General features: G+C 47.6%; 2 protein-coding genes across 7 annotated transcripts; both read left to right on the forward strand.

Annotated features, from left to right (window-relative positions):
* Positions 1–12523: 12523 nt before the first annotated feature.
* Positions 12524–58849, forward strand: Plekhm1 (pleckstrin homology and RUN domain containing M1). The gene is made up of 12 exons (XM_076870936.2): positions 12524–12606; positions 19248–19336; positions 21481–21728; positions 23464–24090; positions 31575–31971; positions 38470–38740; positions 41450–42370; positions 44978–45123; positions 50152–50345; positions 55368–55431; positions 55843–56000; positions 56728–58849. Exons 2-12 carry the CDS (start codon positions 19289–19291, stop codon positions 56837–56839), a joined length of 3186 nt encoding a protein of 1061 aa, XP_076727051.2. The 5' UTR covers positions 12524–12606; positions 19248–19288; the 3' UTR covers positions 56840–58849.
* Positions 58850–60831: 1982 nt separating this feature from the next.
* On the forward strand, positions 60832–95724 carry Arhgap27 (Rho GTPase activating protein 27). Of its 6 annotated transcripts, none has more exons than XM_076869597.2 (18): positions 60832–61005; positions 61978–62110; positions 63351–64025; positions 86154–86549; positions 86681–86863; positions 87071–87151; positions 87227–87310; positions 87629–87696; positions 88024–88114; positions 88620–88724; positions 90361–90459; positions 91390–91501; positions 91607–91732; positions 91800–91898; positions 92073–92150; positions 92242–92376; positions 92479–92584; positions 92672–95723. In XM_076869597.2, the coding sequence occupies exons 3-18, from the start codon at positions 63369–63371 to the stop codon at positions 92847–92849; spliced, it is 2598 nt and encodes an 865-aa protein (XP_076725712.2). In that variant the 5' UTR covers positions 60832–61005; positions 61978–62110; positions 63351–63368; the 3' UTR covers positions 92850–95723. The 6 variants fall into 6 exon arrangements, with proteins under 6 accessions (XP_076725712.2, XP_076725714.2, XP_076966605.1 ...); XM_076869599.2 differs by having other exon boundaries at positions 91610–91732; XM_076869598.2 differs by lacking the exon at positions 60832–61005 and adding an exon at positions 61126–61193.
* The last annotated feature ends 47176 nt before the right edge of the window (positions 95725–142900 follow it).

Below are 142900 nucleotides of genomic sequence, written 5' to 3' on the forward strand. Positions count from 1 at the left end.
CACATGAACTAAAAAGATATTTGGATCCAATTTTCTTCTAAATGTTGATTTAGTGCTCATTTATCTATATGCCAATGTACATGATATGTATTGTAAGGGTCCGGCGAACGACGGAGGAAGAGACCACCAAGAGACCAACTCATGCAACCGCAAAAGGGGGTTTATTGAAGAATCCAGCGCGCTGGGGCTCCGTGCTCACTCAACAAAGGAGAGCGGCCCAGAGCCCCAAGCAGGGGTTAAGCAGTGCTTAAGTACACTTTTTGGGGAGGGCGGGGGCTTTGCATACATCAGAGCAAATCATCATGAGGTACGGGAAAATCAAACAACAACTCTCAAACATGATTAGTACATTCATTGGCGGGAACAGGTCGGGCGGGAGTGATAGGTCAGTCATAAAGCAGGGTGCACATTCAAAGTAATTGGTTTAGGCCCTGAGGTGCCTACGTGCTAAGCTGCACAGGGTCCCAGGTTGTTAAACAACTAGGTGGTCAGGGGAGATTATCTAATGGGCAGTCCCGGGAATTGTCCTAACAGCTACAGGAATTTCAGGCTTTGGGTGTAGCATAGGAACTTAACAATACCTGGTCCTTTACATTTTAACTCAGACTTTGCAGCTTAGAAACTTTACCCTTTCAGTATGATATGTACATGGACATAAGCACACATATTGTAGGCACAATACAATACACAGGTGTGCACACATACATAAAACAGGAAACAAAGATCTTATAGCTGTTTGGAGGTAGATCTCCACAGGTAGGAGGCAACGCTGCAGATATTTATTAAAAACTCTATTATATTTCACCTGTTAGAAATTAAAATCATACATTATGATTTAAACATAGGGTAGGCCTAGACACTTGGAAATACTATGTGTGAAGTCTGGCAGCCATGGTGGACACTGAAATCAAAGGTTCAGGTGGCCACTTGTCCTTGATGACTATTAGATTTATTCCCAACACCTCCATATATAAATCCTTTTTAGGAATTTGTGAAGGAGATTTTCCCAATGCATTTGAAAGCTAACCCTTGAAAATTGGCCTCTAAACAAAAACAGATTGTAAAAAGAAAAAAAAACTCAATAGTTAAATAAGATTGATCCGAGGGCCGGGATTATGGCTCAGTGGCAGAGTGCTTTCTTAGCGTGCATAAAGCACTGGGTTCGATCCCCAGCACCACATAAAAGTACAAATAAAATTAAAGGCATTGTGTCCATCTACAACTAAAAAAGATATTTTAAAGAAGACTGATCAGAAAAATATATTAATTTAAGCACACAGGATCAAACGTAAAAACAGGAATTCTATTTAAAAAAAAAAAAGACAGGGCCATAATTACTCCAGTAAAAGAGAAAGCAAGAACATCTTTATCAGATCCGTGTGCCCTTCTGGCTCAGATTAGAGTCCGTTCAGATACTGAGAGCTCTGAAATCCTTAGTAATGATTTTCGAGGTAAAGAGGTCTTATATATGTATGAGATCCCTGTGCTGTAGTGTTTAGGGAGGAACTTGTTAAGAAAGCAACATGGTAGACTGCAAGAGGAGATAAGATTGCCAGCCATTTAGGTCCCACAAGCAACTTGAGTTTAAAAGTGATACTTTCCCCTCCTCCTCCCCCTTCGGTCTCAACCATTTCTCTGCAAGCCTTGTGAATCTTGCAAGCTCTGCAGGCCTCCACAATTTACATTTCAGATGCAAGTCTTGGAGAGATCAAGATCTGACAGAAGTAAGGGAAGATGCTGTTTTGAGCTTGAGAGGCAAACCTCATGCATAGGGCATTTTAACTGCTTTTCTTCTGGAGTCCCTTTTTTTATTTCCCCTGTAATCAGGCCAGGTTTGGATGTGGAAAATTATGAGACATTATCTCTCATCAATATTTGAGGACGAGGTTCTCTTCTGAACAACAAAATGAACCAATAAAAGAGCAGAACCCATAGGTGCCTGCACCAAGGAACTGTCCCCCCAGTGCTGGAGCCTCTAGCGTTCAGCGGTTTCCACCCCTCCTTCCATGCATGACCTCTGGATTTAACTGCTGCCTTACCAGTCTGGTCATAACCCACATGCTTTTTCTTTTTTTTTTTTTTTATTTTTTAAGAGAGAGTGAAAGGAGAGAGAGAGAGAGAGAGAGAGAGAGAGAGAGAGAGAGAGAGAGAGTTTTTTTTAATATTTATTTTTTAGTTATCGGTGGACACAACATCTTTGTTTGTACGTGGTGCTGAGAATCGAACCTGGGCCGCACGCATGCCAGGCGAGCCCGCTACCACTTGAGCCACATCCCCAGCCCCCCACATGCTTTTCATGGGTGGCCATGAAAAAAAATGCAAGCCTCTGGATTATCTACTCTTACCATGTGACTTGTAATTCCCTGAGAGAACATGGAACCCCTTTTTGTAGTGAATCTTGATCTGTGTTGAGCCTCCCATTAGTTAATGAACTTTGAAGGAGGGGAGATTTGGCCTCACTTAGCATGGAGGATTGGTGCAATTTGGGCTTTTTAAATAAGGTCTGAGAAGTCCTTAGGCCTGCACATAGGAACCTCAGATTATTTTCTTCCTTTTTACGGAATAGGTTGAGCTGTAAAATGGTATTAAAATTTATATTTCCTGCCTGGGCATGATGGTGTACACCTATAATACCAGTGGCTCTGTTGTAGGGACAAAGGAGGCAGGAACCGAAGACAGCAGGAAACAGTTTTATTTGGCTGCATACAGTTTCAGAGGGCACAGCTTTTGCTGAAATCAATTAATCCCCTGAACCCCAAGTTCAGGGAGTTTCAGAGTTTTATACCCAGCATGTAAGGGGAGGGGCTCAGAAGTTCACAGTCTGCAAAAGTTCATATAAAAGCAGCTTTTTTCTTTCACTGTTCTGGGCAAGTTAATTCTTCAAGGACAACACGTGAAAAGGGGAGAGCTTCTTCTCCCTCTTCTTTCCTCCCCCTGCCAGCTGTTACCATGGAGCCCATTTGTAACTTATCTTAAAAATGTAGACATCTCTGTGAAACCCCAGCTCAAGGCCAGAGGCCTTGTTTGCACATTTCTACAAAGTACTATACTGGATATGTTTGTGAAAAACTAGTAAGGGGGGGTGTCCAGCACCTGGAGTGCTGGTATCTTCCTTTCCAGTGGCCAAGTAAAACAGGGCAACATGAAAATAGGAAGTTTATCTACATTGGACTCTTTCGCAGAGACTCTTTTGCTGACAGTCCTAAAATCAGCCATGGCGAAGAGGGCTTTTCTGTGGAGAAAGGGGGTGCCACTTTAGCTCAATAATTCAAAGCCAGCCTTAGCTACGGCAAGTTGCTGAGCAACTTAGTGAGACCCTGTCTCTAAATAAAATATAATAGGGCTGAGGATGTGACTCAGTGGTTGAGTGCCCCTGGGTTCAATCCCCAGTACAAAAAAAAAAAAAAAAGAAAAAAGAAAATAAAATTTATATTTCCTTCTTGTGGCCATGGTTCTCTATTTGATAAAGATCAGGTTTTTGAGTCCAGGTTTGGCAGCAGAAGAACATTGGGATAAAGACTGGAATAAAGAATTTATACTGATTGTAGGCCAAAGAAATCTTCAGAGGGCTGTGTGTATAAATCTCCCTTTTTGCAGTCAAAAAAGCTCAAAGAGCACACAGGAGCACAGAAACAACGGAAATTCCTAGAGGCTTGTAAAGGCTGTGAACAAAGGGAACCTAGACATTTCCTTATAAATCATTCCATGTTTCTCTCTCAACCCTGGAGTCTGAATAGCTAGAAGTTACTATTTTGCATATTTATGTTACTTCAAATTTGACATACACAGTGAGGCTTAGAGAATGCTTTTTAGTATCACTATCTCAAGTGTGTACAATTCTTATTAATCTCAAATGCTACTCTAACCATCTTTCTAAAGTAAAACTTCCAAGAGAGAGTGTCTGCCTTTCCTAGCTCATCCTAAATGGGGCTGAGTTTGTGCCAGTGTCCAGAATCTCTGTCTGTCCAGTCTGTGGACGAGCTATGTGTCATTGGACCAAGTATGCACTCCTCACTGAAAGGGTGCATACATGTAGAAGAGGAGGAGTGTCCAGGACCAGGTGGTACAAAACATGCTGCCTCCATTTTACCAAGGGGTAAATAACAGCTCAGAAGACCAGATCTTAACTGAATCCTGAATAATAGTGTAATACCAGATTCGTGGGACCCCAGTAGATCTCCAGGAGCTGAATCCGATGCAATCACACAAGAGTCTTTATTGCAAGCTCGAGCCTGGACTCACAACCGTTTCTGATGCAGCGGTCCCAGGGAGTAAGTCCCAGTCCTTTGTTCAGTGAGATTTTATAGGTTTTGAGGGGATACTCTATGCGTGACAACATCACACAGTAAATCATTCCATACTGCAGGAAAGTCAACAACTCTTAACATTGATTAGCACATTCACTGGCAGGAACAAGTTGGGTAGGGTGATTGGTTAGTGCAAGAGGGGGATTCCTTTCAACTGATTGGTTTAGGCCACGAGGGGGTGTACGGGCTAAACTGCATGGTTTCCCAACACATTATCAACCACCATAAACTACTGGGGGGTCATCTGACATCCCAGGTATTTTCCCTGTCTCATGCTGATTGGTGGTTTCTAGGGGATTGCTATGGGTCTTCACCTAGCCTAATAAGTCAGGGACACCTGGCTCCGCAGATCTCTCCTGTTACTTACAGACAAACAACTCAGCAGGGTGGGTATGTGCTTAGGAGTGCTCTGTGGGTTTTTCCAAAGACAAGGGTCACACCTCCTTCCTTAGGACAGGCCTTGAGGTAGAAGCTGCTGTTATTTTTCAAAAATGGAGTCACATCAGTTTCTCAATAGAAGTGGATACAAGGCCAGTGGCTAACGCATTTAATGAAAACTGTAATTCCAGTAAAGTATGTCAGACAAATGAGACATTTTTTTCAAAGAAGATAAATCAGTCACAGTGGCACACAGGAGGATCACAAGTTTGAAGTCATCCTCAGCAACTTAGTGAGACCCTGTCTCAAAATGAAAAATGAAAAGGGTTGGGGATAGAGCTCAGTGGTTGTCGCAATGGGCAATTATGTCGCAATTATGCAGTTGACGGGGAGAAATAAAGAATGCCCACATGCTTCTGCCCTTTTCAATGTTTTATTCACTCAAATCACTCAATAATTTCACTCTAGGGCTGGGATTGTGGCTCAGTGGTAGAATGCTCGCCTAGCATGTGCAAGGCCCTGGTTCAATCCTCATACCACATAAAAATAAAGATATTAAAAAATTTCACTCTATAGGTTCTTAATCAAGAAAACAATCCTTAATGCTTAAGGCACTGCAACAGATATAATCAATTCACAGCAAACAATTCTAGATCAATTAATTCTAAGCACTGCAAACACACTTAATCATGACAGGCTAATGGCAGACATTCCCTCTGCATGCTAAGTTCACGTGTCAGATCAAAAGTCTCAAGCCTTAGACTTTAAGTCCAGCAGATGCACACTCACTCAGACCATGGTGATCAGATCAGGAACCAAGGCAGGCTTCTGGGGTGGAGCTGACCACTAGTTGAGGTTGAGGAGAGGGTTGTAGGGAGAAGTTGCAACTCTCACCAGGGTCAAGATGTGGCTGTAGAGTTTGAGAGCGGTGAGACCTGCAGAGGATCAGGCAAACAATGACAAGTGATGGGATGTCAGTCCAGGTCCTCATCAAGCTTTCCAGCTTCTGTGTATCAGTATTGGCTGGATAAATGTCTGTTCATTTGCTCTATTATTTATACTATATTTTGGGGCTTTCGACCCCTCTTTCAATCCTTATCAGCTGCCACTGGATTTTTCAGTGACATCATTTATCCTGGAATTAAAACTTGTGGTCTGGGGGCTGCAGTTGTGGCTCAGCAGTAGAGCGCTTGCCTAGCACATGCAAGGCCATGAGTTCGATCCTCAGCCCCACATGGAAATAGATAAAGATATTGTGTCCAACTACAACTAAAACATAAATATTTTAAAACAAAACATCTGGTGGATCTTTTCACCTTTCCCAAATATAGGGCACCTTTCCCTCTTCTGTCAGAGGCTTCACTCTGAGTTTATTGAGGTGGGGGCCTGAGGGCCATCCTGGAAGGCTCCATTAGGCTGCCTGATGAGACTGCAGGTTTCGGAGTTTTTAAAATGGAGTTGCTTAGGCTCAGGCCTAAGGCCATCCTCACAGAGTTCTCTAGAGTACTCCTGAGTATGATCCTCAGCCTGGGGAATGAAACATAAAAGAAGAAGGTGATGGAGCTGGGCGAGGTGGCATTCACCTGTAACCCCAGCAGCTCGAGTGGCTGAAGCAGGAGGATCATGAATTCACAGCCAGCCTCAATAATTTTGCAAGGCCCCGAGCAACTCAGCAAGACCTTGTCTCTAAATTAAAAAATAAAAATTATAAAAAGGGCTAGGGATGTGGCTCAGTGGTTAAGCACCCCTGGGTTCAATCCCTGGTACAAAAAAAAAAAAAAAAGATGATGATGAACTGGGCCAATGTACTATTGGGCAAAAACTATACAGAAAGGAGGTGTTGGTTCAGGGAGGAAAAGGTCATCTAAGGAGAACCCATGAAAAAGATGCAGCTCGAGCTAAGACTGGGTTATAAGTCAGACACTGTTTCTGGTATTGGAGTTAAGAGCTGACTAGGACAGAGTCTCTTTCCTCAAGGGGCTTCTAGACTGGAAATACTAAGAGGGCTTCATGTAGATGAGGGCCATACCCTGAGGAAGGTGGAGCAAGAAGATAGATAGAGCCTGGCTCTCTGACATATGAACCACTAGACTTTTTATTATTATTATTATTTGTATTTATTCTTTTTAGATATACATGACAGTGGAGTGTCTTTTTTTTTAGTTCTTTATTATTTTTAGTCATACATGACAGCAGAAGTGTGGTGTGTCTTTTGACATATTATACATACATGCAGTATAACTTACTCTCATTAGGATCCCATTCTTTTTTTTTAGATGTTTTTTTAGCTGTCAATGGACCTTTATTTTATTTATTTATATGTGGTGCTGAGAATCGAACCCAGTGACTCACACATGCTAGGCAAGCACTCTACCACTGAGCCACAACCCCAGCCCTAGGATCCCATCCTTGATGTGGAGTACATGATGTAGAGTTACATTAGTCATATATCACATATGAGCATAGACAAGTTATGTCCAATTCATTCTGCTGTCTTTTCTACATGATGGTGTGTGTAGGAAACACCAGACTTCTTTATTGGCTTTATTACATGACAACTCAGAGAACATTCTTAACCCACTATTGGGCTGGGTGTCACTTGTAGCAGCTGGACCTACAACCTAATAAAGGAATGGATTAGCGGTTGCTACCGAAACTCCACATTGGAATAAGGATTGCTACCGAAACGCCACATTGGAATAAGGATCCCTGCAGCAGAATCCTGTAGCTGTCTAATATAGATACTTCTCTAATGCTGTGCTAACCACTGAGCGGTATCTCTCCCTGCATCTCTGTTCCAAGTGTGCTCATTCTGCAGTCCAGGCTGGAGATGCAGTAGCTGCCTGAGAGATGTGCTTCTCCTGATGAATGCAAAAACACACAAGGGCCAGCAAAACCTCAGCAGACCTTTTGTACTTTATTTGAAGGGTCAAAGCAAGCCCAAAGCCAGAGGACAGGAAAGGACATTCCACTACATGGAGACCATGGATGCCAGGAGGGGAGAGAAATTGGGGCCAGTAATTCTCTCGTAGCATGTGATGATCCCTGGTTTGGAGGTTACACAATTTGGACCCACTCTTCTAGTGATCACCTGGAATTGCAGCCTACTGAAAAGAAATGCCACCACTGTGGTGATTCAGCCACCTTCTCAATTAGATCAGGAGTCCTGACAAGGAAAGAATCATGTCTCCTTCCTCTCCACCCTGCTCCTACTCCCTTTCTCCCAGTGCCTAGCACCATGCCCTGTCCTTAGGGATGACTCAGAAATATTACTGAGTGAATTTTAAACCATTCCTTCATTCTCACCATGTGATTTGTTACAAAAGAGAGACATGTGCTAAGTATTTGCCCCATAAAATGTGGATCTCATCTGAAGCTGAAATCTGTGCCCAGATCTGACTCATGCCAGTTTTGAATCTGCTACCTCCCGTAGGGACCTCCAGAAGACAGGACTAAACACCAAAACAGGTTAGTGAAATTTCTTTCTCTAGAGGCCATTTGAAACTGGAAAGAGTCTCATCACCTGAAATATCCTAAGAGGAAGGCTGTCTGAAGGCACCAAGCTAGTCAAGGATCCACATGGCTTAAGGACAATTTCAAGACAGTGAGATTTACCATTAAAGCCCGTGGAGGCTGAGGCAGGAAGATCACAAGTTCAAAGCCAGCCTCAGCAACTCAGTGAGATCCTGTCTCAAAATGAAAGATTAAAAAGGACTCGGGATGTAGCTCAGTGGTAAAGTGCCCTGGGTTCAATCTCTAGTATTAAAAAAAAGTATGTAATATTTATGTATAATATGTGTTGCAAATATAAATTCGTGCAAATTAAAAATTTATAGTCAACTTCTAAGTCACACTAGCCACACATCAAGGGCTCAATAGTCACATGGCTAATGGCCACCATATCAGATAGCATAGTAGACTATTTTCATCTCTACAATTCCGATGGACGTGCTGGTAAGGGTGTTTCAGAGAGGGCAACTGGGAGGCTGCAAAATCATTGGGTATTTAACAATGAATTTGAAAAAATACAAATTGGGAATTAGGTCACTATACTGGGATAGTGGTTCCCAGGAAATTACCTAAATTTGCCTAAAACAAGCTTATAGACATTATTTTACTTTTTAAAAAAAATAGCTTAAACTTTTTAGCTCCTGCCAGTCTCTCTCTCCTCTTAGGAGCTCACAGGCAACAAAGTGAATTAATAAGTAGCAGGGGAACATTAAAGGAAAAATTCAACCAGCTGCCATGCACTGGTTGATATTTTTTCCTCCAAGAAATGTGTGTGGGTCATTGTGATTTTATTCCACGTGAATAATCAGCAGCCATAATTCCTCTTGGTAAGGGTGTTTCCAGTTTTGTAACAGAAATAGGTGTTCATGTACAACTTCCAAACACCATGCCTCCTAAGCAAATTTGATTATTAGCAAAATAAGGGATGGGGAATCTGATTGGAAGTAACCTGAATCTAGGCCAATTAGATGGGAACATGGTGGAGGAAACTATAACACCAAACTATCTCTTAAAGGAAGAATACACATAGACTGGAAGGGGACAGGAAAATAAAGGTTGCCCTACTCAAAAGGTAACCTCTGGAACAGTGATTTCCAATTAATAACTGCAGATCTTTGGAGAGCCCATCACAGCAGGAAGCCTCTGAATGCACTATTTGCAGAGCAAATAAATCCTGTCTGTGTCTCCCAAAAATATAATCACTATATCACTAATAGTAATCATATATTGAATGTGTATGCATGTTATCTCATTTAAATCTTACAGCTACTTAGAATGGAGATCTTATTCTCCCCAATTTAATAGTTGAAGAATCTGAAGCTGGAGGATAAATAACTTGCCCAAGTTCAAAAAGATAATATATTAGGGCTTTTTTTTTTCCATATTAAAGAAATTCAACTAAAATATGCTTAAATAAAAACATGACATATCAGCTTATATAACAGGAATCCCTAAGGGCTTAAGGCTGGCTGCATCCATCACTCATTGCATCCACTCCCTATCTGCATCTCAGGTCCACTTTCCTCTGTGATAGCTTCAGCCTTGAGAGGACTCCTCTTTTTTTTTTTTTTTTTTTTAATTATTAGTTGTTCAAAACATTACATAGGAGAGGACTCCTCTTATCTGCAAGAATCGTCCAATTCTCCACTGCTGTGGAGGAAATGGCTCAGAGAAAGACCTTCCTCAAAAGCTCTCTGATTGGCCTGTTGGGTCACAGTTCAGGGAAGAGGAGACTCTGATTGGCTAGCCATTGTCTTGCACATATTCTGGGGTGGGGGACTTAAACCTAGCAGAATCACAGTGAGTGAAGGAGGCTCATCCCTAAAGTAAAATAAGAGTGGTACCAAAAGATTGGTCCTTGTCCCCAATGCCACTCCAGTAATGAGGACACAGTTTTAAGAAAAAAGGGAAAAAACAGGGGACTCTTGTCCCAGAGGCTACAGTCCAGGTATGTCTGATGGGTGTGTGTGTGTGTGTCTGTGTGTGTGTGTGTGTGTGTGTGAGAGAGAGAGAGAGAGAGAGAGAGAGAGAGAGAGAGAGAGAATTCACTTGTTAATTTGGGAGATTTCTTAGATCTTCTTGAGCCATCCCCCAAGTCTGAATCACTTTATTCCTATGATTGGAGGTGTGCTCAAAGACAGATAACTGGGCCTAGGATAGAGAAGAAGAGTAATCCTGTTTCCCCTGAGATCAGGGAAGGGAAAACTAGGGAAGGGGAGAGAAAAAACCATGTCTATTTAAAAAATAAGTCTGTGTGTGGCTGTGGTGGTACACACCCGTAATCCCAACAGCTCAGGAAGCTGAGACAGGAGGATCATGTATTTGAAGTCAGCCTCAGCAACTTAACAAGGCCCTAAGCAACTTAACAAGACCCTATCTCCAGAAAAAAAAAAAAAAAAAGAGGAGGAGGAAGAGGATGGCTGAGGATACGGCTCAGTGGTTGATTCCCCTGAATTTAATCCCTGGTACCAAAAAATAAAAAATAATAATAATAAGTCAATGTGGCAGAGCAGCAAGGGCTATTTTCAAAGCATTGTTACGGGAGGCTCTATTACCAAAAGACAAGGGAATGAGATGAATAATGGAGGATCAAAGACTGAAACTAGATTGAACTAACCTTTAAAGCACAAACTCAACAGTTTTTCACAAGTTGATACTATGCATCTGAAAACCTCTCAAATTCTTTTCTCTGGTTTGATAGTATTTTGCAGGTGCCTTTATTATTGTTCCAGTCACAGGGTAACATTTTTTTTCCCCATCTGGAGTCTACCTGGTGCGCTCATGGTCCATTGTGAAATGTTTTGTGGAAATGTGTAATATTTATGTGCATTTGTGCATTGCCCTCTCCTGCCACTTCCTCCATCCTCCCCCATCTTAACTCCAGGCCTTTATATAGCTTCACCTTGTATAGAGCAAGATGAGAAGAGGTAGACAAGTATGGAAACTTTTCAGATATCAGGAGCCTGGAAAATAAGGGACCAGGAAACAGAGACTCCTGAAAAACAGACAAGAGATTATTTTGAGGAATTCCACACAGTTATCCTTTCAACAGCTGAACAAAAATGCAAGGGAATAACTGAGGGTCATGAAGTGCTTGATTTAGGGGCAGGACATGCTTCTTCTAAACCACCAATATCTGTCTGTGATGATTATGACTAGAAACAGCTATCCTTTTGCCAAGGTAGGTAAGTTTCCCTAGAAAACACCTTACCTTCCTTCTTGTTTAAAATGAGTTTGACACAAAAGAATAGTTTGTACGTGTGTACTTGTCATCTTCCTGCTCAACTGTATTGAATGAACACTGTGTCCCATCTAGCCTGAAACTGAGGGGAGGAGAATTACTGAGCAGGCAACCACTAACAAGGTTGGGGACCACCCCCAACAGCTGGTTTTATAAATGGAAACAGGAACTGGGCCCCCTAGATTTGTGGAGATATGAGGGCCACCTTCCTTGCCTAGAGGCCAAGGGAACATAAGACCTCCAACCAAAGTCAGTGTAACTTCTTTTCAAGAATTGGCCTATCCCTGGTCACCCTTGTGCTACTCTCTTAGGACGTGCAAGTACCTCTCCTGACCCTAATAATTCACAGTCCACGCTCAGGCCCTAGGCTCCCATTGATCGAAGTTTGCAAGTGTGAAGTGCCCAAAGAACTGTCCCTGGCTCCAAGGGTTCCAGGCGCAGTCGCTGCTCTTGATATTTTTCTTCTAAGTTTATTTGAAAGAGCGATGTCACTTCTACAAGGAAAGAAAACAAACAACTACAAGGCTGGAAGAGGAAAAGCGAACCCCTGGGCTTCAGGTCTTCAGGATTGTGTTGAACACATGAGACTGCCCAGAGAAACCTCAAGGTGATCACGTGGTATATTAGGTGCCTTCAAAATAGGTGTGTATTCCCGACTCTTAAAAGCCAGGAGGAAGGCTCCAATTTGAGCCCAGGCTCTACCCACTGGATTGGACTGATGCCTTCCGGAGGCAAAGGAAGAGTAGGTATTAAGAGTGGGTATTATTGGTACTACTCAAGTGGACTGTCGTCGGCTTTGTGAGGCTAAGTCACTACCCCAAAGTCGCTCAGTTGATGCCGACCGAGCGGAGTCAGGGACCCAGAAGCCTGGATCTACCAGCGCGGGTCTGACTCGGGCCGGTGTACAGAGATCTAGAGCCACTCACCTGAGGATGGGGCTCCGCATCCTCAGGCTTTGAAGAACACCTGGCCCCGCCCCTATGACCCTCCGAGCCTCACTATTGGCTCCTCGGGCTGGAGGCGGGGCCGGAGCGCCGAATCAACGTGATGGCGTCAGGCGCTGGGGCGCCGCTTCCTGTTGTCAGTGGCCAGGAGGCCGCAGCGTCAGTTCGGAGGCTGAGGGGCTGCCGCGGCCAGGAGCACCCCCAGCCCTGCTCCCGGCTCCTTTTGGTGAGTTAGGGGTCAGCGGGTGAAGAGGGCAGCGCAGGGGCGGCGGGGCCGTAACGCGAACGGGCAGTAGGTCCTCCAGCCCTCGCGGTGATCCCAGAGATCTTGGTTGCCTCGAGACAGTCCGGCTTCGGAGCCCTCTGCCCTCCCAGCCCGCACCGGGCTCCCACCGTGGCCTTCGGTCCGCACTGCCACCGCTGGCCTGTTCCGTCCATTTTCTCCTACCCGTGACCCAACCTCAGTTCTTGCTCCCATCTTCTTACCACCGGTCTTGCATAAATGCAGCCTCACTCGTGACAACTCTTTAACCTAGTTGCAACTCCGATCTGGATATATCTCTTACCTCCTTTTTATCTAATCCTCACCCCACAACCCCCTTGGCAATCCTAATACTCCGCACAAACCTCCCCTAAATCCACCATTCATGTTTCCCCTTTTCTGGCTCAGCTCTCTCATCCCCAGCTCCTAGTGTCTACCCAGCCCCCTAAGGTCTGTTTATCCCAAACGTCTACCTCTCTCCTCCTCTCATTGAAGACCTACCGCTGAAGTAGAAACCCTGTTGAGCTCACCCGCTTCGTGTTAACTCCTCTTTCAGCCTTCTCCCAAATGTTATGTGTATCTTCTTCACAGACTTTGCCCTTAACTTCCTAGCTCATTATATATTTCTTTTCCCTCCCCTACCATCGCGAGGAAACCCCATTCCTAAGTCTTTATCTGTCCCCATCTCTAGTTGCCTCAGTTCCTATCACCCTCTTCCTTTTTATTAATAGAAATCCTCCATGTCCTTTCACCTTTTGTCCCCGTAGCAACTCTTCACATCAACTCTGCCCATTCTTCCCTTGACAGCTCCCATTCAGCCTGAAATTGTAGTGCAGAGCTCCCTGCCAACCCCACCAGCTACCCCTGAACAGTCAAGTCTAGGTGCTTGCTCAGAGGTGAGCAGCTTGATAGAGCATGCAGCTTGTTTGGTTAATGAGTGCAGGGGAGTAGAGTTCCCCTACTCTTGGGTCAGAGATTTTTCCTGGTGTCTGGTCCTTTTTTTATTATTATTTTTTATTTTTTAGTGGTACATGATACCTTTATTTTGTTTATTTATTTTTATGTGGTGCTGAGGATCCAACCCAGGGCCTTGCACGTGCTAGGCGCTCGCTCTACCACTGAGCCACAACCCCAGCCCTGATGTCTAGTCCTTATACCTGCCCCCAGGGATTGTTTTTTCACTTCATATTATATTACTTGTGTTGACTGTTGGAATGGTAGGTGTCACTGAAATTCCTGCAAGGTGAGAAATGGTCCCTCACCCAGCTCACTCATCCTGGGGCAGTTGAAGCCCTTGCTTCCTTTTGACTGGTATTCCGGCTCTGGAGAACCTCAGAGAATGCCAGTGGGGTTGGCTCTAATTACAGAGCCATGGCCATGTGTCTTGTCCTGGCACTTGTGGAGGATCCTGTCCCAGTGCTCCTTGCCAGAGCTGATGGCAGATCAGTTCCAGCATTAAACACGGGGATCACATGGTGTCAGAGGCATGTTATATGTGAACAGTAGAGGTGGTGGGTCCTGAGGAAGCTGAAGCGTAGGTGGGTGCAGAAGCTGTTGAATTGCTTCCTCTTTTCTGTGCCGGGTCATTGAATTTTAGCCATTTGGGTTTCATGAACACAGGAAGCCACATTATCTCACAGTAACTGAGGCAGAGGGATGTTTCTGAGGCACCTAGGGCTCATGCTCAGTGGTTATATTTTCCTGGGGACTTTTTGATGTACATTTCCTCTGAATTCTGATGACCAGGTTTCAGAAGGGTTGGCCATTTGATGGCAATTTGTTTATTTTTTTTGGTGCTGAGATCTAATCCAGGGCCTTGCACATGCTTACACTGAGCTACACCCCAAGCCCTGGCAGGATTTATAGGGCCCCCAAGAGGACCCATTGTCTTTGCTTGTCACTATGGTCTTTTTTTTTGAAAACTGAATGCACTGCTACCTTCAGTATCCTGCCATTAAGATGTGACTTACATGAATGGCTTTCACCCTTATTGACAGCTTTGTTTAATGGCGGGAGTTCCACAGTACCCATACCACTTCAGAATGGTGTACCTCAGGTTTCCACAGTCTTAAAAATGAACCTACCTGCACTATGCCCTGCTTTAATTTTATTCACCAAGTCATTCAACAAGCATTTTCCAAGTATACTGTGTGCTAAGCACAGATCTAGGTATAGAAATGCAATGTGAATGACTCAGGCAGAGTTACTACTTTCTTTCATTCAGAGTTTGTTCCTTGCCAGGCATGGTGGTACACACCAGTGACTTGGGAGGCTGAGGCAGGAGTATTGCAAGTTTGAGGCCAGCCTAGGCAACTTGGTGAGACTGTGTCATAAAAATCAAAAGGTCTGGGGATGCAGCTCAGTGGTAAAGTGCTCTTGGATTCAAGCTCCAGTAAACAAACAACAAAACCAGAATTTACACTTTGTTAGAATTCTACAGCACATGGGACAAGAATATGGGGAAATAGTTGTTATTGGATGGAAAGAAGGAGGGAGGAAAGAAAGATTCAGTGTTTACCATTTTCATAATTCTGCCTTTGCCCACTAATCCTTGGTCCGGGAATCACAAGCTAGAAATTTCTCACCTTCCAGTGTATTTCTTTCTTTCTTTCTTTCTTTCTTTCTTTCTTTCTTTCTTTCTTTCTTTCTTTCTTTCTTTCTTTCTTCCTTTCTTCCTTCCTTCCTTCCTTCCTTCCTTCCTTCCTTCCTTCCTTCCTTTCTTTCTTTCTTTCTTTCTTGAAATTGAACCTTGGGGCACTTAACCACTGAGTCACACTCCCAGCCCTTTTTATTGTTATTTTGAGACAGGGTCTCACCTAGTTGCTTAGGGCCTCGCCAAATTGCTGAGGTTGGCCTCAAACTTGTGATCCTCCTGCCTCAGCCCGGGATTAACAGTGGTGTACCACCACACACTGCCTCATCCTCCAGCAAATTTCATTTGAAATTATTGTTCTGAAGGATTTATCCTCTCCTCCCACCCCACCCCATCCAGGAAGGACACTGGTCCAGAAATCCACCTTGCTTCATATAGAAGGAGATGCTGTTTACTCATTCAGCCTCACATGTCTGAAAGATCAGCTGCCTTTCCGAATCAGAAGATAACTTTGTCATTCTTTTCCCAGTGAAATAACATGACTCATCAGTTAGTACAGCAGTTAGATGGCATAAACACCAGTCTGTTGTTCTGAATAACCAGGGTAAGATTCAGACAGTAGACAGAAGGCTGTTAGGAGAGGCTGAGAATTCTCTGAAGAGAATAGGTTGCTGTTTACTGATGGGTTGAATGTTTTGAGGGTGGTAACGTCAGCTTATCCATTTCTTCATTTAATGTAAGTCTTGTCTAAGCTGTTCTTCTCTTTTTATTTCTTCCTTGATCTCTGGAGGAAATGAAATTGGACATACTGTATATAGAAGGACAAGCAGTATAATGAAGAAAAACAACTAGGACGGTTCTTTCCTGGTGTTGAAACATTTAGAAAAGACATCTGTGAAACTCAGGTACCCTGAGAAGGACTTGGGCTTAGCTGTTTGGGACTATGAATCTGATCACCAGGATTGTGTCTTGTTGCTTACAGGCCTTATTCAGTAAAGCAGAGCTTCTGACCACAGCTCTGAAGAGTCTGGAAATAGTAGTTTCCTTAAAAACTTTCAAGCCAAAGACCTAGAATAGTTTGATCTGATGAAAAGACAAGGAGACCAGAGAATTCTGTCCCTTATCTGAGCCCTGTTTCTATTTAACTTCTATTTTCTCCTCTGTAAAATAGGGATGATCATCTTTATGGAATTACTCTAAGAATTAAATGAGGTTGGAAAACGAGATCAGAGAAACTTGCTTTGTTTGCTCTGGAAAGCAGCAGAAGGTTGGATTAATGTCTGCTTAGGGGTGAAGATAGACTTATTGTGATTTGGGGTTTCCTAAATGGTGGGAGTCACCTTTCCCCTGCCATTCTTTCCCTAGTAGTGTTGCCCAAGTTCTCTCTTTCCCCTTCAGTGAAGCCATGGTTCTTTCCAGTTTGTTTTTTGGTGTCAATAAGGGATATTCTGAGGACAGGAAATGACACCAGCTGGTCTAGTGGCAGATTTAGGGTCTGAGCCACCAAATGGATAATGGAACAGTGACCCAGCAATCAAGAGATCCAAAGCTTCCATTAGTTTCCACCAGAAAGTTCTTACATCATCGATGGTCACGTTCCTGCCTCCTTGAAGTACTGTGGAAGAGCTGTGAATAAGGAGGCTGCTTGGGCTTCCTACAAAGAAAGGTACAGGTATCCTGAATTGTGGCCTGAGCCTCAAAGTCTTGGTTCTGTTTTGTAAATTGTGAAATGGCTGTTCTGAATTCCTCTTAGCTGTTAGTAATTTTGTGGCTTTCTAACCCTTAATTTTAGGCAAATTATTTGTCTCTTATCAAGTTATTTGTCTCCCTTCCCCCCATCTCTCTCTCTTTTTTCCTGACAGGAGCACTCTACCAGTGAACTATGTTCTCACCCTTTTAATTTTGAGACAGGTTCTCCCTAAGTTGCTGAGGCTGGTTTTAAACTTGGGATCCTTCTGCCTCAGCTTCCCAAGTTGCTGGGATTGCTGGTGTATATGCCCCACGCCCAGCTGACCGCTCTTAGCTTCAGTTTATTTTGTTTGTTTTAGCAGACTGGTCCTTGGCCAGAGCACTTAATTATTGATAGCTTCTCCTAATGAGTGCTGTGTTACTCTCAGCTAATTAGTTAATGAGGTATTAATGGATCCAAGCTACTATACAGATTATTGAAGTCTGTGCCCTTAGGGTCCTTATAACTGGTTGAGGAAAGGGAAATTTTGAAGCTTAAGGGCTCTGTCTATAAGGCTTGAGGGAGTGGTTTAGGCCACTGAAATTGTGGATTAGGCTTGCATCCTAGGTTCCTGAGCCAGGGGCCGGATTTTACCTGTTGGACAGCATGAGGTTAACTTTGAAGGAACCCAGCTTCCAGGATCAGGCATGTTGCCAGGCATGACTGACTACAGTGTGTATCCCTTTTCCTCTTCCTCTGACGCCCAGTGTGTAGAGCAGGTCTCAGGAAGCTCTGAGAATCTACTGGTACATGGAGCAGCAGAATGTGGCAAAGGGTGAGGTGGTCAACCAGGAGCTGTAGCCAGGGCCAAGGACTCTTCCAGGCAGTCTGCCAGGGCCACCGTCCACACACACCTGCCTCCCTCTGTGGCCTGGCTTAGGAGGTCTGCTCCAGGCCCTAATTCTCTGTGCTGTGTTTATTCTTGGCCCACCGCAGAGGCCAGAGATCGAAGCAGCAGTTTCATTGAAGGCCACCCTGCTTTCTCCTTCTCAGACCTCAAGCTCTGCCACTCTCCTGTAATCCTTGCTTCCAGGCTGGTCTTGCTGTCCCTGCACCCCCAGCCTTGGCCCCCAGGTGAAGTGTCTTTCTCCCAGCCCACCTTGGAGTCCTGGCTCTAAGGATGGCACTCACTCAGGAATTCCCTTGAGCTGGGGTTGGCATTACCCTGGGGGCTGTGGAGCCAGGCCACTGTGAGCCATGGCACCTATGATAGTTGCTTGACCTTATCAGCTTCTATGTCCTTATCTGTCAGGTGGAGATAATAAAATGGGACTGCTATGACTAGGAGGAGCTTAAATGAGGCAGTCTATGTCACATTCCTTGGTTCTGTTAACTTCTTTGGGTCACAATTACTTGAGAGCAGAAACACCCATATATATATATTTTTTAATTCCCCTGAAGCTCAGCAGAGTAGTCACTGGAGATTTGTTTAGATGTGAGGGCCCTCCCAACCTAAACTGCTGGGGGCCAGGCCTTCCAACAGCACCTTCAGGTCCAAGGAGGGAGCCAGCTACCCTGAGGGATTTACTGTTGTACTGACTTCCAACTATTTTGGGCAGTGGCATTCTTTGCTTATAGATTTGGGTGGCCTCACCATTAGATTATAGATGCTATATATACCAGTAAGAATTTTACAAGTTCTTATTCTCCACTGGAGAAGTCTGATACTGTGCCCTCTATGCCTTGTTGGTTAGGGGTAAATTGCAAGCAGACTCCTGTTGGTCTGTTTAGACACATCCCTGGCCCCCCACCCCAGGAGAAGCAGAAGTGTGGGAAGAGAGCTCTCTCCACTTAGGTTTTCAACTGCTCCACTTAGGTTTTCAACTGCTGAGCTGGTAGACCCTGGAGGGGACAAGAATTGGGAAGCTGCCACAGGACCCCCGGCTTTCAGTGTTAATTGTGAGCTCTGTGTCCTGATCCCCCTGGTTCTTGGCACCTTCAGCTGAAGCCTCCCCTTTGTATCCTAGATCAGCGTTTGGTTCCTTATCCCTGCCCCCATCCCACAGGCACTGGCTTTGGGAGCAGCTTTTGGTGTGAAGAACCCTTAACCACCCACTCATGGCACGTGGGGCTCCTCCCCTCCCAAGTATTGAGCCTCTGACTTTTTTCCCTTCCGTTTCCTTCCTTAAAGTCCACTTTTAGTTTTTACTTCAGTGTTGCTCAGAGGCCTCTCAGTGGCTGTTTGGGTGAGCTGGGCCTACCACCTGCTGCCTGCTGGGAGGGGACTCAGGCTGCAGGGGTGAGTTGGGAGCCTGCTCATCTGGCGGCCGTCTCTCCCTGCAGGTGTCATGTGAGTCTCCTCAGGAGCTGCTGCCTGAGTGGAAATGCTCTCAGTGGTGGAGAATGGACTGGACCCCCGAGCTGCCATTCCGGTAGGTGGGCAAGGGTGGGGAGGGCTGCAGAGGACTGCCATTTTATTGGCTTTTCTAATTGAAATGAAGGGGCAGTGCCTAGAAAGAGGCCTCAGGTTGAGAAAAGGTGATAGTAGAGGCAGACCCTGAGGAGATCCTGCCCCTTCTAAGATTTTTCAAACATAGTTGCTTGTCACCAATTCATCAGAGACCACTCAGATCCCCTTTCTTGGAGAGTCCTTTGCCCTGTGCCGGTCCCAGAGCTGTCTTGGGCCTGTAGACTGGCTCTGTCACTTCCCTTGGAGACACAGAAGGTCGAAGAGTTTTGGACTGGTCTCTCAGCAGAATCCTGAGGTGGCTTCTTGGGAGAAGCCAGTATTACCCTTTCTTCTCTGCTGTTTCTCCCAGTTCAGAGAACTTTCTGCTTGAAAAGAACTTCTGCCCTCAGAGATATATCTTCCCTTCCTGGCCACTAGAGGGTTCAGCTTCACCTGGTTTTTTGTTGTTTATTTTGGTACCCAGGATTGAACCCAGGGGCATTTACCACTGAGCCAGTTTTATTTTATTTTACCACTCAGCCCTTTATATTTTATTTTATTTTATTTTTGGTACTAGAGATTGAATCCAGAAGCACTTAATCACTGTGCCACACCCCAAGCCCTTTGTTATATTTTATTTAGAGACAAGGTCTCACTTAATAGCTTAGGACCTCACTAAGTTGCTGAGGCTGGGCTTTAATTTGTAATCCTCCATCCTCAGCCTCCTGAGTCTGGGATTGTAAATGTGTGGCATGGCACTCAGCTCCCAGCCGGACTTTGTACAGAGGCCCCTTCCACATCCCCACCCCACCCCACTCCATCCCTAATGGTCTTCCATCACACCCAGGGCCCTCTCTGGAGTAGAGCAGGGGCCAGCTCAGCCTTCTAGCATGGCTAACTCCTTGAGGTTATAGGTTTCTTGAGGGTATATGCCTACTCTGTCCCTGCATACCTTACCTTAATACCTTGTGGACACTCAAAAAGTGTTTTTAGTTTTTATATAATCTACTAATGTCTTGCATTTATTTTTTGAGATGGTTTTTCACAATCTTGCACATTTTCTAATATTTTCATTTAACAAACATTTATTGAGTTCTTGAGTGTGCCAGGCACAGTGTCACATGTTGAGGACACAAGGATGAATATAAAACTGGTCCTGCCCTCAAGGGACAATGCTCCAATACTTTTTGATCAGAAGAAATTATTTCCATTTAATGCATGTGGGAATTGAGGCTCAGAGGTTAAGTGAAGTGTCTGAGGTGATCCAGGTGGTTACTGATGAGCTGCTAGAACTAAATGTGGGTCTTTGGTTCCCAAACCTAGAATCTTTCTTAATGTAGCCATACTCTTATTGTCTTGATGTGTGTGTGTGTGTGTGTGTGTGTCTTGGTGGGGTTTGAATCTAGAGCCTTGTGTGTGCTGAGCACTCATGCACTAAGCTTTATCCCCAGCCCTTTCTCTATGTTTTTATTGTTCCAAAGCAGCACTTTTTGCCCCTTAGCTTGTTGATTCTCTGCAGAATGATAGTTGTATAGCCTATCTGGGAAGCCTCACCCCATCCATTGCTCTCATAGCTGTATCTATGATGGAGCAAGTATTTAAATACAATAGTATATGGCTAGCCTATAATCCCAGCAACTCAGGAAATTGGGTCAGGAGGATCACAAGTTGGAGGTTAGCCTCAGCAATTTAGCAATTTAGCAATACCCTTTCTCAAAATTAAAAATAAAAAATGTTGGGGACTTAGCTCAGTGGTAAAGCATACCTGGGTTCAATCCCCAGTACCAAAAAAAAAAAAAAAAAAATTATATGGCTATAGAGTCACTGGAATTTGATTTCGAAAGCAAAAGTATCCACAGCAAATGATGTTCAAAACAGTCCAGTCATGTTACCCTGGGCAACAATACCTCTGGGTAGGGTTGTGTGATTTTCCTTTCCTTCACTATGCTTTATCTTTATTTGCTGTAATGAACATGTGTTAATTTTGCTGAAGGAATCTACAGATGCTTACACAGGTGTGTCTGCTTGTGCCTGCACATATATTTGGCAAGTGGCTGAGGGTTATATTCCAGGGGCACTCCACAGGATTCTCTTCTAATGGCTTATCTTCTGTTTGGCACTACCTAGGTCATCAAGAAGAAGCTGGTGGGTTCCGTGAAGGCATTGCAGAAGCAGTATGTGTCCCTGGACACAGTGGTCACTAGTGAAGATGGAGATGCCAACACCATGTGCAGTGCCTTGGAGGCTGTGTTTATCCATGGCCTTCATGCCAAGCACATCCGCGTGGAGGCTGGAGGGAAAAGGAAGAAAAGTGCCCACCAGAAGTCTCTGCCTCAGCCTGTCTTCTGGCCCCTTCTGAAAGCTGTCACCCACAAGTGAGATCAGCTGGAGAGGTTTTCTTAGGGGAGGAGCTTCAGAGTGTGGGATGCTAGTTTTATCCTCTCCCTGTCTTCCAGAGTAGAGATGGGGTGAGAGAAGCCTGGAGAGTGTCTAGAGAAGGTTTATCACCAGACCTAGCTTCACAGACAAACCCTAGACCTTGAGACTCTGAGAGTCTCAGCCCTTGGGCAAGATCAGTGGTCCTGGCACCCCAGGGCCAATGACATTTTGACCATGTATGGCAAAGTCAGGCAGTTAAAACTAAGATATTCTGTGGCCCTTTATAGAAAAAGTTGCTCTATCTTCAAATATTTTAACATCTGTGTTCTAAATATTATACTCATAATGAGGTATGGGTTTTTATTGTTTGTTTTATCAAGAACTAGAATGCAAGTAGAGCATCTGAATGTTCACTTGAGTCATGTGTCTCTGACCTTGTCTCTAACTGCTGGGACTTTTGAGCAAGTGGCTGGCACAATGCCTCTAAAAGCTATTCAATGCCACCTTTAGCCCAAGGTGCCTTATTAGTCTCTGAGCTTCCTTTCCCCGCCTACTAACACTGTCCTATCTCAGGTTTTTAACCTCTCTCCTGAGCAGCAGTGGCTTTAATTGTCCCTATTATCTCACTGTGTCTTTCCTTAAGTCATCAGCTGCTTAACACTTACTGAGCTTAAACTAGCTACAGCTCAGCCACCAAGTCCAGTGGTCTGCACTCCCCCACGGGAGACACACACAGGCATTGTGGTCTCACAGAGGGGCATTTATGTCAGACCAAGGGATTTGGGAGCTGAGTTTCTCATATCAGTTTCTGATCTCCTTATCCAGAGCAATCTATCCTAAAGCAGTCCTCATAGGTGTGGGCAGGTCACTTTCCTATACAGAAACCTGTAGCTCCCAAATGCTGCCCTAGAGTCTAGTTCACTAAGTTGGGGCCCCTGAATCTATATCCTGGTAAGCTCCCCAAGGGCTTCTGTGCAGCTAGTGTGGGAAACTTTGCTTTACGTGGCCTTATCAGTTTTTACTCAAGACCTTCCATTGCCTGATTTCATAACCAAATCAACCACTCTCCCTCCACTTGTTTTAATTAGAGTGCTCACATCCTGTTACAGGTCTGTTGTTTTCCTACCACTTGTGTCCTTTTTCTGTGCATCCATTTTGCCTAGAAGTTTCTCTATCTCTGCTTCTTGAAAGTCCTTGGTTCTAGCTTAGATACTTTCCTTTCTATGGCATTTTTCTTACAACAACCCAGAAACTATGGTCTGACCTTCCACGACAGCTTCTTCAACTAAAGGGCTCATGTCCATGTGCCTGTGAACAGCAGTTACTTAGGGCTAGGAGAGTAACTCAATGGTAGAGTGCTTGCCTGACACACACAAGGCCCTGGGTTTGTTCCCCAGCACCACAAAAACATAAAGGCAGTTACTTCACCCTGTTTCTTCTCAGTTCCAAAAACTTGAGGGCTTAGCACACATGTCTTGGATAAGCAGATGATTTTACAGATTCTAGGGATGGTTATATTGAACATGGCAATTATCTTTCATGACACCAACAAGAAGTCAGGAGTTACAGCTTAATGTTTCTATATTCCCTTTAAAACATATTATCCAAGTATTTTTTATTCCTATAATACTTGCAGTAGTTATGATGGATTCTTGCTAACCAGTGGGTAAAATGACATCTCAATGATTTGAGAAAATTTCTTGAAACAAGTAATCCTCTTCCCCATGCCAGACACATCATCTCAGAATTGGAGCACCTGGTCTTCGTCAACACAGATGTGGGCCGCTGCCGGGCCTGGCTGCGGCTGGCCCTCAACGACGGCCTGATGGAGTGCTACCTGAAACTGCTGCTGCAGGAGCAGGCCCGACTGTGCGAGTACTATCAGCCCACAGCCCTGCTTCGAGACGCTGAGGAGGGCGAGTTCCTCCTTAGTTTCCTGCAGGGACTAACATCCTTGTCCTTTGAACTGTCCTATAAGTCTGCCATCTTAAATGAATGGACACTCACCCCATTGGCCCTCTCTGGGCTTTGCCCACTCTCTGAGCTTGACCCTCTCACTACCTCTGGTGCAGAACTACAGCGGAAGGAGTCTCTGGATTCAATTTCCCATTCCTCAGGCTCAGAGGACATCGAAGTCCAGCACTCGGGTCACAAGATCCGGCGGAATAGGAAGCTCACTGCCTCCTCCCTCAGCCTGGATACAGCCAGTTCATCCCAGCTGTCCTGCAGCCTAAACTCCGATAGCTGCCTACTTCAAGAGAATGGCTTCAAGAGTCCAGACCGTTCTGAGGAACCCATGTCCTACGATTCAGACTTGGGCACAGCAAATGCTGATGATTCTGACCCGTCTCTACAAGAGTGAGTGCCCTTCCCACAGCCCTGCCCTCCCACCTCCCACTTTTCTCTCTTTTTTCTGATCACATGTGATTTTCTGTCACTGAACTCTGTCAAGGTATAAGAAAGTCAAAGGGAGGCATGGCTCTTAGATTTAGAAAGGCTCAGAGCTGGTACAAAACTCCAGCTTTGCTCCTGGGCCACCTTTAACAAGTCACTTAGTATCTCTGAGGTTTAGTGTAAAATATGTTTAATCGTTTAGAGAATATGTGCAATTTCTAGCAAATACAATGAAGCATAATGCATAAGGATATAACTTCATAGAAGACTTCCTAGAGGACACAAAACCCAGGACAACAGGGATAAGCAAGGAAGTGTGTGGAAAAGTGTCTGATTCACTTGACCTTAGAGGGAGCCAGAGCACAACCTTCTTCAGCCACCTTTTTTCTTCTTCTTTCTTTTAGTTCAGACCAGGGGTGGTCTGAGCTACATCCCAACCCTTTTTTATTTTTTATTTTTTTAGACAAGTTCTCACTAAATTGCTGAGGTGGGCCTTGAACTCGCCATCCTTACCTCAGCTTCCCAAGTCACTGGGATTACAGGTGTGCACCACCATGTCAACCTTTTTTTTGGTACAGGAGATTGAATCCAGAGATGCTCTACCACTGAGCCACCTCCTAGTCTTTTTTATTTTTTTATTTTGAGACAGGGTCTCATTAAGTTGCATAGGGATTCGCTGAGTTGCTGAGGCCAGCTCAAGTGATACTGGTGCCCCAGCCTCCTGAGCCACTGAGACTAGTGGCGTGTGCCACCACGCCCAGCTAAAGTTTTTGTTGTTTTTTTTTTAATAATTATTTTATGGCGGGCTGGGGATGTGGCTCAAGCGGTAGCGTGCTTGCCTGGCATGCGTGTGGCCCGGGTTCGATCCTCAGCACCACATACAAACAAAGATGTTGTGTCCGCTGAAAACTAAAAAATAAATAAATAAATATTAAAAAAAAAAAAGTAGCTGCCCCTCCAAGCAGCCATGTTTATAAAAAATAAAAATAAAAAAATAATAATTATTTTATGGCAAAAGAAATCTAAAACATTTACAGTGAAAATTATTTTCCTTCTCTGTCCTGCATCTATCCTTTTCTTCTTCCTCATTTATTAATAAATTGTTGATTTGTTGCATATTCTTCCAAAGTTTCTAAATGCATCTGTAACAAATAATAATAGGCAAATTTTAAAAATATCTTCCTTATTTCTTATCCCCTTTTCCACAAAAGGAAGTATGTTTTTCTATCCTTGTTTTAGAGATCTTTTCCTATCAGATTGTCTTCATTTTTTTTCTATCATATGTTATTCCATTGCCTGAATATATATTAGTTTATTTTATCAGCCCTATATTTAATGGACATTGGAGTTTAGTATTTCCATAAATAATCTTGTATTTGTGGTCTTTTAGTTTTATGTAAATATCTCAGTTCAGTAAACTCCTAGAGGCAAAATTGCTGAGCCAAAGGATGAATTAATATGTGCTTTTCAGGCACTGCCTATTTTTACTCTACCAGAGGTGTAGCCTTATCCTCTTATCTTGCCACAAGTTATTACCAAACTTGTGGATATCTGCTCATTTAATAGATGAAAATGTAGACCTTATATTGAGTCTCCCTTAGGTAAGCCCGTGTTCCATCAGCCTGATCTAGGACCTTTTCCCACTCCTGCTGCCCACCCTGACCTTGATTCAGGTCCTTCCAGGGTTCCCACCCAGTGCGGAAATAGCACTGGAGTTAGGTGGTGTGTGGACTAGTTTGCAGTCCTGTTCTACCACTTACAAGTCCAGTAATGTCAGGCACGCTGCTGACTCTTGCTGAAGCTCTGTTTCTTCATCTTAAGATGGAGATTCCCTTACACATGGCTGTTTGAGAATCAAGTCAGATGCCTGTTGGTGAGCAACACAGGTGAGACTGTGTGGTTGGCTCCAGAGACAGCTTCTGAGCACTGAGCCTGTGAGATGGTGTTTCCTGATGTCAAATGGATAGGGAATGTTGGGGAGGAACAGTCTCTACCACATGATGTAGGTCTGCTCACCTGTCTCAGCTCTTTTTGTGTCTCTGCCTTCTCCACAGACCATCCTGCTTTGCTATGTCATATACCTGGTCTTTATCTTTCATGAATCTTATGATTGGAAAATTCCAACTTGAGGTCATTGAATCAGTAACCATCCACCCTGTGTGAGAGGCATTGTCTTGGGTTTTATGGGGAAACTCAAGGGACAAGGGTCAAAATGTATAGACAAACACTGTGGACAGTGAGGTGAACCCCTGACAAACATTAAACACACAGATGCACAAATGCATGTCTAACACCATCATTCTTAGAGCTTGGCCTTGAAGTAAGTATTTGAACATCCACAGAGATCAGCATTTCTTAGATACAAGTGTCTCACCAGCACTTAAGGGTTTACTTATGCCGGATTTAATGGCACAAGCCTGTAATCCCAGCGGCTTGGGAGGCTGAGGCAAGAGAATCCCAAGTGCAAAGGCAGCCTCAACAATGGTGAGGTGCTAAGCAACTTAGTGATTACCTGTATTAAAATAAAAAATAAAAAGGGCTAGAGATGTGGCTTAGTGGTAAAGTGCCCCTGGGTTCAGTTCCCAGTACCAAAAATCAAAACAACCACCACCAAAATAAATAAATAAATAAATAAATAAATAAATAAATAAAATTTTTTAAAGCTTAATTAGGACTCTTTTTTTTTTTAACATCTTTATTTATTTATATTTTTTTTTAGAGAGAGAGAGAATTTTTTAATATTTACTTTTTAGTTTTCGGCGGACACAACATCTTTGTTTGTATGTGGTGCTGAGGATCGAACCCGGGCCGCACGCATGCCGGGTGAGCGCACTACCGCTTGAGCCACATCCCCAGCCCAAATAAATAAATTTAAAAACTGCTGCAAAAGCTTTGTTAATATTTGTCAGATGTTATTGTCGTGAATCTTTCCCTTGGGGGAAATGGTTCTCAGTATACGCATCCCACCTCTGTGCTTATTTCAGTGGCCCTTGCCTGTCAAAACAGTACCATGTTCCACCAACACAAGACATTTGGCAGTACTGCTTTGTAAGGTGGTTCTCCAGGCCTTGTTTTTTAGTTACTGCACACATGTATAAGCATATGTATATGCGCACGTGCATATACACACATACACACACACACACACACACACAAATCACATATTCTTTTTTTTAAACCCAGGAGTACTTAACAACTGAGACACATCCCTCCTCTTTTTTTTTTTTTTAATTGTATAACTCTATTTATTTATTTTTCTGTGGTGCTGAGGATTGAACCCAGTGCCTCACGCATTCTAGGCAAGCACCCTACCACTGAGCCACAACCCTTTTTATATTTTATTTTGAGACAGGCTAAGTTGCTTAGGACCTCACTAAATTGTTGAAGCTGCCTTTGAACTTGAGATCCTTCTGCTTCAGCCTCTCAAGCAGTTGGGATTACAGATGTATACCTCTATGCCCAGCTGACACATAGTCTATTCAAATTGCTTTCTAAAATAAAACACATTTAAATTAAAAAAAAATTTTTTTTTTAGTTGTAGATGGACACGATGCCTTTATTTTGTTGTTTTTTTAATGTGATGCTGAGGGTCGAACCCAGTGTCTCACACATACTAGGCAAGTGCTCTACCACTGAGCCATAACCCCAGCCTTAAAAAAATTTTTTTTTATTAAAAGTTTCTGGAAATTGGTGCCCAGAGCCAAATAGAAATGGAAGGACTGTAGCCATTTTGGTTGCAATTTTTTCACAATTCTTCAAAAATTTCTTTTCTTTTACTTTTCATTCAAAATCTCATCTCTAGCTAGCAGTTTTTTCCACTTGATGCACATGTCTCTCTTATATTCTCTGGCCCTGAAGATTGGTACTGATGTTGGTGAAACTGAACTTGTTTTCATCTTGACCATGGTTTTGATTCAGTGGAAACTAATTTATTATACAAGTTTCCTGCTATCTTTAGACATTTCACTCATTTATTCTAATACCCCTAGTCTACTTTGTCATTAAAATTTTTCTTACATTAGGATTCATTAATTGATAATCATTTTATAGTGCTAACAAGTATTTTCATAATTTGACTTTTTTTCTCTAAATGTTTATATTTGTGTACATGGAGGCTAAGCAATCTTTTTTTTTTTTTTTTTTTAAAGAGAGAATGAGAGAGGGAGAGAGAGAGAGAGAGAGAGAGAGAGAATTTTTTAATATTTATTTTTTAGTATTCGGCGGACACACATCTCTGTTTGTACGTGGTGCTGAGGATCGGACCCGGGCCGCATGCATGGCAGGCGAGCGCGCTACCGGCTAAGCAATCTTATCAGTGATAAAAGTAACTACTAAAAAATTGAGGTTAACATTTATTGAGTACTTACTTTGTGCCAGAAACTCTGCTAAGCATTTTGCCTACATTATCTCTTTAGTCTTTGTCACAGTCATAAAAAGTGGGTGCTATTATCAGTCCTGCTATGCAGATAAACGAATTGAAGTTGAGGAGCTGAAAGAACAGCAGTGTACTAAGTGAGACCACATAGACTCAGGAGCCCTGCTCTTAATCATTCACTACACCATCTTCCAGGTGCCCGTGGGCAACTGGGACCTCACAAGGCAGATTTGCCAAAACTCTGCCTTCCTGCCTCATTGCAGAAGTGGCTCCATTCTGTCCCAGTGGTATGGACACGTACAGTTGTTAGCAAATTTACTTTCCTTCTCTGCCTGTAGAAGCCCTTTGTTTCCAGAACTCAGCACTCCCCACTCCTGCAAGATGCACTCTTGAATTTTCATTGATCTGTTTTTAGAATGAGACCTTAGAGCAAGAAACAGCACCTGCCCACTTTCCCTTCACCCCCAACCATTCCTCAAACACCTTTCCACCTTTCTCCGATTGGTTATCCATTTTTCTTATTGCGATAGACTTCATATACCATAAGATTCACCTTTTAAAGAGAATATATAGTTCAGTGGTATTTTGTATGTTCACCAGGTTGTGCACCATCATTACCATCTAATTCAAGAACAATATCACCACCCCAAAGGGAAGCCCCTTACAAGTACCATGGATTGCCAATTTTGGACATTTCATATAAATGGAATCATATAATATGTGGCCTTTTTTTTCAACTTAGTATAATGTTTTCAGAATCCATCCATTTTATAACACATATCATGCCTGAATAATGCTCCAGTATATGTATCTATTACAATTTGTTCATCCATTCATCAGCTAATGGACATTTTCCCCCACACATTTTGGCTATTTTGGGTAATGTTTCTTTGAACATTCATATCCAAGTTTTTGTGTGAACATATTTTTATGCCTATTAGACATATACCCAGGGATAGAATTGCTGGGTCACATGTAACTCTATGATTAACCTTTTGAGGAACTACCAAACTCTTTCTACAGTAGCTGCACTGTTTTACATTCTCACAACTAATATGAGTTAATTTCTTCACGTCTTTACCAGTCTTATTATTCTCTTTGAATATTTAACCATCATAACGGGTATAAAGTAGTATCTCATTATGGTTTTGATTTGCTTTTCCCTGAAAGCCAATGATATCGAATACCTTTCATGTACTTATTGTCATTTGTTATCTTTCTTGGAGAAAAGTCCATTCGTACCCTTTTTCCATTTTAAAATTTGATTGTCTTTTATTATTGAGTTGTAAGAATTGCTTATATATTTGGATATTAGACTTTTATGTATGATCTGCAAATATTTTCTCTCATTCTGTGTGTTGTCATTATGCTTTATTTTTTTAAATTTTTTATCAGTGCTAGGGATGGAATCCAGACCTTGTACATGGTAGGCAAGAGCTCTACCAAGCTATATATCCAAGCCCCTCACTTTTTTGGTAGATCATTAGGAACACAAAAGTTTTTTAATTTTGAGGTAATCAAATTTATCTATATTAATCACTGAGGCTTAGATGTCACATCTGAGAAACCATTACCTAATCCAAAGACACAAAATTTATGCCTTATTTATTTATTTAATTAATTTATTTGTTGAGACAGGATCTCACCATGTTGCTCAGACTGGCCTCAAACTCAAAATCCTCCTGTTTCAGCCTCCCAAGTAACTAGGATTACAGGCATATATCATTGTACCCAACTATACCTATATCATCTTCTAAGCTTTAGCTTTCTTTTATAGCTTTAGCTCTTACATTTAAGTCTTTGATTCATTGTGAGTTAATTTTTTTAGATGGTGTGAGGTCACATTCAAACTTTATTCTTTTTGCATGTGTCTGTTCACTGATTTCCAGCACCATTTGTTGAAAATACTGTTCTTTCCCTCATTGAAATGTCTTGGTGTCCATGTTGAAAGTCAGTTGCTCATAAGTGTATGGGTTGGTCTCCTAATTTTGACTATCTGTCTTGGAATATTTTGAGTTAGGATGGCATAGGAAAGAGCACAGCTCAGTGGGAAGATAAGCAGGTAAGCAACCTGGGTGCTAAAATCCTCATGTCTGTCAGGCCCAATTAAGGGGCATTTAACATCTTCTGAACCCAGTTTAAGTAGATGTGTGCAGATTTTGGACTGCAAACAACCTTGTTACCATCTAAGGCAAACTCGGCTGATTTTATAAGCCAAAGAGAAAACAGCAAATAGGTTTATTTTAGAAAACAAACTTGGATTCTCAGAAACCACAGGCGAGGGAGGAGCAGTCACAAGCCAGGGCACATTCCAGAAGGCTCAGAAATACGTTTTGTGCAGTATACATGGATACTGTGACAGTAACATTGACTCCCTGTGGCCCCAGAAAGCACCTCAGAGACAAGGAGTGGCAGTCCCACAGGAGCATGAAGAGATACACCCCGTGTACACTTGTACACACCCTTCTACTCTTGGTGTACACTGGGCTCAACTTCTGGGGACATGAGGTTTCTATGATCCCACACCCAGGCCAGCTCTGAGGGGAATTAACCCTTGCACCTCATTCCCTCCCTGCTGCCCTGGTAACTGTCACAAGACAAAGTACAACCTCATCTCACCCAGTCCCTGTCCCAGCAGTCTTGGTGTCTCTTCTGCTTTGCTGATGGGGATCCCCACTGTAGACACCATCTGTCCTGGAGTCTCTGTCACAGACAGTGTTGGGGAAACAATTGCCCACACAACCATTTGTTTGAGCAGACTCTCAGAAAGGCAGTTCGTTCCATGTGCAAGTGTTCATTTGTACCCTGTGAGCATTTTACCTGAGATCCTGACTACACAGCTCACCTGACCATCTGGTATGACTCAGCCCTGACCAGGGACAACCTTTGTGGGGTATGTCTAGAGGGCTGTGTGCGGCTAGGGGCTGGGGAGTGCAATGGGTATTGAAGAGAGTGTTTTATTTGATTGTTTAAATCACAGAACAACATTTTTCCATTCTTACCACTGTCCCAGTAGCCTTAGGCATTCTATCCATCATCTTATACACAGATTTCTTTGTTTAAAAACTTCTAGGGTATTGTCAGAATTCAGCAAAGCCCAGGTAAACTCTGTGCCAACCAACGGACTAAGCCAAAAGATGGAGATCCCCACGCTACAGGCCTCACTCTCCCTGGTCACACGTACACACCTGGATTTTGATGTGCCTGCAGAATCCCTTGCTGCCCAAGCATCTTCTGGGAGCCCAGATGGTGGTCACAAGCAGGAATCACTTTCCCAGGCATCTGACATCCCAGATGTGCAGCAACCAGATGTTGCCCAAGCTGACCCTATGGGGAGCACTTCAGACCAGCAGCCCTCTAGTGCTATGAAAGAGACAGGTGCAGCAGTCAGCCACAGGAGTGCCCAGCAGAAGGCCCTGGAGGATGGTACGGTTGGACTGAAGCTTGTGGTTTCCTCCCCCACCAGCCCGGTGAGTGGTGCAGGATTTGGGGAAGTCCTGGGGAAATGATTCAGAGCAGAAGCAGGGTTTCCCCAGCTAATGACCCTGAGTCTCTGCCTTCTCCCCATTAACCTCCCTCTCCTGCCTGCAGTAGTGTTAATAGCATGGAAATGATGAGCTAGTGTTTCTTGGGCTGTGAGGAGTGGAGATGAGCCAGGTGCTGTGCCAATCACTTCCCATGTATGTACCTTTCGTCATCTTCACATCAACTCTGTGAAGAAGGTAATCCCTACCTGGTCACAGTCTCTCCTCTTAACCACTACTTCTCACCAGCTTAAGGCCTTAGTCAAGTGACTTTGCATCTCTGAGCCTTAGTTTCCTCCTTAGTATTTATTATTATTAAATTAATATTTTTATAAAATACCAGGCTTTTTTTTTTTGACCCAGGTTTTAGAACTACATGGTCCAATGTGGCAGTCCATGTGGCTGTTGGGCACTTGAAATATGACCAGTCCAAACTGAGATATGCTATATAAAATAAGCACTGTATTTTGACAATTTAGTGTGAAAAAGATAAAAGAATAAAAACCTTTCAATATTTTTTGTGATGTTAGGGATTGGAGGCAAGCACTCCACCAACTGAGCTATCTCCCCAGCCCTCAATAATTTTTATTTTTATGATTTTTTATTGATTCCATGTTAAAATGAAAAGATTTTGGACATATTGGACTAAATAAGATAGATTAAAATTCACCTGTTTCTTTTTACCTTTTAAATTTTTTTTTTTTTAGTGTTAAATGAACCTTTATCTTATTTTAATGTGGAGCTAAGGATCAAACCCAGTGCCTTCCACATGTGAGGCAAGCACTCTACCACTGAGCTATGCCCCTAACTCTCTTTTTGCCTTTTTTTATGTGCCTACTAGAATATTTAACATTATACATGTGGCCCACACTGTTTTTCTAGTAGATAGCACTGGTCAGTCAGATTTGTTAGGAACCTTAGGAGAGACAGCCCTGGGCCTCTCCTTGAGAGCTCTGTGGGCCAAGAGGCTTTAGGACTGCTGGCGCAATGAAGCACCTGTCAAGCTGTGCACTCGAGCTTCTTAGCCTTTTACACTTGTTCCTGTGGCCTTTGACATTTCCCAAAGTTATTTACTTTTATTGAGTATTTGCAGGAAGGTATGTGCGTGGTATCTGCCCTTTTTATGACTCAAGTCCCAGCTACCTAACAGGGCAGGGTGAGCGAAGGTAGCTGCTCTGGAATGCCTCTGGAGACCTATAGAGGAAGAGGGAGAGAGGCCACAGTGAAAGAGAGAAAATGAACCCCTTTGTAGGTGTGAGTTTCTCTGATGACTCTCTCTGGCCTTTACAGTTGAACTATACCATGGAGGGCAAAAGAGAGTCGTGAGAAACAGAGACAGAAATTAGAAAACCCCAAGTTTATCCCAGCTGCCATCTGGGGCTCAGGTTAGGATGTGGTCTTGCTTTTTCACCTCTATCCATGCTTATTTCTCCCTGGGTATTAGCTTCTAGATCATATGACTCAGGTTGGGGTCAGGGCCATGAAACCTAGAGAGGCACTTCTCCCACTTCCTAACAGCCTTATTTGAAATACATTTCCCCTAATCAAAGTATAATTCAGTGGGTTTTAGTGTATTCATAAGATTGTATATATTCATGATGGAGGGGTTACTGGCAGTTGAACCTGGGGCACTTTACCACTGAGCTAAACCCCAGTCCTTTCTATCTTTTATTTTGAGACAGGGTCTCACTAAGCTGCTAGGGGGTCTCACTACATATATACGCATTATTGAATATGACTATATAAATCATATAACTATAAATGTGAGCTAGATTCTTGCCGCAGTCTGGCTGGGCACAAAATCACGAGCCACTCACAGCTTTGTAGATTCAAACAGCAAATCTTTATTCCCGATCTCACACCGACACCCTACAATCACGTTCTGAGGCAATCCACATTCTCTGCCCAAATACTCTCTCTGAATCCCGGAGAACTCAAGGGGAACTCAGGCAGCAGGATACGCCCTATTCCCAGCAGGAATAATCTTAAACCTGGAACCGCCCTAAACCCAGATTTCCTAAACCGGGAACGCCCTAAATCCAAGGAGAGCCTTAAACCCTGATCCGCCCTAAACCCGGATCTGCCCTGGTCCTTGAGCAAGGTCACCTTACATGCAATGTCACTGCAAAATGTCTAAGGCAAGTCCTATTTCCACGAGTCCTTCCACTAAGCAATATGGGGTACACTGGCAAGGAAATTGTCATACCTACTTGGCTAATGGCTCTCAGCAGATTCTCTGTATTTACTATCCTGAAAATGGCTTTGGATGTACTTCTGGAAGGTGAATGTTATGGGTCCCTAAAGGTTGTGCAAGGTGACTGCCAAGCCATGCTGAAGGTTATGCTGAGCCGTGCCCTGTGTGCCTGTTCCTGAGTTCCTTATCTTTCTATGCTTCCATGCTTATTATTTGAGCAAAAATGTTTGGAGGAATGTTGGGGGTCAATGTCAAGTTTTATAGCCCTCAGAGCCATTCAGCTTTTCTTTTAAAAATGTTTAGTTTTTCATTAATTCAACAGAAAGCATCTACTATGAGCCAAGCACCATGGTGGATGCTAGGGATACAGAGATGGAACAGGACAGACAAGATCCCTACCCTTTGGGGACAGACACTAGATTAGACAAATGATGATCCACATCACAATTACACTTGTGCTAAGTGCTGGGTAGGAAGGTGCAGAAAACTGGAAGCTACCCAGAGTGACTATCTATGAGTTGGTCAAATCAATCCCCCATGGACCACCCACCTATGGCACAGTCGTGGGTACAAAGTCCCTTTGCCTGTCATAATGAGGACAGCCTAGACAGAATGTCCAATCCTTTTCAAGGTGATCCAGAGACCCAGCATCACATTCCTTAGCTAGATCTGTCTCTCTGGAACTTAGCTATTGTGTACAGTGTCATCATGGTACCTGAGTAACTCAAGGTGGCATTCCTCTGTCTTGGGTCCCTGGTGGCAGGTGGTACTCTAATATAGTTATTGGGTCAGTAGTGATTCCCCCCACTATTAAAGGGGCAGGGAGCTGGCCAAATGTGAGAGAGCCAAAGGTTTTCTCTAGAGAACCTTTTCCTGGAGGCTGCTCTGTGGTCAGTGAACTAGGGTCTGCATATTTCCTAGTAGTCTCCCTTTCCTCAGTGGAGAGAGAAGCCCTCCCTATCCATGGTCATAACATTCACATTTGTTTTCATCCTTCCAGTTCCTTCAACCCACCTTTCTTGTATTATACTAAAAACATTGGGACAATCAAGATTTATTCCCCATCTTTTATGACCCTGTGCCATGTCCTTTAGTGGGAGATATCAAGAAAAATAGGACTGTTCAAACAAGATGGGATTAAGCATAGAATATCACTGGGTTCATTAGGGGACCCTGGCTCATCTGGGACTGTGGGAGGAAGTGTGGGTTGAGAACCAATAAAGAAGCTTAAGGAGGAGGTGATGGATGATGTCTCCCATCAGGGCTATGAGCAGGGGCTACAGATGGTGAGAAGGATGTCACAAGTGTGTGAGAGGCTGCCAGGATAGCATCATGGTTTCAGGGAGCTGCTTCGGCCTGTTTTCCTCAGGATCTTGATGTCAGAGGCAGTCTTTGTTAAGAATGCAGCATTGTACATGTTCCCCAGTAGCCATTGACAGATCTTCTCATCCCTGACAGAGGACGCACCTGCCAATTCTGAGGGGTCTGTGGAGGAGGCCTTGGGGGCCTAGTTCTGGGAGGTTCCCCAAGTGCCTGAATCAGACTTGCAGCTCTTGACTTAGGAGTCTTAGAGCATCTGAATGGATTAAACTGTGAAAACGCACCCTTCTGGGGCAGCCAGCCCCAGCCCAGCTCCTCTTCCCTGTCTGCATAAGCAAGGAGGATGTCTTGATTTAGGGGTTGGAAATAGCAACATCAGGGTGAGGCTGATGGCACTTAACAAAACAGCTGGGCTGGTCCCACCCCTCGCGTGACTCATATCCTCTGTGTAGACAGCCACACAGGACAGCCCAGTCAGCTTCCTTGCCTCTGCTTTTGCATTTTTGGGCACAGAAGCAGGGAGGGCTTGAAATAGTGAAATAAAGGAACTGGAATTCATTCCCACTAGCCCACAGACCCCACACTTCTCCGACTTCCTCTGTTAGGTGAGCTTCAGACAGAGAGGGCACGCAGAGCACCGCAGAAGGGGCGGGGAAGGGCCTGCCTGTGGTGGCGTTCCAGGGCGGCCGAGGCAGAGGCAGGCACAGAACTGAGTCCTGTTCCCCACACCTCCCTCATCTCCAGCCCCGTAAGCAGGGCAGAAGAACCAACATGCTGGGCAGCTGGCGTCCACCTGCAAAGGGATCAAGTTGCACTCCTTCCTTAGACCTAACACAAAAATTAACACTGAGCATAGACCTAAATGTAAGAGCTAAAATTGTAAAGCTTTTAGTAGAAAGCGTAGGAGTAGATCTTCATGACGCTGGCTTTGGCGATGGTTTCTTAGTTACAACACCAGGAGCAGAGACAAAAGAAAAAAATAGGTAAATTGGACTTCATCAAAATTAAAAACTTTTGTGCTTCCAGAGGCACCATTAAGAAAGTGAAAAGAGAGCTGGGGTTGTGGCTCAGTGGCAGAGCACTTGTCTAGCATGGGTGAGACCCTGGGTTCGATCCTCAGCACCACATAAAAAATAAATAGATTAAAAAAAAAAAAAGGTTAAATTAAAAAAAAGAAAGTGAAAGATTAGAATAAGTTATACTCAATGTATACATGATGTGTCAAAATACACTCTGTTGTCGATTGTCGTGTATACCTAAAAAGAACAAATTAAAGAAAGAAAGAAAGTGAAAAGACAGCCACAGAATGGGAGAGATCACTGGCAAATTATATAACTGGGTCAAGGTCTAGTTCCTAGAATGTTAAAGAACCCTTGCCAAAAAAAAAAAAATATATATATATATATATATATAGAGAGAGAGAGAGAGAGAGAGAGAGAGAGAGAGAGAGCGAGAGAGCGCAGCCATGATAGCATGATAGGGTGCCATAAACCAGACAGCTTACAATAACAGAAATGTGTTCTTTGATAGCTCTGGAGGCTAGAAGTTTAAAATCCAGATGTCAGCAGGGTTGATTCCTTCTGGAGATTACAGTGAGGAATCTGTGCCATTCCTTTCTCTTCACTTCCAGTGTAGCCAGCAAACTTTGGTGTCCCTGAACTTGTAGACTCACCCTCCACCTTCCCCTGCATTCCCCCTCTGTGCTCTGTCTTCACTTGGTGTTCTCCTCTGTGTGTGTCTTGCCTTCTCTTCGTATAAGGACATAACTCGTTTTGGATGAAGGGTCTACCCTACTCTAGTATGACCTCATCTTAACTAATTACATCTACATCTAAATAAAGATCACATTCTGAGGTGCTGGGGTTAAGAGCTCAACAAGTCTTTGGGGTGGGGGGCACAACTCAGCACTTAACAACAAAGATAAATAACTCAATTAAAAATGGCCAAAGGATTTAAAATTTTTTTTTCCCAAAGAAGATATATTAATACCACCCAACACATGAAAAGATGTTCAGTATCATTAGACATTAGGGAGGTGCAGATCAAAACAGCAATGAGAGAAAAAAAAGAAAAAGAAGAAAACTGCAATGAGATAGCCCTTTACACCCATCAGGATGGCTGTAATCAAGAAATAACAAACATTGGAGAGTTTATAGAGAAATTAGTTCCCTCATAAATTGCTGGTGGGAATGTAAAATTGTGTAGCCACTTTGGGAAATGGTTTAACAGGTCCTCAATATGTTAAACTTAGAGTTACATACAACCCCACAAATCCACTCCTAAGTATGTAGCCAAGAAAAGGGAAACCTAAATCCACACAAAAACATGTACATGGATTTTCATAGCAGTATTAATCACAATAGCCAAAAGTGGAAACATCCCAAATACCCATCAACTGATGAATGGATAAATAAAATGTGGTTCATCTATACAATTATTTGGCCATAAAAAAGTATTTGAATTTTCACATATACTTGGTGAAAACATTATGTTAAGAGAAAAAAGTCAGTCATAAAAGATCACACATTATATGATTCCTTTTATATGAAATAGCCAGATTGTGTAAATCTATAAAACCAGAAAATAGATGAGTGGTTTCCCAGAGCCGGAATGGTCATGGGGAAATGAGGGTGCCTGCCAGTAGGTATGGGTCTCTTTTTGGTGTGATGAAAATGTTCTGAACTTAGATTAAGGGGATGGTTGCACAACTCTGGGAATATACCAAAATTATTGAATTATATACCCTTAAAAGTGGGTTCATTTTGGGCTGGGGATAGAGCTCAGTTAGTAGAGTGCTTGCCTCGCATGCACAAGGCCCTGGGTTCGATCCCCAGCACCACAAAAAAAAATGGGGGGGCGTCATTTTACGGTATATAATTTTTTAAACCTTAAACATCAGACAATCTCTATCTTTACTTCTTTCTCAACAGAAAAGCAGAAACTGGATCTCTGAAGATGACTTCTACCGGCCTACCCAGGAGCAAGCCCCTGAGAGCACCACAGATGGCTCCGGAGCTGGTTCTCGAGGGACTCCAGAGTCAAGGCCTGCTCTCCACAGGCATTTTTCTCAAGGACCAAGAAAGAGCTGCTCCCTGGAGGCATTAGACAAAGCATGTGTGCCTTCCCCAGGAAGCAGGAAAGACAGGGCAGCACCAGCTCTGGAGCATAAGAACTTCCGTGTGGTGCACCGCAGGCAGATGGGTAGGTGGCTCGGCAGGAACCCTGCAGTTGTAAAGTCTTGTTTGCCATTAACCAATGGGCGGCGTGTTCTCCTAGAGAAACTTCATATCTGAATGTAATAAGAGGCATACTCGTGCTTAGTAATTCAGGAGAGCATTTTAGGAAAAGTACTGTATTCTCTTATAAAATCTTATTGAGATAGTGTTACAACCTATCTACAGAGAGTTAAAATACTGTTTCATATATTGAAACAGAAATACGCTCCCTGAAATTGCACTATAAAATTGAGAATTACAGAGGATTCTTGATTCCCTCTGTGCTCAGAGCACCCTGCCCCTTGGAGGCCAAGGTGTTCTAACAGCTCCTTCTAAAATCCTTATTTTAGATGGTTCATTTAACAGCGCTGGTGGGCTTTATCAGGTCTTGTGTTTGTTTCTGTCCTCCATGTGCTATTTATTGTGAAGGCCCCACCCTATGAAATTCCAGAAAGCACTAAATAACCATAACTTAATTTTTCTGTAACCCTCAAAATGAGTTCCTTTTATAACAAACAAAATAATGGGGACCTGGCATCAGTTTCTCCTCATTTTCTATTTATAGTGACCTACCTGAGAATTCTGTCAGGTCCATGGGGCTCTGGGTGTGAAGAGCCCTGGTCTCCATGTTGGCTTCTTTTGGGTTTGTCCCACCTGCTTTTGGCTGTGGTCTCTAACTGTGTCTGAGAAGGTGTGCTTTTTTCTTTGTCTTTCTTTCTTTTTTCTTTCTTTCTTTTTTTTTTCTTTTTCTTTCTTTCTTTTTTTTTTTTTTAGTGGTAGATGGACACAATATTTTTTTTATTTATTTTTATGTGGTACTGAGCATCAAACCCAGTTCCTCACACATACTAGGCAAGCGCTCTACCACTGAGCCACAACCCTTACCCCCAGTGGTATGCTTCTTACTTAGGATATCCAAGGGGTCAGGAAACCCTATGCAGTACAAATCTCCAGGCTGGGGGAAAGAGAATTTTGTGGCCTTTGGACCCCTCCATATAATGTAGCAGACTCCAGAGGAGCAAGGGGCATTGAGCAGTGTGGGTCACAGGCCTTCATTCCTTTGTTCATTGAGCAGGTATTCGTTGGTGTCTCTAATGTGCCAGGACACAGGGGGAAGCATATGGGACTTGGATTCTGGCAGGGGGATCCAGGAAATAAAAAAACTGTCAAGTAATCATAGAGTGTGGTTAGGTGGTGATTAGAGCCCTAGAAAATAAGGAGTCAGGGAGTGCCAGGCTAGAGGGTAGCCAGAGCACCCTCACAAATAGGGTGACATGTGAGGTCATGGGAAGGGAGAAGGGAAGGAGGCATGAGGTCATCGGTGTGTTTCAAACAGTGAGAAAAATGCAAATCCTGTGCCAAGAACATGCTTAACATGTTCAGGGGATAGTGGTGACCAGAGCAACTGGCGCAGAGTGGGGAGGGGTGGTGAGAGATGAGGTCAGTGGCATGGAGGCCTATGGACCATGAAAGGTAGGTAGGCATTTGTTCTGGGGACAGAATGGCAGAGGGACATGTTCTAGCTTATCTTTTAAACTAATCACTCCAGCTCCTATACTGAAGGACAGCAGGGGATGCCAAACCAGTCAGGGGACTGTCGTCATAATCCAAGTAAGAGATGACGGTGGCCTGAGCTGTGAGGTAGTAGAGGTGGTAGAGAAGCAGGGAACTATTAGATATGTATTGAAGCTAAGAGGATTTGCTGAAGGTTTGAATATAAGGTGAAAAAGAAAAATCTGGGATAACTCCATAGTTTTTAGCATAGGAAACTAGAAGGAAGAAGTTCTCCATTTTATGAGATAAGGAACATTAGGGAAGAAGCAGTTTTGCAGCAAGAGAATTAGGAATTCATTTTTGGCATGTCAGCTTTAAGACATCTATTAGACATATGTGGAGCAGGTGGATGTTCATGGGTGAAGTCCAGGCTAGAGGAAAAAAGGGGGCGGGGTCTGTGGGCATAAAGCCCTGAGAGCAGGTAAGCTCAGCTAGGGAGTGGGTGTCCACAGAGCAGACAGGGACCCAGTGCTGAGACCCAGAGTGCTCCAGCCCTGAGAGGTCAGGGAGCTGAAGAGATAAAGGGTCGGGTAAGGCCTCCAGGGAGGCCTTAGGTTGGGCCACAAGGAGGGTGTTGTTGGCCTTCCCAAGAGTAGTTTCAGTAAAGTGAAAAGTCAGAAGTCTAACTGGAGCAGGTTCAAGAAGAATGGGAGCAGCAATAGAGCCAGAGATGCCTGTACTTCTTAAGCAGGTTTTCTGTAAAAAGGACTAAGAAACAAAGTAGTAATTAGATGTGAGTTGAGGCGAGAGATTTTAAAGATGGGAGAAATTACAGCATTCTGTGTGCCAGAGGGCCTGATCAAGTAGAGAAGGGAGGAAAGAGCGAAAGGAGAAAGGGAATTGCTGGAAAGATGTCCTTGGCTTTGTGTGGGTGTGGGGAGGGGTTGGCCTCACTTAGAAGCACAACCTAATGACAGGAGGGAAGGTCCAATGAAGGCCCAGATGCCAAAGTGTATATAAGCACATTCATCTTCTCAGCAAAGTGCAGGAAATGAGGTCAATGCTGAGGAGGATTGGCCAAGGTGCTCAAAAATATTCCCATCCAGCTTTCAGAATCCCATCTGACAGTGGCCCACGACCAGCTGTGTTCTGGGGATTTCCACTGTGGTCCATACTCTAAAGTGCCTCTTTCTGTTTCCAGGGCTGTCCAACCCATTCCGGGGCCTCATGAAGCTGGGCACAGTGGCTCGGCGAGGGGCCATGGGCATCTGGAAGGAGTTCTTCTGTGAGCTCTCACCGCTGGAGCTCCGCCTCTACCTGAGTGATGAGGAGCGCACCTGTGTGGAAAGCTGCTCTCTGCTGCGCTGTGAGGCTGTGGGGCCTGCCCACAGTGATGGGCGCTTTGAGCTAGTCTTCTCTGGCAAGAAGCTGGCCCTGCGTGCCTCCTCTCAGGATGAGGCTGAGGACTGGCTTGACCGGGTGCGGGAGGCCCTGCAAAAGGTCCGGCCTCAGCAGGAAGACGAGTGGGTGAACATCCAGTATCCAGACCAACCTGAGGACCCCGCTGAGGCTCCCCTAGGTGGACACCTCTCTTACTCAGCCTTGCTTCCGGAGCCCACAGTCCCCCAGGGCACACAGTTTGACTGGACATCTGCCCAGGTTCCGGAGCCAGATGCTATCAAAGAATCCCTTCTGTACCTGTATGCGGACAGGACCTGGATACCCTATATTTTTTCCCTGTCTTTGGAGTCTCTTAAATGCTTCCGAGTGAAAAATAATGAGAAGATGCTAAGTGACAGCCATGGAGTGGAGACCATTCGAGACATCCTGCCGGACACAAGCCTAGGGGGCCCGGCCTTTTTCAAAATCATCACAGCCAAGGCCGTGCTGAAGCTGCAGGCAGGGACCGCCGAGGAGGCTGCCCTGTGGAGGGACCTGGTCCGCAAGGTCTTGGCATCATACTTGGAGACAGCCGAGGAGGCCGTGACACTTGGCGGGAGTCTGGATGAAAACTGTCAGGAGGTGCTGAAGTTCGCCACCCGGGAGAATGGCTTCCTGTTGCAGTACCTGGTGGCCATCCCCACGGAGAAAGGCCTGGACTCCCAGGGCTGCTTCTGTGCAGGTGCTGACTTGAACCTTCCCACCACCCACTGCCTGCCAGCCTTGCTCTACTTCCTGATTTGGGGCCCTCCCTGTGCCTTCATCCTTCCCCTGAGTTGACATAACAGTGGGCTTCCAGGAAGCCTCTGCACCTCCCCAGCACCCAGTGGGGCCAGCTGCCTGCTCTTGGGCCGCCCCCTGTCTCTCCCCTCTCCTGCTGCTGGGTGGGACCTGTGGGTGACAACCATGCTTCCTGTTGCTGTCTCCTTTCTGCATTATCTTCTTGCTACACTGTCATATTCTTTTACAAAAGGGGCCTGGGATTCTCCCAAAGCAAATATTTGTGCATGTTTTTGCAAGTCATGCTATTCCATGCTGTCCAGTAGAACTTCCTGTGTTAATGAAAAGTTCTAGATCTGTGCTGTCTGCTGTGGTAGCTGTGAGCTACGTGTGGTCACTGGGTGCTTAACATGTGGCTAGTGTGCATAAGGAACTGTTTTCCATTTAAATTCACTTAAGGGCTGGGGTGGTGGCTCAGTGGTAAAGCACTTGCCTAGCATGTGTGAGACCCTGGGCTCGATCCTCAGCACCACATAAAAATAAATAAAATAAAGGTATTGTATTCTTCTACAACTCAAAAAAAAAAAAAAAAAAAAAAAAAAAAAATTTTAATTTGCTAAATTCCCTTAAAAGAGACCCCTGTGGTGCATGGCACTGTCTCAGGCAGCACAGCTCTATGTGTTATTCTGCAACTTGGTTTTTTTCTCCTTAGTAATACATTATGGGTATTATTTCATGTCACTGCATCTGCCTTCTTATTATCACCATTGAATCTAATACCTTTGTATGGGGCACTGAGCCAGATGCTTTATTTGGATTATCTCATTTAGTAGAGACTGAGGCTGTTACTCTGTTTATAGGTGAGGAAGCTGAGGCCCAGAGCTGGTAAGTGCCTTGGCTCAGGCTCATACAGCTAGTAAGTGTTAGAGACAGAACTGGACCTTGATGGTTGCTCCCTCAGAGCCTGTGCTAGTGGAGAGGACCCCAGAGGCTCTCTGCCCTTGAATTGTCCAAGCCTATGTGATGTACCACTCCCCAGTGTGCAGGGGGACATGCCAGCTGCACTGCTGCAGAAGGCCACAATAAGTTGAGTTCCAATTTCAGAGCTGACCTGGGGGGGAGGGAGGAGCCTGCGGGACCAGAGGGGAAAGCCTCCTTAAATGTCTGGAAGGAAGTGGCCTGCAGTGGCCCCCTGGAGGATGGGAGAAACAGGCTGAGCAGAGCTTCCTACAGAAAACACCTGCAAGCAGCCCTGCTGCCCCAGAACTCACCCTTCTCTCTTCAGCCCAAGGGGCAGGACTTTAGCACTTGTGAGGGGACACTTCCCACCTGTGAAGTAAGTGTTGTCACAGAGAACAGGTCTCCCCATGGCTCTCACCTGATAGCCTGACAGCCAGGACTGTGAAACCCCGACTTCCTGCTTCCTCTCCACCCTGCAACACAGCCCTGTGGCTGGGCAGCCATCGGTGCGCACTGGGTTGTATTTCAGTTTGCGGGTCACTTTCAGAACATGGTCTCATTATTACTTTGTAATATCCCCACAAAAATAGCAAGTAGCAGCTGAGTTTTATAGACACTGAAATGAAACCTTGAGAAAATTAGGTGAAGGTCAGGGTGAGGCAGCTGCTAAGAAAGAGATCCTGCACTTTGGTCCCAAGGCCAAAGTGGCTCAGTAGTAGGGGGACCCTTTCCCCTGCCCCTGTGGGAGGCAGAACATGTGTTCAGGATTTGAGCCAGCCTTAGATTTTTGCCCTAGCCACACCCCACTCCCAGTGCCCCCTGAGACCTTCAACCAAGCAGCTGAAACTGGCCCTATCCCACTCCTCTGAGATAACAGGCTGCTCAGGGTTCAAGCTGGTCTCAGGAAATGTCCAGGCTACCCTGGCTCCTGCTGGCTTCCCCATCCACTACCTTGGCCCCTTCCTCAGCTCCTTCACTGCTGGGCCCTAACTTGGTTGCTTCCATTACTGGGCCCCGGTAGGGGTGGATGGAGAGGAGGTGGCATTGGGGAGCAAGCAGTGGAACCACTGGATGAAGGAGGCTGAGTATCATGGAAGAGATCCCAGGCTTGGGACCAACCAAGCCCAAATTTGATTTCCACTGTGTAAACTAGTTGTTGTGTAACCAGACAGATTTCTTCACCTCTGAGCATCAATTTCTTTAGCTGTAAAATAGTGATAGTAATTTTTTTTTAAAGAGAGAGAGAGAGAATTTTAATATTTATTATTTTTTAGTTTTCAGCGGACACAACATCTTTGTTTGTACGTGGTCCTGAGGATTGAATCCATGCCGCACGCATGCCAGGCGAGCACGCTACCGCTTGAGCCACATCCCCAGCCTTGTGATAGTAATTCTAATAGTGTATTGTTACATTAATAGTGTTGATCATTAGTGGTGGAAAGTGAGTCATTTTTACCCTTGTGCTCTTCTTTTAAAAAATATAACATATATATATTAGTTATGTTAGTTATATTTATATATATAAAACTAGCAGGCCCCTCCCACCATAGTAGCTCTGTGATACCTGGAGCTGACTCTGCCCCTCTCTGCTCACTGCCTATCTCCCCAGGCTGCTCCCGGCAGATTGGCTTCTCCTTTGTACGACCCAAACTCTGTGCCTTCTCTGGCCTCTATTACTGTGACATCTGCCACCAAGATGATACTTCAGTGATTCCGGCCAGAATTATCCACAACTGGGACCTCACCAAGCGCCCGGTAAGTCTCAGGCCCAGCGAGTCATGGTCCTACATGGCTGCTGAATGACAGAGGAATATTCTCCCCTTTGCGCTGCTGCTGTTTGTATGTTTGAAGTGGTTTGGCTCTAGGGAGCAAGATCACTGGTTCAAGACCAAGAGAAAAGCTTGGTGCCTATTTGCAGCTCCCAAACAGAGCTCTGAAAACACCTGCCTGAGTCCCCAGTAGACCTCTGAAGATGATTCTCTGCAGCTTCCAAGAAACAGACAAAACTGTGTAAGGCACCAGCAACTAGGTAGATAGGCAGGCAGATAGGAAGGAGGGACAGGATAAGATAGATCAGATACGTCAATGGATGTGTGGCTGGATAGTTGAGTGGGTGGGTGGATAGATGGATAGATGGATGGAGTTAGGTAGATGGCTGGGTGGGTGGATTGCTGGATAAGTAAATGGACAGTCCAGCTAGCTGGCCTCACCCCAAAGAGCAATTCAACCTTACTTTTGCCAACCCTGAGGGCCCCAGGTGACTGCAAACCCTGTGTGGGTTACTTATTTCATGTTTTCCAAAGTGTGCTTTTAGCCAGGTGTGGTGGTCCATACCTGTAATCCCAGCGACTTGAGAGGCTGAGACAGGAAGATTGCAAGTTCAAAGCCAGCCACAGCAAGTGAGGCCCTAAACAACTTGGCAAGACCCTGTCTCTAAATTTAAAAAAAATAATAATAATTATATATATGGCTGGGGGGAAAAAAGTGCACTTTTTCTGGGCCTCTACCTGTTATAAAGATAATATATGGTTATTTTTTTTAAAAGCTTTCCCTATGCAGAAAACTAGGACTTTTTTTTTTTTTAGATGTCGATGGATCTTTATTTTGTTCATTTATTTATATATGGTGCTGAGAATCGAACCCAGTGCCTTGCACATGCTAGGCAAGCACTCTACCACTGATCCACAACCCCTGTTCAATACAGGATTACTGTTCAACATTAAAACTTACAGAAAACCCCAAAGACAAATCAGTCAAAATTATGTGTCATCACCCAGAGGTAATCACTTCTAATATTCTGGGGGGCAGCCTTTTCTGTGCATTAATTTACATATGCATCTATTTTTTATAAATCGAACCCAGTGCCTCACATTTGCTGGGATCATATTGGACTCATCCTGCTTTGTTCACTTAATTTTTTTTCTTTTTTTTTTTAATTTGTTTTAATTAGTTACACATGACAGTACAATGATCTTGACGTATTATACATTTGAATCAGATGGGATATAATTTCTCATTTTTCTGAGTGTACAGGTTGCAGAATCACATTGGTCATGCAGTCATATATATACATACAGCAATAATAATGTCTATTTTATTCTGCTGTCCTTCCTTTCCCCCCTTCCCCTCCCCTCCTCTCTCCCATCTTGTTCACTTAATATTATGTCTTTTTTTTTTTTTGAGAGAGAGAGAGAGAGAGAGAGAGAATTTTAATATTTATTTTTAGTTTTCGGCAGACACACATCTTTGTTTTTTGTATGTGGTGCTGAGGATCGAACCCAGGCCGCACGCATGCCAGGCGAGCGCGCTACCGCTTGAGCCACATCCCTAGCCCCTAATATTATATCTTGGGTACTCTTGTATGTCCACCGGATGCTTCTGAACAAAATATTTTTTTTCTTTAAACAAGATATATTCTAAGATCTTTCAGATTGTCCTCTAGGTAGGCTTAGCCACCTTCCTTCCTTCCTTCCTTCTTTCCTTTCTGTCTCATTCTCCTTCTTTCCCTCCCTCCTTCCTTCCTTCCTTCCTTCCTTCCTTCCTTCCTTCCTTCCTTCCTTCCTTTCCTGGGGATTGAACCCAAGAGCATTTAACAACTGAGCACATCCTCAGCCCTTTTGGGTTTTTTTAAATTCTTAATTCTTTAAAATATTTTTTTTGTTGTAGATGGTTGCAATACCTTTATTTGATTTGATTTGATTTTTATGTGGTGCTGGGAATCAAACCCAGTGCCTCACATGTGATAGGCAAATGTTCTACCACTGAACTATAACCCCAGCCCTAATTTTTATTTTGAGACAATTTCTCACTAAGTTGCTTAGGGTCTTGCTAAGTTGCTGAGGCTGGCTTCAGACTTGCAATCCTTCTGCCTTAACCTCCTAAGCCATTAGGATTATAGCCACTTTTCTAGCTGTGTTGTCATGAGCAAGTTAGCTTCAGATCCCTAATCTCTGAAGGTTTTTGGTTTGTTTTTCTTTTCTTAAAGGGGTTTAATAATAGTGTATGTCTCAGGCCGAGCATGTTGGTGCACACCTGTAATCCCTGTAGCTAGGAAGGCTGAGGCAGGAGAATCAAGAAATCAGAGCCAGCCTCAGCAACTTAGTGAGGCCCTAAGCAACTCAGCAAGACCCTGTCTCTAAATAAAATATAAAAAAGCCATCTCAGTAATTAAGTGCCCTGAGTTCAATCCCTAGGATCCCCCCAAAATGAAAAAAATAGTGTATGTCTTGGGTCTATTGTGAAGACTGTGGTAGTACTGCCTGTCACTTAGAACAGTGCCTTCTAACAGTGCCCTTTCCCTCCCCTGAGGCCAGTCCTATCTCTTGTCCCTAATTCACTTGTTCAGTCCCTAATTCAAGACCACCCATCTGTCTACCTATTCATCCTTTCATCTGTTCAACCACAAATCCATTAATAAATCTTTCCTGTCCTGTCTTGTCCTATTCCATCCTATTCTATCCTATCTCAAATGCTACCCTCTCCTTTCAAATCTGCCTTCTTTCCAAAGCATAGATTTCTACTAAGACAGACACAGAAACACACTACACAGTCTTGCCTCATGGATGTGTCCTCAGAATTCAGGGAAGGTGACTCCAAGTAAATTCCACTCCTCTGGGGAGGAAAAACCCCAAAGTTGGCTTTGCTTTGGCCATTCTGTTGTTCACCCATCACCACCCCTGCCCTCAGTAGTATTTAACTAACTACGCACAGAAAACTAACCCTCAGAGTCACCAGGAATGCACCTTTGACCGTGAGCACATTCCCTCTTCCCCAGACCCTGATACTTCGGTCGGGCCACCTCCTTAATCAGTGCTGGAATCCTGGGCTCTTCCTTCCTTCTCCCTAGGAAACTGCAAAACTTTTCTAGGCTTATCTGAGATCAGGAAATATCCAGCTCTCTATCAAAGATCAACGACCTGAGAGAGACAAGAAAGTTCAAAACAGAAAGTGGCTGGCCAGGGCTTTGGGGCCTTATTGTTTGCTGTTGCAGCTCTGGCTGACCCACTTGTTCTGAAGCCCAGCTGGCACTTGGCAGGATGTCAGCCCCAGAGTGTGGTTTTTGCTTTTGTCTTTCTCTTCCACGCCCACAGGATAGGGACAGCCCCTGGGGAGCACAAAGTCCCTGCCAGTCTCTAGCACTGGGCAGTGTTTGGCACTCATTCCTGTGTGTATTTCATCTGAGCCTCACTCAAGGCCAGACAGAGGCTGTTACAGGAGAGCTGAGCCATGGCTGGAGGACAGCAGTTTGACCCAAGTCACCAGGGGTTTGCCATTGGGCTGCCCTCGGGCTGGGGGACTGCTACCTCAGGGCTATAGGATATGGAAAAAGGAGTTGTCCATGGCAGGGGGAGAAGAGTGTTGCTGGTGAAGCTGGGAGACAGGAAGCCAGAGGTCTCCCCGGCTCCCAGATATAGGAACAATTCTGAGAGCCCCATTACATTCTCTGACCCTCAAAGGGACAGACAGGCTCTTAAACAGTCGCTGACAGAAGTTCACATTTATTGAAGATGAACTCTGTGCCAGGCCCTTTGCCAAATACTTGCATGGAATATCTTTTAATATAAACTCAAGGGCTGAGGATGTGGCTCAAGCGGTAGCGCGCTTGCCTGGCATGCATGCGGCCCGGGTTCGATCCTCAGCACCACATACAAAATAAAGATGTTGTATCCGCCGATAACTAAAAAATAAATATTAAAATTCTCAAAAAAAAAAAATAATAATAATATAAACTCAAAATAATCTGCCAGGCATGGTAGCACACACCTGTAACACAAACCACTTGGGAGGTTGGGGCAGGGGATCCCAAGTTCAAGGCCAGCTTAGTAACTTAGCAAGATCCTGTCTCAAAATAAAAGAAAGGGGGTGGGGAAGCTGGGATGTAGCTCAGTGGTAGAGCACTTGCCTAGCAAGGACCTGGTTCAATTCCCAGCACTGATAAATAGTCTCCTGGCATAGATCCTTTGATTTTCCTCCAGTTAGCCCCAGCTCCTTAGCATGCCACAAGTAGTTCTTTTAGTCAGAGTGGCTGCCTGGTGTTCAGAAACAACACTGCAGCTCAGACCTGGGCTCCACTTTCCCCAGGCAGGTCAGATACCTCAGCTTCTCAGAGCCTCAGTTTCCTCATCTATAGAATAGAAATGATGCCACCCCATGGCTTGTTCTGTGGATGAAAAGAGGATATGATCAAGGTCCCTCCCTATGTCTGGCAAACTGTATTAGGGCCAGGATCTTGGGTAGAACTTTCAACCCTTTTTCAATCTGTTGAGAGCAGCTGAGATTGATCACTCAGCTCCACAGAGTCACAGGGGAGTCCTGGTGGTTGTTGGCAAGAGCCCAGTACACATGGGGAACCTTGTTAAGCTGTGTCTGCTCTGTGGTTTCCTGTAGCTAGAGCCGCAACACCAGTCACCTGGTTCCTGAGTCAGGGCCCAGAGGGGAGCACCTGTTTCCTATAGGCAGGAAAAGGAAGTTGGGCATACAGGAAAGAGTGGGAAAGATCTGTGAGACCCGGAGGAGGGGGCCTTACCCAGAGTGACCTCCCATATCTTGTCATGGTTGGGAGGGGGCAACACAGGTGTCATTAGAGGAAAAGTTGGTTTAGGAGTCGGACTGTACCATTTCTGAGCTGTGTGCTCTTGGCTAAGTAGCGTCATCACTCTGAACCTCAGTTTCCTAGTCTATAAGATGAAACTAGTGCTACATCCCTTGGAGAGGGCTGCAGGGCAGGTGAGAGCTGGGCAGTGTAGGTGTTGCTAAGAGCCAGCCTTTCCATGGTGCCCCCAGGTCTGTCGGCAGGCCCTGAAGTTTCTGGCGCAGATCCGGGCCCAGCCCCTAGTCAACCTGCAGCTGGTGAATGCCTCTCTGTACGAGCATGTGGAGCAGATGCGCCTCATTGGCAGGAGCCGGGAACAACTGAAGCTTCTGGGGGATTACCTGGGCCTATGTCGAAGTGGCGCCCTGAAGGAGCTGAGCAAGAGGTGAGTACCTTCTATATACACAGGCCACACACGCTCAAGGCAGCTCCTTGAGCAATGCCAGGGCTGGGCAGAGAACTTCCCATTGGGCTTGCAAAATCACCACATCCTTCAGGGGTGTTTTGTTTTTTGAGTTGTTGTTTTTTTTTTTTTTTAATTTTTAAATTTTTTTTTAGTTTTAGATGAACAACATACCTTTATTTTACTTGTTTATTTTTATATGGTGCTGAGAATCGAATCCAGTGCCTCACACATGCTAGGCAAGTGCTTTACCACTGAGCCAAAACTCCAGCCCCTCAGGGGTACATTTTGTTCATATATTTATTTATTTATTCAACAAATTGACTGCTTGGGAGGCTGAGTAATAAGGATTATAAATTCAAGGCCCGCCTGTGCAATTTAATGAGACCCTGTCTCATAAAATAAAAAGGACCGGGGATGTAGCTTAGTGGTGGTGCATCCCTGGGTTTAATTCCCAGTACCACCAAAAATGTGTGGGTGTGAGGGGGGGAGTGTGTGTGGGGGGGTGTAATTTATTTGTTGAGAACATACCCAAGCACCTGGCAAGGTGTACAGGGTGCAATGCTGAGTAAAGTATACCAGAATCCTCCCCTCTGAAAGCCTCTGGTTTAGGAGGGAAGGCAACGAGCTAACCAGCAACTCCAATCAGGGGGCGGTGGGAAGAGGAGAAGGATACCCAGAAGCTCAAGTAAGACCTCTAACCAGATTAGGGGAGGTCCCAGGGGGGGAAGACTTCCTGGAGGAAGTGACATGTAGGTGAGACCTGAAAACTGATTAGTAGGTAGAAGAGGAAAGAGGAGGGGAAGAGTGTTCCGGAGAGAGGAATAGCAGGTACAGGCCCCAAAGGAAGGCACTGTATACAGAAAGCACAGGGAGAGCATTGTCTGGAGTGGAAAGGGAGGCAGGAAGCGTGAGTAGAGGCAGGTGAGACACACCTAGCCAGGTGATGACGGCTGTGCTCCGGGTCTCCTTCCTGCCGGCCCAGCCTCCGTGCCTCGACTGTTAGATGCTGCTGTCCATGGCAGCATCCTTCCTGAAACCCTCCAGGAGTGTGTGATCAGTGCACACCCTCAGGAGCCCTTCCAAGAAGCTCCCAGGTACCCAGGGCCTGGAGACCTTTGTTTCCCAGGGATGGAAGGTGACTGCAAGCTTCAGGATGGACTCAGATAGTCTCCCTGCCGTCACAAACCTCTCCTAGCCCAGCACGGGCTTTGTGTTCACCTTTTCTGGGTCTTTGAAACCAGAGTAATTTATAAGCACCTCCACCTTCTCCAGAGCCTCACCTCCTCAGGGGCTGCCAGGGAGCACTGTCTGAAGGGTGTCTTCTCGGCCCTGAGTGCAGTTGTTTTTCCCAGAGTCATGCCTGCTTTGCTCCTCTGGGCAAGGGTATGCCCATACAGGTCCCCTGGGGCTGTCCAGTGCTGCAGGGAGCTCTCTGGTGGGTACTCGGAGAACTGGTCCCTCACAGGCCCGCAGAGCCCCCAGGGCTTTCTCTTCTGCAGGGCCTGGAAGAACAGAAAGCCCCTAAAGGCTCTGCCACCCCACATCAGCTGGGTACCTGGGCCCGCCCTTTTCAGTGAGGCTGACTCTCTCCTCTCTTTTCTGAGGTTCTGTGACCCAGGACTCCAGACTCTCCAGAGGGTCTGCCTTCCTGCCCCTAACCAGATGATACAAACCTGGGGTCATATCTAGCATGTGTGAGGCCCTGAGTTCAATCCCCAGCACACACCCCCATACACACACGCACACACACACACACACAAAAAAAAAAACAGGTGACAAGTGGTACCTCTGTCACCCTTCTTGACACCTGCAGGATGGGCTGGCACTGACCTCATCCCACACTCTGCCTGCTGAATCGTCTCTGAGCCAGCCTATGATTAGTGCCATGGGCAGCCTGCCTCTGACTCTCTGGCCCTGCTGTCCCATCCCTGTGTATCTGGCCTGCTAGAGGACAAGGCCACACCTGTGGAAGTCCCCTTTTAGAGGAATTAACAAGACAGGGGAAAGAGCATAGGAATAGCTCCTGCCCAGCTCCAGACCCCGTGACTCAGGGAAGTCACTTCTCTGAGCTCCAGCTTTCTTGCCTGTAAAATGGGTCAGTGATCCCTATATTCATGTGGCCTTCCACGTCATGGTGAGGGGCTCAGTGTCTGAGCTACAGACAAGCAGGCAGATGGCCTGGGTCAGCTTGGTATGTGCCTGAGGGGGCACCTGACTCAACTGGGCAAGGGCCAGAGGGCCAGGGGGTTCTAAGAGATGGCATCAGGGTTAAGGGTTTGCAGCATTCTTTTATTTTGAGAAAATACTTATTTTCTTTACAAAGTTAGTCAATTTGAAAGGGGTGTTTATAATAAAAGGGAATGAAACAGAACGTGTGTGTCAGCTCTTCTCAGATTCCACCACCACCTGCACCCAGGCCTCACTGTCAGCACACTGGAGCAGAGCTGCTCAGTACCAGGAGCAGCTTATGTTTGTTGAACTGGGGTTTAGAAGAACCGCTAGAGAAGAAAGGGCCAGGGAAAGGCCTGGCTTTCCTGGCTGAGAGGCTTTAGGTGGGCAGTGGATGGAGCACAGTTTACAAGGGTCCAAACAGGCTCAAGACAGCCGGATGCAGGGCCAGGAACCAGAACTCGGAGGCCCTGTGGCCCCCGCTGAAGTCCTTTGCACTTCATCTGCCACCAGCATGGAGCCACTGAAGGGTCTAAGCCCAGACTGTCATGATTCAGTCTGTGGTTAAGAGACCGTTCTAGCAACAGAGGGTGCAAGAGCTAAAGAGAGAGTCCTGGCAAGGTGGCTGGTGTCATTATTGACTCCAGGGGCTAGGGAGACCTGACCGAGCTAGCCAGAGGGGAGGCTGGGAGGATGAGAAAGGAGACGACACGATCAGGTTCTGGATGTAGGAGGTAAAGTCAAGAGGAGCTGCCCCTTGCCAATGGCAACAGACTGGTGGGTCCCCTGAGATAAAGGGGTCCTCTTGCAGGTCTGGGACATGTTTCTAAAAGCATTCTTTTGGGCCTTTGGGAAGGAACCATCACAGAAATGCCTCACAGGGATGTTCCCACCAGACCTGGTGACTCCTACCAACAGCTGAGTAGGGGTAGATAGAGGAGGAAGAGGGGCTCAGAAAGAGGTAGCACTAGGCTGCCCACTCGAGACCTACAGATCATTTGGCCTTGCCAGGGTCAGTGATCCCTATGTTCATGTGGCCTTCTGTCCCCTCACCCTGTAAGTTATAGGAGTTTAAAAGCAACCTTCTCCAACTTCCACTGTCTCCCAGAGACCCCTGAAATTCTCTCCGGTCCCTTCTCCAGACAATCAGCCTCACACCAGAGGACTAAGAGGGGTCTTTCCATTGTATGGGTGAGAAACTGAGGCCCAGAGTAGCCCAGGGTTTTCTCCTGTGCCCAGGTGTTTCTCTTCTGGAAGACAGCATGAGTGGTACTGCTTTCCTTCTGGTCTTGACACAGCATCAGTTATAGAGCCCCACTGAGAGTGTGACAGGCCCAGGGCACAGTGACTCTCAGATCAGGCTATAGGCCTGACTGGCTGCCAGGACTGTAGACAGAGGTAGAAGACAGGGACCTCTCCATCCAACTCAGCCCCACCCTTCCTGCCAGCTTGGAGCCAGCCTGTGTGCCTGTCTCCCACCATGTTTTCCTGGTGATAAATGGCAGCTTCCTGTTCCCAGAAAGCTGGAAGTTTACTAAGGAAACCAGCATGGTAAACTGAGAGGCAAGTTGGCAGTGTCCTCACCCAACATGGCACAGTGTGGCCTGCCTGGCTGTTTGTGGGACCATCCCACACTGGGCTCCCCCTGAACCACACTAAAGCCATTGGATGGGGTATGGCCAAGCCCCCATTCCTGATGCCAGACACCATCTGCTCCAGGTGTCCAGGGCATCCTGTGCAGGTTCCCAAGCTTCCTCTGACTTGGAGTATCCACCCCCCACCCCAGGACCTGCACAGGCACATGAGCAAGGCTGGATAGGGTTCTGTGCCAGGGATTTTCTGCAGGCACTTCCTCTCCATCCCTCAGGATGTGACCTGGAGTCTCGGCTATTGGTGTAGTGGGAACCAAAACAGGGCTGGCGGCAGCCCTTGTCCTCCACTCCATTCCCCTCTGAAACGGGATCTGCTGTGCTTAGAACACATCTCAGTTCCTTTCATGTAGCACTGAAACCAGATACTGGAATGTCTTTTCTTCAGCTAGACCAGGGGCTGCCAGAGGGCAGCAGCTGTATCTCCTGCATTTCTGTCCTTAGTAGGGTCCCTGGTATGTAATGGTGGTAGAGTTTCAGTGGAGTGGAGAAGGATGCTGGCTCTAGAACCAGATACCTGCATGCAAGCTCCTGCTCTGACTCTTACTGTGTGACCCCAGGCAAATTATTTAAACTCTCCACATTTGCCCATTTTCTCAAAGTGGGAGTTGCAACAGGCTCAGCCTCAGAGCATTGTTGCAAGGACAGATGAGTGTAAAATCTCAGCCAGTTCCTGGTACTGACTGTCAGTTTTCATCATCCTCATCCTCATTATTATTTAAAAAAAAAATTTTTTTAGACGCTGATGGGCCTTTGTTTTGTTCATTTATTTATATGCAGAGCTGAGAATCTAACCCAGTGCCTCACACATGCTAGGCAAGTGCTGTACCACTGAGCCACAGCCCCAGCTCCACCCTCATCATTATTAGTTATGTGCTCACTACCTGCCAGGCACTGTACCAAATGCTCTAAATAGATTATTTAATCATCAAAAACAATTCCACTTCTTAGAGGAAGATACCTGAGGTTCAGAGATTAAACAACTTGCCCAAGGACCCACCAGCTGGTTAGTTTACCTGGGAGGCCAAGGCAAGTCTGGTCCAGCTGACTTGTGCTCTTAGCCCTGCCTGGCGAGGCAGGAGGGTTATGGTTGGCTAGCAGTGCTAAGGGAAGGAAAACAGACAATGCAGGGTGGCCCAGCCTCCAAAGCCCTTCTGAGGAAGCTCTTGTGTTTTCTTTGCAGGCTCAACCACAGGAATTATCTCTTGGAGTCTCCCCACAAGTTCAGTGTCGCTGACCTCCAGCAGGTAAACGTGTCCAACTCTCCCCAAATCTCTATAGAGAGGCCTCATTCCTGGAGAAATCAGAAAAAGAGATGTAAGAGGGGTGTTTTCGAATATTGAGACCAGATAGCAGTGTTCAACTTTTTCACATCTCAGAATGGGCCTTCCTGCTGCCCCAGTACATCCTGGGCAGTGACAGACTCCCCTGGTTCCCTGGCAGGCAGCAGACTCTAGAATCCTGGGTTGAAAGTGTAGGACGCTGCTTTGCTCAAGAGAATGGAGTAGATTTGGGTTTCATCTGTAAATCCAGTAACTCCCCGTGACCAATTTGGGGAAGTCTCCTTGCTGTATAGGACCTGGAGGCAGTTCCTCTCAGTGGGGAGCCTGGTGCCACAATGCAGCTGCCTGAGGCCAGGCTTGTGCTTATCCCTACAGATTGCAGATGGGGTGTATGAAGGGTTCCTCAAGGCCCTGATCGAGTTCGCCTCCCAGCATGTCTACCACTGTGACCTGTGCACGCAGCGGGGCTTTATTTGCCAGATCTGCCACCACCATGACATCATCTTCCCCTTTGAGTTTGACACCACAATCAGGTATGCACGACACCCACAGCTCTGTACAGCACTATAGGGAGTAGCCCTAGCTTTGCCACTCAGGAACAGTGAACATTCACTCTGTGCCAGAGCCTGGCTGGCAAAGTTGTCTGAAGCAGCCCCTGCCTGGGGCTCCCATGGCTCCCTCCTGTACTGAGCATCCATCACCCTGGAGAAGAGGTGGCTGCCGGTACTGAGAGGGACCTCAGTCTGCAAACAAGCTGAGGAGGGACTGAACAAGCTATGGCCCTGGCCCTAAATCCCTGGCACAGAATGGGCACCTATGGGTGGTGCTTGCCACAGCTTCTGCCACTGTAGCGATTGTTCTTATCCCCAGTCATTGCTCATTATCAGAAGCCTCTGAATTGAAAAATTCACCCAGACATGGGGAATAAAAAGCTGCCTCAAGGAGCACATTCCTCCACTTCCAGTGGGTACACCCGCCAGGGTTCAACCCTGCATGGCCTGGAGCTGTTTTTCAAACTATGTTTTTAAAGACAGGTAAGAAATCATTTAGGGACACTCAGGCAGCACTTGTGAGAAATGAAGTGGATGGAGAATCTCCATGCCCGGCATGGCTGTGATCTCATCATCTAAAGCAGGCAGGTAGGGGCTGCCAAGAAGAACACAGCCTCACTATGGGATCTGACCAGAGCCCTGGCCAGCCCCGACCCCAGGATGGCCTCTAGTCAACTGGCACAAACTGTGCACGCTGCTCTCTCCCCAGGTGTGCTGAGTGCAAGACCGTCTTCCACCAGAGCTGCCAGGCTGTGGTGAAGAAGGGCTGCCCCCGCTGTGCCCGCCGTCGCAAATACCAGGAACAGAACACTCTAACCTAGGCCGATCTCCTCACCCACCCCAAGCCGTCCCAGCCGGGTTTGCCATCACCCCAGGCTCCTCTTGGTGTCACAGTGTCTCCCCTTTTCAGGAAGACCCTCAGGTGTGACTAGAGAGCATAGGCCTCCCAGAGAAAGCCAGGAAGCCCAATGACATCCCATGGCCTCCCACCTCCCTCTGTCTCAGGAGCAAGGACACCACCAGATGTCCTCTGCTCAAGGCCCAATGGGGCCTTTCATCAGGCTGGGTTCACCTCACTGTCACACCTCCATTAGGGCTGTTCAAACACTGTGGAAATGAGACTTGGGGGACATTTTCAATTCCACATTCCTGATTAAAAGGTCTAGTTTTTTAAGGTGGGTTTTTTTCCCTTCATATTGCAACAGAAAATATTTTTGTATTCTTGACCCTACACAAGTCACCCAAGAAACCCGGGCCTTCTCACCCTGGTGGATGTGCACACTTAGGCCTGGCCCGAAGGCAGGCAGTCAGCCTGTCAGCGGACAGGTGCCTTTCCTTCGTCCTTGCTGGCACTTGCTGCTGACAACTCCAGTGCCACGTGCCAAACTGCTTCCAGCAGGACGAGGTCAGTCCTGATGACCACCTCCTTTCTCTCCCATCTCATCTTGACTTCCTATCCCCTCGCTTCCCACCTGGAAAGTCCTCCCTTTCTCAGAGTCAGAGCCCCCTCGCTCTTCTCATCTGGAGTCATTGTGCAGAAGGGGAAATGACTCAAAACCAGCACTGTCAGCACTTTGAGCCTTCCTCGGTTGGGGAAAGGACTTCATCTTGCCCATTCTCCTCCCCCCACCCACCTTACTCCCGCAAAGATGGGCAGGACCTGCCTCAGACTGACTCTTGAGGTCACACCCCTGCCTGTCTGACTCCTGAGTAGGCTGGACCCCAGAGAGAGCAGTGAGCCAAGGGCAGGGGCTGCCTCAGATGTCGTGACTGCCGAGCCCTACCCTGTGGAAAAGTGACCCTGTCCTTCCGCTGCTGAACTGTGCAGGGACATGCAGAGAAGCTATCCTGTGGGTGCTTCTGCAGCCTCAGTTTTACAAAGCCATGAATTCACAAAGCTGCCCTGGACTTGCCCAGCAAGGGTCTGCCAGGACTTGGAGAATTTCCTTGGAGCGGAATCGGTTTTTGAAGGGGTCCTGGAGGCTGGATAGGAGCCTGGAGTTCCCCTCTAGGCATGTCTAGATCCTTGAAGTTTTGGGAGGGTGGGTGGTCTCTGCAGCCTTCCCTTCCTCTCCTGGATCCAGCAGGCTCCTCTCACTGTCTCACCTGCCCTCAGCTTGGAGTCAGAGGCCTCAGGTGGAGATGTACCTGTCACTGTCAAGAGGTGAGCCTTCCCCCATCCTCCCTGGAGTGATGGAGATGCTGAGTCACCCACCCAGCCCCACAGGGTTGGATGAATTGTGCAATAGAACAAAGGAGACAGTAGGCAGGCAGCGGAGGCTGCCACATAGCTCCTGTGTCCCCATTGTGGAAGGTGGTGCACACCTGTGCCCAGAACACCAAAGCTTCTTGAGCCAGGAAGTGTGACCATATCCCTACCCCACCCACCTCCCATAGCCAGCATTAACTCTCCCCTGTAAATACGGCCTGATCAGAGCTATCACTGCCCCAGGTCCCTGAGTGGGCAGGAGTCTGGCCTGCTGTGGGCCTTGATCCTGGGTGTACATTCCATATGGTGCCCTGGGAGGCAGCAGGAGTGAGGCCCTGATTGATGGGGGCCTCCTCACCCCTGGGATTATGTGCATTAGAGCTGCCCTCTCCTCCAGTACCAAAAAGCTGCTAATGCTGTTGGATGAGTTGACTCTTACCCTCCGCCTCCAGTGGAAAGCCGAGGTGAACCTCAGCAGTGCCCACACTATTCTTAAAATGTTATTTTATGCAATAAACTTTCTAGAAAGTAGGGCTCTGGCCCTGAGATTTTGCAATGTATTGAAGGAACTGCGGCTGTGTGATATTTGAGTGATTTTGCAGTAAAGATCTGATCTTTCTAATCACCGTCTGACTTCTGAATCCTAACTCATGGGAGGTGGGGAAACCAGCCATCATAACCATTGGATGAGCCCCCCTGGGCACAGGGAGGTCTCCAGGTCACTGAAGAACACTTGGAGGCAGCAGCTATGTACCAGGAGTGGCCATCGAGAAAGAGCCCATAAATGACAGTGTACAGTCCCATCCTTCACGCCCAGGAGTTGAGATCCCCCCTGGGATGGGATTTCAGGGACTTTGGGGAGGTTCACTCATGCATTCATCTGTGACAACTGAAGCTGACTCCCCCATGGCTTCTTTTCCTGCGCCTTAAATGTCAACACAGCCCCTTGACACTGATCACGGACACGGCAGGAATTGTTGGAGAAATAAAGCAGTGTGGAAGGGATGGATGGGAGGGGAGCAGGTGACTTGAGCAGAGCCCCAGAATCATGAATCTTGGATTTAGGGCTCAAAGTGGCTTTTATTTGGTTGCCAGCCTTTCTCACAAGTTCCACAAGCCCCTGGGGTGGGGGGGGGACTCTAGGGGGAAGCCCCCCACTGTCCATGTAAGAACAAAAGAAGGAAACAGACTTAATTCCCAGAAAGTCAGTTTGCAGGAAAATGGAGCAGAAAAGAATAACATTCAGGTCTGCAGTTTCCTGCCATTGAAGATCCCTTTCAACCCATCATGGAAACCCTCTGCCCATCCATGAGCCCCAGCTTCCTCCAAGGGTCTTCCCTCTTCCAGGGGCAGTAGATGGTAGGCCCAGAGATGCAAAGAGGAACTGGGTTTGAGGGCTGGGGGAGGCAGGCCCAGGGGAGGGCCATGGGCATGTGAGCTCATGCTGCCCTGCCCTTGGACTCAACCTGAAGTACCTTTAAGGCCACATGTTTCCCCCTCCTCCCTTTCTACCTAGAGAACGGGAGGTTTGGAGATCACAACTCAACCCCAAAGAGCTCATCTCAGTAAAAGTAGTAATAATAATGAAGTGTGTGTACTTGCCACTGTTCTTAGTGCATCTCATTTTATCTTCTCAGCAAGCCTATAGTAGGTAGGTGTTACTATCCCCGGTTTATTGGAAAGAAAGCTGAGATGCAGACACAAGTCAGTACTCACAATGTCTAAAGGCCAACACAGGACAGAGCTGGACATCAGCCTGCTAGACCCCAAACAAGGAGTACAACCACTACCAGCCATTGCCATCCTGCCTAGCCAGGACAGATGGAGAGACCTAAGAGGTGGGGTGGAGGGAGGGTCCAATCCAGTCACTATTTTCTAAGTATGCAGGGCAATGCTAAGTTTTGCTGTGACTGCCTCAGGGATCTTAAGATGCCACCAGAATTCAGATGCACTGAGATTCTACTAGCACAAGGAGAACTCACTGGTGGGCAACCCCTCACAGGGTCAAAGATGTGGAGGAAATGGGGTTCAAGAAAGAGCATGGCCAGATTCAGTTTCCAATCAAACGCTCAACTCACCTGAAGTACCCAGCTCTCAGCACAAGCATCTAAGGGAGAGGGCACAACTGTTCCTGCCACCCTGAGAGCTGGGACCCACTGGGGCTGGCTTGCCCAAATCTGGAGTGAGCACATGGTCAAGTCACAGGAGCAAGCTTGCTTCCAGAGGCAGCAGATTCCAAAAAATAAGACCTCCAAGTGGAGGGCCCTGGAACTGGACTCAAGATGCTGGCCTTCAGGAGATTGTTCTAAGCTTACCCAGCCCACAGATCAGATCTGAGGGTGCCCCTCCTCCCCTACAATATTGGGGGGAGGGGCATGAAGGGAGGGAAATCTGGCCAGCAGAATTTAGTGGGAGGCTGCCACCCTCCTCATCCCACCATCCTGGCCCGGCTGCCTCCTTCTCCTCTCTGGAGACAGCCAGGTGTGGCCCAGGAGGTGTAGGGGGGAAGGGGTGGCGTCTCTGCTCCAGAGGCACTGGCCCGGCCCAGAGGGGACAGGAAGCTAGGACACCGGGGATTGTCTCTCCCAACCGCAGCCCAGCCCCAGCCCGGGAGGAAGTTCTGCCGAGTGCTCTCCGTCGGTGCCTCCCTTGTTATATTGTTGAACAGGAAACAGGGCAGCACGGGAGCCGGGTGGTGGAAGAGGGAGCACCGGACACCGAACCCTCGCGCGTCTGTCCGGGCAAGTGGAAGCGAGGCCAGCGGACCGACGCCCTGAGGTGCCAGGACCGGCAGGGCTGGGCGGCATGGGAGGGGGGGGTCGAGGAGGGGGAGGGAGGGAAGGGTGCCCCAGGTGGCCTGTCCTCACCCAAGCGCTCCGCGCGCCGCCTCCCCTTCGCACAGAGCTGCGGCGGGAGCTGAGCGAGCCCAGAGGAGGGCCCGGCGGACCGGATCCCCCTGAAGAGGAGTAGGCTAGGGGCTGCTCTCCGTTCGGGGGTGGGAGGGGACCAGACCCGGGCCCACAGGGCCGACTCTGGCGTTAGCCCCTTGGTGGCTCCTGTCCCCCGGACAGTACAGGCAGGGCAGGCACCTCCTGATGACCAGTGTGTTCCTGCGCTCCGGGGATCTTCCCCGCTCTCCCATTCCCTCCCTTTCTCTCGGCTCCCACCAGGATCCGGGAAGAAGCTGAGGCGCAGGTCCCCTTCCCACACAGCCCGAGACACTGCTCTTTGGTGGGCGTCTCTGCCCGTGGGAATCTCCCTCCGAGTTTCTCCAGGCTCGGTTGGGTTGCGCCCAAAAAGGTCCTCCGGAGGGCGGAGGTGGGCCCGGAACGGGTAGTACTGGCCATCCGGCTGGAAAGGGCACGAATCTGGTGATTCAGGGTGCAAATGGCCTTGCTCGGAATGGGGACGCCCGGAGGAGACAACCTGCCCCAGGAGGACATTCCCAGAGCCGCTTACCCGCGGGACTCAGGGGCTCGCGGACATCAAATCCCGCGGCTTGTGGAGGCGGGACAGGAGCGGGTCCCTGAGTCCGCTCACTACCCCCACCCCGCGCCCCTTCAGACCCAGCCCTCCCGGCTGCGCCCCCTCCCGCATGCCTTCGCTTGTTCTGGGCCCTGTCCTCGATGCACTCCCAAAGGCCCTGGGACAGGCATTATGGATCCTCCTTGTCCTCCCAGGCACAGCTGCATTGGAAATTGGGGACAGCCCTCCTGAGTGTCCCTTTTCTCCTTTCCCTCCCCTTGCCAGCTCCTGCTCCGCGCAGTCTCTCCAGCCGTGCCATTGGAAGCCCCGCCCAAGGAGATTACAGAAGCCTAACCTGCAGCCCTTCGCCGGCTCCGCCCATCCAGCCCATGGGCTCCCAGAGGCCCGCCCAGCTAACGTGAGTGCGCAACTGGGATTCAAGGGAAGGGAACGTGGGTGGCGGGGGGGAGTCCTCCTCCCCGGAATTTGTTGGTTTAGCTGTGAACTGCTCACGGACCGTGCTTCCCGGGCCCAGTTTGCCCAGTGACTCCCTTTACAAGACTTCCCAGGAGAGGAACTTTTGAGACAGCAAAGTAGGAGCGCTACGGGAACCCCGTAGGGGTTCTTATTCGGACCTTATGCCTGGGGTCTTCCAGCCTCAGCAAGAGACCCGACTCGAGGCTGCTGCTCCCGGCACACCTTTGCGGGGCAGAAGGTGTGGTCGGTCAGTGTAGGAATTTGGAGGGATCCGGCAGTTCCGGAGGAGGCCACCGGTTCTTAGCTCTGATAAAGCACACAAGCAGATTTAGTTAGTCTCTGAACCCTTCCTTGACACACCGGTAGCCAGGCGGCATCCTGGGAACACCATATGAATAGTCACTGTCACCAAGTGCATTCTTTAGGTGCTACTCGAGGCTCTCTGGGGTGGCTACCTGGAAGCTGGAGAGCAGGGAGCGGTGTGGGCCGGTCTGGGCGGGCCGGTCTCTGGGTTCACATCTGTGAGGAAGCCACTGGGGAAGGAAAGAGAAACCGAGAAAACCGGTTCTCCAGCCTTCGCATTGAAGCCCCTACGTCAAGGTCATTGCCCTAAGAGCAGGAACAACTCCAGGGTAGAGCAGCTCAGGGGCCGCCCCAAAACCCGCACTTCAACACGATTCCGCGGGCCCTGGGGTGCAGACTCCTGGAGGACGGGGAGCTGCGGAGCTTCTCCCGAATTCCTTGTAGGCTGGAGGCGTGTGGGCAGGACCAGGCGGGGAGGGACTGGGGGTGGCGTAAAATGAGCCGCTCTTCCCACTTAAATGACAGGAAAATTGAGCTAAGTCAACGTTTAGGCAGATGTGGTGTCGACCTTATTGCAGGCAATCACCCCGCGTAAGGCAAGGCTTCCTGGCAGCAGAACTAGACCCATATACCCCCAGTTTCCTCAACATGGGACTGAAGCGAGGCTCAAATTTTATGATCAACCCCACACAAAGAAGGAAGCTATCGTAATTCCATTACGGACTATAAGAGAGCCTCAGGGATTATTTTATACAAGTCCCCATTATAAAGATGGAGAGACTGAAGCCCGAACGCACAGGGCGAGTGCAAGATCCAGACCCAGGTCTTTGTTCCCCTAGTATGGTGACTTCAATGGCCCCTCTCCTGGCTGCCCGTAGGAAAACGCTGTGGCCGCGATGGCGGCGGACGTCGAAGGGGACGTGTATGTGCTGGTGGAACACCCCTTCGAGTACACTGGCAAGGACGGGCGCCTCGTAGCCATACAGCCCAACGAGCGCTACAGACTGCTGCGCCGCAGCACTGAACACTGGTGGCACGTGCGTCGCGAGCCCGGTGGCCGACCCTTCTACCTTCCCGCACAGTATGTGCGCGAGCTGCCGGCTCTCGGCGACCCTGCCGCTGCCCCGCAGTCACCCGCGCCCCACACAAGCCCAGCAGTTCCCGAACCGCTGACCTACGACTACCGGTTCGTGAACTTGTCCGCGCCCACGGGCTCCGATCACACACCCGGGGAACCCCGGGGCCGCGCCAGCTCCCTATGCGGTCCTGTGCGTCGCAGCGGCGCCGCTCAGCGCAGCAGCCTGGCGCCAGGCGGGCCCACCAGCCTGTACGCGCGACCCTCGGCGCCAGTGCGCCCAGCGCAGTCCCTGGACGACCTGGCGCGCGCCGCCGCGCCCCCTGCCGGCCTCCTAGGAAGCGCAGGCCGCTTCAAGGCCTGCAGCGTGGCGGGATCCTGGGTGTGCCCACGGCCCCTGGCGCGCAGCGACTCGGAGAACATCTACGAGGCCATCCCGGATGTGCGCAGCCCTCAACGCGAAGAGATCCCGGAGCAGGTAAGGCGCTGTGAGCCGGGTGGCGGGAGCCGAGCCGCACCCTCCTGATGCCCACCGCAGTGTCCACGGGCTTTGGTCGAACTCTCTTTCCTCGACTATAAAACAAGTGGTCAGGCTCAAAACGCCTTATCTGCAATTCCTAAATGGCAAAGTTCCTTGGAAACCCAAATGTTTCTATAATTCAACCGGTGGCAAAATTGGTCTTGGAGCTGATTTGGAGTCTTTACTAACCCCACTAGTGTGACTATTCATGTTTTGTTGCAGAAATGAAAATGAGATTGATTACAGGGTATTGTCTCAAGCCGTGCCAGGAGGTTACACATCCTATGGCATTTGCATGCCCAGTATTACCATACTAAAACCCCCACCAATCTGTATTCCCCAATGCATCTGCTATGGGTCCATGGATCTCTGCTGCTCTACACGCCTTGCCTTTCTCCAGAGTTTGAGCGGGAGAGAGGTCAGATGAGTTGGTGGATGTGAAAGTCACGCACCGCTTCCCTTTTGGGCTGTTTCCAACGTTTCAGTTCCTTTAAAAAAAAAAAAAAAAAACACTCTTGATGGGTTTGTTTCAGAGAGAAGTCCAGTTATTGCGAGGGTGTCACCCTCCCTTCAGAATCCGATTGTGTTAATTTGAGAAATCGAAAATATCCCACGTTTTTAAAATACTCTTACATCCTCACAATACTCCGACGGCCCTCACACTTTAGGAACTTTAGGAACTTTTCGGGCACAGGGGCGGCGTGGGGGAAGGTACTCAGAACCCGTTCTGACATCTGCCACCAGCTGGGGAATAATGTGTCAACTCACTTCCTCTCTCAGGGTCTCAGTTGGTTCTTTAGCGCAAAGGTAGGGGGCGAATGGAAAACCTCCGAGGCCCGGGAGCCTCTGGTTTCTTTGTATTTGGTTGTAATCCCAATAAACACGGACGCTTGCACGTGCCAGTACTGAGTTTGGGGTGCCCAGACCTAGGCGGCAGTCAGGGTTGGCCGGCTGCGGGGTCAGCCCGCTTCCGGGTCAGCCCTCCGCCCAGTCTCGTGACCATGCAGAGTTCAGGTTTGAAACTACAGACTCGAATTTGACTCTGCTGGGTCACCCGCCAGCCGCTGACGAGCCACCTAGCTCTCTCAGGCTCCGTGTCCTTGTGTGTAAACGCATTAGGTTGTTGCGAGCCTTAAACCAGGTGAGGTGTGGAAGGTCTTGGCACGCATAGCAGATGGTCCACCAAGGCCCCCTGGGCGCCCGGGTCCGAAGTTCTTCCCCTGAGATCCGCGTGGCTTTGCTCAGGGTTCTACAGGGCATCCCGCTCCCTTGTGGCTAGAGCAGGCAACAGCACCTGGCAGGAGCCTACGGGGACTGCAGCCGGTCTGGTGCTCTTTGCCAGCAGGCCAGGTGGCCTCTCTAGGACAGGTGACTGGAGGCCAGCTCTCTATCCCCTGGGTCCCCTCCATTCCTGGGTAGGCTCCTGGTGGTGGCATACTTTCAAGTCTCTGACATTCTCTGTCCTAGCGATGGTGGGAGTGTGCCCGCCCCTGAGAGATACATGTCTGGAAGTGGGGGAAGGGTCTTGCCCTCTGAACCCTCTCGCCTGACCCAGAGATTGTGCACTGAGTGTAGTGAGGAGCAGGGAGTGATTGACCCCATATCGCGATCCAGGACTCTGCACGTCTGCTCAAGAGCCATTAATCCAGGGCTTCAGACCAAAGGAAGGTCCCCAGATCCCAGCATTTGCTGAGAAATCACCCAGCACCGGGATCACTTCCCAGTTTTACCTTTGCCCCTCCTTCTTCCTGCTCCCAGCAAATTCCCAGTTGCAGTGATTCGGGAAGCCCAAATGGTGGGGGTGGTACTTACACAGAGAGAAACTGGGACATCTTCCAGACACTTCAGTTTGGGACAGAGAGCTGCTGCCTGGCTCCTAATTCACTGTGTGACCTCAAAAATTTGCTTAGTGTCTCTGATCTTATTTCCTCCTCTGTGGGACGAATATAACAATAACACAGCCCCTGTGACTGTGCTTTACCCAAGGTCAGCAGTGGCTCTCCCTGACACCTTGTCCCCAACAAACTCCAGGGGTGGGGAGTTAGTTGTCCCCTGGGAAGGAAACCCCACCCCAGCCCTTCCTTGTTCCAAACAGCATTTCAGGAAGGAATTTCCTGAAAGGTGAGCCTGCCTGTTTCCCCCTGGAAGAATGCAGGAGGAGGAGTCCCGCCTCCCTGATCCCCCAGGTCCAATGGATCCTCCTTCATTAAGCATGAATTGATTGAACACCTGCCAAGACAGGGATATAAGCACAGCAGCAGGGATCTAGGCACAAGGGCAGCCCTGGGGAACTCCTTCTTTGGGTCAGGAAGCTGGTAGGAGAGGACAGATGCTGTTTGTTTGTTTTTAAATATTTATTTTTTTAGTTGTAATTGGACATATCTATCTATCATATATATATATATATATATATATATATATATATATATATATCTTTATATAATATATCTCTTTAATCAATTAATTAATTTTATGTGGTGCTGAGGATCGATCCCAGGTCCTTGCCCATGCTAGTTGAACGCTCTACCGCTGAGCCACAACTCCCCACCCCCCAGATGCTGTTTTAGTCAGCTTTTTCTTTTTCTTTGTGAACAAAAGACCTGACAAGAACGGTTTTAGAGAACAAACACTTTATTTGGTGCCCACAGTTTCAGAAGTCTCAGTCCAAAGATGGCCAGCTCCACTGCTCTGGGCCCAAGGTGAGGCAGAGCGTCATGGTGGAAGAGTGTGGAGGAGAAAAGCTGGACAGGACCACCAGGAAGCAGAGAGGAGCTTTTGCTCACCAGGGACAAAATATAAACCCCAAAGGCATATCCCCAGTGACCCACCTTCTCCAGCCACACCCTACCTGCCTATAGCTACCACCCTGTTAATCCATTCAAGTGGATTAACACACTGATTGAGTTAACGCTTTCATAACACAATCTTTCACCTCCAAACTTTCTTGCATTGTCTCTCACCTGAGCTTCTGCGGGACACCTCTCATCTAGACAGTAGCAGATGCCTGCATCCAACACAGCCCAGCCTATCTGTGAGGGGGCTGCAGTGCAGCCTGGGCAGAAGAGATGTGGACATGAGTGCACATTTTGTCCCTTGCAGCCCCACACACCCCACGAGGTGGGTGCTGGGAGGCGGAGCTTGGGGCTGGGTGGGTGGTGCCTGTTGAGGAGGGAAGACTTTGCCAGGAATTTGAACTTTATCCTGCAGCTGTTGGAAGGCTCTTAGCAGAGAAGGGAGTGGGATTGAGAAAAGACCTCTGTATCCACAGCTGCAAGAGTGGCCTAGGCACAAAGTGGTGACAGGAGGATCTATCTAGAGGCAGTGGGCTGGGGGTTGTGGTCAGGCTGACCCCTAGCACAGCAGCTCACACCAGGAGGCTGAGAGTAGTGCTGCTGCTTCTCCAGGGGATATGCCTGGGGAGGAGCCAGGTGGAGAGAAGATGGGGACTTCCTTAATTCAGTTGGCAAAGGGAGGGAAAGAAAGGCAGAGAGAATTAGAGCGAATTACATTTCATGAGTTTATAATTATGTCAAAATGAATCCTAATGTTATGTATAACTAAAAAAGAATCAATAACAAATAAATAAAGAGGAGCAGAGGGGAGACAGGGTCAGGGGACAAGAAGGAAAAGCAGGAGAGTGCTGACCCAGAAGCCGAGGAAGAGTCCAGAAGAAAGGGGGCAATGGGAAGGTCAAGTTAGATAAAGGACACAGGGTATTTATCGGAAGTGGGCACCAGAAGGCCAGTGGTCAAAGGGGAGGATGAAGGGAGGGACCATGGGTCGGAGTCCAGGTGAGGATGTGGGCTGACCACTGGGGAAGGGGAGACCCTGCATGGACAGAGGTGGAGGGTGGAGACTTCCCTGGGTTTAAGTGGATGGACAGGACATGGGAGACGGGAGGCTAGGGATGGGGAAGAGGTAGAGATGAAGATGGGCTCCTTGGAAGAAAGGAGTGGCTCAGAACAGAGGGGCAAGGATGTGCAGATGGAAGTCACAGAGTCACCAGGGAGTGTGAAGGGACATCCGTCTCTCAAGCTTAGTCTATCGACTCAGGGCTGTCACTTGGCAGGGCCAGAGACCCCACAGAAGAGCTGACCCACTCCTGCAGATGGCCTTTTATAGCCTTCTCAGTCACCACTTACCCAAGCAGCACAGATGAGTGCCTGGTGTGGGCTGGTTGCCAGGCTGGACATGCCGAGCACAAAGCGTGTAAGACATCTCCACAGGGCTTCAGTCCTGTGGGCTCAAAGGCCAGGACACAGGGCCAGCCTCCTGACAACGGGGAAGGCAGTGCAGGTGCACCCATTTGCCCAGAGAGGAAACAAGTTCAGAGAGGTTTAGTGACTGGCCAAAGGTTCCACAGCCCACAGCTGGCTGTTTTATGTCAGTTCCAGGCCTCCCCCAAACCCCACTCTGGTCATTTGGCCCAGTCTCAGCCAGGTACCCTTCGGGATTGGCTGCCCTATTCCCCTGAGCAAAAACAGTTCAAACCTAAGACAAGCAAATGTACATTTTTCTGAGCACCCTGTCTGCAAACCTCTGTGGAGGGAGGGGAGAGGCTGCAGGAAAGGAGGACCTGAATTCCAGCCTTCTCCTGGCTGTCTGCAGCTGGGGAAGCAGCAAGAGAATTAATGCTCCCCAGGAGAGGGGAAGGGATGCCCGGAGGACTCCCTTCACCCACCCAGGGAGGCCTCCCAGGGAGCCAGGCCACAGCCAGTGTGACCAGAAACCTCGGAGGCCCCTCCCCTAGAGCCGCGGATTGGGGATTTCAAGGTGTGGTCACCATCCCCGCCCCGGGCCTCGAGGTGGGAAGGCTCAGGGCAGCAGATCTGGACTGGAGCCCGTCCCTGCTGGCAGGGCAGAGTTACAGCCCGGGCTGCAGCTTCTTATGCAAGCAGCCCCGAGGCGGAGGCGCCATACCTGAGCTGGCAGCCCCGACTGGAAGGAGCCCCAGGGCCCTGGTTCCTTCCTCCGCCAACTCCAGGAATTGTGAGTGACCTCTGCCTGCTGCTGGGCGTCCTGGGGAAGAAGGGGACAGGTGCTGCAATTTCTTCACTCTCTCCCCTCCTTCCCCGACTCTCCCTCTTCTCTGCACAGTCTCCTGGGACAAACTCCAAGGGTGACCCAGGTGGCAGTGATTGAGGTAAAGGCACTGGCCTCAGGACAGACCCACTGGTCCTACTTCCCGGCCAGTTGGGGAGCTCCTGGAAAGGGAGTGGGAATAGCAGAAAGAGGAGGCCAAGTTGAGGGGACCCAGTGAATCCCCGACAACCCTCCCTCCCAGCTAGGGCAGCAGCCCTGGGTGACTCAGCCGGTTATTTCACTAGTTGGCCCAACTCTCCCACCCCACCCAGGCCTCACCTGTAGCCCCAGGCAAACCCAGAATCCCCAACCCTGCTGCCCCCCTGTGACCTGGCTTATGAGAGAGCAGGTTCTCAGGGGCTCCCTCTCACCTCCCCCCACATTCTTGGTCCCTAAGAACTCCCTTCCCGCAGGCTGGAAGGTGGCATGCACTCAGTCTCTTCAACTCCTAGGCTTTGAGATGGGCCCCAGGACTGGCCACTTACCTGGCCCTTCCTCCTGAGGCCAGCGTTGGACCCATTTTCTCTGCTTTTACTCTGCTTTTACCCATTTTACTGTGTTCAGTAGTGGGAGGAGAGGGGCCCAGTGCTGAAGGCCAGCCCCAGTCAGGGCCAGGCCCTGGGGCCCAACAAGGCCCATGATCATGACCAGAGGTAGCTAGGGGTCGGGAACATGGTCAGGGCTCCATGCCAGAGTGTTGGGGAGATTCTGAGCTGGGTCTGGGCTGAAGGGAACATGGTTTTGGTTGGTATCTAGGGGAAATGGGGCTGTTAGGCCCTCGGGCCCCAGGGCATAAGAGAACTTGGTTCAATTTGGGAAGCTGTATGTCCAAATTGAGGAAGGATTCTGGTGTGGGGGGATTTCCAGAACTGCTGCGTAGACAAGGGGGGTGCTGCAGGACCTCTGTCAGGCTGTGGGCTCTTTGGCTATAGACCCTGCACAGATAGATGGATCAAATTGCGGGGGAGGTCCTCCTGGCCAGAGGTCCCCTGGGAGTCATGCAGCTGAATGGGGCAGGGGTCCCTGATCAGTTTTGGGACGCAGAGAGACCAGCAGAGGCTGCCTCCACATCTTTCAGCCTCTTTCCTTCTTCATCATATAACCGGAGCACTCCTGGCCTGGAAGGGCCTGTCTGAATGTGTAAATTACCATATCCCCCTATAAATGGTTGAACTCATTATTAATGTTTAGATAACAGGGAAGTTTCTTTCTATTTCCTGATAGCATCTGAGTTTCTTTCCCTTGGCTGGCTTTCTGAGGCTCCGTGTGAGGGGCATCTCTAAGTGCCGACATCAGTGCTTCCTGCTGTTTCACCCCCATGTGCAGAAATCGAGTAACTGGCAGGTGCTGCACTGGGCACTGGGAAGACAATGGAAAGTAAGGCCCTGCCCTCAGGTAGCTTGCTATCCAGGAGGAGAGACTGACCATCCAGTCTACAGTTATGATAGGGTGTGGCGGACACCTCTGCAAGGAGCTGTGATGGGGGACATTGGAGAAGGTCTCCTCCAGGATCTTGTTGGCAGAAAAAAATGTAGAAATGCTTCCTGGAGGAGGAAGGTGATGTCAGAGATGAATCCTAGAGGCTTCTACAATTCTCTCCATGAACCCCTCTGGACCTGTGCGGCTTTTCTGTGGCAGACTTCTTTCTCTTTCTCATTGGTGGTGATTAATCTAGTCAAGTTTTGTACTAGTTCTCTAGTTAATTTGGAGATATATATATATAGTATTCATTTCATTTTCTTTAGATTTGTGAAATCTCCACTTTAGAAAGTTATCACACATTATTTTGTGGCCAAGTAAATGACTTCTGTTTTTCATAGACATATAGGAAATTGCATATTAAGGGATATAAATTTGGTTCCATGTGGATCAAATCAAGTTTATTGATTGTATTATTCAAACATTAATTACCTTGCTGTTTTGGACTTTGTTTTTTATAGAGTTTTGTTAAAGTTCCCGTTCAAATTGACTCTATGAAGTGCTTGTGCTTTTCATAGTCTTGCTTTTTATATTGAACTTCAGTACTATTGGGAGTGCAGACTTGGGCTCTTTTTTTTTTTTTTTTTTTGGTACCAGGGATTGAACTCAGGGGCACTTGACCACTGAGTCACATCCCCAGCCCTATTTTGTAATTTATTTAGAGACAGGTGTTAGACCAGGATGCAAGAAAAGACCACTGACTCCAATTAAAATCAAATTAAAGCAAGCTTATTATTTCAACTGGCCGGGCTGCCTCTCCCACCCAAAACCTCGGGAACAAGACAGCAGCCGCAGCTTTCCTGTAGCCCAGCTTTATAGCCCAGAAAGTTACACAAAGGGGGGTTACAGATAACAGAACTCTGACGAGAATAACACTAATGGTCGTTTACATTTTTGCTGGCCCCAACATCAGAATTTATGAGGACCATTAGAGCCTCAGAGAGGGTCGTTATCTGGCCAGGGAAGGCCAAGATTTGTGAGGCCTCACTTAAATTTTAGAGAGGGCTGCTATCTGGTCAGAGAGCCAGGCATGGGTGAGTTCAAGGCACAGGCAGGCATTCCAAGCAGGTTCAGAATTTGCAATAATTTATAGTAAAGCCAAAATCATCTTTTCATGGCTTTGTGGCGAGATGGCTCCCAATTTTAAGAAAAAATCAGGTTGGGTCTAGCAACAGGGTCTCCCTGAGTTGCTTAGCACCTTGCTTTTGCTGAGGATGGCTTTGAACTTGCGATTTTCCTGCCTTAGCCTCCTGAGCAGCTGGAATTACAGGCCAGTGCCACCAAGTGCTGAGATTTTGACTCTTCTGGCCATCACACTTGCCTTTGTACCATCTTGCAGTGTCTTCTTCATCTTGTTTCAGAACTTGGCCTTATATTTCATGTTCCCAGTATCAATATGGCCACTCTTTATTTTAATCAATTTTATTTTGTATTTTTTAGAACCTGCCTGGTATCTTTTGGTATCCTTTTATTTTCAACCATATTACTTTGTTTTTAAGTGTATTTTTTTTTTTTTTTTTTTTTTTTGCCAGATGAGGTAGTACACTCTTTAACTTGAGAGGCTATGGCAGGATGATCAGAAGTTTGAGGCCAGCCTTGGCCTGTTAATGTGATCTGTCTCAAAATGAAATAAAAAGGGCTGGGGACGTAGCTCAGTGGTAGAGCACTTGCCTACCCTGCAATAGCCTCTGGGTTGAACCCCCAGATCTCCAGCACTACGGGGAGGGAGGCAGTGTGTTTCTTGTTTATATCATATCACTGTATTTTTAAACCCACGCTAACTGTCTTTCAATGGGAGAGTTCCCTCTGCCCACATTTCATTCAACAACTGATTTCCTGCTCTTGCTTTTATTGCTTCTGGCTTATTTTGCGTGTGTCAGTTGACCTTGTGGGTTCTTTCCCCTTCAGTCAGGCTGCTGGTGGTTTCGCTTTTCTTCCTGCTATGCTTTCCAGTTTATTGACGGCTTCTGCCCCCTTCCCTGGGGTTCCTAATCAAACATACGTTTTATAGGATGTGCCAGATGGGATTCTTTTTGGCACTCCCATCTGGAACTCACAGAACCAGTCCGTCTGAAGACTACAGTCTTCTGCAGCTTAGGAGGATCTGTTTGTTGCACAATTATTGTGTTTTTTTCATCTGTAGGTTAGCTCTGGGCGCTCCTACCTTCCTCTTTATTTCTATCTCTATGTACTTCTGCTCTGACTTTTGAGATATTTTTTCAACTTGATTTTCCAAGCCACAAACTTTGGATCTCAAGAGTGAATATCTTCTTTTTTTTTTTTTTTTTTTTTAAGAATTTTTTTTTTTTAGTTATAGGAGGACACAATATCTTTATTTTATTTTATGTGGTGCTGAGGATCGAACCCAGTGCCCCACGAATGCAAGGTGAGCACTCCCCCTCTGAGCTACAATTCCAGCCCCCTGAATATCTTCTTTTTTTTTTTTTTAATTTTTTTTTGTAGTTGTAGATGGACAGCGTGGCTTTATTTTATTTGTTTATTTATTTATTTTTATGTGATGCTGAGGATCGAACTTAGTGCCTCACGGGCATTAGGCAAGTGCTCTGCTATTGAGCTATGACCCCAGCCCAAGAGTGAATATCTTTAAAAAAAAAAAAAAAAAGTGAATATGTGCTCCTTCGATGAGTACAATGACATAAGGCCTAAAACAATCCTTTTTAAAACTTTGTGCTTAGCCAGGCACAGTGGCGCACATCTGTAATCCACGAGACTTGGGAGGCTGAGACAGGAGCATCTCGAGTGCAAAGCCAGCCTCAGCTAGCTTAGCAAGACCCTGTCTTAAAAAAAAAAAAAAAATTTAAAGGACTGGGGATGTATATCTCCAGTACCAAAAACAAAAACAAAAAACTTTGTGTTTGATTTTAATCCCCTTACAAGTTCTTATTTTTTTTTTTTTTGTTCTGGTTGTAATTATATTTTCTAGTCCCTCTATCTGCCAATAGACTTGGATAGTTTTAACTGGTAAGATATTTACAGTTTTTTAAATCAAAGCCATGAAAGTGGCGCACACCTATAATCTCAGTGGCTCAGGAGGCTGAGGCAGGAGGATCATGAGTTCAGAGCCAGCCTCAGCAAGAGCAAAGTACTAAGCAACTCAGTGAGACCCTGTCTCTAAATAAAATACAAAATAGGGCTAGGGATGTGGCTCAGTGGTCAAGTGTCCCTGGATTCAATTCCCAGTACTCAAAAAAAAAAAAAAAAAAAAAAAAAATATATATATATATATATATATATACTTTTATTTTTACTATATATATAGTAAAAATCCCACCTGCACCACTGCTCCCTCTCCATCAGCTCCAAGTTTACCACTCTCCTTCATTCTTTCTCTATTTCTTCCAGAGTTCCTTTATACAAATACGAACAAGTACAAATAGATAACTGATGACTTGGTTTTCTGTGCCTCCTACATGCAGGTAGTGTGCTGCACACACTTTCCCACACCTTGTTTTCTTTATGCCTTTTTATAACTGTGTACCTTGGAGATTGTATATACAGAGGATCCTTCCTCCTTTTTATAGCTACTTGGTTTTCCATTGCAGGGATGTATCATAATTCATTTAACCAATCTTCTATTGATACATGCTTGCATAATTTACCATTTTTTCTTATTACAGACAAGGCTATAAGGAACAATCTTTTATACATGTGCATGTACATGTAAGGAAAATTCCAAAAGGATTTCTGGGTTAAAGGTTAAATGATAAATCATTGCCAGATTACCATCCATGAGGCTTATGCCTCTATGTGGATAGACACAAATGAAAGTGTCTGTCCACATCCTTACCAACTGGATGTGGTCAAACTTTTATTTTCTGCCAACCTGATAGTAAAATATGCAGTATTATCCTAAGGTGGCTTGAATTTGCATTTTTCTTTCCAATTATTTAAAGGTTGTTGGTTTGTCTTTTTCTGTGAATGTTCTACTCATATTTTTTTTGCCCATTTGTCCTATTTGGTTATTGGTCTTTTTCTTATTGATTTCTAGGAGCTTTTTCTATATTAGTAAAATACCCCTCTGGCTACATAAGTTGTAATTACCCACCTCCAGATTTGACTTCTTCTTTTCCTCCTCCTCCTCCCCCTCCTCCTTCTCTTTCTTCTTCTTCCTCCTCCTCTTCATTCCTCTTTCTCCTCCTTCTCCTCTTTTTCTTATTCTTTTGCCCCAGGGTCTCACTCTATTGCCCAGACTAGACTTCAATTCTTGGACTCAACTTGATACTCCAACCCTCAGCCTCTCAATTATCTGGGAGCACACACCACGTCTGGCCAAGTTTTGTCTTTTTTACTTTGATAATAATTATATTTTGCCACAAAAAAAATTATTTAAATTTTTAATTGACACAGTGATTGAACCTATTTATGGGGTACAGTGTATCATTTTAATACACATATACAATGTGTGATGACCAGGGTAACTTGAATATCTGTCATCTGAGACATCTAGCCAAGTCCTCTCTTCCAGCTCTTTTTAAATATTCAATTAATTGCCATCATCCATAGTTTTCCTGTGCTGTAGAATGCTAGAAATCATTCCTCCTGGACAATTGCACCCCATATCTATCTACCACCCTCTCTCATCAACCCTCCCCCACACACTTCCCAGGCTCTGGTACCCACTGTTCTATTCTCTGCTTCAAGATCATCATTTCAGCTTCAACATATAAGTGAGTGTGAGCAGTATTTGTCATTCTGTACCCATTTACTTTATTCACCTATGATGGGATTTCATTCTTTTTGTGGCTCATCAGATTCCATTGACTATATACAACATTTTTATTCATCAGTGAGTGGACATCTAGGTTGGTTCCATTTCTTGGCTATTGCAATTAATGTGCAAGTACAGATGGCTCTTCACCACATTGATTTCAATTCCTTGGGATATATACTCAGTAGGGGAACTGCTGGAGCATATGGTTGTTCTATTTCTAGGGTGGTTCCCACACACACAGGGTACTAGAGATTTAATCCAGGGGTGCTTTACATCCCCAGCCCTTTTTATTTTCTGAGAGAGGGTCTCACTAAGTTGCTTAGAGCCGTGTTAAGTTTCTGAGGCTGGCCTCAAACTTGCCATCCTCCTACTTCAGCCTCCCAAGTCACTGAACTTACAGGCATGTGCACCACCACATCCAGCTATTTCTAGGTTTTTGAGGAACCTTCATACTGGTTTGCATAGTGGCTGTGCTAATTTACATATCTGCTGACCGACAGTGCATGGAAGTTTCTCTGCATCTTCACCAGCACTTTTTTTTTCTTATAAATTTTCTTGCTGTGCATCGTGGCACATATCTGTAGTTCCAGTTGCTTGGGAGGCTGAAGTGGGAGGATCTCTTGAGCCCAGGAGTTTGAGACCAGCATGGGCAACATAGCAAGACTATAAGGAAAAAAACATCTTCTTCGAAGACATTTGCATAATCAAGGGTACCGATTATTTATTTTATGGCTTTTAGAGTGTGAGTCTTTGTTATAGATTCTTTTGAATTGTTATAGGTCAACTAAGACTGTGTGTCTCTCTCTCTCTCTCTCTCTCTCTCTCTCTCTCTCTCTCTCTCTCTCTCTCTCTCTCTCTCTCTCTCTCTCTCTCTCGATTCGATCCTCAGCACCACATACAAACAAAGATGTTGTGACGCCGAAAACTAAAAAAAAAATAAATACTAAAAATTCTCCCTTTCTCTCTCTCTCTCTTTAAAAAAAAAAAAGAGGAAGAAAAAAAAAAAAAACAATGGCAGCATATTCTGAGAAAGGCGTAGTTAGGTGACCTTATGGCCAAGTAAACACCTAGATTACACTTCACATACCTAGATCTCTCAATCACTCAAGTGACCTGCTGATGAGGTCAAGAGCTGTGGTAAAACCTAGATGAATGGGCCACTATAGTGTACCACGGGGGAACTATTTCCCAGAAAACTTTTTTTTTTTTTTAATAACTAGAAGGCAAACATAGACTTTTTTTTTTTATAAGTAGAAGGCAAAAGCATAGGATAGTAAATAGATAACCAGTAACATAGTCGTCGGTTACCATTACCCCGTATGATGCATTGCACATAATTGTATGTGCTACTTTTATACAACTGGCAACACAGTAACTTGTTTACCACAATGCCATAGGTCACCATGGACCCAGGAGTCAGGCATCACCTGTGACATTACAATGGCTATGATGTCACTAGGCCATAGAAATATTTTACCTGTGGTATAACCTCTGTATTCTGTCATTAACCAAGATGTCATTATGTGTCATATAACTGTGTGTGTGTGTAAAAAAAAAATTTTTTTTCTTCAAATATTATATGGCTTCATTTTTTGAATTTAAATATTTGATCCCTAAGGGTCTATCTGGGTAGATGGAGTAAGAGGTAGACTCACCTTTATTTATTTTATGTCTTGATGACAGTCCCTTGTCCCATCACCTTTAACTGACAATTTTCTTTCCTCCATGATTTGTAAGGGTATCTTGGACATGGCCTGGTTCCTGGCCGCGGAGGGGTTTTTTGTTCTGCCTCTTTCTAGTTGCTGACTGCCATAGGGGTAGAGTTTATATCTTTGCTCACCAGGGCTCGGGTGCAGCTGTTGGAGTAGCTCACTTGGGGGCGTGGCCAGAGTGCAGAGGGAGGGTGGTCTCTACCCAGGGACCTGTAGGACTAGGCATCTGGGGCTCCTGTCAAAAGGCCAGAAGTTCTACCTATTCTCAGCCTCAAGGATAGATAGTACCTAGCTTCCCTGGGCTCGTGGGGACAAGGGGTTTGATACAGGGCCATCTGGCTTTATCCCTGGGCCTCCCGGATTCCAGCCCCACCCTTGGGCACAGCCTCTCACCTGGACCAGGTCCTACCCACCCACCTGCCCTGCCCTGCTTGACTCATGCAGTAGAAGTTTACTGCTGGGAGGAGAGGGGAAGCAGGACCCCCAATTGGGGGCTGTGTCCTAAAGGGAGGGAAATTACTTTGTCTGTGAGAGGTTGAGGGTTGAGTTCTGGAGGGGCAAGCCAGCTTCCAGGTAAGAAGTAATGAGCAATTTGTACGGTGGTAACATGGAGGATGAGGAAAGTTTGAGGAAGATTTTCTTTTTTTTTTTTTTTTTTTTTAATTTTCATTAGGAAATTCTTTAAATATACAGATAAGGGAAAATAATTTTTGCAGGGGCTGCTAGGATTGAACCTGAGGCCTCTTGCATGCTAAGCACATGCTCTATCGCTGAGCTACTCCCAGCCCATTAAAAATAATACTTTTTAAAAATAAATACTATTGCACCTATTACCTTGCTTGAATAACAATGGCCATATTTGTTTGCCTGTTTTACTAAGGAATGATCAATTTCAGACATCACTGTGGTCCATACCTGAAAGCTTCAGAATGTGTCTCTGGAAATAAATGTGCTGTATCCATAATCACCTTACCATTAATATACCTAGCAAAATCAGTGTGAACTTAATATCATGCAAGAGGCAGACCATGGTCAGATTTCCCCATTGTTCTAAAACACCATTGAGCCGCTGGCTGGCTGGCTTGACCCAGGATGCCACCAAAGGTTATGCATGACATTAAGTCTCTTCAGTCCCTCTTGAACATCCCTGCCCTTTCCTCTGCTGGAAGCTGCTCAAAAGACAGGAGCAGGTGTCTGCCAGAAGATCCACCTGTTTACGACCTGGGCGTGGTGTTCCCATGACCTTTAACCCCTGTGCTACCTGTGAACTGGCTTAGGCAGGTCAGATCATCAGGCTCAACAACAGCTGATACAAAGGAAGCAGGAACAGGAGGACCCTAGGCCTCTGCTTAAGCTGGACAGGTGGCCCTGGCTGGGGCAAGGAGGAGAGAGAAGATGAACTTCATGTTGGACATGCAGTTATCCCAGCATACCTACAGAGGATGCCCAAGGCAGTTGGATACAGGAGCTTGGAGATGGAGCTGTGTTGCTCACCCACAGCTGGTTGCGCTCTCCTAGGGTGGTAGGGCAAGAAGCAAGGTGCCACCGGAAATCCTTGAAGCCAGGGCAAAAGAGGCAGAGCCTGCATCCAAATGACTGTGAAAGAGGAGGGCAGCCTGGAGGCGCGGTCTGAAGAAGCCTGGGGAGGAAAGGATTTTAAAAATGCTCATCAGAGAGAGGCCAGGCTCCAGGGAACCCACTTTTTAAGGGAGGTCTTCTGAGCATGTGCCAGGTATCTGAGCAAGGAGGCTGAGGGAGAAGCCTGAAGGAAGAAGGGGGCCAGGACAAGGCCTTAAAGGAGATGTGGGGATGCAGCCAGGGGTATGCTTATGCTTTTTAAGATGGAGAGACCTCAGCTTTGTAGAAGCGTCAAAGGGATGAAATAAGCAGGAAGGGGGAATAGGGGTTAGTGGTGAGTCCTCTCCCAAGCACCGGAGGCTGTGGGGGCCCAGGTGGGAAGGTTAGCCTGGAGAGGAGGCCTCTGTTCCCTCTGTTGAGGGGAGGCAGAGGCAGAAGTAGTAGGTGTAGGTGGAAATTAAGTTTGGGTGGGCAGAAGGTGACAACCCCCCTGGTCACACTTTCCTGACTCCTTAGCTTGGCTTGTAACCACCTGCCGGGAGATTCCTTGAAAGGCCACCTCCCCTCCCTGCTGGTGCCTTACTCAAAGCCCAAACAGCAGGAGCTAGGAGGAGCCACACCCCAGATCCCCGAACACCTGGAGGAGCAGGCCCAGCAGGCAGCCCCGTGAGGTCACCCAGTGGCTGGGACAGAGTCCAGTGCCCAGGGCACCCCGTCGAAACCTATACTCAGAAAAGCAGAAGTGTCTCAGTCTGTCCCGTGTGGGAACTCAGTGGCCTCCCGGGAGTGGGGGTAGCAGGGAGGGCAGCTAAGGAAACTCAGGCCCAGACAGTCCAGCGGTTGCTCAGAGGAAAGCTGAGGCCAAGGCTCCCCGAGAATCCGCGTCTCTGGACTCCTGCACCCTTCTGTTTTCCTTATCATCCGGAGGCTTCAGCCCCAAACCCAATGTGTTCAGAATGTCATAGCACGTCCCTGTCTAGGTCCTCACCCTGTGGAGGGGCCGCCCTCAGGCTGCCTGGCCAGTCGCCCCGCCACCCAAACCAGTCCCATCGGAACCCCAGGGTGCTGAGGCAGGCACGGCTCCTCCAAGTATTATGAGGCAGGAGGCCCAGGACCTTGTGGTGGGACCCCCTGTCCCTGCCCCTTCTTATTGCTGCTCCTATAGCTCTGGGCTAGGCCCTGGTGTACGCCAAGTGAGACCCAGTCCGGGCCCTGGAGAAGCTGTGGCCGGGAGAGGAAGAGAGGGCTCCACCTGCTGTCCCTCCACTCAGCCTGGGTGGCACAGAGCAGCTCAGTGAATGCACAAAGGAGGCAGTGTCCCTCACCAGTCCCAGAGCCAGTGCCTGGGTGGAGTGGCTGGTTTGGGGATCTTCTGCCTCTTACCCAGAAGACAGGATTTCCCTATTGTACCTGCTCCTGCCCCTTCCTAGGAGGCTCTGGGAGAGAAAGATGAGGACTAAGGGGGCAGGAGTGGGTGACACGCAGCTGGTTTGTTCTGGCGCCCCCTCTGCCCCGCCCCCCACCCCCAGTGTGCCTCTTGGAGGTGTGAAGATGTATTTGAGGGAGGAGGAACCGCTGGGGAGCCTCTGTGGTCATCACCTCCTCTTGCTGGGTCTGAGAGCCAAGCTCTGTGCCCTGCAGCAAACAGAGCTTGTGGGTTTGCTGTGCCCTTAGAATGTGGGGGGCCTGAGCCTGCTGGGACATTCCCAGGCATGGGACCAGGCCACCACTGGGAAACAGGGGCAGGTGAGTACTGCCTGCCAGCTCCCAGGTCACTGATGCCACGTCATCACTCCGGGTCCCTGTCACAAGGAGACCCTGACCCCTCTGCTACCTGTAGGGCAGTGCTGTGGGCCTGGATTCCCACACCCATCCTCCCCTCTTGTTCCTATCCAATTCCTCCCAAGTGACTCAGAGCAGGGCACAAGTGTGTATGTCTGGTCCCTGGTCTCAAGTGGGAACAATGAGATGTACCGTGTGTGGCAAGCATGAAGCCTCCTGCCCTCCACCTCTAGCCAGGGAGCACTCCCCCAACCCCCGCGTGGGCTTCCAAGGGGGGCCCGGGCATGGGTTCAGGAAGACACCTGAGCCTTTGTTTGAGGGCAGAGGCCAGTGGAGGCCCAGCCTTGCTGTGCTCTCACCAAGGGCCCCCCACTCAGAGTCTGAGGCCACAGCAGGTTCAAGGGAGAGAGAGGCCAGAGCGGAGCTGGGAGGGAGCTGGGTGGCCATTGTTGTCAGGGCCTGGCCTTGGGGCTGGGGAGGAAGTAGCTCTGAAAGGAGAGGGGAGCAAGATGGTTCCCAAGGGAGCAGCCACAGAAGCTTCTCACCCAGGTGTGCTGTGCTTACTACACATGGCTGGGATCTGGATCCCACCTGCATGAGGAGTAACGGGAGGAGAGTGGGCCTGGGGTTGGTGAGGAGGGGAGCTGGTACCCCCCACGCTTCTCTGGGTCCTTAGAGTAGGGGTGGGGAAGGACTGGGCACACTTGTCCACAATGTGGACACACAGATAGGGGGTGGGTGCACATGGGCACAAAGACGAGAGAGGGGAGGTGCCTCTTGGGGACCAAATCTCTGATCAGTTAGTGGTGTGGCCAGAACCACTCCTGTCCTCTCTGTGGTGTGCAGGGTCCAGACACCAGTGCCCTAATACCACATCTGCCCGGGGCCCCTTCCTCTTTAGGAGTCCTTCCCATCCTCCACAGGCTTCCTCTTTCCCTTTACATCCTCCCTGGGCCTTGGGGGAGTTGACAGCCATTTATTGTCCCTGTTTCCAGCCCAGGCGCTACTACTGCAGACCAGCCCAGGCCAGAGCCCTCAGCTGTCCCTTTTGCTTGGTCCTCAAATGTGCAGCATCTCCCCCACCTCAACTCAAGTGTGACTGGCTCTGTGTGTTGTCTGGGCCTGGGATTTAGAACTCCTCCTGGGACTCGGAAGCTCAGGGCAGCAGCCAGTAGTAAAAATACCCACAACCTGCAGGCCCCCACCTCTGCCTCCCGCAGCCTCTGTCTCAGGCAGCAGCACTTCCGCAACCCTGACAGGAAATGGGCTGCACTCTCTGCCTACCGCCATCTCAAGGCAACTTCTTGTTTCCCTGTTGCCCTGTGCCAGCCCTGAGGTTGTGTCCCTTGGCTGCATTCCCAAAGTCTTCCCAGGGCTCAGAGGGGACAGGATGGTGGACATGATTGCCAAACTGACCAGGAGGCAGAGTCGAGCCCTACGGGCACAGGTAGGGATGGTGGCCTTGGGGGGCAATCTCAGCCTCCATAGGCAGCAGAGGGCCTTCTGGGGTTGAGGGGCACGCTGTGAGCCTCTATTACTCACGGCTGTTAGGAGCTGGATGAGTGGGATTCAGGACAGGGAGTCTCAGGAACTCAAAGACTCTTCCTTTCTCGCCTGTTTTCTTCTCTCTGAGGTCCTCAGCTTGGGGCAAGGGAGCCAGTGCCGCTACCTGCTTGTGGCCACGGGGAGGGAACTGGAGACAGGGGAGAACCAACCTAAGGAAGAGTGTGGGGCTGGGCAGCTGATGTGGTGAGAGCAGGGGTCCCTCTTGGCTCTGTTCTCTGGCCTGAGGTGGGAGGTGACTTCTTTTTTCCCACTTGGTGTCCTCTATATCTCTAGGATACAACCCAAGAGCCCTTGATGCTGTCCTCAGACCCCTGTGAATGGGCTGTGTCTGTGTCTGGGCCTCCAGGAATGGAGGCCAATAGGAGCCCTTGGAGGCCAATGGGAGGGCCTGGCCCCATCTGGTCCCCAGGAACCAGCCAGAACCAGCTAAGATCCTGCCAGGTCAGGAAAGCAGCTCTATCTTAGCACCATAGGGGCTCTTGAAGAGTCTGTGGGGCCTCAAGTTGCTGCATACTTGCCCTCTCAGAGGTGTCCCAGTCAACAGAGACACTTTTGTGATTTTAACGAAGTTTTATTGTACAGAATTCTGAGGCTACAAAATGTTTAAAGAAAAAAAAAAAAAAAAGAAAGAAAGAAAGAAAGAAAACCAGAGATGGTATCAGTGGAAGAACAGCCCCTCCCAAGGGCTGCAGCATCTGAAACAGGAGTGGCCCCTGCCTGCTTGTCCCCAGAGAGGGCCCCTGGGCCTGTAACTTGGGGGCAGCCTAGTCCTCCCAATGCTTCCTTCCAAGTGTTCTACCCTGCCCCCACAGTGTGATTCTGCATATTCTCTTCTTGGTGACAGCTCTGTCCCACTGGAGACCTAAACTTTCCCCTCTGAAATCTAGTCTGTACCTGCTAGGGTGTGGAAATCCCTGATTCAAAGTGGCTTCCATGCCCCTCTCCATGGGTCCTCCCAGCCCCTGCCTGGTCCAGAGATAGGCAAGGCCACTGCCCCAGTGGCTCCAGCTGGGGTGGCCAGGAGTTGCCTTGGTTCATTCCCCTACCTCTCCTATGGCCTCCATCCTGTCCTCCTTCTGGGTTCTATGGCTCAAACTGTCATTCTCAGGAAGCTCTCGCTCCAAGTTGACTTCTATTGTGGGGTGCGTGTGTGTGTGTGTGTGTGTGTGTGTGTGTGTGTGTGTAATGTTTGGCATAGGATTGACTGGTGTATTAAAGCAGTAAGTGTTTTTGGTAGATCTGCTGTGTGCTTGGGGACATTGGCCTACCTGATGGGGGCATTATCCTGCATCTTGCTCTGAGAAACTCCCGCCTTGAGGGGGTGGAGGGAGCAGGCAGACCAGTAGGCAGCTAATTGATCACCAAGGTGGAATGCCAGTGGGCCCTGACAGAGCAAGGAGAAGAAGGCGGGCAGGTTAGACCTCTCCAGAGTCTTGTGAACTCAGGCCAGTGGAGGGGCAGGATCTGGGTGCTCAGGGAGTGAGGGGAGGGAATCCAGGCTGAGAGAACACCCGGAGCAAAGCATGGAGGTAGGAAGGTGCCTTCTGTGTTGGAGGTGGGCGAAGGCCTGGTGTGGTTGGAATACAGGGTGCCACATGAGGCCTGTGGGAAGGGAGAAGGAAAGAGAAGTGGGGTGGAGGGTCCTATGTCAGCCACAAAGGAGCCTGGAGGGGTGAAGGGGAGGGGCAAGGAACTGGTAGACTGGTGTCCCAGCTCTGCCTAGCCCATGCGCCTCGGGACAGCCACCCTGTCTAAAACTGCAATACGCCTTCTCTGACAGTGTCTCGCTCTCTTGTTTAGCGGGATTCATCACTGAAGTACTGTACATTTCACTGTCAACCCCCCACGACCATTTGCACACCCTTGCATTGGAGGGTTAGCCCTGCCACACGGGGTTTTGCGACCATTGGTTCACTACTACATTCCTGGTGCCTAGAATAGCACCTGGCACTGAACACAGCAGGCAAATCTTTGTTGAACAAATGAATGTTTTTGAGGTGCCTGTCTATGGCCCAGAGAGAGCCCATTGTAAGAAGGACATGCTTGCCCTCTCAGAGGTGTCACAGTCAACAGAGACACTTTTGTGATTTTTAACGAAGTTTTATTGTACAGAATTCTGAGGCTACAAAATGTTTAAAGAAAAAAAAAATGAAAACCAGAGATGTGGCTCAGTGGAAGAACAGTCACTGACATGCGAGAGGCCCTGAGTTCAGGCCCAGCACCACTGAAAACACAAAACGAAATGAAAACAAATATAACCCCTCTGATCGCCCTGCTCAGCTAAGACCATTGTTAACATTCTGGATGATTTCCAAATACAAAATTGGAATTATATTAGGCCTACCGTTTTGCCCTGGAGCATTACGTATCCTTAGAAAGCAGTATTCATCCCCACATGCTTTTTCGCCGCTTGAGGTTTAATGATATAGTTATATACCCTTCTGGGAGGTGCTGAGGGTGCTGGCTGGGTGCGGTGGGCACACCAGAGGAATCTCAGGATAGATCTTGGACTTGGCACCTGAACAGAGTCCTGATGCAGGAGGAGGAGTCTGCTGGGTGAGAAGGGTGGAGGTTGGGCTGCTGTGAATGAGCTACTGCCCGCAGGAGAGAGGGGGAATATGCATTCCCCCTCGGGAGAGGGGGAATGGCTGGGTGCTACTAGAGCTCAAAGTTCAAGGCCAGGGGCAAGGAATGGCAGGAAATAAGGCTTAAGCACATAGGCAGGGATAGGCGGCCTCTGGTGCCTGCACAATGCTGTGACTTTGCCCTGCAGCCAGCAGGGAGCCAGGAGGTGTGAGTCAGGTAAGCTTCTGTTCCTTAAGGGTGCCCATGCCTGGCCAGGTTTGTATTCCACGTGACAGACCCCACCTGCCCCCTCTTCCTTTGAAGGGAGATGGGGACTCACATTTGTTTGTTCCCTTTCTAGCCCATCTGACTGTCATCTCCCTCTTTGCCACCCCAAACACCACATTAGAAAGTTCCAGGCCTAAATCCAGAGGCGGGGCAGCAGGCAATCCCAGCTCTTTCTGGTCTGGAGTGGGAGTGGTGGGAGGGCTCTTTGGGGGCTGTGGAATGCAACAAGTCCAAGAAAGGAAAGCACAGAAGGGGCAGGTCCTGGGCCATTTCTCTGTTCCTGCCCAACTTCTCAGTGGCCTCTGGGAGTACAGTTGTGAGAACTGGGGTATCATTGTTTCATTATTGTTAATTTAAAAATTGGTGTAAATTGTCCTACCCATCTGTGACACTAAACTACTTCACAAAGCACTTTCAAGAACATTTCCTTATTCTATGTCTGCACCACAATTTCTGGAATGGGCAGAGCAGACATTTGACACCCAGAAAAACTGAGGCAGGGTTTGGGAGGACCCATGGAGAGGGACATGGAAGCCACTTTGAATCAGGGATTTCCACACCCTAGCAGGTACAGACTAGATTTCAGAGGGGAAGGATTAGGTCTCCAGTGGGACAGAGTTGTCACCAAGAAGAGAATATGCAGAATCACACTGTGGGGGCAGGGTAGAACACTTGGAAGGAAGCATTAGGAGGACTAGGCTGCCCCCAAGTTACAGGCCCAGGGGCCCTCTCTGGGGACAAGCAGGCAGGGGCCACACCTGTTTCAGATGCTGCAGCCCCTGCGAGGGGACAGATCTGCAGCACCTTGAGGCCCCACAGACTCTTCAAGAGCCCCTATGGTGCTAAGATAGAGCTGCTTTCCTGTCCTGGCAAGGTCTTAGCTGGTTCTGGCTGGTTCTTGGGGACCAGATGGGGCCAGGCCCTCCTGTTGGCCTCCAAGAGTTTATAGCAGGGCCTGCCACACTGGCCCCCCACTCCTGGAGGCCCAGACACAGCCATAGCCCATCCACAGGAGTCTGAGGACAGCACCAAGAGCTCTTGGATTGTACCCTAGAGATATAGAGGAAACCAAGTGGGAAAAAGGAAGTCACCTCTCCACTTCAGGCCAGAGAACAGAGCCAAGAGGGACCCCTGCTCTCACCACATCAGCTCCCCAGCCCCTCACTCTTCCTTACGTTGGTTCTCCCCTATCTCCAGTTCCCTCCCCATGGCCACTAGCAGGTAGCAGTGGCAAGTGACCAAGTGAGCACCATGTGATCTTGGAGTTTCCCTGAAAGTCACCTTTCCTCCTTCTTGGCACAGGCGGACGACCCCCAGGAGCCTGTGTACGCGAACGTAGAGCGGCAACCTCGTGCCACCTCGCCGCGCGCTGTCGCAGCCCCCGGCCCCAGCCCTGTGTGGGAGACGCACACGGACGCGGGCACTGGACGCCTCTACTACTACAACCCCGACACGGGCGTGACCACTTGGGAGTCGCCCTTCGAGGCTGCGGAGGGCCCCGCCAGCCCGGCCACCTCCCCGGCTTCAGTGGGTAGCCCCGAGAGCCTCGAGGGCGAGTGGGGCCAGTACTGGGACGAGGAGAGCCGCAGGGTGTTCTTCTACAACGCGCTGACTGGCGAGACCGCCTGGGAGGACGACCCCGAAGACCAGCTGGAGATGCAGCCGGGCCTGAGCCCCGGCAGCCCAATGGACCAGAGAGTGAGGGGCGGGGCCCGTGGGCGGGGCCGCCTCCCGTGTCTCTGACCCCGCCTCCTCCTGGGGCCGGTCTGCTATGGGGGGCGGGGCGGGACTGGCACTGAGACCCCTGACTCCGTCTTCTGCTCCCGCAGCCCCCCACCCCTGAGACGGACTACCCCGAATTGCTGACTAGTTACCCTGAAGAGGACTATTCCCCCGTGGGTTCCTTCAGTGAGCCCAGCCCCACCTGTCCTTTGGCCGCACCCCCAGGGTGGTCCTGTCACATCAGCCCGGACAAGCAGATGATCTACACCAACCACTTCACCCAAGAGCAGGTAGGGGCTGCAGATGGATGGACCCAGACAGCCACAGGATCGCTCCCAGCAGCTTTTCTAAGAGCTCCCATGCAGACCCCAAGACAGTCCTAGACACCGGGTGGCTTGCACCTGGCCCTGGGACTGTCTTTGACTCTGTTGGAGGGAATTTCTTCCCCCTCCCTCTTGAGCTGGGCTCAGGGCCCCTGACCATCCCTGTCCCCACAGTGGATGAAGCTGGAGGACCAGCAGGGGAAGCCATACTTCTACAACCCAGAGGACTCCTCTGTTCGGTGGGAGCTGCCCCAGGTAACCAACTGGTGAATGGAGCACACTGGGGAGAGTGGAGGCGATTATATACGACAGCCTCTCTCTCTCCCCCAGGTCCCCATCCCTGCCCCTCGAAGCATCTGCAAATCCAGCCAAGACAGTGACACCCCAGCCCAGCCCAGCCCTCCAGAGGAAAAAGTAAGGGAAGGGACATGCAGGCCCTGGCAGGACCACTGCAAAAGAGATGAGGGCTGGTTTCTGGAGGTCCTGGGGCAGGGACAGAGTGGGATATACTTGTCTTCTCCATAGGCCCAGCACCCGGCCCAGCTGGGGGAGCTGGGAGGAATCTGCTGCCTTGCTGCTGGAGGAGCCGGCAGCACCAGGAGCAGCCGCTGCAGGAGGGGCTGGTGAAGAGGGCTTGGTGGAGACTCAGGCCCAGCTGTGGGGAGCTGCCAGCTGAGGAGGAGACTAGCCTCCTGTCATGGCTCACCCTTTCTTTCCCCTTCTCTGTCTTAGATCAAGACTCTGGACAAGGCAGGAGTACTCTATCGCACCAAAACTGTGGACAAGGGGAAGCGGCTCCGGTGAGAGCCCAGAGCCCCTCTGCACCCAGACCAGGGCAGGATGGGCTTTAATGGTGAAGCTCCCTGAGCACTTCCCCGATGCCAGGCTCTTCCTAGTCCTCATAGCAACTTCACGTGCAGTACTGGGGGGAACCCAGGCACTGAGAGATAAAGTGACTTACCCAAGGTCCTTTGGTTACCAGCTGTTAGAGGCAGGAGTCCAGCCCTCCCAAGTGGGGGTCCCAGGCTCTGTTCTTAAGCTCTAAGTCCTCCTCTTGGAGGTGGGAGGGGGCCTCAGCTCAGGAGCAAATTAAAGCCCTGCCCTCCCCACTTCCCCACCCCACCCAGGAAGAAGCACTGGAGTGCCTCCTGGACAGTGCTGGAGGGTGGCGTCCTCACCTTCTTCAAGGACTCAAAGACCTCAGCTGCTGGCGGCCTGGTGAGACCCAGGCCCCCATAGGAGCTGTCCCATCTGCTCTTTGTCTATCTGGTTTGGGAAAAGCCAGGTCTGAGAGAGTGGTTCCTAAGTGTCAGACAGAGGTGTGCCTTGGCAGGGAAGGGAACGTGGCTGCAGATTGACCCCAGGACAAGCAGTTCCAGCCACCTTGGGGATGGGAGAAGTCCTTAAGGGTGGACAGCTCCAGCCAGAGGGCAGCCTCCCACACCTGCTCACAGGGGCTCCTGTGCCCCTTTCTCCTTTCCCCTTTCCTCCCTGGGTGGACAGCCGCAGTACACAAGCCAGGCTGCAGGCTCCATGGCCCAAAACACCAGGATCCTGGGTCCCAGAAACCCCCAGGCCCTTTCCTCAGAACTGTTGCTTGGCCACACTAGTGATCAGAGCCTGTCCCTAAAGGAAGAGCACATGGGGGTCTGAGCCCAGGCTGTAGCAAACCCATCTGAACTGAGGGCTTCCCATAACCTCGCTCCCACCCTTTCTCCTACAGAGGCAGCCTTACAAGCTCTCCACCCCTGAGTATACCGTGGAGCTGAAGGGGGCCACGCTCTCCTGGGCCCCCAAAGACAAATCCAGCAAGAAGAATGTGCTGGAGGTGAGTGATGGGGTGAGGAGGAAGAAAGACAGGACTTACTGATAGCCTGAGAGCCTCATTGCAGATAGGCTCCAGGAAGGAAGAAGGGAGACTCGGGGAGAATTGGGGCTAGAATTCTCAGGGCTCAAGGTCAAAGCTGCCCCCACTTCAGAGATCTGTCCATGTTTGGGGCATCACATGTTATTTATTTATTTTTTGGTGGTGTGCTGGGGACTGAAGCCAGAGCCTCATGCATGTCAGGCGAGAGCTCTACCACTGAGCCACACCCCCAGCCCTGGCATCGTGATTCTGTAGCTCCCTCTCCAACTGAGTCAGTAGTCGTTGCCTCAGAGGGTGGTGAGAACCAGGATGGCCACAGCCCTCCTAGCTACTCCAGGTTGACAGACAGGAAACTGACAGGCTAGGCCAGGAAACCTGTTCTCACCAGCCAGATCCTTGCTTCCGGTCTGACTGGGTCCCCAGTGAATAACCCAGGGCAGTGTCTGCCCTTGGCTGTTCCCCTGTTGTCTTATTTTGATATTAGTCATGCTCCCACCTCAGTCCCTGAAAGTTGTGAGGCAGATCACAACAAAACCCAGGAGGTAAGCGGCAAAATCCACCGAAAAGCCAGGACCAGGCAAAACACGTTAGAGATGGCGTCAAGATGGAGAGGAACTGGGGGCAGATAATGAAGAGGTGCTAAGGTGGTTGCTGGGACTCAAACGTGCTAGGCAGCACCCCACCACTGAGCCACATCCCCAGCGCCCCCCAACATTTTTTCATTTTAAAAAGCAGATTAAATAATATGCCAAGAGAGTCCTGTCTGATCCGAGAAGTTGTTCCCTGCCACCGGAGACAGGTTCTGCTGTGTCGGCTGCTCACAGGCCCTAAAGGGCAGGGTTGGTGTGCACTGCCACAGCCAGACGTTCTAATTACCCTGCAGCGCCTAGACCTCAGAACTGGAGGCCAGTGAGCAATCCATCCAAGTTGTCATCCGAGTCAGAAAGGCTGCGAGCCGCCAGTCCTTCGGCAGAAAGTTGCCCTCTGGTGTTTTGATTTATGCTTCTTGATGAAGAGGGCTGTGAATGGATGTGTTACCCCAGCTGGAGTGTGGGACAGGGGTGGGAATTTCTGGCCACACAGCTGGGGCAACACTTTGAGGGCCTCCGATTGAGGAGGAGGCCCGTGTTCTTCAGGCTCAGCCGTGGTCTGCTTTCACTTCCTCTCTCTCCACACTGTCTCCATTACTGGAGTCCAGCTGCCAGGGTCTCCCACAGGAGTTCCTTTCACTTGCTTTTTTGCTGGCCAGTGCTCTGGGTAAGGCCTGCCATGTCCTGTGGTTCATGGGGAGACAGGCTGGGGTATGAGGAAGTGCACCAGACAACTGAGCCCTGTAAAACTGGACTCCAACACTCATTAGCTGTGTGCCCATGAGGAAGTTGCTAAACCTCGCTGAGCCTCGATTTGCTCATCTGTAACAGAGGTGCTGTCACTCACAGCTTTCAATGAGAAGGAAGACTTGGGCTTGGGGTGAGGCCTTTGGGCCACAAGGCTCTGAGTCCCTGAGGCCAGGAGCAGTTTATCTCCCTCTCCGTACCCCCACCTCCCCATTCCAGGGAACCAGAGATGATGGAGTAATTTGTGTCCCCCCATACAGCTGCAGAGCCGTGATGGCTCCGAGTACCTGATCCAGCATGACTCAGAGGCCATCATCAGCACCTGGCACAAAGCCATTGCCCAGGGCATCCAGGAGCTGGTAGGGACAGCCTGGGGTCTCCAGGGCTGGTGGGGAGTGGGTGTTGGCATTATGCAGGGCAGCTGTGCCCTCTGTGAGTGGGACCTTCTGCTCACACACAGGGAGCTTCATGGCACCAGTGAGCGAGTGCCCCTCTCTGCAAATGCAGTCCCCGCTTACAGCCAGGATGGCAGGTGGGCTGCTGGAGAAAGAGCCTCCCCTGAGCCTGTAAACGGGGCCCTAGGGTTGTCCTCTCAGGAAGACTCTGCAGGAGGGGTCGGAACATCCAGAGGAGTTTTCCTATTTCAAAGGAGGCAGAAGGAGAAGTAGATGCTTTTCGAATTAGCCTCAGGCCAGAACGACAGACTAAAATTAGAAGATAAGACTTAAAAGGACTGATTCAAGAGTCTACCATTTTTTAGGTTCAAAGTATCAATTACATACATAGAGATGGGGACCACCCCTCTGACAACCATTCACCTGGCAGTGACCTGAGGCTTTTTGACTCTTCATTCCCTACAAGCCAACATTTTGTGCAGGTTTTGGCTGGACTAATAAAAGTAGGAATCAGAGGCAGGGAGTTATTGACAGTGCTCCAGCCCCAGCTGAAATTGCAAGTTCATGACTGGGAACCATTCTAGGGAAATATATCTAGAGGTGCTGAGGAAAACGTGGGAAGAGGGGCCGGGAGCTGGGAAGTGGGTATAAGGGTGGCCAGGATAAGAAAGGGTGAGAGAGAACAATATGATTCTCCAATATCCTAAGGGCTCTCTGCAGTCAAGTAAGTCAATTCTGAGATTCCCTGGAGGAGGTGAGGAAAGTTAACCTTCATTAGGGAAGAGAGAACTCTGACGGTCTGTCTCCATGGAAGACCTGAGGGCTGGCTTTCCCATCCTGGAGAGAACCTCAGCTGGCCCCAGGCCCTGCCTCTCTGAGGATGCCTAATTCCAGTCTGCAGACCTGCCCGCTGAGGAGGAAAGTGAGACTGGCAGCGCAGATTTCGGGTCCAGTGAGCGCCTGGGAAGCTGGCGGGAGAGAGAGGATGACACTCGGTCCAGTGCAGGTGTGTGGAGGCCTGTTGGGGAGTATCCACGAAGTGTCACCCTGGCTGGGGCCACTGGGTCAACCCTGACACCACGGATTGACGGGGTTCTGTGTTTCCCTGCAGCAGCCGGACCTGTTCTGAGCCCTGGAGGCCAGGAGAGCGACTTGAGCAAAGTCCGGCACAAGCTCCGCAGGTTCCTACAGCGGCGGCCCACGCTACAATCGCTGCGGGAGAAGGGCTACATCAGAGGTATGGCGGCACGACTGGGTGGGCTGCGGGGCACCTGCGGGGCGACGCTGACAAGCCTCTCCCCCAGATCAGGTGTTCGGCTGCGCGCTGGCGGTGCTGTGTGAGCGCGAGAGGAGCTCGGTGCCGCGCTTCGTGCAGCAGTGTATCCGGACCGTCGAGGCCCGGGGTAGGAGCCGTGGCAGGCTGGGTCAGACCCTCGGGTGCCTGATGGCCTCCTTCCAAGACAAAGGATGGAGATCCCTGGGTGGGAGCAGGGTAGGGGGGAAAGGATGGAAGGCCCTGAGTAGGAAACACCAGCGACTCTAGCCCCACCTGGGGTCAGCGCCTCCCTCTCACCCAGGGCTGGACATCGACGGTCTGTACCGCATCAGCGGAAACCTGGCCACCATCCAGAAGCTGCGCTATAGGGTGGACCACGGTGAGGCTTATCCCCAGTTCTTGCCCCAGGGTCTCAAGGTGCAAAGGGGTGTTAGCCTCCCCTTCATCCTCTGCCTCCTCCTGCGCCGCAGATGAGCGTCTGGACCTGGACGATGGGCGCTGGGAGGACGTGCATGTCATCACTGGCGCTCTGAAGCTCTTCTTCCGGGAGCTGCCCGAGCCCCTGTTCCCCTTCTCGCATTTCAGCCAGTTCATCGCAGCCATCAGTGAGAACTGGGGGCAGCGGAAGGGGAGGGCAGGGGAACTGATCAACCACTGCCGTCGCAGCCCAGCCAACCCTCCCACTCCTCTGACCCTCCCTTGCCCAGAGCTGCAGGACCAGGCACAGCGCAACCGCTGTGTGCGAGACCTGGTGCGCTCACTGCCAACCCCCAACCACGACACGCTGCGGCTACTCTTCCAGCACCTGTGCAGGTGAGCCAAGTGAGCGGGGGCAGGTCCTGGCCAGGGCCCCCATGCCTGCCCAGGTCTAGGCCCTGACCCCACCCCACCTCTCCTCAGGGTGATCCAGCACGGCGAGCAGAACCGCATGTCGGTGCAGAGCGTGGCCATAGTGTTCGGGCCTACGCTGCTGCGGCCAGAGACAGAGGAGAACACCATGACCATGACCATGGTGTTCCAGAACCAAGTGGTGGAGCTCATCCTGCAGCAGTGCTCAGATATCTTCCCGCCCCACTGACCGTGGCGGACCTGGGACTAGGGGCAATGACTGTGGTCCTAGGGAGACTGGAATTGCTCTCCGAGGTCCTTGGCCTTCTATGGGTCTGCAGGCACTGTGACGTCTATACCCCTCGTTTCTGAGGGTATAGTGACCCCTGGTGGGCAGTTCGTGAAATGTGATTTTTTTCCCCCCGCCCTGGCGGGTCGTGTTTAGGGTTAATTAGGTTCTGTTCTTTATTACAGCGCCACCTACTGGGCGGGTGGGAGAATGTGTAGGGGTGAGAGTTCTGTTTTCTGGGACTCCCACGGGGAGGAGGAATTTGGAGAGGGCCTTCCTGGCTTCTTCAGGCCTTCACCTGGTCATGGCCTTCACAGAGACTCTGATGACGCCCCTGTCCAGGCCCTGTGCCCATCAAGCAGCTACTGACAGCTTCCTTCCAGCCGCATAGCTGAACCTGTCTCCCCCAGGCCTCAAGGATGAGCTCTTGGGCCTCTTGCAGAGGTCAGGGTGGTCAGCTAGGTGAGGTCAGGGTTCCTGTTTGGGATTGGGCACCTAAGCCCTCCCTGATCCACTGTGTCCTGTGCAAGTTCTTCATGCCCACTGGATGTGGACCCTGCACCTGCACTTGATGTGCACCTTTCCACACTCAATCCCATTTTACAGATGAGGAAACTGAGGCTTACAGAGACAGAGTGACTTGTTCAGGGTCAGGTGAGTGATCTGACTCCCCAACAGAGGTTCCTCCCATACCACTCCAGAGAGGGCTGTTGATCCTTTGAGCCACCTACACCCCACCGCAGCATGGGACCATGGGCAAAGCAAAGAAACTCAGCTGGGTCTGTCCTGTCTGTGCCTGGGCTGGGGAGTTTCCTGAACTCATGGAGGGAAACTGCCCCAGCTGTTCTTCTCAGGGGAAGAGGAAAGGTCAAGTGTGCCTGCCTGGTGCCCACCATGCCATGGAGACCTGGGAAAGGCCTGCAAGGGATGGAGGACAACCTCAGGAAAGGAGAGGTGAACCTTGGAGTCGCAGACCCCTTCCCTCTTCATGCACAAACCACCTCGGTTTCTGGATCTCGATCCCCAGCCCCGCCCATCCACTCACTGACTTGACCAACAATAATCGGTAATATTTATTAAGCTTTCGCCAAGCATTTTATTTGGATCATCCCTGCTTGTTTCTCACAGTCAATATTTATTATTTGTTCTTGTGTGCCCGGCACTGTGCTCTGGGGCAAGGATGCTGACTCCTGTCCTGGTGGAGCTTAGGGTTCACTGGGTGAGGTGGACCCATGCCAGTGGGGGCAGGTTAGGAGTTCAAATGGAGGCCTCGTACCCCATGTCTAAATATTTAAAAGTGATCAATCAAGCTAACAACTGTTAAATAAAATATGTTCTATTCTCCTACTTTGGCAAATCTGCTTTGATGAGGACTTGGGAGGCCAGTTCTAATTTAACCTTCTGTTAAATTAATTAATTAATCTCACAAGATCCATACCCGAACATGGTGGCACAGGAAGAGTTGGTCCTGGCCTTCCACTTGCTGCCCTTATCTTCCCACGCTCAGAGCCATCCTCCCCCAAGGAGAGGCTCACATGCAGAAAGCTTGATGCTCCAGGCCATGAGCACAGATGGCCAGTACCCCCTACAATCGTCTGTCACTTGGTCACTCCACTGGTGACCCAGGAGGAAGTGGGCCTGGGCCACTGGGGCAGGGCATTCTGGGGTTCTGTTTATAGGGAGCCTGGTCCAAAGGAAGGCTCCGTCTCTCAGAGGGCCCCATAGATTCCTCATCCTGTGAGAAGAGCCTTAAGCAGAGAGGGTTCAGACTTCTAGAGCACAGATTCCCCGCAGGGACTCCACCATCCAAGTCGAAGGCAGAAATGGGCAGGCATTTGGCAACTGAGGACTGTTCAAATATATTTTTAAAGGGTTAGGAAGAAGCCCAGGGGGCAGGGGTGGGGTATGAATGTTTCCTGTAGGAGATGCCTCTGCAGAAGCCACTTTGAGGCAAGCAGTAATAAGGAGGAATCAACCAGGCAAGGAATTAAGGGAAGTGTGTCTAGTCTGAGAGAACAGCATGTGCAAAGGCTCAGAGGCAGGAATGTTTGTGGAGAGAATAAAATCTGATAGACCACTGTGAGTGGGCCCAGAAAGCCAGTGGGTATGAATGTGAGTGACACTGGAGAGGCTGGCAAGGGACAAGGCCTGCAGGGCCCCATGGACCTCCCTGATGTTGGCAAGGACATTGGGTCACCAAGACAAGGAGCTGGAAGATTCTTGATCAGAGAGATCTTAGGGAATGTCACCTCCTCACCCCACCCCAGGCTTCTGACTGCAGCAAGTTCTCTGGGACTAATGAGGCAGCAGCAGGCAGAGACACCCGAGAACCCTCCCATCATCATCAAGAGGAATGGCAAAAATCATCCACCACCCATGAGGAAGGGACATGTATCTCAGCTGAGGCCATAGCAGGTTGATGTCAGAGCCTGACACAGAGCTCCATTTGCATAGTCTGAGGACCTACTGTGCACATCACCAAAAGTTTGAGGCTCAGCCACATGTCCCAGCACTGAGCCTGGTGCATGGTGAACCTTGCAGGAGCCATTGAGTATATTTTGAAGGAACTGGACTTTGTCCAAACACACAATGATGCATAGAAACAGAACCTGCCCTCTCTCAGCTCTATCTGGTTGGGGAGAGGCATAAGAAGGGGTGATAGGGCTGGTGCAGTGGTGCACGCCTGTAATCCCAGCAGCTCGGGAGGCTGAGGCTGAGTTCAAAGCTAACCTCAGCAAAAGTGAGGCGCTAAGGAATTCAGTGAGACCCTGTCTCTAAATAAAATACAAAATAGGGGGCTGGGGATGTGGTTCAAGCGGTGGCGCGCTCGCCTGGCATGCGTGCGGCCCAGGTTCGATCCTCAACACCACATACAAACAAAGATGTTGTGTCCGCCGAAAACTAAAAAATAAATATTAAAAATTCTCTCTCTCTCTCTCTCTCTCTCCCTCTCTCACTCTCTCTTTAAAAAAAAATACAAAATAGGGCTGGGGATGTGGCTCAGGGTTGAGTGCCCCTGAGTTCAATCTCTGGCACCCCTCCAAAAATAAAAAAGGTTCCCCCACAACCTCACTGATGCCCTAAGTCTTCCTTGGACTGGCCTCTGCCCCTGAGCTACTCTAGAAAGGGCCACGGAGCCCCCAAGCTTGTTTGGTCTGGTGGACACATCTGTGCAAGTGGACCCGTGAGCTGCCTGTGTCCTCCCTGAGGCACATGTTCCTTGATCTGCAGCAACATGGGTCCTCTCCATCCCTCCACCCCTCCCTTCCTTAGCTCCCGTCTGCCCAGAGGAATGTGAACACATGCCTCATGTTTCAGTTCTCTGAGGGACATAGCCAGGACTGGAACTGCAGGGTCCCAGGTGACTCCAATCTTTTGAGGACCCGTCAGACTTTTCTATAGTGGCTGCACCATTTCACATCCCAGCAGCCATGTGGGAGGGTTTCTGTTTTCTACTTTCTGCAACAACCATTCCAGGTTTCCATACTCCTCTGACTCTGGGACTCTTCCCTCCTTCCCTCCCTCCCTCCCTCTTGGCAATGGCGGCCTCTACCTCCCCAAAGCGGTGGGCACATTTCATGTTCTACCATAAAGCTCAGCCCTTCATCACCACATCTGCCTTTCCTCCTTTCCCCCAGTACCTCAGAGCACCCATCTCTCCAGGGTACAGTGGATCTCCTTTTTTTCACTGTCATTGAACATGTTTCTCTTTTACACGTTGAATGGCCATCTTGGGCCGAATTCCCCCAGGAAACGGAAACAAGCAGGAGGCAGACTGGATGCACTCAGGGCCAGCACCTGTGGCAGATGAAGACAGGTCCACTGGGCCTCAGGCCCATCACAGACCTCAAGCAAAGGGTCAGGCTTTCAAACCACCATATTGGATGCCAACCATCTCACTGAGTGGTGTGGATTTGGGCAAAGCGAAAGAAGAGTATTCAGTCTTGGAGGTCCCAGCCCCAGCAGGGCTCCCATTTTTAATCCAGTGGGTTCCCTCCTTTTCTAGCCTGGAACTGGTCCTAGATGTTTTCAGGTCATGCAGATGGGTGTCTGCCTCAGGAGGGACTGCGACGCTTGGCGCCAAGATGCCAGCAGGGGGCGCCCAATGACTTTTGCCCAAAGGGTTATTGGACCCGCAAACCAGGAGGTGCCAGAGGTTTGGGCCAAGATTTTCATGAAGTTTTGCACAGATGAGGCCCTCAGTCAGCCTGGGGCTCTCTGCTCAGAGGGTGACTCTGAGCTCATGCTGCAGGGCTGGGTCTTGGCGCCTCTGCCTACTCACCCTTCCCTGCTCCGGCCACTGTCCCCAACTCCCTGCCTGCTTCTCCCAAGATCCCAGAGTTGGTGTTCATTGCCCCGTCCTTCCTCTGTCCCTTTCCCACACACCTACCTGGAGGACACCTTACTCTGATGAGCCCCCTTTGCTCAGGGCCCCATCCAGCATGCTCTTGGTGGTGTGGACGCCACAGTTGTGAAGGGCCCTGTGGAGTTGGGAGGGGGAAACTGTGCACATAGCATTCCCAGTGATCAGCACCTCATGTCCCCTTGGTGGCATGTTGCTGATTAACAAGCACTGTCCTCAAAACCTGCACTGACCCCATCGCCTGCAGAATCCACCTGCCCTCTGCAGGACCTTCACCCCACGCCCAGCTCCGGGGCCTCTGGCTTGCCTTGCCTGCACGTGGGTGCCGGTGCCCCGCCTCACCGCACACTCTACGTCTAGCACGCACCACGCAGGCTCCCAGCTCAAACCCTTGCTCCCGCTTTCTCGGTCCATTCTCCACCTCGTGCCCCTGCTCCACAAAGCCTTCCCCGGTGTCCAGCACAGAGCAGCTTCAAGGAATGCGAGCCCTTGTCCTCAATGTATGCTGCGTGGGCTTCATTGTGGAATCTTGCTGAGGCAGCTTTGCTTAATGATTTGCGATTCCCACACCTGTCTCCCCCAGAGACTTCTTGTTCATCTCTGATTGCCCAGAATCAAGCATAAAAGGAGCTAAAGGAAGGGAGCTAAAGTTTGATTGAATACATGGGTGAAGGTGTCAGCTGTCATACATATCTCTGAACTCTTTTTCCTGTGACCTGCTTCCTCCCTTCTCGGTCCTGATTGATTATTCTTAGTGGCTTTCTTGGCACACCCCCTCCCCTGCTGTCCCTAGACGCTGGTGTACTGCCGCCCTCTGCTCACTCTGCCCTCTCCCTGGCGGCTCACCCATCCACGCAGATTCAACGGCTGCTCTCATGCCATCAGTCTCCAAAGCCATCCTCAGCCCAGAGCCCTGAGCATGAGAACAGCCCCCACTTCCTCCGTGCTTGTCTTTGCTCGTCTTTGTCCTTCCCACAAGCATTAAGCTCCATCAGGGCAGGAATCCTGTCTGCTGCACCATGGTGCCCTGCTTGGTTAATATTGGTGGAGTGAATGAATGACTCTCCCTCTGAGGTCCTCTGAGGGCCCGTGAACACTCCAAATTCAACATTCCCCAAGCTGATTTCATCGTCTTCTCCCTCCCCTTCATTTCCCTCTCCTGTCTTTGCTACCTCTCTCCACTCAATGTCCCAATATAGAAATCCCAGTCACTCCTTCCCTCCTTAGCACATCCATCCATCATGGAGTCACAAGTAGCTCTTGGTTTTTCAGTCACTGCTCTGCCCCAGTCCCCAGCTCCTGCTAGTTTAAACCTTCCATCCTCACTCCCTGGGCCTGCTGAGCTATGCCTAACTTGGTTTCCCCACCTCCAATTTGCTTCTGTCCTGATTGCCACCGGAACAGTGATTCTAATTGTCAATCTTATTACGTCAACTGCTCCTTAAAATCCTTTTTGCATCTACGTCCCACACAGCTGTGTGTCCCAAAGACTTATAAGTGGGAGGCTCATAACACAATTTGTGGGAGAGTCAAGGATCTCCTATATATTGTGCAAAAGTACCAATGGTGTGACAATAAACACAGAGATAAACATGACGAGATAAAGAAGTTGTTTCTTTACTAACTCTGTTCAGCCTCTGATTATGTCAAGGAGAATATTCCTTACCACCTCTTTTTTGCTTGCTCATCTCTGTCTTAGCTTAGATCAGGGCTCCAGCCCCGGTTGCCAGTTTAGCAAGGTAGCTGGCTAGCATGCAGACATATGATCCTAGCTGGGCTTGCTGGTACACATCTAATCCCAGTGATTCGAAGGGTTGAGGCAGGAGGATTGCAAGTTCAAGGCCAACCTTGGCAACTTAGTGAGACCCTGTCTCAAAATGAAAAATAAAAAAGGCTGGAGATATAGCTCATTGAGAGAGTGCCCCTGGTTTTAAAGTACACACACACACACACACACACACGCATTTTATTTTTATTCTGTTTATTTTACAATTACCCGCTATCTGTGACATGTGCTATTGGGTTTCTAGTTACGGTAATAATGTTCCACAAAGTAAAATTTATTTGAGAGAAGATATTGCAAATTGTTTAATCCATCAAAGGACTAACCTAATATCCAGAATACATAAAAGATTCTTTCTTATAAATAAGAAAAATCAATTGAAGTAAAAAAAAGAAACTACAATAGAAAAATAGGCAATAGACTCAATACTTCACAACAGAGGTTATATAAATGGCCAATAAACATAGCTGCTCAATTTCATTAGTCATCAGATAAATGCAAATTAAAACCACAGTATGATATCACTGTACACCCACCAGGGCTAAAGTGAAAGACTTTCAGTGTTAAATGTTGGCAAAGATACCGGGCTTCTAGAAGTCGCATTCACTGGTAGTGAGGACATACATTTTAAGACTACTTTGGGAAACTGGCCCTATCTCCTGAAGCTAAGGACACCTACAACCCATGAATTCAGCCCCTAGATGTCATTCCAGCAGTGAGTTCACCAAAAGTCATGCACAGGGAGATTCTTAGCAGGGGCTACTGTAGCATGATCAGCCGGTGGCATTTGTAAGAATGTTCATAGCTTTGTTCTTTTTAAAATATTTTTTTTAGTTGTTGATGGGCCTTTATTTATTTAATTATTTTATTTATATGCGGTGCTGAGAATCGAACCCAGTGCCTCACACATGCTAGGCAAGCGCTCTGCCACAGAGCCACCAACCCAGCCCACAGCTTTGTTCTTAAGAGCCCCAAACTGAAAGCAATCTGTGTGTCCATCAGCATTAGAATGGACAAATCTATTATAGCAAATGCACACGAGGAGAAACTGTACAAAAGTGAGAGTGAATGAATTGAAGGAGACACATGCTGAGCAAAAGAAAGGAGACAGAGTAAAAGACCCAAAGGTGCCATGTGGTGGGGCACACCTATAATCTCAGCTACTCAGGAGGCTGAGGCAGGAGAATCCCAAATTGGAGCCCAGCCTGGACAACTTATTGAGACCCTGTCTCAAAATAAAATTTCTTAAAAGAGTTGGGAATGTAGCTCAGTAGTAGAGCAATTCAATTCCCAGTACCACAACACACACACACAAAGAGAGAGGGGAAAAAAAGAATGTCTTTATGGGTCCATTTTTATGAAGTTCAAATGAAGTTAAGCGCTGTCAAAACTTGGAAAGAGGTTACCTTATTGCCTAGAAGAGGCTGCTGAAAGGCTTATAGTATTCTGTCTTTGACCTGGGTGAAAAATTACTGGTTTTTTTTTTTTTGTTTGTTTAATTACAGTTATTAACACATATAATCATACAGGGCTGGGAGCTGCACATGATGGTGCACACCTATAATCCCAGTGACTAGGGAGGCTGAGGCAGGAGGATGGCCAATCTGAGGCCAGTCTCTGCAAATCAGTGGGACCCTGTCTCAAATTTTTTTAAAAAAATCAATAAAAAGGGCTGGGGATGTAGTTCAGTGGCAGAATGTTTACCTAGAATGTGTGAAACCCTGGGTTTAATCCCTAGTACCACAAGAAAAAAAAAAGGAAAAAATAATGGGTTTCACTATAAAATTTCCATACAAAATTCCTATTTTTTACACAAATGAAAAGTCATTGATTTGTCTACTTCTATATTAAATATCAAGAAAAATGACCTGGAACTGGGGATGTAGCCCAGTGGTAAAGCAAGTACTTAGTGTCCTCAAGGCCTGGGGACAGTACACCAAAAGAAAAAAAGAACAGAAAAAGAAATTGCTTAAATTTAGGTTTTTAAAATGTAAAATATGGGGGCTGGGGGTGTAGCTCGTGGTAGAGCACTTGCCTAGGACACGTGAGGTCCTGAATTCAATCCCCAGAACCATCCAAAAAAAAAGGAAAAAAGAAAAAAAAAGTAAGACTATGTGAAGACAAACACTAAGAAAGTGAAAGTTGGAGGCTCTGAGGCACCGAGCCCACAGCAGATTTTGGAGAGCCCTACTCCCCAGAATCAAGGCCAAATTGCCATGCCTTGCTCTTTAGGGCCTGCCTCGTGTTGTGGTGGAAGATTTGGGACACTGATAAACTTGAGTTTGCATGTGAGCTCTGGCTGTGGGACTTGCACAAGTCACCTGCCTCTCTGAGCACTAGCTGCCTCACCTGTAAATCACCTTGCAGGACGGTGGTTTGGCCAGCAGGATGGAGTGTCCAGCCCTGGTCATACTGGGCGACCAGGATAAATGAAGCCACAGCCTGCCTTCTTCCCCCTGCTCGAGCCTTGCCGTTTCACACTCACTATTTAGTGATTCATTGATTGATTGATTGATTTAGAGACAGGTCTCACTATGTTGCCCAGGCTGGCCTCAAACTTGGCAATCCTTCTGCCGCAGCCTCCTGAGTAGTTGAGATTACAGGTGCACATCACGGCACTGGATGGATACTCATCTCTTTGTACCTCCACGTGTCTATATGCTGTCGTCTGAAATGTCCTTTGACCTGGTGACCCCACTGCCCAGTCTTTAGTGGCCAGCCCAGGCACCTTTTCCTGCCTGTTGCCATGACCCAGGTGAGGTCAGCTTCACCCCCTTCACCATCCCAACCAAGAACACACGGGTCCAGTGCTCATTAGATATTATTTGGGGTATTAGTTTGCTGTTCCTTTGGTGGATGGCATGTACCTGGCTCACAGCAGCAGATCTCAATACCTACTGACTCGCTGAACAGAAGCACCCACAGCTCTGGCCTCTCTGCCATGTCCTGGGTGGGCCTGGTTCCTTCTGCACGCTCATGAGAACCTCAGACATGGGGCCCTGCATTAGGGACTTCGTCCATCTCTACAGAGAACTGGTACCACGAGGAGATGCATTGTGGGTGAGTGGTTATTGCCCTGACGTCAGCCTCAAAGGTTAGGGATGTCCCCAAGTCATCCCAGTTCCCTTTACCACCCTGTATGGATAGGTCACGCATAAGGGAGCCTCAGACTTCTACTTTACCTCTCAGTAGAGTAGCAGGTTCCCTAAACCAGTATTCTCTATGTGACATTTCACAGTGGTCAGGGGAGGGGGAGGAGGAGGGGGCCACTTGTTCTGATGTGACTTCACGTGTGACTGAACCCATGGCTCCCATTGTGGTTGGGTAAATCAAGTCATCTTCCCTTAGCAAGAAAAGTGCTCTAGAAGTCCTTTGAAACCTGTGCTGCCTTCCAAGATCTGGAGCGGCAAAGAGTGTGTCATTTCAAGTTTATCAGTGTCCCAAATCTGTTCTTCCTGACCACCCAAGGTGGTCCCCAAATCTTCAGGCACTTTACGTAGCACCCCGCCTTTGCTCACGTGGTCCCTCAGCCTCACCTTTTCCTTCTATGGCATTCAACCCACAGATATGGGAACCACTGGCGCTGCTTCGCTGGCCAGAGTAAGATGGAAAAGACAGGAGCCCGGTCCTGCTCTCTCCCACATGGAGACAGACATGGAAATTCAAAATACAAGGTGGTTGTGTATATTGAAGGATGGGGCACAGGGACTTAGGAGGCCAGGGGTGGTGGGAAGGGAAGGTGTTTTGGAGGAGGTTAGTTGCTGACCAGTTTGTGTTCTCCCGCTAGAACATAAGCTCCCTGCGGGCAGGGGCTTTTCCTCAGCTGTTCTCCCAATACTCAATGCCTGGGGCAGTGTCAGGCATGGGGTGGGTAACATCTTTGGAGGAACTGGGTAATGGCTGAGCTAAACTGGGAGAGCCAACTGGAAGCATCCTAGGGCATTCTAGGGCATTCTAGAGGGGAGGTACTTCCCCATCCACACTAACCCTGGCACTTTGTCTACATTTCCTTCACACTCTGAATCCTGCCTCATGTAGCGTGTGTCCATTCATCAGCACTTACAGAGTACCTACTATATGCCAGAGCAAAACATCTACCATGCACAGCATGGACCAGTTTCCAGACAGATTTTTCCAACCAGTGTCACACCTTGTCCTTACAGCAACCCAAGAAAAAAGCAATGCATCCATCCGTCTGTCCATCTATTGATTCATTTGTTTATATATTTAACATGTATATATTGAGTGCCTAATATATGCCAAGTGCCAGGGAAGGTAATTATGATAAGCAAGAACCCACGCTCATGGATCAGCACCTGCCTAAGTTGCAAAACTCTCGTTGCTGGAGGCTTGGTTTCTCTTCTAATCCTGTTTCTCCCCATCCTTCCAGAAAATTGGCAATACCACCTACCCTACTGCTCCAGCCAGACATTTCTAAGTCCTTCCTGTGTCCTTTCATCCTTTCACTCCCTGCTTCTGATTAGCTCTTTGGGTGTCACCCCAGGAAAATAGAAGTGTCCTTCAACAGCGCTGGGTGCACATTCGAGGTTGAGGTGCACAGGGCCGCCTGGCTGTCGGGTGGTCTCCGCACCTTCCTGCTTCCCTAGGGCAAGCAGGGAGAGAGTCACCGTGAGGTTCCGCCAGGCATGGACGACAGAAGGAACAGGGAACATGGGCTGGGGTTGTTGCAAGAGAATAATCAAAATGGTAAACCCTGGGTTGTGGATGGCAGAGGACATCAGAAGGAGGAAGAGTCCCAATGAAGCAGGAAGGGTGAGAAGTTGACTAGCTTTTAGCCCAGGTTAGCCAGCTTTTCTAGAAGTGCCCCAAACTGTCTAAACTGTCCCCCCTGAGGCTGTTTGACCAACTCCTTTTGTGCCAGGTGCTGCTCTGTCCAGCCCACTCCCTCCTCCTCTTGCTCTGGGAGAGGGAAGCCCCAGGCAGGGAAGACCCAGCTGTGAATCGTTGAAGGGCTCTGGGGACAGGGCCCCTTCCCCTCACCCTGTTCCTTTGCAGATAATCTCCGTGGGTATGAGGAAGGCACCACCCAACAGCTCAGGAACTTCTGTTCAACCGTCAGGAGGACTGGGGTGGGGAGCCTCGCGGTCGCTGCTGTGCCTGCTGTGGGGAAAGCAGGTGCCTCTCAGATGGCTGCCACCACCTATCCCTGTAAGCAGGCAAGGTCCATGCAGCGCTGCTGTATCCTTTGTCCTGACAGGCTGTGGAGGGACTCCTTCCCCTGGGAGGGAGGGAAGGAAAGGAAACTAGCCAGTGTGGTCCACCTTCACGGCTGCTGCAGAAGAGTAGCGCTTATCGTGGGATGGAGGGAGGCTGCAGTGCTTCCAGACGAAGTCTAATGGACTGGAGAATATCAGGACCTCAGGGGAAGATCTGTCCCCTCATCATCCATTCTCCAGCCCTGAGCAGCGGTGGGAATACAAAGGGGTGAAGCCCAGTCCTGAGACCCTCAGACTTCACAAGAGATCAGTGAGCCAGCACTGGGAGTGAGCACACGGTGAGGGGGGGGTATGGGAGCCCCAGGGAAGAGCCTTGTCTGCCTGGAAGGCGACAGTGCTCACAGGTTGGGAGTCTTCAGGGCCTGGGTCAAGGAGTATCAAGAAACTTGAATTGCCAGGTGCAGTGGCACACGCCTGTAATCCCAGCAGCTCAGGAGGCTGAGGCAGGAGGATTGCAAGTTCAAAGTCAGTCTCAGCAAAGGCAAGGCACTAAACAACTCAGTGAGACCCTATCTCTAAATAAAATATAAAAAAGGGCTGGGGATGTGGCTCAGTGGTTAAGTGCCCCAGGGGTCCAATCCCTAGTACCAAGGGGAAAAAAAAAGCCTGAATTCATCTCTCTTGTGGTCCAATGACAATCCCCATAGAGACAATAATCCCAGCAATCCACACTTGAGCTAAAGAGGTGGAATCCATCCTCACAAGCCACCCTCAGCACACTCCTGGTGGGTAGGCAGTGTCACAGAGAAAGAAGCAGTCCCCAGTCTGAAGCTGACCCCGCCTCACAGTTGTGGGCATGCAATGCACCCATTCATTCATTTATTTATTCAGTGGATGTTTACTGAGCAACTAATATGAGGAGGTGCTCTGACTGCAGCCATAAACATCCTTGCTTCACCTCAGGGCTTGCACTCCCTTGGGGAATGAGCTAAATAAACAAAGGATCAAAGGAAATGTAATTGGATTACACAGCCTGCAGGGTTTAACAGCTCAGTCCACTGGCCCCTTCCAACTCACTGCCTGCAAGCCTGCGCTACCTGGGCTGGGCCCCAGAGGGAGGAAAGAGGCTGGCCCAAGACCCTCCCAGGGCCAGGGTCTGTCATACTGTGAACCCAGGTCAGGTGGGGTGAGGGGTCTGGCCCCTGAGCCCAACCATCTCTGGAGGCCCTGACAACATTGAGTTTCTTGGCCTGAAAGCCAGACTAGGTCAAGCTGAGGTCCCACTCCTTAGTGGGTCCTGACTGGGAAATGCCCAGCTTTGCTGGCAGGCACCCCCGGTTATTTCTCTGTAAGTGCAGCCTCCTCACAGTCTGCAGTTGAAGCTGGCTGTGGCAGGGTCCCAGGCTGAGACTGTCAGCTAGTGACAGGGGCTTTCTTATAACCTGGCAGCCTTGCACTAGTTACATGGCAGCTCAGGGCTCCAATAGCAAGTGTCCCTGGACACGTTGAATTATCAATCTGAATTATCCTTAAAACTCAGCTTGAGCAGTCGCATACTACTGCTTAGACCGTACCCTAGTCCCACCATCGTCTCAGCTTCAAAGAGAGAAGACATAGATGCTACCTCTCCATGGAAGAATTGTGGGCAATGGAAGAATCTGCAGGCAGGGTTCAGAACCGCCAAACAGTGGCAGCATCTGAAGATGAACCTCAGATGTCTGACGGCAGAGTCTACACCTGTGCTCTATGACCACACAGGACACCAGGCTGCAGGAAAGAGAGGGGCGGTCTTCACTGAGACGGTAGATGTGGGCACAGAGATGGGACAGTGGGGTACGAGTCACACTAGAGGTAAAGTGCTATCCTTTTCACCAATGGACTCTCCAGCTAGGGTATAGAGAGGTCCGGAACCCCTTGAGCAGGATGGGTGGTTCTGGAGTCTGGGGGTGCCCCTCCCCCCAGGTTGGGGCAGCAAGAAGGGAGAAAGAGGGTCCCACACTCGGAAAGCCTGGACAGAGGGTTTTTTGATGGAAGCAGGTGACGGAGCATGAGGGACAACAGACCCCACTGCCCAGATTAGAGCCAGCGCAGCCCTTGGGAAGTGAAACTTTTTCGGGTCCAACTTTTTCATCTGTTGTTTGAGGTTGGCTTTCAGTGAGTCCCTGCTCTGAAAAGCAGATAGAGCCTGAAACACACCGAAACTCGCCTGGGGGATGTGGGAGAGAGGGGGCGTGGCTTCCAAGGGACCCCTCTGTGGGGATTCCCACTCTGCGGGAAGGGCCATGATCTCACATGCCCTTCTCTTTAGCAGAAGGCCCTCTCCTGCAGGAGAGGTGGGGGTGGGGCAGGACTGTGGCTGGGAGTCAGTGCGAGCTCTGGTGGCAGCACCACCAGGAAAGATCTGCATGACCTTCAGAAGTCACTTCCCTCTCCAGTGCTCAATTTACTCATCTATGAAATGTCAGGTCAGCTGATCTTTAAGTGCCCCCCAACATCACCACAGAGACTGTTCATCCCAAGCTCCTTCTTGTAGTGTTCCCCCCCCTCACTGACTGGAGAACACCCAGATGTTCTTTTCTTTTTAAATATTTTTATTAGTGTTAAAGGATTTATTTTATTTTATTTTTTTGTAGTTGTAGATGGACAGAATGCCTTTGTTTTATTTATTTATTTATATGTGGTGCTGAGGATCGAACCCAGGGCCTCACACATGCTAAGAAAGTGTTCCACCACTGAGCCACCACCCCAGACCAACACCCAGGTGTTCTTAAAGACGAGGGTGTGGATTCAGTCCAGATCCACCAGGATCTCAGGCACATCTCTCCTTGGCTCAACCTTGGCTTTCACAACCTGCAGTGTTCCCAGAGGGCAGTGGGGATGGGCTTGGGGTGGCCCAGCACCATGGCTGAGGACATCCCTGTGCATATCAACCCTCCCCGCCACCAGGGTCAGTGCACCCTTCTCTCTCAGTCCCCTGTTCAGGCACCTGCAGGGTGGAGGCCACTGAGCGTAGGAGGAAGATGAGGGAGGAGATGGAAAAGTATGGGCCTGGCACCCCCAAACTAGATTGGACCTCATCAGAGATCATCGCAGTAGCCGAGACTTCTCAGAGCTTGTCACAATGGTTAATAATCATGGTGGATATTTAATATTCATCTTCCTTGCCAGGCTGGAAGCTCCATGAAGCTCCATAACCAGGACTGGTTCCGTGCTGTATCCGCAAAGCTTGGAACTGTGACTTGCATATGGGAGGTACCCAATAAATAAGTATTAAGTGAATGAATGAATGTTCTTGAAGCACTTTTAATCTAATGGGGAAGATTAAACACAGATACTATAATTAAAAGTCTTCTATGTCATTCAAAGTTTACTATTTTTTTTATTTTATTTTTTGGTGCTATGGACTGAACCCAGGGCTTCATGCATGCTAACTAAGCACAGACTCTCCCACTGAGCCACCCGGCAGTCCATGTATACTGGGGTTTAACTCCATGCCAAGCTAAAGCTGTTGAACTTAGCAAATAAAACCCAGGTTCACAGTTAAATTTAAATTTCAGATAAACAATAACTATTTTGTAACATAAATATGTCCCATTGCAGTAGCAGTGCCCTATATTGTACCTGGCAGCCTTACTGCAGACCTGTTCTCTAGCTCACACCAACCCTGAGTCTGGGGTGGTATCATTAGGCCCCTTTACAGATGAGAGAACTGAGGCACAGAAGGGATAAACAGCCTACTTAAGGTCACACAGCTGAAAAGTCACCAAGCCAAGGTTAGGTCCTGGATAGTCAGAGATCAACTTAAGTCACCAAAATCTCTAGCCCCCCAACAAGTGCCCACAGTAGGATCATCAGGCTGGACTCTGGGACTCAAACAGGGAAATGCCAAGGAGGTCAAAAGCTTTGGTTGAGATGGGCAAGAAAAGAGGAGAAAGAGAGGGTAGGTAAAGCCTTGCAGCAGGCCGCCCCGTAGGGAGAAAACGCAGTGGCTCATTCCCGGCTGTGACTTCACGTCTCTAAGCTTCAATGCTCTGTAGAATGGGCTTGGACAGATTTTCCATCTCTTATTTAAAATGCTGGGGACCAGATGTGTTTTGGAACTCAGAACTTCTCAGACTTTAGAAAAAAAATGTGGTGCGTGCTGTATGTTAAGGCGCACCCTCTGGGACCTGGCCTGCGCCCTATAATCCAACATATATCTGCACACTCCGCCGCAAACAGGAGCTCTAGCGTCCGGTGGGACGAATAGACTTGAATTAAGCCCCATATTAGTTCGGGTCAGGATTTGCCATGCTGTAAATTCGAGGTTTGGGCACTTGTGGATCGTGGAACTGGGGAGGAGGAAGCCTGGATACGTTCCCTTTGAAGGCCCACGGCCCACCCCACCCCACCCCCCGCCGGCCCCGGGGGCGCTTGGTCCCCAGGTTTCTGGGCCTTCCCGGGTCTGCTGGGGGCCTGGGAGGAGACCGGCTCTGATGGAAGCGGAGGCGTCTAAAGACTTTGCAAATAGGAAAACCAGAGGCAGCGGGCCGGGACGTGGCCGGGCGAGCCGCAGCCTTATCCAGAGAGCGGGCGTCCTGAGCTGCCTGCGCCCTGAGTCACCAGCGCAGCAGCGACGCGCAGGAACGCAGCTGCCAACAGTCGGTCCGGGTGGGCGGCGGGCAGGCGAGGGCACGACCCGCGGCCTGCGCTGGCTGCGGTGACTCAGCAAGACCCCCTGCGGCCCCTGCCACTCCCAGTCGGGATGCAGCCCTGAGGGGGCGGGGAGGGGGGAAGCACCCGCCTTGTCCCTTGTTCACCCGAAGGCCACCTTGGAAACCCAAGCGTTGCGCAGGGGCCTCCAAAGACGATGTGGGAGTAAAACGATACAATTCCGTTTCTATTTATTTGTAATTCATTCTTGTAATTTTTCACTTATTTTTTAAAATAGTACATTCATGCTTGAAAAATACAAAGGTATCAAGGGATCTCTGAAGAGATGTTTGAACGTCCATGTTCACAGGCGGAAGCCAACCCAGGACCCAGGGAGACACGAATGGTAAACACGATGTGGTACCTACAGACCACGGAACATTATTTAGCCTGAAAAAGAAAGGCAATTTCCCCACGTTCTCTCTGATATACGGAAGCTGACACCCAATAAGGGAGGGGAGGGGGAATAAAAGATCATTGGATTAGGCAAAGGAAAGGGAGGGGGGATGGAATAGGAAAGAATGATGGGACCTAACCTTCCTATGTTCATATATGAATAAAACGACCAGAGTAACTCCACATCATGTCAACCACAGAACGGGATCCTGATAAGTTATACTCCATGCATGTATAATAGGTCAAAATATGCTCGAATGTTATGTATATCTATCCGAACAAAATTTTTTAAAAAGGCAATTTTGACACATGGTACTACATGAATGAACCTTGAGGACACTTGGCTAAATAAGTCAGTCACGGAAAGATAAACACCGCGTCATTCCACCTATGTGAGGTACCCAGAGTAGCCTCATTCATGGAGAAGGAAAGTTAGAATAGAGGTTGCCAAGGGCAGGGGCCGAGGGGAACAGGGAGGGACTGTTCAATGGGTCTAGAGTTCCTGTTTTGCAAGATGCAAAGAACTCTGGAGGTGGACGGGGGTGATGGTTGTTGAAGTGTAGGCTAGAGATGGCTAAGGTGAGTGGGGTACCTTGGAGTGCACCTGTTTTCCCAGCTACCTGGGAGGATGTGGCTGGAGTGGTGCTGCAGACAGGACCTTCTGACCTGGTGACAACAGAAAAGAAGCTGAACCAAGGAGTCTGAACACACAGGCAAATGGGGAGAGAAAGGAGGGGGAAGACGGCTAATAGACCAGGCTGCTCCTGGAACAAAGAAAGGGATTGGCTTTTCTTTCTCTCTCTTTCTTTCTTCTTTTTAAAGATATTCTTAGCTGTTGATGAAACTTTATTTATTTCTATGTGGTGCTGAGAATCGAACCCAGTACCTCACACGGGCTAGACAAGTGCTCTACCATTGGGACACAACCCCAGCTGGGGACCAGCTTTCTAATGGAGCTGTTGGGAGTGGGCTGGGCCTGGTATTTCTCATCCCTCATAGATGCAGTATTTTTCCAAGGAATTTCTTCCTTGTGAAAGATATGGATTAGTAGTTATTAGTTTATTCTTGGAGATATATAGCATCAGTATTTTAGCTTTTGTGGTGACCTGGCTCTTGTGGTAAGATTGACGGAAAATGTGAGAGAGCAGGAGGAAAGAAAAAGAAGAAAATGATGCACGCCAATTTAAAGAAATGACCCCTAAGGGGCTTAAGAGCTCGGGTGGTGTTTTTCCGCATTCCATTCTTTTAATGGATAATAGGTCAGGGCTGACACCTTGGGTTTGTTTGTTTGTTTGTTAGTTTGCTTTTAATCATCTGGCCCTGTGGAGGTCCCCAACTGTAGGAGGGGGATCTCTTGAGTCTAGGAGTTCTGGGACCAGCCTGGGAAATGTAGTGAGACACTCTCTCAACAATAACAACAATAAAAAATATATAAATTGGTAAATTTTAATGTTATGTGCATTTTATCACAATTAAAAAGAAAAAATGTAAAGATCAAAAACTCCTGTCCCACTCCTGTCCTCCAAGCCATTTAATTCCTTCACCCAACATAATTAGTGTCAGTTTTATGTATCCTCCCAGAGAGATCTATGCACAACAAGCAACCATATATAAGTGCAAACCATATGAATGTGTATAAAGGATATGTGTGCACACTTGTCCTTTTTAAAAGAGCAAAGGGTAACATACTTTGCATTTTGCTTTTTCCATTTAACAATTCATCTTGGAGACCTTTCTAAACTGGTTGTTTTACAAGCTGCTTCATTGTGTTTTTTCAAAAGCAGTTTTATCAAACTCTAATCCATCCTCTCTAAATGTACTGTTCGACAATTGTTAGCACATTTATAGAGTTGGGCAACTGTCACCACAATATAATTTATTTGTGTTTTCAGTACTGGGGTTGAACTTAGAGGCACTCTATCACTGAGCTACGTTCCCAGCCACCACCACCCCCCTTTTTTTGAGACAGGGTTTCTCTAAATTGACAAGGCTGGCTTTGAACTCACAATCTTCCTGCTTCAGCACCTCCTCCCAGGGATTACAGGCATGCACCATCATGCCTGGCCATAAGACAGTTTTAGACTATTTCCATTGTCCCCCCAAAAGTTTCTTTGGTTCCATTCCCAGTTAATCTCTCCTACCCCAGCCCCAGCTGACCACTGATCTGCTCTATGGATTTTCCTTCTCTACAAATTTCGTATAAATGGGATCATACAATATTCGGTCTTTTGTGTCTGTCTTCCTTCACTAAGCATAATGTTTCTGAGGTTCATCTGTGTCATAGCATGTTTTTATTATCCAGTAGTATTTCATTGTGTGGCTAGTGCTCGTGTGTTTATCCATTCATCAGTTAATGGGCATTTGGATGCTTCCTGGGTTTTTATTATTGTTAAAAATAATGCTACTGTGAACATTCATTACAAGTCCTTGTGTGGTCATATATTGGTATTTCTCTTGAGTAGACACCTAGGAGCCAAATTACCTTGCTACATGTTTTTATGTTTAGTTTTTTATTTTTGGTGCATATAATTTATACAGAATGGTGGGTTTCATTGTGACATATTCATATATACATAAAACAGAATTTGATCATTTCACTCTCCACTACTTTCCTCCCATGTTTAACTTTTTTTTTTGAGGCAGTCTCACTAAGTTGCTGCTGGGATTACAGGTGTGCGCTATTACACCTGGCTCCATGTTCAATTTTTTTTTTTTTTTTTTTGAGAGAGAGAGAGAGAGAATTTTTTAATATTTTTTTTTAGTTTTTGGCAGACACAACATCTTCGTTTGTATGTGGTGCTAAGGATCGAACCCAGGCCTCACACATCCCAGGCAAGCGCACTACCGCTTGAGCCACATCCCCAGCGCAATGTTTAATTTTTTAAGAAACTGCCAAACTGCTTTCAAGAGTGGCTGCTGCATTCTACATTCCCCTCAGCAAAGTAGGAGGGTTCCAATTTCTCCACATTCTCGCTATTGCTTGTCTTTTTTATTATAGTCATTCTAAGTGGATATGAAGTGGTTTTTCCTTGTGGTTTTAATTGTAATTCCATAATAACAAATGACAATGAGCATTTCCGTGTGATCATTAGCCATTCATATATTTCCTTTGATAAAATGTCTGTTGGCATCTTTTGTCCATTTTTTAAAATATAGTTGTTTTTCTTCTTCTTTTTGAGTTATAAGAGCTCATTCTTTTTTACAGCTCAGTAATAGTCCTTTGTATGAATGGGCTTTAATTTGTTCGATTGGTTTACTATTGATACCTCTTTTGAAATTTTTGTTCCCTGTTTATTTCATAATGGCATAATATATTAGTGTAATTGTATATGTTCCTGAAATAAATAAATAAGTGCATGTATTGGGTTACATCTTCTAATTATTTTGCTGAAAGAGGATCAATTAAGCTTGGTGACCTCCGGCTTTAGCCTTCCACCCCTCCTCACTAATCCACCCCACCCATCAGCCTATTCCAGCCACCTAAGCCTTCGGATAACCTATTAGAAGTTTGTTCCTATGACATCCCCTGATCCCCCAAAGAGCCTGATAAGGATCCCCTGACTGATGGGGGAAACTGAGGCATAGAGGAGATCTACCTAGGACCGTATTGGCACAGTCTGACCTTCTGAGGTTTCTGGCATGACCCAGAACCTACCGTCTCTTGATTTGAAGAGCTCTAAGATGCGTGACATGATAATGTGTTCATGCCAGGATTCCCTGAGTCCTGCAGGGCCAGATCTGAAAGCCCAGGACTGTGGCTTTTGTGATGTGTCCTGGTCTTCCTTCAGCTGCATCTGCCCAATCTAGCAAAAATATCCCCTTTGATGCTTGTTGGATAAATCGAAGCATGGACTTAGAGTACCAGTTAGCTTAGGAGACCAACAGAAAGAAGGAAGAGAGAGTCAGAGACAGACACAGAGACAGAGAGACATGCCCAGATCTAATTCGTACTCGTCATTTTGTCGTACTCACAGACACACACACATTCATTTAAAATAATAACTCTGGGACCCGAAAGACCTTTAGAAGCGAGAAGTACACCATCTTTTCTTTCTATAGATTTTACTCTGGCTCCAGGTTCCTATGTAAAAAAATTCCTGACCCCTTGGGCTCTGTGATATTTATGTGGCTAATGGCCTACTTGAGTTTATAAGTCGGAAGCTTCTGGAAGGCAATGCCATGACCCCTCCCCTTTGTGCTCCCACAGCACCGTGCTCTGGGGCCAGGGTTTACAGAATTGCCAGGATGGAGAGTGACTCCTCACCATCCTGCCCGCCCCCTCGCCATCCTCTACCTCCTCCCCATCCCTTGCCTGGCGCTGGGCAGGCTTCCTGTCTGACACACGCAGCCAGTGGCCCCGCCATCTGCAAGGGTCAGAAAGTGGAGATTGCCCTGATTGCAAGAACTCTGTGTCCCCAGAGATGCATGTGGAAGACAATGTGAGGCGTGGAGAGACTTCTAGGCACTTTGGCCAGCATCAGGGGAGGGGCCCATGGCGCCTGGGCTTTTCTTCTGGAAGTTGTTCACTGCGGGTGGAGACAGAGACTGTGCCAAAGGGAAACGGCTTTGGAACCAGCAGTCGGGACCAGCTTGTAGCAGGGCAGAGGGGGAACTGGATCAGAAGACCAGGCCTAGGGTCTCTGTCTCTGGCTGAGGAAGAACCTCAGTATTCTCCCATCTGCTCCTGGCAGTTTGTGCTTTAGACAGTCCTCAGTCCCATTTTTACCCTGGAGTGCTCTACAGTTTACAAAACACAATGTCCAAGGGACACCAGGCTGTCAACATCCAGCAGGGTGGTCCCCTGTGGTGTCTGGCGACCTGCTCTGGGTATGGTCAGGAGAGGCTGAGGAACAAAGTGACCTCAGTGGCTTCTTGACACAACCAAAGTATATTTCTCCTTCAAGAGAAGCTGCTGCCAATTGGGCAACCTCCAGGTCAGCTGTCCCTTTTATGATGACCCCGTGATCCAGCCTGCTTCCTTGTAGTGATTCCTCCCTTTCAAGCCATAGCTTCTGTGGCTGCCTCTGAAGGAAAAGAAAGAATGGGAGAGGTGGACACCTTCACTTGAATGCTTTGGTCCAGAAATGACACATGTCACCTCTATTCACGGTGCACAGGTCAGAGTTCATCACCTGACCCCAGCCCAGCTTCAAGGAAGTGTAGACAAAGGCACTGTGTGCCTCGACCATGCTGGACGTCCAGGGAAAGGGAGACAGAGACACAGAGGAGACAGCAGATTTCGAGTCTGGATCCCTAGACCAAACCCAAGTCCTTCCATTTATTAACTGTATGACCTTGGGAACATTCCTGAATCTCTCTTAGTATCCTCCTCTGAAACTGGGGAGAAATGCCCAGCGTGGTAGTGCACACATGTAAACCCAGCTACTCAGGAGGCTGAGGAAGGAGGATCACAAGTTCAAGGTCAGTATGGGCAACTTAGCAAGACCTGCCTCAAAATTAAAAAAAAAAAAAAAGAAAAGAAAAGAAAGAAAAGGGCTGGGGGTAGCTCAGTGATGAGTACCCCTGGATTCAGACCCCAGTAGTGAAGAAAGAAGTAAAAAGAAAGAAAGGAAGGAAAGTAGAAAGATGCATGGAGGAAGGGGGAGGGTGGGAGGAGGGAGGAAAAGAAAGTGGGAATAAAGGGAGATTCCCTACCTCATTAAGTTGTTGGGAAGACAAGTCAAGCTAATGCTTATAAAGTGTTCTTAGTGACATCCCCCACATGGTAAGCCTAAATGGAGACTGGTTAGTCCTTAGTTTGTTTAGAAAAAGCTGTTGATGCTCAACATATGATTGAAAAATACAGCTGAGATGTCAGCAAACCTGCCTTAGGTGCAGTCTCCGTGGGGCTCGTCAACCCCATTCCCCTCCCCTTCTTTTTAGAAGGAGCCCTGTCATCCACTCTCCTGTAGGAGAGCATATCTGCCACCCCCCAGGACACATGCATCTGAAGCTTCAGTGTGATGAGGAGGGATTTGGTCCCCAACTGAAGGAATCCCAAACTTAAGTGAGCAGATAAGGGAGTGGGAAATCGGCCCTTAAACACTGACCCTGCCCATGTTTATGGCCAGCAGGGTACCCACAAGATGGAAGGATTCAGTGTGGAGATTGAGGTCACTGGAAATCCTGAAGGAGCTCAGATTTTGGCAACACCTAGGAGAGGGCACCTGGATGTATGGAGGTGGGGAGGACCAGAGCAGCTTCAGAGGTGGAGGAGACTGGCAGAACCACAGTGGCGACAATGTGGGAGATGACCCCTCATAACCACATGGCCCTCTACAGTTTGCAAAGCAAACCATGAGGGCTGGGGATGTGGCCCAGTGGTACAGCACTTATCTAGTGCCTTGGGTTCAATCCCCAGCACCGCAAACACACATACACACACACACACACACACATATAACTGGAGTGAAAACTTGATGGACCTCGGTGTCAGGGACTGCAAAATCTGAGCTCTCATTTCCAGTGTTGAGTTGTCACCAAGAAGCAGCTGCCAAGCTGGGACATTTCCCAGGCCCCCTTGGCCCCATGACAGGTCCTTACTAGTGGAATGTGAGCAGAAATAATGTGTGTTCCTTCTGGACCAGGGTTTTGAGAAGTGGTCACGATTTTCATGGAGATCTCTTTCCCCTCTTACCAGCTGGGTGCAGAAGAGAACAGTTAGATGGAGGGACACTAGAGCCTCAAGATGGAAAAGGCTTGGTCTCAAAGTCACTGCGTGGAGGAAAGCCACCTGCAAACCAGGAACCCCTGCCTGCTATGCACTGGTCTATGCATGAGGGCCAAATGAACGGTAGGTTGGGGGCTGACTTGCTCTAGCAATTAGCATAGTATTAAAGCATGGCGAGTACACCTGCCTTTGAAGGATTTGGGGAGTCACGTGAGGGTACAGAGGGGTGGGAACCCCATTTGGCACTGCCACCGGCAAAACTGTCCTGCCTAACCATGGGCAAGTTCTCTTGTGTCCTTCCCGTCCCCACCCATGCTCTTCCCAGTGAGAGGGGCAGAACCCAGGATGTGTGGAGCCTGGACTTGTCCAATTTTCTGCTTCTTGAGAATCTTTCCTCAGAGTATGAGCTGGAATTTGGCCCTTCTAAGAGTTGTGGGCAGCTGACTCTGAATCTGGGTGGGGCAACATGAGGAGATGGGGCTGGTGGCAGGCAGACAGTGGGGGAGAGCTGAAAGCCAGCCCAGGAGTGGAGCAGTGATATTTTGAGTAGAGGAAAGTCCAGGTGTTTCAGCCTCCATCTTCTCTCAGGGGGTTAAGCCAACCCAGGAGAGAAGCCATGGTGGCTTCTCCTAGAGAGGGCAGAATGTGGCAGCTGAATCTCTGAGGCTGGCTCTCCTCTCTGTAGAGGGCCACACTCATGCCAAGCCTCGGTGGCAGCAACCTCCACCCAGAGGGCTGGTTGAATGATGCAGCTCAGAGGTTCTGAGGAACAGGACACTTTCCCAAGGCCCCTTGGCATTGCCCTGCCTTCGCCTCCTAGGAGAATGTTGAAGATGGGCATCCCATCATAAGGCCAGGACAGAGAAAGGAAGTTGGTCTCCCACAGGGTTGTGCCTCTACCCTCCCTCCCATCACGTAGCCACTTTCTTTTTGACCCTCTTGGACCTTCTTCAACCACCTGCAGTTGTCACTTCCCCCATCCCTGCTTCCCCACATTCAGTGTGTCCTGAAGGACTGTCTTTCTTTCACTGTCCTGGCACTCAGTTCTGCCGCCAACAATAGCAAACACATTTTTAAAAATTTTCATTTACAAGAGCACTTTTGAAAAACCATGAAACAGGAATAAATTTCATAAGAGATGGATAAGACTCTCCACTGAGGACCGCAAAGCATTATGAGAGACGTTCAAGACCCACAACAAAGCAGAGGTGTGTTCATGATTGGGAGACCCAATCTTGTGATGATGACATTTCTTTCCAAAACTATCTCTAGATTCAATTCAATTTATATATATATATAGTCGCTATAACTGATCTTGAATTTGTAGTCCTCCTGTGTCACTGGGAGTCAAGCATGTACCACTGTACCCAGCTATATTTTAGTTTTAATTGCACATATTGTACACATTTTGGCATTTCAATACATGTATATGATGTATAATGATCATATCAAGGTAGTTGACATATCTATAACCTCAGTTATCTATCATTTCTTTGCATTAGGAACATTCAAAAACATCTCTTCTAGATATTTTGAGATATTCATTAATTGTTGTTATTTGACTGTGCTACAGAACATTAGAAGTTATTTTAACTCAATTTCAGTCATAATCCCAGTAGACTATTTTGTATGAGCTGATGTGCTGATTCTAAAATTTTGATGGTGATATGAAGATCCTGGGATATCAAAAACATCTTTAAATAGAAGATCAGAATTGGAGGACTTTCCCCTATCTGACTTCATTATGACTTATTATAAAGCTAAAGTAACCAAGATATTGTGGCACTAATACAAGAATAACTAAATAGATCAATGGGGTAGAACAGAAAACTCAGAAGTAGACCCACAATTCTATAGTTATTTGATTTTTTAAAAAGTCACCAAAGCAATCCAATGGGAAAAGGAAAGTTTTTCTAACAAATAATGTCAGAACAATTTAAGAGCAAATGGAAAAAATATAAACACCCCTCTTTTTTCACGCATTCATAAAAATTGATTTTAAATGCATCATGGAAATCCACTAAAAGTTAAAAATCACAAAATTTCTAGAAGAAAACATAGAAGAGTATCATTGGGATTTGGGATAAGCAAAGGTATTAGAAAATAGACTACAGAAAGCAGTAACTATTTGTTTTATGATTGCTATATTAGACTTCATCAAAATAAGATAGCTTTGCTCATCCAAAGATACCTTTAAGAAATCTATAGACAAGCTAGACTGGGAGAAAACATTTGCAAAACATATCTGAAAAGGAATTTATATACAGAATATATAAAGAACCCCTATTACAACTTAATAATAAAAAGATGATTCAAATTTCAAACTAGGCAAAACATTGGAATAGAAATTTTACAAAGGAAGATATTCAGATGACCTAGAATCACATGAGAAAGTGCTCAACAGCATCTGTCATCACAGAAATATAAAATAAAACTTCAATGAGGCACCAACATACCACCCCCAGAATAGTTAAAAATAAAGACTGACAACATCAAATGTTGGCAAAGATTTGTGGAGCAAGTGGAATGCTCATCCATTGTTGGTAAGAATATAAAATAGTACAACCACTGGGTAAAGATCTGGTAGTTTCTTGTACCCAGCAATCTCACTTCTCGATATTTACCTAAGAGAAATGAAAGCATATATTCACAGGAAGACTCAAAAGAATGTACGTAGCTGGTTTATTCATAATCACTAAAAACTAGGAACAGCTCTAGTGACTATCAACAGAAGAATGAAAAATTCTTCTGATGTATATTAGAATATCACTCAGCAAGAAAAAGAGATTAACTGCTGGGTGCAGTGGTGCACACCTGTAATCCTAGCAATTTTGTAGGCTAAAGCAGGGTAATCCCAAATTCAAGGCCAGCATCAGCAATTTTGTTTTGGTATCAGGGAGTGCTTAACCACTGAGCTTAATCCCAGCCCTTTTTTAAAAATATTATATTAAGAGACCGGGTCTCACTAAGTTGCTGAGGCTGTCCTCAAACTTGCAATCATCCTGCCTCAGCCTCCAGAGCCACTGGGATTAGAGGTGTGCACCACTGCGTCTGACTTCATAATGGAATATTTTAGATAAAAAAGCAAAACGCACAAATCTTCAGCAGCACAATCTGGACCAATTTTTGTCCTTAAGAGACCATCAGGCCCCATCCTTAGTCAATGAAGTAAGTCACTGTTGTTCCACTGTCACCCAGTTGCTAGTCCCAAGATATCCAATCCCTCTTCTCTCCTTTCCAAACCTTCCCTCTGGACTCTCTGGAACTCCCATTCTACTGTACTCTCATCCTTTTCTACAGATTTCCTCCCAACCTCCTGGCCCTAATGGAAACCAAGCCCCCATGGAGGCTCCTTCTGCTCAACAGGAAATTATTTTCTCTGTCATATTCCAAGTGCCTCTGAGCCAGGAGGTGGGGGTGGAAAAGTATTTTCCTTACTCCCTATTGTTTCGTCCAAGTCATTTCTCTTCCTCCCCCTTCCCAAGAACTCTAGTTCCTTTGAAGTACACACCAACTGCATAAATCTCTCCCCACCTCTCCCAGCGCATCCACTACCTCCAGACCAACCTCCCTGTCATTGTGGATTTTGATTCCAGGGACAGTCTCTACTCTGCCTCCACACTCTGTCAATATTCTTATGACCTCACCTCCTGTGGACAAACTTCAGTACTTTGGCTTCTCAGTTACCTGAACTCCTCACCTCCCAACGTCTTTTCCTCCACTGCCACACAGCCGCCCACTCACACAGCACTCTCCAGCCCTCCTCCCATCTCTGACACACTGACCTCAGGCATCCCGCCCTGGGCGCCAACCCCCTTCCCTCCAGCTCTCTGATTTTTCTTCTCCATCTGCACCCGTGCTGAGCATGTGAAGAGCTCCAATCTGGTCACCCACTTCCCCACGGTCCCCCTTCTTATTCCCTTCTTTGCTCTCCTGGACAATGCCCTCTCCTCTCGCCTGCTTTGATTTTCTCTGTAGCACTTAGGATTTTCTAACATCAATGACACATATTCATTTTATTAGTTGATTCTGCATGCCACAGCATGTGTGCTCCACCAAGTGTCTGCTTTTGTCATGCTATAACTCGACCCCTAGAGTCATGGCATGCAGCAGGTGATCTGCAAATGCTTATGGAAGGAAGAAAGGAAGGACGGAGGGAAGGTGACAAGTTCAATTAGAAAATACAAGCAATCCCTCAGGAATGCCCTCACCCTTCTACTGCCCCATCTGTACCATTTCCTCCACCTCCTTGTGACATTCGGAAGAGTGTCCCTAAGCCTCTCTGAGACCATGAGCTCCACTCGTGTTGTGGAAGTCATCTCCTCCCACCCCTTTAAGAATGGTTGGACTCCTAAGATGACCTGCCTCTCCTCTGCTACCATCATGGGTTTCCTCTCTCTATGGATTAATTTCACTTGCTTCTACTCTCATTTTTCAGTGTCCTTCTCTTGACCCCATAATCCAACTAATAGACCATTTCTTTGTTCCCTCAACCTCGATTCCTCTTCATTCTTCAACCCACTTCAGCAGTCATCTGCCCTGGAAAGTGACCCTCAGGGTGGGACATCATGTGCTGGAACAACAGAAAGACCCAAAGAACCTGGGTTCCCAGTGGCTCCAAGCAACCACAAGTCCAGCCCAGTGCAACCGCCCTTTAGTCTTCTATTTTGCTTAAGAAATGGTTTAAGCCATTGTTCTGTCCGGTTTTTCTCTTGTATCTGTTAAGATTAACTTTCTCTTTTCGGTCCAAGTTAAACCTGTAGTCTGAGCTCCCTGTATCCAATCATAATTACAATCTTTCCCTTTGCCCGCCACAATTTTTAAATTATCCAATCACATAGACTATAACTCTGAGCTCCCATTAGGGCAAGGGGCTGTGCTGCAGGAGGGATAAACAGAGGAGGACTACCTACCCAAGTATGCTTGTTTGCTAGTCTTTGTTCCATAGCACACCCTTCTGCAGAAGTAAATGTTGTCTTGCAGAACTACTTCTGAATAGTGTCTGATTTCTCATACCCCCCCCACACTGTTTCTAACATATCAACCTAAATAATAGATTGTATCTGTCCTTATAGATTGCAAGAAACTTGACGCCAAAAGCTATGTTTGTTTTATTCAAAGTGCTTTGCAATCTCCAGGCACGGTGGCACATACCTGTAATCCTATTGGCTTGGGAGGCTGAGGCAGGAGGATCTCAGATTCAAAGCCAGCTTCAGCAATTTAGCAAGACTCTAAGCAATTTAGTCTCTAAATAAAATATTAAAAAGCGCTGGGGATGTTGCTCAGTGGTTAGGCACCCCTAGGTTCGATTATAGGTACTAGAAAACAAAATACTTTGCAGAACATAAATTCTAAAGAAGTGCTTATTGAGGCAAATGAGATCTTGAAAATTAACCAGAGGCATCTGCATAGAAAACAAAGCAACCAGCCTAAGCACCAGCCTAGGGTTAGCAGCCAATATTCTTTGGCTAGGTGGGTCAGGACGGTCATGGTGGGATGAGCCAGGCAAGGGAAAACACAAGGAAGAAGAAAGAGGAAGAGCCAGGTTACAGGGAACGGTTCGTGTTTGGTTTGATTGTTTGGGGTGGACTGACCGGCTTTATCCGTCAACTGGAGTTCCATCTCTAGGCTTCTTTTCTTTTTGTCAGTTTCAATGAGATGTAATTCACATGCCATGCAGTTCATGCATTTCAAGCATACCATTTAGTGGTTTTCATCATATTCACAGAGTTATGCAGCCATCACTACAGTCAATTTGAGGACATTTTTAGCACCTCCTAAAGAAACCCCACACTCTTCAGCAGTTGTCCCCACTGCCCCACCCTCATCCCAGCCCTGAGCATCCGCCAATCTACTTTTCATCTCCATGGAATTACCTATCTGGACCCTTCACATAAATGGGATTATCCAATGTGTGGCCTTTTTTTTTTTTTTTTATTTCTTTCACTAAGCATAATGTGTTCAAGGTTCACTCAGGACTCCATTCCTTTTTATGGATGAATAATGTTCCATCGTATAGATATACAGCTTTTATTTATCCACTCATCTGTGATAGACATTTGGATCATTCCCACTTTTTTGGATATTATGAATAATACTGTTATGGACATTCATATTCAAGTGTTTGCATGCATGGGTGCTTTAATTCTCTTGAGAACTTTCCTAGGGGTAGAATTGCTGAATCATACAGTAACTCTGTGTGGAACCTTTTGAGGAATTGCTTTGTTTTCCAAAGCAAGTGCACCATGTTTTATTCCCATCACCAGTTTATGTCTCCACATCCTCACCAATGGTTGTCATTGTCTGTCTGGGTCTTTTTTATTACAGTCATCCAGGTGGGTACGAAGTGGTATCTCATTCTGCTTTTGATTTGCCTTTTCCTGATAGCTAATGTTGTTGAGCATCTTTTCTTCTAGTATTGGTCATTTGTACATATTCTTTGGGACAATGTCTATTCAGATCCTCCACTTGTTTTTAAATTGGGTTGTTTGCCTTTTTCTTGAATTGTCAGAGTTCTTTCTATTTTCTGGACACTAGGCCCCTCCCACATACATGATTTGTATTTTTTCTCATTTGTGGGTGCCTTTCATGTTTTTAGATGGTGTCCTTTTTTAAAACAAAAAAAATTAGTTATACGTGGACACAACATGCGTGGGTGCTCTCTCATTCAGTGAGGAGGTCCACGGAACAGGGTAGAGGAGAATGTGGCTGCAGAGTCGCTAATCAAGACCTCCAGAGAACCAAGCAGGAAGCAGGTCTGATTTTATTGCGCAGTTACCATGTATATATACTCAGGCAGTAGCTAAGAAGATTACAGGCAGCCACCAATGCAATTTCTGCTAAGTGTCCTTGCAGTGACCAATTGAGGAGTGGGCTGTGGAGCAAGGACAGGGATTGCAGCACATGGCCTCACGCCCATAGGCTGTGCGGGGTAAGTGGCCTGCTGCTCTGGTGCTTAGCACGAGGGGAGTGGCCTGCCACTCAGACACCCTTAACCTATGCCATGTATGTAGTACTCCATGCACTTGTCCCCATAACAATATATTTATTTTGTTTATTTTTATGTGGCTCTGAGGATTGAACCCAGTGCCTCACATGTGTGAGGCAAGCCCTCTGCCATTGAGCCACAACCCCAGTCCTGATGGTGTCCTTTGAAGTATAAAAGTCTTTAATTTTTTCAATGAAGTCCAATTTGTCTATTTTTCCTTTTACTGCTTATATAATTTTTGGTATCCTAAGAAACCATTCCCTAATCCAAAGACATAAAGCTTTACCTCTGTATTCTCTTCTGAAAGCTATACAGTTTTACCTAAATTTAGGTCTTTGGTCCAATTTTAATGAATTCTTGTGTTTAGTGTGAGGTAGGGATCCAGGTTCTTCTTCTTTTGTATATGGCTATTCTGTTGTCACAGCGGCATTTGTTGAAATTCTTTTCCCATCAAATTGCCAAAACCCAACTGATCATAAATGTGAGAGTTGTTCTGGACCCTCAGTTCTAGACATGGAATCAATGTGTTTATCCCTATGCCAACCTCACTGTCCAGATTACTGTAGCTTTGTAGTGAGTTTTGAAATTTGGGAGTGTGAGTCTTCCAACTTAGTTCTTTTTTTTGGGGGGGGGGGATTGCTTTGGATATTCTGGATCCCTTGAATTTGCATATGAATTTCATCATTAGTTTACTAATTTGTGGAAATAAGCCAGCCAAGATTTCGATAGCAACTGCATGGAATCTGTAAATAAATTTGGAGAGTATTGTCATTTTAACAATATTAGGTCTTCCAAACCAAAAAATATAGAACATCTTTCCGTTTACTTAGATCTTCTTTAATATCTTTCAATAATGTCTTATGGTTTTCAAAATAATAAAATGTACACCTTTTCTGTTACATTGATTCCTAAGTATTTTATTACTTTCAATACTATTGTAGATGGAATCATTTTCTTAATTTTATCTTCAGAAAAAATATAAATTTTCATGGAAAGCATATGGAAATACAACTGATTTTTGTATCCTACAACCATGCTGAACTTGTTTATCTTTCTACTAGTTTTTAAATGGATTCCTTAGTACTTTCTACACAAACAATCATGCCCCATGAGAATATAGTATTACATCTTCCTTTCCTATCTGAATACCCTATCTTTCATTTTCTAAGAAAATGAAATTTTGTACTAGAACTTCCCGTACAATATTAAATAGAAGTAGTAAGAATGGACAACCTCATTTGCCTCCTAAAACTAGAGGGAAAGCATTCAGTCTCTCACCATCAAATACGATGTTAGCAATGGGTTTTTTTGTTTGTTTGTTTGTTTGGTTTGGTTTGGAACTGGGGATTGAACCCAGGGGTGCTTTACCACTGTGCTACATTCCCAGTTTTTTTTTTTTTTTTTTTTTTAATTTTTTTAGACAGGGTTTTGCCAAGTTGCCTAGGGCCTTGCTAAATTGCTGAGGCTGGCTTTTAATTTGTGATCCTCCTGCCTCAGTCTCCTGAGCCACTGAGATTACAGGCATGTGCCACTGTGCCCTGTTTAGTGGTACAGTTTTTAATAGATACACTTTTCACTCTGATGAAGTTCTTTACTATTCTTGGATTGTTGAGTTTTATTTTTGCTTGTTTGTTTTTTTTTAATATAATCACAAAGGGCTACTGGATTTTGTCAAATGCTGTTTCAGTATGTATTGAGATAATCAGGCAGTGTTTGTCTTTTATTTTCTTGATGTAATATTTATTGATGTGGGGATATTAAACCAACCTTACATTCACTTGGTGATGGTATGTTAACCTTTTCATATGCTGCTGGATTTAATGGCTAGTATTTTGTCGAGGATTCTGTATCTATATTCATAATATATCTTGGTCCGTAGTTTTCTCTTTTTGTGATGTCTTTGCCTGAGTGTAGTATCCGGGTAATACACCTCATAGAATGAGCTGGGAAGTGTCTAAGTTTCTTTTTTACTAACCTCTTGGTCAATCTTGACTTTCACAACACATCAAGAAAAAGCCAAAACCCTAGAGGTGTATCTGTAGTTCTTAACTTGAATGTGCGTGACAGTCAACTGGGTACTATTCCAAGAAGATTCTTGGTTCCAGGGCTTCAGAGGCTGACTCAGAAAGTCTGCATCAGGGCTTGGAACTCTACCGCTAACAAACCCGTCTGAGAGATTCTGCAATGAGTGCCCTTCATTTCTTTGCAAGAAAAACTGGTGGGCTGGGCATGGTGGCACACGCCTATTATCCCACCAGCTCAGGAGACTGAGGCAGGAGGATCACAAGTTCAAAGCCAGTCTTACCAATTTAGCAAGGCTTACCTAAGCAACTTAGTGAGACCCTGTATCAAGATTAAAAAAAAAAAAAAAAAATTAAAAGAGCTGGGGATGTGGCTCAATGCTTATATGCCCCTGGGTTCCATCCCCAATACCAAAAAAGAAAAAGAAGAAAAACATTGATGGACTTACATAAGCTGAACCCAGCTGAGAAGCCAAAGAGAATGAGCTAGAAAAGTAATGTTTTGTCACAGAGGAACCTCAGAACCTTTGGTGTGTGCACGTTCATTGTGAAGATACAATTGGAGTGTTAGAGTATGCCTTGTTTCACAACTTCTTTAGCCACATAATCTGTTAGTTTTGGAAGGGTACTTTACAGATTTGATGTTCCATGGCACACAATTTGGGAAACACTGCCCCAAAATTACTCCACTCTCTCTCCAGTCCCCATGGGGCTTTTTTCTAAGCGCTCACCCCTCAGACCTGCAGCTGCTTCTCCATGTGTCACCATCAGTCAGAGGTCTGCTGGGGCCTCCATTAGGGTTAATTGAGGTGTTCACCTCCAGAGCCAAATGTCAGGAGATGCCAAAAACTCAGTAATCAAGATTAATTATTATTTAGAGGCTGGGTTGACCAGAGAGATCATCCGCCAGCCAGTAGGATGAGGGTGGGGTACAATTGTTTAAGGGGTACTTAGTGATCACTGTGAGTACGCTCATGTGCCATGGTCTGTCTGGATGAGGCTGTAGGTTTTCAGGGGAGACTTGCTGTCTGTCTCCCCTAGTAGCTGAGAAACCCTCCAGAGGAGGGCCAAGGCCTTCTCCTTCACCCCTGAACTCTGAGTCCCTGGCACAGTGCAGGGAACACAGGATTGTCCAACTCCACTTAGAGAAGTTGGGTGATGCCAAGTTTTCCTCCCATCTCCCTCTGGAGCATCTAACCCAGAGCTAGGCACAAGGAGGCTTAGTCAAGGCAAATTTAGGGGTGATTGAGTGGATTTCATTCAGAAAGTTTCTCTGGGGCCTAAGGGCAGTCTTCCTGTGGGTGCCTGGCTTTGGATGTGCTCCCAAATCTGAAATGGGGCGGGGGAGGGACCTAGCGCCAAAGGATTTCTGGAAAAACTTTGTCCTTTCCCGAATACCCTTTCTCTCCTTGTCCAACTGAGCGTGACCCCAAATGTGCAAGTTCTAATATTCAAAATAAGTTGGGTTTGCGCCTGATTAGGCTGGTGCTAGATGTTTGTAATTTGTGCAATCATCGTGACCTGATTAGGCTCCACATCTGGGAGGCCCTCAGCCATGACTTTGGGAAAAAAATCCGAAAGCCAAGAATAGTTCAGCGGGGACCGTTTCCTGGACCCACCCTTCAGGCAAGTTCCAGGACACTCCACTACCGCCATGCCTCTCACTCCTGTATCTCATTAAAAGTACTTTATAAGTCTCCTTGTCTCTTCCTTGGAATTTCCATTTCTTCTCTGTTCCAGGAACTATGAAACCTCACCAATTCATTGTTAACCGTAGGAATAAGAGTGGGGTTCCCTTTAAATAACTTGTGTTAAAAAAAATGTTATTACAGTGGCTCCACATTAAACTGCTCAAGAAAGGAAATGAGTTTACTCTCACAGGCGACATTTAGCCTCAGATAAGCCTCTTACAGAAGACTCTCCTTTGTAATAAAACACAGGTCCCCATGGCCTCTACTTGTCAACGCCTCATAAATTTATTTTGAGTTGCTTCATAACCTCATAAGTACAGTGAGGTCCTCTGGGAATTCAGCTTTGTAATAACTCGATTGTGTTAAACAAATAAACTTCAGAAAGCAGGGCAAGCCAGACCCCGGGGAAGTTCCGAGGATGTGCAGGCTTTAGAGGGTGAGAAAGAAGGGTGATTTGCCCCCATTAACACAGCTGCAAAGCTGAGGTTAGGACATGACCCTCCAGGCACCAGACTCTACCTCCCTTTCCCTTCCTGATGGAAGGACCAACCCCTTGGTTTTCATCCGGATCCTGCTAGGAAGGCAGAAGAGAACCAGAGAACTGTGTGTCTAGGAATGAGAGTTAGCCATTTTCTCTCCACAAAAGGCCTCTGCATTTTAAATCATGAACATTTACTTGTGCTAGGGAAATCTTTGTGCTCTGTCAAATGAATTTCAGTCAGGTGGGAAGAAAGCCTGTGAGACCTTAAGGAGGCTCCTGAAGTCAGACCTGGAGTAAAACAACAGTTCTTGCCCTGGGCTGCCTGTTAGAATCACCTAGGGTTATTTAAAAAGTTCCCAAGTACAGGCCACACCCCAGACCGATTGCATCAGACTGTCTGATGGAGGGGAGGCTTTAGGCATTCTTAAACCTCCCCAGCGATTGCGACATGCAGGCAAGTTTAGGAACCATGGAGTAAAACCATTATAAACCAAAGGAAGTCAACGAAGGGCTGGAGTAGCTGTGGTTGCAGGGATGAGTGTTTGCTATTTATGTAGTCAAAGGTGTGGCTCCAGACCAGTCCCTTGATCTTTTGGGCCCTGTTTCTTCATCTGAAAAGTGAAGATAATTTTATTACCTACCACATAGGGTTATTATAAGGGTTGAATGAGACAATGCCTCATTCATGAGCTCAGTGGTTGGCACAGAGAAAACAATAACTTTCAGCTTTTGCCAGCATTCTATACTTCAATGATACGAATTGACAATGATATTTTCTACTATACTTTGAAATAAATCAAATTGTACTTCCTCATTTGAGGGTTTATTTATTTATTTTTTGTTTTTGTTTTTGTTTTTCATTTTAGCATCTTTAGAAGCGAGATGTATCTCATCGATAGTGGTGCCTGACATTTGGTAACAGTCATAAAGTTCTCACCAGGGCCAAGTACCATAAGGACTTTATGTTTCTTACTTTCCTTAATTCTCACAATATCCCTATGAGAGGAGTTTTGCTACACACATCCTCATTTAGCAGCCTGGTAAACTGAGGTCTGGAGTTTAAGTGCCTTATCCAAATGCCCATAGTCAATGGAAATGGGAATTTGAGCCTTGGATCCAGCTCTGGAATCTCTGCCCCTAATCTCGGCCCCTAACCTCACTGCTCTATAGCAGCTTTGGGACATCAAGAGTCCCGTGAGCGGATTGGAGTCTCCCAGTGGATTTGAATCCATGACACCAAAACCACTACGCTCATTCCTGACTCTGCTTCTGACCAGAGGTAGGATTCTAGTTGCAGCTGGAGAAGCACATATGTAGCTGTTGGTGTGTCTTCAGGAGCAGGGCTTGGCCACTTCACCTGAACTGCCTGGATGGTGCCACCTGGTTTTCTCTGCCCCCTGTTATGATCCCTCCTCCAGTGACCTCCACAGGCTACCACTGGAGGATATTCTCCACCGTTTGACATGATTTGGGCCAGTGTAACAGCAGAGATCAATCCTTTTCTGCCGTCCTCAGGCCTCCTGCCTCATTTCTTCTCTGTTCACCCTGCATCGCCCTATCCAGTGGTCCTGGGCCACCCTCAACCAGTCCATCCATCACTAGAGGAACTCTTCTGCTCCCATTGGCTGAGGGCATCCTCTGGCCCACCAGCTATTCTGCTGAGGGCTATGTGTGCACTGCCTCATTTCCCCATGGTTGGTGAGCCAGGTGGAATAATCAACCCCATTTTGAAGATAATGAACCTGGGACTCAGGTTGTGTGACTTTCTGAGATAGAACATCAACCCAGGACTGTATGACCACCAGGCCCCTATCTTAGTCAGCTTTTGCATCGCTGTGACCAAACTATTGACAAAAACAGCTTAGAGGGTAGAGTTTATTTGGGGGCTGTGGTTACAGAGGGCTCAGCCCGTAGACAGCCAACTCCATTATTCTGGGCCCAAGATGAAAGAGCACATCCTGGGAAAAGGGCCCAGAGGAGGAAAGCAGCTCAGCTCATGGCAGGGCGGAGAAGCAGAGAGAGAGAAGTGGGGGGGGAAGGAACCAAGGATAAGATGCACCCTTCCAGGGCACATTCCCAGTGACCCATCACCTCTAACCATAGCCCACCTGCCCACATCTGCCACCTAGTCATTCAAACTAGGATGGACTGATTAGGTTACAGCTCTCGCAATCCAATCATTTATCTCTGAATGTTCCTGCAGAAACACAGACGCTTTAGGGAGATACCTCGTGTCCAAACCATAACAGCTCCTCTTCCAATCAATTTCTATTGAATCCATTGACTGAGTGCCTCTTGGGGACCAGCACTGGCCATAGAGGTGAGAAGGCAGGACAAGACTCGTCCTCGGTGAGCTCACAATTCAGAGAGGCTCTGTTTACCCTCACACATGTAAATAAATGGTCATCTTCAGCTGCTGATGGATATAAAGGAGGCTGAAACAGGGAGTAACTCAGGACCTGCTTTCCCAGAGCAACGGGAAGCAAGGGTCTGAGGCCAGAAGAGGGAGACAGCCTGTTTCCAGCAGGCAGGGTGAAAAGGCTGCCTTGTCACTGTCCCTTTGATAGAGCCATCAGATACCTATAAGGGTGCAGGCAGAACAATGACAGGATGGGATTTGAGTCCTTAAAGGTCACTTACTGGCCAGCAATGGATCCAACCTCTGTTTCAGCACCTGCCAGCTGGCCAAGGAGGCAGTCGGCCCACAGTAACAATGGTTGACAGACCAAGAACCACATGTGCCACCCAGCCTCAGCCCAGATTCTTAGGAAATAAGGAAATAGACACAAAGCAGCCAAATACAGCTAAGACAACTGGAAGGTTTTAATCAGAAATGTTGCAGGAATTAAAACCATAACCCAACCCACCCCTGCCAGATGGAAATCGGTCTCAACTTTGAACACACCCCGCGGTCATCAGCCTTGGCGCTTGAACAATCTCAACACTCATAGGCTGCGAATGCTTCAGCCTCTTGGAAATCTGCTGAACCCTAATGCAGACTCCAGTTTCTCATCATATTTCTATCTGTGAAATTAGGTATATTTGAAGACTGTAAACCACTTTCCAATAAAAAGTTAAAAATCAATGATGGTCCCAGAGCTGTGCCACAAAATAGCAGTCATTCTCTTATCCCACTATCCTCCCTGGTTCTGCACCTGGTAGGTGCCTAAGCTATGGTGCCAATAGGTGGCAGCTAGAGAGAGGAGCGGACCACAGAAGCGGGGAGGGGTGAATGCAGGGTAGCTCAGTCCAAGGAGCCAGGAGCAGGTTCAGCCCCCAGTCCTGAGCAGGGTGAAGGTGATGTCCCGATGCCCAGATGCCCAGGGACTTTGGTCAGAACAAGATCTGTTGTACCTACTAAACACCTATCAGCAAGTTCCAGCTAGATTCTAAACCCTCCTCAGGTTATTCCAATCCTTGTCACCTATCTTGTCACAAGAGCCAACATGCAGGCATTCAGATATATACACATGCACATGTACTCCTTGAGGGGTGTCAGAGCCAGCCAAGGACAGAACTGACATATCTAAACTCTTGTCTCAGCTCTGTTCTTTCCAGATGCCTTGGACAGGGTACCCAACATCTGTGGCAAATGGGGTGAATAATCACACAAGACACTCCTCCTGGGTTTCTGTGGAGGAGCTGAAGTGGTTTAGGAACTGGACAAAGGCAATTCATCAGATTCATGACTTGGGCCTGACTCTAAGGCAGGGGTCCAAGAGGGATATACAGGAGAGAAGGGAGAGGTAAAAGTCACAGGAACCCTAGGGATGTCTCCAAACCCCATAGCCAGGCACCTTGCAGCTGCTGGGTCCCCCAGGATCTAGGACTCACACACTGTGGAAACATTGGGGCTCACTTGGGTCAGGCCTGGTTAAGCACTGTGCATGGGTCATCTCATAACTGCATCTAGAGGCAGAAATTCTCATCCCCAGCTCTGTGAAAGTGGAAACTGGGGCTCAGTGAGGTTCTGTTTCCAGGGGAGCTAGCATTCTCTGTAGGGTTCAAGTGGGGCAACACAGCTTCTCGGGAACCAGAAAGCATAGGGAACCTCCCCCTATGGGACTGACTTCTCTGTTAGGCACAGGAGGCATGGTGCCTAGGACCAGCAATACTTTCAAGGGTCCACGAGGCCATAGTGGCACACTCCTATAATCCCAGCAATTCAGGAGGCTGAGGCAGGAGGATCACAAGTTCAAAGCCAGCCTCAGCAACTTGGTGAGACCCTGAGCAATTTACCAAAAGCCTGTCTCAAAATAAAAAATTAAAGAGCTGAGGATTGTGGCTTAGTGGTTAAGCCTTCGTGGCTGGGTTCAATCCCCAGCACAATAAATGTCTTTTTCAGAAGAAAAACTGAACAAATAATAATGAGCATTATTCATTCTGAATCCAGCTTGGGTTATATTCATCTTTATACCAATACATTAAAACATGCTGGGAGCCATCAGCCAAGTAGGTATGACAATTTCCTTGCCAGCTACTCCCATGCTGTCTAGTGGAAGGACTCTTGAAAGGTGACCTTGCTCAAGGACCAGGGCGGATCCGTGTTTAGGGTGTCCCCGGTTTAGCATAATAGGAGATTAGGGTGTTCCCCCTTTAGAATAGGGCGGTTTAGCATAATAGGAGATTAGGGTGTTCCCCCTTTAGAATAGGGCATATCCTGCTGCTGAGTTCCTCTTGAGTTCTTAGGGTCAGACAGTATATTTGGGAGACAGAAGCCCAGTGGAGTGAATTTGGGCAGAGTGTGGATTTGGGCAGAGAACGTGGATTCCCCCAGAACGTGTTTGTAGACGGCCAGTGTGAGTTCGGGAATAAAGAATTGCTGTTTGAATCTACAAGCTGTGTGGTGGCTCGTGATTTGTGCCCAGCCAGAGACTGCGGCAAAAACACATTTTTTTTTTTTTTTTTCCTGGAGAAAGGGAATTATAAAGGCAAAAGCCAGATGCAGCCTGGTGCTCCAGGCTCTGTCTCCACAGGAGAGCAGAAGGACGGGGCAAGTTACACTCCCTACCTCACCACCTCCTCTCAGCCTGTAGTAGCTTAGCAAGGCCAGGCCAGGGCAAGTTCAGCTGATTGAGCTAAACCACTCAGCGAGGACCAGGCTACCCTTGCTTAGCCTAAGGAGCCCCCAGCCTACATCCTACCTCAAATCCTTCCCCTAGAGCCCCCCACCATGCCAGCCTCCTGGGAGCCCAGAGCTGAGGAAGGGCAGACTCCAATTCCTGGCAGAGCCTACTTCCTGTTTTTCTCCAAGTGGACAAGGTCAGCTGCTGCTGGAAAGGGACATGGGAACCAGTTATGGGCCAATGGAACCAGCCACATGAGGAGGAGGGGATATAGGCCACACTGGGCTCCTGGGCCCCTGAGCGCCTCTTCCTCCACCCAGAGCCCTCTTTTCCTAACACACATGCAAACCCCACAGACCCCTGCAGACCCGGGCAAGGCTTCCTCATCCTCCCTGGCCTCCTGGGCTTCAATTTGCTCATCTGTTAAACAGAGAGGGTGGTTCTACAGAAACTGCCCTCCTGCTAAGAGGACCCAAGTCAAATATCATGGGAGCAGGGAGGACTTTGTCAACCTTAAAGACCCTGGTGGCCATTCGTGCAGTGGGCCCTGTGAGCAGGAGCTGCACGGCACAGGTTCATTGTGTCCCTGCCTGTGCTGGGCCACCTCTCTGCCCTCCCATCTTCACAATGACCTTACGAGGATAGACTTTTCGTTCCTATTTTGTAACATGGAAGGTGAGGCTGTGTGCACAGGAGCAGGACCTGATCAATGCAGGTCCTGTGCCCACATCACAGCCACCTTCTTCACCCAGCTGGTGTGGGCAGCACCAGCCCAGAACCTAGGGAATCCAGGTGTCCTTCTGACTGGTGGATTGTGGAACCCTGACCTAAGCAGCTAAGGAGTTACTGCACAGGGAAGATAAGCTGCTTCTCTAGTTGGGGCCAACATACGCCAGAGGTTTATGCAAAAAGTCAGCACGTAACCGTCAACCCAAACCCCTACTGCACTGTGCAACATGATTGTGTGCCCGCTATCTGCCAGGTGCATGTCCTCTTCAGGTTGCTGTTTGGGGACTTCTGCACCCCTCCCCTTGGAGGGCATGGAGCCAGACTATTTAAGTTCAAATTCCAGTACTACAGGTTATGAGCTGTAAGGCTAGGGGCAAATTTTGTTAACTCACTGTACCTCAGTTTCTTCTGTAGAACAGGGACAGCAATAGTCCTGAGCTTACAGGGTTAAGACATTCATGAGTTAATTCACATCAGATATCATCAGCAACATCCTCGAACCCCTCTTCCCTCCCAGGTCCTCTTCCTAACTCACCCTCACTCCTTTCTGCCATCAGCTCTGCCCCCGACTCTCCCTTTTTTACTTCTCCCTCTTCCTTTCCAGGGCCTTTCCTGAGATTGGGAGCTGACCTACATAGAAAGCAGACACTATTCACTTGAATCAAATGTATGAAATATGATACTCCAAGAGCTTTGTAATGTTTTGAACAACTAATTTAAAAAAAAAAAAAAGAAAGCAGACACTGGCCAATAATACCAGGCCATGGCCATGGCAGTACCCACAAGAAGAATGAGCCCACGTGAGAAAGCAGGGTTCCATGCTGCAAGGGGCCCAAGGAAAACCCTCAGCCTCTTGGACCTAAGAGAGTCTATGAATCATTCATGATGCTCATTCTTAGCCCAGACTCGGATTCAGAGGCCAAAGATTCAAAAGGGAAGACGAGAGGCAGCTGGGCCACACAGAAGCTGGCTTTTCGTCTCGATGATCTTGAGAGTGAACAAGAAATGGTAACAGTGGATGTATCTCCAGCAAAAGCAAGTGTAGAGCCCCCTATCCACAAATCCAGGAACCTGTGGGAGATAGAATACAATAAGGGTTTAGTGCTTGCTGCAGAATGAATGAAGAAACCACTTCGTCTGAAAATTTAGAGACCAGAGCAGCTCTAGGGGGGGGGGGGTGATGAGGAGAACAAGGAGGAGGAGGAAGAGGGGAGAGAGTGTTCCTCATGTGTGTGGCTTCATTCACTCATTGGCTTATTCATGTAACATGGCCTGAGCCCTCCCGGCACTCAGGTCATTGGTACACAGAGGTGAGCACTATCCAGGCCCCTGTCCTCCAGGAGCTACAGGTTAGAGAGGGAAGCAGATGTGAGCCCGACTACTGTGACATAATATGAAGTCATTAGTACACCAAGGCTCTATTTTTATTTTAGCAAGATTTCACATGCAATAAGTTGGGTGTGGGGAGGAAAAGGAATCCCTGGGTTTGCCTGCAACCTCAGGAACATCTCTGATCCCAGTTGTATCTAATCCCTAAGGACCCACTTCTGCCAATGTTCCCTGACCCTTGCTGCTCCTGACCCTTTTTTCCACTCCTGCTGAAATTCATTCATCCTGTGGCCTAAGCCACACTCATGGTGCCTACTAGGTGGCAACTACTTAATCATAAAAATGACCATGAGGTCATGTGTTCCTCCTTCAGTAAAGACCGTGTTTAAAGATGGCCTTTGAGAAGCAACCACCTGGGTTTGGCTGCCTACTTTAGACCAGGTGGGCAGAGAGCCGGATTCCGGATGGGAAAGAACTGGCCTGGTAGGCTTGCTCAGCCTTGGCACAGCAGGCAGGCAGCCACCCACCCAAGTGGGTGAGGCTCCCAGGAAACTCAGCTCAGCTCCTGGAGGAAACCTGGAGCCAGTCTGGGGAGCTGGCAGAGCCCAGGGGAGCTGGCAGGCCAAGCCACCTCTCCACCAATCCTCCTCGCTTCCCATTCCCATCTCCTGTTAGTCAGCTGGGGCCTTGGCTGCCACAGGAAGCTCACCCACAAAGCGGAATTCCAGGAACTCCCGGCTGGGCAGACTTCTGGCTGCCATCTCAGTTCCTTTTTGCTTCTTAAAGGTCTCTGGTGCTGGAGCTGAGCCCCATGACCTTCCAGGCAGAATCCTGGCTGATCTCTCTGCTCTGCCCCCCCCCCCCATAATTACACTTCTCCCTTCTCAGGCCTTCTGAGAATCCTAGAAGGTCACTGCTGGAAAGGACCTTATTGATAGCAAAAGAGGAAGCCCAGAGGCCCTGGCCCATCTAATTGCTCCCACCTGCTAGTCACCAGCCTCTAGAAGTACAGTCATTCATTGGCACCAACTGATTTGGGACACCGTTTTATCCCTTGACTCTTTCTATAGTAATGAAATAAAAAGGTTTCACTGTTCTAGAAAAGGGGACCCTGGTAGCTCAGGATAGGAAGAGAAAAAGCAGAGCACACCCATCCCACCTTCAGGGGCCCAGGAGATGCAGAATTTTCTACAAGGATGAAGGACCGTCTGCAGTGGTTGCTAAACTGAGTGTCTGAGTGCCAAGTGGGAGCAGAGCTGACTCCAGGCAAAAAGCGGGTGATGTCTTGGGCTAGGGCTGGGGCTCAGTGGTAGAACGCTTGCCTCACACAGGCGAGGAACTGGGTTCGATCCTCAGCACCACACAAAAATAAAAAACAATAAAAAAAAGATATTGTGTCCATTTACAACTAAAAAAAAAAAAATCAAAAGGCTGGTTGGGGGGCTCTCTTCAGGGAATCTGGGAGGAAGCTTTTCTTAGAATGTGATTTGACCTGCAACAACAACAATGTGACAGGCTTGCACAGGAGTATTTATAAGTGCAGTTTGGGAACAGGATCACCATTAACCCCCTTTCTCTTCTTCATCCACAGAGCCTCACAGAAGAACTCTAGACAGGACAGACTGTGTCTTGCCTTCTTGCAAAATATCTATCCACTAATCGATTAATTTCTTTCTTCAGCAGAGATCTTTGAGCACCTATTTCAGACCCCAAAGGTACAACTATAATCAAGGTAGATGAGACACCTGTTCCGATGGGGACAATTAAAGTCAGCCATGAGGGACTGGGGTTGTGGCTCAGTGGTAGAGCACTTGCCTCACATGTGTGGAGCACTGGGTTCGATCCTCAGCACCACATAAATAAATAAAATAAAGGTATTGTGTCCATCTACAACTTAAAAAAAAAAAAAAAAAAAAAAAGACAGCCATGATAGAGTGGGATAATGCACTATGTGAGCAGAGAAAATACTAAGGGAGCAGATGACAGCCCATCAGCAAGACCTGAGTGCCATGGCCAACCTGACCTCAAAGGACACTATCTCAGCTCAGAGGGGTTAATTGTCCCCAGGATCACACATCAGGTAAGTGATAGATGCCAAATAAACTCACCTGTGCAGTTTCAATCTTGCCTTTGCCACTTTTTAGCTAAGCGCCCATGGGCAAGTTACTTACGTATTCTGTGCCTCAGTTTCCTCATCTGTAAAAGGAGGATATAAGAAGTCTGCGGGGCTGTATGGGAAATTTTAACGCATCGGTAAAGCAGTGCTCTCAAAGCATAAAGAATCCCCAGAACTCTTTCAGGACGTCCATGACATCAAAACAATTTGCATGGTAATACTAAGACATTATTTACCTAGATTGCTCTACAGTGAAGTTTTCCAGAGACCAGATGATGTGTGTCATCATAACAGATGAAATGTAGATATAGATTGGCTGGGGATGTAGCTCAGTTGGTAGAGTGCTTGCCTCACTTGCACAAGGCCCTGGGTTCAATCCCCAGCACCATACACACACAAAAAAAGAATGACTCAGATGAAATGTAGATATAGGAACCCAATTTTCCTTGATTAAGCTAGATGTTAAAGGGATTTGAGAAATAATGTCATTTCACTACTTTTTTGTTTTGGACAATATAGTTTTTCATAAAGAATGTTATTTATATGGGCTGCGGTTGTGGTTCAGAGGTAGAGTACTGCCCTAGCATGCATGAGGCACTGGGTTCAATCCTCAGCACCACATAAAAATTAAAAATAAAGATATTGTGTCCACCTATAATTAAAAACTAAATATCTTTTTTTTAAAATGTCATTTATATTAATATGTAGTAAATTCTTTTTCTTCAGGATTGAGTCCAGGGGCACTCTACCACCAAGCTATATCCCAGCCCCTTTTATTCTTTTTTTGAGAGGTATCCTGGGGATTGAACTCGGGGACACTCAATCACTGAGCCACATCCCAAGCCCTATTTTGTATTTTATTTAGAGACAGGGTCTCTCTGAGTTGCTTAGCACCTCATTGTTGTTGCTGAGGCTGGCTTTGAACCTGCGATCCTCCTGTCTCAGCCTCCAAACTGCTGGGATTTCAGGCCTGTGCCACCATCCTCGGCTTGTTATTTTGATGAATTTATATTTTTAATTTCTAATATCATAAATATCACTAAATATTTCAGTAGCATGCTAGAGTCAGCTTGCCCTGGCTTGAGGAAGTGATGGCAGGTTGCTATCTTGATCTTGGCCTCAGTAAAAGTATTTACACCGTAGAAATTGACAAGTGCTACAAATCAGGACTTTCCCTCAAAGAACCAATTGTTAGACATTTAACAGCATAATGCAGATATAATCTACATAAATAAAAGCTCTTTAGGGTCCTCAAAAAATGTTATGAGCTAGTCAAAAAGTTTGAGAGCCACTGAATTAGCACTTATGAAATTCTTCCATCAGTGCCTGGTACATGGCTGGTACTCAGTAATTAATTATGAGCTATTAATCACCAGATTTCAAAGCTTAAAGACTTAACCTTTAATGGATGACCTTTTTTTTTTTTTTTTTTTAAGCTGATGCTGCTGGGAATTGAACTCAGGGCCTCGTGAACTTTAGTCATGCACTCAACCACTAAGTTCTACACCCCTAAGCTCTGCCCTTATTTTTTGGTTGTTTTTTTGTTGTTGTTGGTTGTTTGGTTTTGTGGTACTGGGGACTAAACCAAGGACACTTTACCACTGATCTACATATCCAGTCCTTTTCATTTATTTTTAAATTTTGAGATGGTCTTGGTAAGTTACATAGGGACTCTATAAATTGCCCAGACTGACCTCAAACTTGTGATCCTCCTGCCTCAGTCTCCCAAATTGCTGGCATGTGCCACCACACCCAACCTGGCCTTCCATATATATATATTTTTTTCCTAGTTGATTAACCTTTATTTTATTCATTTATTTATATGCAGTGCTGAGAATTGAACCCAGGTCCTTACACATGTGAGGCAAGTGCTTTACTGCTGAACCACAACCCCAGCCCTGACCTTACCTTTTTTGGGGTATTTTCTAAGCTCCAAGATGCTCCTCTCATTGCCTGCTCACTCCCGACCCCTCCTTCAACCCTGGCTCCTCTTATCTCGCCACAAAGTTTGTCTGCCTCTGGGTTTTAAGGTGCCACTCAAGCTCTGTACTGTGTCCCAGAGAAAAACCACTGGGAGAGACTTATTGCCACCCACTTGGCATGGGCAGCACACTTGTGAAATGCTCCATTTTACATTTGTTTGCATTTCCAACCACCAAGCTAATTGTTTGTGTCTTTAGTTAACAAGCTGTGGGTGATAACAGGTCCACTGTTGGTTGTGGGTGTTGCTCAGAGGCTCTGGCTTTGAGATCCTTGAAGGCTTGCTTGGGTTTGGTTGTTTCATCATATTATATTTTAAGAGAATTACTGGGCAAGCCTCAACCAGATTATGCAAATCTGACTAAGTGTACTGTATAAAGGGCTCTGGCAGAAGCATCTCCAAACATCTCCAGAGCCAGGAATGACGATGAGGCTGGGCATTTGGAGATTCCAGTGAAAGAGATTTTTCTAAAAGGATGTAAATGGGTGACAGTTTACTAAATAAGACAAAAAACTTTCCTGTCCAGAAGCCCAGTGATATCTAAGCCTAAGAATTATTGAACAAATGATAAATTAAACAAAGGATAAGAAAATAAATTGCCTAGCTGGACCCAGTGGGAAATGCCTATAATCCTAGCAGCTCAGGAGATTGAGGCAAGAGGATCCCGAGTTCAAAACCAGCCTCAGCAATTTAGCAAGGACCTAAGCAACTGAGAGAGAGACTCTATGTCAAAATAAAACATAAAAAGGGCTGGGGATGTAGCTCTGTGGTTAAGTGCTCCTGGGTTCAATCCCTGGGGGGGCGGGGGGGAGAGAAAAGAAAAAGAAAACTTGCAAGGTGAAAATATGGAGGTGAGACAATTCCAACCCCAAAGTTGAGCGAGGATATAAAAATAAACATCATTCAGGCTAAAGAGCCCATCCTTTCTCCTTGCTTTGTTTAATTCAGTGGTTTTCTAACATCAGTCATTTGAATATCACATCTGAGTTCCACCTGTATGGTTATGGTTATTTAACTTTTTTTCTAAATTGTCTCATCTTTTTAAAAAAAATATTTAATTAAATTAACTAATTTATTTAACCTTCATATTTCAAATGGACCCTTCATATTTTGAAAGGAAACTTCATCCCTATAGAGGGAACATCACTGTCATTTCCTACGTAAAATAAATCCAATAACAAACTAGTATTGTTATGAACTCTGGCTAGGCTCTTTTTCCGGCAAACATTCCAGCCCTGAGGCTAACACTCTCTGTCTGAAAGAGATTAGCAAGATATGAATACATCACCAGTGAAACCCACATCATGTACAACCTCCAGAATGAAGTGCTAATTAGAATAAGTTATACTCCATGCATGCATGATATGTCAAAATACACTCTACTGTCATGTATATATAAAAAGAACAAGTTTTAATTTTTTTTAATAAAAGAGAGATTGGCAAGAGTCAGAGAGAGGTATTAAGGACACATTGGCACTAAAGTGAAACTTTCTCACTTTTAAAGTGAGGCTTTCTTTTTGACTTAATTAGGATTAAAAGAAAGCGTGACCCACTTCTAGGAATTTATTCCATGGCTATTCTCCATTGTGAATCAGCTACATGATTGTAGTCACTGTAGTAACTGCCAGACCCTCTGAGCCTAGAGCCAGTCTGGTGCTCAGTAGGTACTTAGTAAATATATGTTGACTGCATGGATTAATTAATATGCAAAATGAAACAGGCACAAAGGATATTTACTCCAACAATTCTTACAGTAGAAAATAGCTGAAAACAGGTGAGTCCATTAGAAGGGGACCCGTAAATTATATTTCAACTTTACAGTGTTATAAAGAATGCAGCAGCCCTACATATAGCATGCGGAACTCACCGATGTGCTAAATGAAATAAGCACAGTATAGAGCAGTTATGTGTAGTATGCTTGCATTTTTTTATATCTTTATTTTGTTTATTTATTTTTAAGTGGTGCTGAGGATTGAATCCAGTGCCTCTGGCAAGGCAAGCGCTCTACCACTAAGCCAAAACTCCAGCCCCCTTGCATTATTTTTTTTTAAAGAGGCTGTATGAACATATGAGTTTGTAGACATATAAAATATATCTGGAAAAACACAAAAACAGGTTCAAATAGTTGCTTCAAATGAGGGGAACCAGGGTCAGGAAGTGAGAGAAGCATGCCCTTCTGAAGTATTTACAAAGCACACTCATCAACTACTCAAGAAATGGACACCTGTAAACAAGAATTGGAAAAGAACTAGCTCAGCATGCGTTCCTATGTGACTTACAGTGTGGCCTGCCACATGCTGTCTAGCACACACTGGAGGACCCTGTGCCCCACTCTGGGGAGCTGTGGTTTATGGGAAGGCTCTTTCAGCATGGCGAGATTGTTGGAAGCACTCTCGCCTCCAGACAGGTGGCTTCGCTAATCTCCACATCTTAACACCCCAGTTTCCCTCCCCCCTAATTTAAGCATCCTTTATCTTAATAGGGTGAAACATATCTTGCTCCGGATCGGCCCATTAGCAGGAGTCACGCAATCCTTGACTGACATTCCTGGCATCCATTCACCCATTATGTCATTCATCCCCTTCCACAGCTTTCCCAGGCCAGGTCCTTTTCTCAGAAAATGGGAGTGGCGCTCCCGCGCACCCAGCTGCAGACCTGCCTCTTTCCTGTCTCCACGTGTTACCCAACCCTAATGAGTCTACACTTGAGACATTTTGAGGCTTTTGTCACTGTGGGATTTCATCCTATGGCTACTTTTGACTGTTGGGCATCCTCAAGTTGGCTAAATCCTTCAAATCACTGTACAACCAGTCTCATGTCACAGACCCATGGGGCTTAACTATGTAGCCAGAAGCTGAAGGCGGACATCCCTAGTCGTTTGATGGTTCCAGGAGGCTACCAGGGACCCAGAGCCTGTAGTGCTTTCTGCTCTGCTATCACAGAAGGAGGTTTTCATTCTTATGCTGAGACACTGGCTGCTACACCTCCAGGCACCTGGTCCACATTCCAGACAGAAGGAAGGGTATAGGGCCAAATGCAAAAATACCAAAAGGGCACATGCCAGCTGATTGGCCCCTCTAACTGACCCAGAGACATCCACCTCCATTTATGTCACTGGTCAGAATTGTCACATAGTCACCCTAACTGCAAAGGAGCTGAGGAAGCATTTCAAACCAAGCAGGGTTTTTTGAATAAAATTATGAAGAATAAAATGATAATTCTGATAATAAAGGAGAGATTGGATATCCCATAAGCAAAAGATTGTGTGTGTCTGTGTGTGTGTGTGTGTATGTGTGTGTTTTGGTATTGGGGATTGAAGCCAGGGGTGCTTAACCACTGAGTCACATCCCCAGCCCTTTTTAAATTTTTGTTTAGAGACAGGGTCTCCTTCAGTTTCTTAGGGCCTCACTAAGTTGCTGAGGCTGTCTTTGAACTCGAGATCCTCCTGCCTCAGTCTCCAGAGCTGCTGGGATTATAGGCATGTGCCTCCACACCAGACAAAAGACAGTGTTTTAATCTATCATTGAATTAGCTTTTTGTCAGCATAATTTATCCACCCCAAGAGCTGACACACTTCTGGAGAGCAGGGAAGATGTATCTTATTTTTATATCTTTCACACTTTTAGCATAGAGCTGGAACTGAACATTGGACATATTTGGGGATCATAGTAGGGGAGTAAGGTTAACTAGAACCTAAAATGGAACCTGGGAAACCAATAGAAACAGACTTCTGAAGTGGCTGACAATAAGGAGCCACAGCAAGTTCTTGATTCGAGGAATGGTTTTCAAATCAATTCAATTGAACACACATTTACTGAACACCAACTAGCCATCTGGTGATTATAAGCTGCCATCAAGGTGAATACTAGTGTGTGTTAATAAAGATAAGGCAGGCAAATAAATAACTGAAAATGTGATCTATGGAGAGGAGGCATTTCGCTGGGGACTGCATGATCAGGTATGATTTGACAGGCAGAGGCAGGGGACTAGGAGGCGGGGTACACTTGGTCTGCAGCCTTGGGTATGGATGAACCAAGAGGTATTTCAGAAGCTTATCTGCAGGGAATCTCCGAAATTTTTCCCCCAAAAAAGATGAGTTGGGGCTATACTGTGAGGAAATTGAGAGCCAGATAACAAGCTTGAACTTCATACTTAGGCAACAGGGAGCCATTGAAAGTTTTGAACAAGGGAGTGACAGACAATGTAGGAAAGATCGGATGTAGGAAAGATTGACAAGGAAATTAAAGGAAGAAAGAGGGAAAGGTGAGCTCTCATGAGGGCATTGGCAGGAAGGGGAGACGAAGGTAGAGCAAAGACAAAGGGATGATGGAGATCAAGTCAACGAGGCTTGGGATCAGACAGCAAGAAGGGCCTGGGGCTGGAGGTGACAACATTCACATAGAGAGGGCAAGGAAGAGTTTGGGGGTCAAGGTAGAGTTGAAGGTGCCAGGTGAGTAGAGGGCAGAAGATGGGCCCATGGAAATTCTGGTTTTGAGCTCAGAAGTGAGGTGTTGGTTTGGAGGTCAATC

This window comes from Callospermophilus lateralis, chromosome 11 (genome assembly GCF_048772815.1).
Source record: "Callospermophilus lateralis isolate mCalLat2 chromosome 11, mCalLat2.hap1, whole genome shotgun sequence".
Lineage (NCBI taxonomy): Eukaryota > Metazoa > Chordata > Mammalia > Rodentia > Sciuridae > Callospermophilus > Callospermophilus lateralis.

Bases quoted from the DNA above. Each gene is read 5' to 3' on its own strand.
- Plekhm1 (XM_076870936.2), top strand. From the start codon at position 19,289: ATGCTCTCAGTGGTGGAGAATGGACTGGACCCCCGAGCTGCCATTCCG. The intron at 42,371-44,977 runs GTGCTGACTTGA...CTATCTCCCCAG, and splicing joins CCAGGGCTGCTTCTGTGCAG to GCTGCTCCCGGCAGATTGGC. The intron at 45,124-50,151 runs GTAAGTCTCAGG...TGGTGCCCCCAG, and splicing joins GGGACCTCACCAAGCGCCCG to GTCTGTCGGCAGGCCCTGAA.
- Arhgap27 (XM_076869597.2), top strand. From the start codon at position 63,369: ATGGCGGCGGACGTCGAAGGGGACGTGTATGTGCTGGTGGAACACCCC. The intron at 91,733-91,799 runs GTATGGCGGCAC...CCTCTCCCCCAG, and splicing joins GGAGAAGGGCTACATCAGAG to ATCAGGTGTTCGGCTGCGCG. The intron at 92,377-92,478 runs GTGAGAACTGGG...TCCCTTGCCCAG, and splicing joins CCAGTTCATCGCAGCCATCA to AGCTGCAGGACCAGGCACAG.